This window comes from Carettochelys insculpta, chromosome 21, assembly GCF_033958435.1.
Source record: "Carettochelys insculpta isolate YL-2023 chromosome 21, ASM3395843v1, whole genome shotgun sequence".
Lineage (NCBI taxonomy): Eukaryota > Metazoa > Chordata > Testudines > Carettochelyidae > Carettochelys > Carettochelys insculpta.
In genome coordinates, this window is record NC_134157.1 from 108469 (window position 1) to 242895 (window position 134427).

Here is a 134427-nt window from a genome sequence, read left to right on the forward strand (position 1 = left end):
GGAGCAGGAGGAGCGAGTGGGGCCGAGCTTTGGGCTCCAGGCCCTGTGTGTGTCTCTGCGCCCCAGGCACTTTCTCCCACCCCCAGGGTTTGTCTCCTCTCTCTGTGCCCAGCCCCAGGTGCTCCCCACTGGCGCTTTCTCAGGAGCTCCCCACACGGCATTTAAGGCACCCATGGGCCATGTTCTGCCTGTGCTCTCGTGCCAGGGGGAAGCGCCCAGCTCCGAACCAGGCAGCAGGAGAAAAAGGAACTTTCAATGGCCATTCTCTGGGCACCACTGAGCAGGGGGCCCACAGGCTCCAGGGCGGGAGGGCCACATGGAGATCTGCGGTGGGCCCTGTGGCTGGTGCTGCAGACTGATCTATTGCTGTGAGCGGCAGAGAGAGGGGAGTGTGACATTCCTACCCCCTGGGCAAGCGTCTGCTCCCTTCCTAGCTGTGCACAGCCCGGCCCATTTGCTGGGAGAGACCAGGGCCCCTGAGCCAGCCTTGGGGACAGGCCCTGCTCACCCCAGGAAGCAGCACTGCAGGGGCAGGAGTGAGCATAGCCCTGTTGGGTCAAACCTGCCCATCCTGTGTCCCCAGCCAGGCAGCGAGTGGCAGAAAAGTTCCTGGCAGGGTTGACTGTGGGACATATGAAAAGCTTGTAACCATAGAAAATGAGGTGGTTGAGTGGTGAAGGTGAGGGATTGTTAATCCCTTGTGCTCTACATACCTGGGTTCAAATCCCCTCCTCATCAAATCTTTATATTCTGCTTAGCTTTGTTGAGTTTCACCCCATTGTGCAATGTTACTTCCTACACACCCCTCCCTGAGCCTGTTGCCTCCCAGCTCCTGTCCTGGGCAGGCTTCAAGCACAGGCCAACCCTGTGAGGCTGAGCTGAGCTCTGGCTGCCAGAGGTAGCAGTGGGATGATTTCGTTTACCCTCACAGGGCCCAGACAATCTCCCATGTCAGCCCAACAGTGCGACGCTCACCTGTCTCCCCTGCAGTGCTGCTCCCTGGTGCTGAGCAGGGCCCCAAACACAGCCAGGGGTGTCGTACAATGGCAAGGAGGGGGCAGCCCTGGCTCAGCTGCCTCTGAGGGAAGGGCCTGGAACCAAGGCTGGCTCAGGGACACAGGTCTCTCCCAGATCCTTGGCTGGGCACTGCACATCAGGGAAAGGAGCAGATCCCCTGTGATGCTGGTGGCAGAACACACACTGGTTTTGGGGTGGCCTAAGTGATGGCTTTGTTGGTGAGAGCAGCCAGGCTGGGGGGTCTTCATAGAAGTCCACATGTGGTCATGGTCCTCCCCTTCTCATTCATTGTTCTCCAGTGCTCTGTGGCATTCACACCATCCCACAGAGGTGTCAGTACCAGGAGCCCCACCTCCAGGTGCCCAAAGGAGGACAGGTGAGCTGAGCTCCAGCCTGGGACTCTTCCTCTCACCTGCTGGCCCTGGACTTTTTTAGCCTGTTCTTGATGTTCCTTCCTTTAAGTGCCATGTGTGCAGTAGGGACAGCCTGGAGCTCCAGGAACAGGCACTAATCGTGTGGGCATCAAGAGAAGCTGTGAGACACACAACCTCAGAACTCATGTGTCTCTACACAGATTGGTAACCCTGACCTATTGCAGCTGTGTTGATGAGCCAGCCCAACCAGAGACCTAGCTAGCTCCAGTGGGCCTCACTCATCCAGCAGGAGGAGAAAACACTTACTCAGGTGCACCTGTGGATAAAGAAGCCCAAGCACTGGAGAGACAGAGATTTACAGCAAACCACCACAACACCAGGAGGTCCCACTAAAATTTTAACTCCAATTACAGAATTCAGAGTCCTGAGTGCAGCCATTTACACCACGGGACCTGCAAGTTTTAGCTCTTCTGGGCACCTGTGACTCTTGGCTGGCTGGCACCCTGCACTCCATGCTACCCTCCAGCTGTTTCACCTCTCAGGACACTCCCTCCTGCCCCATCTCTACCACTCTTCTCCCTTAGACATTGAGCCCAGCCCTTCTTGCTCCTGACTCCACCTGGCTGAAAGGTGACATTTCTCTGAACCCTCCAGAGTAAAGATAAGAGCTCAATTTTCTTTTACTTTAACCAGCCTGCAGAGAATTAACAGAAAGAAGCTTGGCCGTGATTGTGAATGAATATCTAGCCAAGGGAGGACATAATGGCCCTGCCTGTGAATTCCCAGAGTAATTGACATCCTGTGTGTGCACACATTACAAAGTGTGTGGAGACCTTGCTGCTGAATGTGATCTATCTGATAGACTCTGAATGAACACGTTTTTTATAGAAATGAGACCTAAAATTACTCATATCAGTATGAACTGTCAGTTTTTCTGTGTAGCCAGATTTCCACTGAGGGAAGTGTTTACGAGGTTTATCCGCATTGGCAGATGTTGAGGGTTCATCTCCATTTTAAGGATCCCCAGAGAACAGAAATTCAGAGTGTGTTGGGAAAGGTGAGACAACCATTTTCATACAAGTGTCTGTCTTTTAAAGTGGGGGGGCATGGATTTGAAAGAAGATCACTAGGTCTGAAGTTTAATAATCTACCACTGACCTCCACCCACATTTCACTCTTGCTCGCTTCACTGATCTTTAGGCCCCTGTGTAGGACAAACCCTCCTTCCTCAAGCTCCTTTTTCTGTCCCAACCCAGAGTGGTTTTACAAATGGGTGGAGCTTTAACTTTCTCTCTGATTGCACACACAGCTTCCCTCACTGACCTGGCTTGTCCCACTCACAGAGCTACCGTCACTCAGAGAGGCAGATTTCCTCTGTGTGGGGGACATTGCCCTGCCTTCAGCTGGGAGAATCATCAGTAATTGTAAAGAAGTAGGGGAAAATCTACTGAAGGACATCAGCCCATGAATCAGGTGTGGCTGGGTTTGCATTCAGGGTAGGTAAGCCCTCTCTCTGGCACATATGAATATTGACCACCCCAGTGCCCTGTAAGTAAAGGATAACAGAGCTTCTGCGATATTAATATGTCATAGATAATGAAAAAAGAACCATGAGTGGCAGAACACATGCTCGGAAATTCATATTTCTGGGTGTTGCCCATTTTGACCAGAAAGGTGCTGGTGGTGTAGTGGTTAGCATGGCTGCTTCCCATGCAGTTGGCCTGGGTTCAATTCCCAGCTAGCACAGCTTTGCTTCTTACTTCCTCTTCCCCCAGCAAGTCCCCTGTTGGAATTAGAGAGGGGATGATTTGCTCCTTGGTGAGATGGGGGCTGGTTGGTAGTCGTAGGCATCCTTCAGTCTGCATAGACTATGGATCGCGCCCTTTAAAGTTTCAATTGAGGACTTCATTTACAGTGTCTACTGTGACTATGAAGACCCACATGAGAGTGACAGTCCTTGCCGCATCTCTTGCAGAGGTGGTGGGTGTCTGGTAAGTCATTATTGTGCTTTCTGTGCACTCGCTTCTCCTCTGCTAGCTGTCTGATCCTCATCTCGCCCTTCTGAAGGCCCTTGTGTAACCCCTGCCTCCATCTGCTGCGGTCGTCTGCTAGTTCTTCCCAGTTGTTCAGCTCGATGTCTACCTCTCTGAGGTCTCTCTTGCAGACATCTTTGTAGTGCAACTGGGGGCATCCGGGAGGTCTTTTGCCAGAGGCTAGCTCACCATACAGAATGTCTTTTGGAATCCTTCCATCCTTCATCCTGTGGACGTGGCCAAGCCAGCGGAGCCGACACTGCCTGAGGAGGGTGTGCATGGCTGGGATTCCAGCTTGCTCGAGGATGGCGGTGTTGGTCACTCTGTCCTTCCATGATATTCCAAGGATGCGCCTGAGGCAGTGCAAGTGGAAGACGTTCAGCCTCTTTTCCTGGCGGGCGTACAGGGTCCAAGTCTCGCTGCCATAAAGGAGGGTGCTGAGGATGCAGGCTCTGTAGACTTGCATTTTGGTGTGAGTGTACAGCTTGTTGTTATTCCACACTCTCTTGCTGAGTCTGGACAGTGGTGGCCGCTTTTCCGATCCTCCTATTTAGCTCAGTGTCCAACAACAGGGTGTCAGTGATGGTAGACCCGAGGTAAAAGAACTCGTGGACGACCTCAAAAGTATAGTTGTCAATGCTGATTGATGGGGATTCAGCAACATCCTGACCGAGTACGTTTGTCTTCTTTAGGCTGATGGTAAGCCCAAAGTCCTTCAAAAACTGCTGGATCAGTTCTTCCCAAGCTAAAGGGCTTATATTATCCACATACCATTGGGCATCTGACAACTCCCTTCTTTTTTGTCTAAAATTACAGAGGCGATTTTGCGGGAGGGATTGAAGCACACGGAATTGCGGGAAAAGGTGAGCAGGATAACAGATACCCTGGTAACGTGTAAAAAGCTTTTGTCCCACACACCCAATGATGCCCTATTAAAGCCGGGAATGGCTGGCTGCACCTATCTGACATATAGGCATCTATAAAAGAGGAGTAATATCCCTCAAAGGGCACAGGATAATCTTCTTTGTGGGGAGCGGCAACATTTGCATGGCATTGAAAGATTGTCCTGTTTTTCTCAGGAAGGCTGTAAGGGGAGCAAGAAATTGATTTTCCTGTTTGATCCCAGGTTGAGAAAAAAATCATATCCCCATACCCGGTTCGCCATTCTCCAATCTTATTTGAATAGTGCCATACACCATGGGTCACAATCTATTGGAGACAGCTGCTTCCCCCTAAATTCAGCCCTGTCCCATTACAAACCCAGCACCAGTGGCCCTTTCCCTCCACCACACTTAGCCATTTAGAAGCATTTGTTCTCACCATTCCCCAAGTGTCATTTCTTTTCCACGTCCTTTCAAGTGGATGAGGTCCTCCGGTTAGGTCTGAGGAATTAAGAGGAATTGCCATGACGGGGACGCTAGCTCGTGAGTGAGCTGGGATGTGGCTGCAGACCCAACAATTAGAGACCTTGAGAGTCTGAGCTATCCACACTTGTTGCTGAATAAAAGAATTGTCATTGTCACTTCAGATTCCCCAGACCTTAAGACACCTGTAGCCGAGGATTAGGCTCCACCACGGACACATTTTGGAGGCAAGACCCTTTCTGGTTGTGATAACCTCTCTCAAGGGAACCGCAGGCACGGTTTTATGTCCAACAGGCAGCTGGCGCTAGGCTCACTAATGCTTCTTCTCAGGTCCTGCTAGCTGCTTACTGTCTGCTTCTGGCAACCCTTATGGGGCATAGGTTGTAAGGTATTGCAGGCTGTTCCTCTGCATCTTCTTCTGGAGCCAAAATTGGCTCTGCGGGGTCCCGAGGTGGCGCTTGGTCCGCTGGTGACGGTGCTTTCTGACACTGTGAAGCGTGAATCCATGCTGCCATGCCGGATACCTTTACAGCTGTCTGGGTAATGAGCAGTTCCTGGCCTGGACCCTTCCAGCGGGGTTCCAAGGTGTGCTTTCAAAAGCGGTGTCGCACGTACACCCAATCACCTGGCTCAAGGGTGTGACAGGTGTCAGAGGTGGGATTTCCTTGGCCAGGCTGCTCGTACCTGTGAATGGAGGTGACTCAGCTTGCATCAGCCCCTTGCAATACTGTAGGAGCGTGCTGTGAGTCAAGGTTAGGTCTGAGACTGGGGTAATGGTAGCCATTGTTCACATAGGGCATCCCGTAAAGATTTCAAAGGGACTTAATTTGTGCCTTTGAGATGGGGATGATCGAATTTCCAGAAGGGCCAGAGGTAAGGCTATCTCAACGATGTGGCTGTATTTTCTGATTCATGGGCAGAGCACCTAGAACATCTCCAAGCTGTTTTCCAATGCATAAAGGAGGCAGGGATAACAGTTAAGGCAAAAAAAAGTCAAATTGGCTTGAACAGGGTGACCTACCTTGGGCACCAGGTGGGTCAAGGCACGATCAACCCTCTGCAGGCCAAGACAGAGGCTATAATAAACTGGCCTGTCCCAAAGTCAAAAAAACAGGTTCAGTCCTTCTTAGGGTTGGCCGGGTATTACAGGCAATTGGTACCACATCACAGTGAGGTCACCGCACCTCTAAGAGATCTAACCAAGAAAAACCCACCCAACGGGGTCAAGTGGACTGACCAGTGCCAGGAAGCTTTTAACCAGCTCAAGACGGCTCTTATGACTGAGCCTATGCTGAGGACCCCAGACTACGACAAGCCTTTCCTCGTCACCACAGATGCTTCTGAGTGGGGCGTAGGAGCAGTTCTGATGCCGGAAGGACCAAATCAACAACTTCACCCTGTTGTATTTCTCAGCAAAAAAAAATGTCTGAAAGAGAGAGCCACTGGTCTGTCTCAGAGAGAGAGTGCTATGCGATTGTATGTGCTCCGGAGAAGCTAAGACCATATGTGTGGGGGCGACGCTTCCACCTTCACACTGACCACTCTGCTCTTCGATGGCTTCATTCAGTCAAAAGAACCAACAAGAAACTGCTTCGGTGGAGTTTGGCACTCCCAGACTTTGACTTTGATGTGCAGCATATTTCAGGAGCCTCTAACAAGGCAGCTGACACCCCCTCCAAAAAGGAATTTCTGGACTCAAGTACATAGGACATTCCCTATATCTGTGTTGGTACTCGGAGCATTTTGTGATTTCTCATGTAGTTGCTAAGAATGTAATGTGTGCATGTATTTATTTTCTATGTCTTATCTCAGACCTCCAGGTAGAAATCACAGCCAGTGTGGCCAGAGGCTGTCCAGCAATGTCTGTGATTTGGGGGGCGCGTCATGATCCTGAGGCTTCGCCAGCAGCCTGGGAGTAAAAGGGTTAACCTCCTCAGCCAGGTGGGGTTGGCCCGTAGGAATGGGGGGTAAGAATTGAATTTTGGCTTCTCCCTCTTCTGTTCTCTGTCTTTTCTTGTTTCTTCTTCCCAGCCATGAGGGAGAGACACAGAATATCTCCCTCCAAGAACAGCCCCTCCCATCTTCTGTGAGTGGGGAAAGTTCAGACAGATCCGTTCAGCTTTATTGTTTGCTGGTGTGGGAAGTGGGATCTGATGTCTGGGCACTTGTTAGAAATGTTCTTTTCCTCTCCTTGTAACTCAGTTCCAGGCCCATGGTGGAGACTTCCCATGTGTTTTACTTTGTGACTCTTCCATCTAGTCATGAGGCTTGCAACACGACTATTGTTGGACGAAAATAAAAGTTCTCTCTTTTTCTTTTTGTTACCCTGGTATTGGTTATGCTGCTGCTGCCTTTAGGTAGCTTGGACCAAAGCTCCAGGCAAGTGGGCCTGCCCAGGGCTGGCAGGGAGTCAGGTGTGGGTTCTTGGTATCCTCCGCTCTGCAGAGGCAATGGGCAGCATCTCAGCGTGGGGATTTCTCCGGCGGGATAAAGGCACAACAGAAAGTTCCTCACCGGATGGGAACTCTGATCTAAAGCCCAAGTGAACTGCAGGCAGACAAAATCTGCCGGCCCTGCCCAACACAGCGCTGGAGGCTGGAGTGGCGGCAGTCGGATGGGGAACAAGGGGAATAAACCGAGGGACAGGGATTTTGTGCAAGTAGCAAACCCAGGCAGCAGTCAGGCCCTGCTGGGTGTGCCCTGTACCTTGCTGCAGCGATAGGAGATGATTTGGACCATTTAACAGCCACAGACATTCTGGATGGAGCCAGCCATGCTGGACATGTTGACGACGGCCACCTTGCTGCAGCGCAGACCCTCTCTGGGGGCTTCCCTGGGCAGCCTGCTTCAGCAAGGGCAGGAAGGCCTGGGCAGAGGGGAGAGCAGAGCAGCCGTGGGATCAGAAAAGGAACCAGAGTTCTGCTTGTGAGGCCGGCACCAGAATGTGGGGGGGTCTCTGCTCTTCCCACTGATGCCCAGCCCCCGGCCAGGCCAGAAGCAGGAGCCTCACCCAGGAAGGTGTGCGGAGCCATGGATCCTACTCATACCCTGTAGAGGCCAACAATGATCCCCAGTTCAGCTCCCTGCATTCACAGTCTTCATCCAAGGCAGATGGGGGGCGGTCTGTGGCTCCCCCACTGATGCCCACATGGGTCTTGCCATGGTCCACCTGCAGCTCTTCAGCAAGGAGGATTTGTCCAGGCAAGGGTACCCCCGACCGCGGCACTGGATGGTCAGGTACATACCCCACACGGCACACACATCCGTGACATGGGGAGGGGCACCAGACACGAGCAGGAGCCCCACGACCCCAGAGGACCCTGACCTGCAACTGCCCAGTCACAGCCCCAGGCCTTGCTCAAAGGTTTCACATACGGAAAGCTGTAAAGTCAGCCCCACCCCCAGGGCACAGTGATTTGCACTGGGCTGGTAATAAAGCAAAGGGCTTGTGTGGAGGGTCACAAGTGGGACTGAAGGGCAGAAGGAGACAGAAAGGCGAAATGTTCTTCTCGTTACGCTGCATCAAACACTCACTCTGACGAGCTCCAGCTGGGGCAGCGCAGCCCATCCCCCCTCTGTGAGAGACAGGAGATAACCGTGCCCCAGAGCTGGGCCCTTCTCGCCCCACCCCTGGGGTGTGAACAGGGAGAAAGGAGGGAGTGGGGAGCACAGAGTGAAAGTGAGGGGGAGGACTCAGGCTGAGGGAGCAGGGGACGGGCAGGACTCCAGGCTCTGCTGGTGGGATCCTGGCACTGGGGCAGGTGGGGAGAGAGGAGGCTTCCCTCAGGCACAATGTCTGTGCTGGGGAGTGGGAAGGGCTGGTTGTGGGCAGTTCATCACAGTGGTTCAGCCCCACAAAAGCTCAGCACTTGATAAATTAGGTTAATAACCTTTAAAGTGCTCCAGGACGGCTTTCTGGTTGAAGACACAGACTAACACAGACACCTCTTTGTCAGGACCCACAGCTCAAACAAGGAGGGCACCATGGCTTAGCTGGTGAAAGCACCTGTCTCGTAAACAGGAGATCCTGGGTTCAACTCCCAGTGGTGCCTTGGGGGAAGTCTTCAACAACCTTTTCCTGCCTGTGTCTGGGGAACAGAAGAGCCCTCCCTTGGCAATCCCAGCCATTGGTGGGGAAGGTAAAGGCTGATGGGAGAGGGGCATTGGGAAGAATCCAGTCGCAGAGCAGAGCTCAGGCAAAGGGAGCTGGGACTGGTGTTGGGAATGTGACTCCTCTGGCTGCAAGAAGAGAGTCTGATCCTCCCAGCGCTGTGGCTCTCTGGGGCTGTCTGTGCACACAGAAGGTGACAGTGGGGCAGGGCAGGAGAGGGAGAGTTACTCTCCTCTCACATCCCTTTGTTTGTCACTGACAAAACCCAAACGAGTGAGGAGAAAAGTCCCAGAGAGGCTCTGTGGCTCCCCTGGCCATGAACCTCCCAGGTACATGGGGATTAGGAAAGCAGCACCCAGTGGTGCCTGGCCAAATATTTCTGGCTGCCTCTCACCTGCTTTGCAGCACCACTGGGCTGTGCTGGAGAGTTCAGAGCTGCAGGAGGCGGCTGCCGTCCTTCTGGAGGAAGAAGTAACAGACACTGACAGGTGGACGGCTGAGGTGGTGCAGAGGGGGCCTGGGGAGCATGGGAGGAACCCCAAAGCCCTTTGTCTGTTACTAAGGCAGGGAGGTGACACCCTTGATTCTTGTTATTCACCAACAGGTCTGTGCAGCCCAGTGCTCAGCACTAAGTTCTGGGCCACTGAGCACGAGGGAATCCCGGTCACACTGTGTGCTGCCTCCTGGCCCTCTCCAGACAGGTCAGTGCTAACCAGCTCCTGCAGCACATTTGTGACACAGACACAGTTGCCTGAGCCGGCAGGAGCTACGTTCTGCCCTGTCTGCAGGAGCAGCTCCTGCCCCAGCCCTGCCACTGCAGAGACACCCCACGCTAGTGAACGACAGGGAGAGTCTCACTCCCAGGTGCTCACACCTAGCTCTGCCCCCGCCAGTGGTAATTCCCCTCCCCCAGCTGAACTGATGCACCCGCACTGTCTGGGAGCAACCTGGGACCACTCCTGTGGCTTCCCTTTGCTTCCCCCTCGAAATGTCCTTATCCTGCTGGGAGCAAAACCCCTGCAGTGACATGAATGGTGCAGGTGGGAGCGGGGCAGGATCCCCCCAGGCAGGGGCTGCACCCACAGGCTGTCTCTGTTCTCACCCAGCCCCTGGGCAGGGCCCAAGGTCTCAGTGTGTGACGGTGCAGGGCGGGGGGGGGGGGGAGGGCGGGTGCCAGTGGGGAGGGGTGGCAGGTGTGAGGGGGAACCCGGCTGGGCTTGTGGCTGAGGGAGGAGGGGAAAAGGGCAGTGGGGGGGTGTCGGCAGAGTCTGAGGGTACAAGGGGATCAGGGCAGTGGGGAGGGGCGGGAGAGACAGGATTTGAGGGACACACTGCAGGGGCCCAGGACAGCTGGCAAGGGGCAGACGGGGCTGAGGGGACCCCTAGCTGGGCTCAGAGCAGTGGGGGATGGGTGACAGAGGGAGAAAGGGGAGGCCAGGCTGGTGGGGGAGGGGAGAAAATCTCATTCAGTGGCCAGGGGCCTGTCGCTCATTTCCAGAAGGCCCCTTGGGAGGCCCCTCTCTGCAGGCTGGAGAGCTCAGCTGGCCAGAGCCTGGTACTCATAGCACCAAAATCATGAGTTCGAGCCCCATGCCGGCCATTGAAGGGTGTTTCCTGTTGCCCTTCTCCTGACCTCTCTGGGCAGGAGAGCAAAAGAGATGAGGGAAACAGGCTGAGTGGCTGGTAGGGAGCAGGCCAGAGTCAGCACCCCAGGCTAAGGGAGGGGCTGCAGCTGGGGTGTGGGCCAGGAGAGGATTCCCCAGTTCTTCAACACGGCAACACCCATCTCACACAGGAAGAGACACCAGGAACGCAAGGCCAAGGGCACCAGCCTTCCCCACAGTGGCACAGGCTTTCTCTGCTCTCCATCACCTCCCCAGGCCTTCCAGCCTCACATCAGACTGTCAGGCAAAGCCTGAGAAAATAAAGTGCTCCCTGCAGGCTTCCTGTCGCTGCCTGTGATCATACAGCAGTTAGTACTCTGCATTGTGGCTATTACGATCTTGGTTCCAATCCAATCCACAGCAGCAATAGCCCAATGTTTGGGTCGTGCTGCTTTTACTTCACCAGGAGGATGGTGAAATACTGCAGTGCTTTACCTAGACGGGTGGTGCAATCTTCATCCCTCGCGGTTTTCAAGTCCTGGCTTGAACACACCCTGGCTGGGATGATTTAGTTGGGGTTGGTCCTGCTTTAGGCAGGGGTCTGGACTGGATGACCTCCTGAGGTCCCTCCCAGCTCTAGGATTCGATGATTCGAATCTCATCTCCACAGGAATGGGCCTGGACAGCTCAATCTCTGACTGGAGGAAGTGCCATGGGACACATGCTAAGGAAGCCCAGGGTGGGGAGAGGGGGTCTTGGGAGAAAGAGCAGCTCCAGGGAAGCAATGAGGGCAGAGTGCATGCTGCCAGCTGAGGGTGAGAGGTGCCCAGTGTGCAATACCAGCCTGTTCAAAAGTGTAAGGGTCATCTTAAGAGGGGTGAAGACCACCATTCAGGGCTCTGCTTTCTGCAGTCAGAGGCACCTGCTAGTGCTGCCTTGGGAAGCTCTCTGTGCTGCTTCCCTCTTTCATGCCATGTGAGGGCAGGGGGTGACTCATGTGTGCCAGATCCAGGACTTTGGCTGAGCTATCCAGGTGGGTTGGGGCAGCCCATTTTGGCTGAGGAATTTGGCAGTGTGTCTACAGAGGCCCATGTAAGTTATGAGACAAAGGCGGAAGAAGGGCTTATGTGGGACTTGAACCTAGGACCTCTCTCACCAGAAAAAAGAAAGTCATACCCCTAGACCAACAAGCCACCCTAGAAAAGGCCTCTTCCAGAAACAGGTTTGAACAAACAGCCGGTGCTCAGATAAGTGCTGCTCCCAAATTCACCTTTCCAAGGTCTCTTCACAGTCCTGAAGCGAGAAACCAACTTCACACTCTGGACAGTTCACAAACAACACCGTGTGGGAGAAACACATGGGGACCTATCCAGGAATTATACAGGAAGATACCCCCAAGAGACCCTGCTCCAGGAGGTTACACAACGGAAGTTACAGCTGTTTGGGTGGATCTGCAGAATGAACGATGAACCAGCAATCACGCCCCTGGTATTTGCAGTAACAGACTGTTTCTGTACGAGAGGCAGAGCCCACAGAGATTGGGTAGATGACACAGTAGATGGGTGCAGAGGTCGTTTCGCAAACTGAGCCACTCCGCAGTGAACAGGGAAAGATGGAAGGAAATCGTGAGGGAGGCGTCGGGCAGCACTGGGCACTGAGCTCATGGTTGTTGTTGATGATGACGGGCTCTGCGAATTAGCTGGTTAAAGCAGGTGCCTTGTAAAGAGGAGACCCTACGTTCCACTCCCAGTACTGCCTGGGTGTTGGGTTTTGCTGCACTTGGCCTTGGCCACTATAAGGCCACTTGCCTTTCTGATCCTTTTCTGTGACCCCTAAGGGCTGTTCTGACGGTTTACATCAGGCAGGAGCAAACTTTCGACATCAGGACCCACTTTTTCTCCCTACAATCAGCTGAGACCCCCACCCTGGAAGAGATGAGCTGCGCTCCCTTGTTGAGCACAGGGGGGCTGGCGGGGGAGGCAGAGGATGCCAGCTGTGTGTGATTGCCTGGGTCAGTGTTTCCCAATTTTACTTAGCCACAGAACCCTTTTAAACTTGAAAGAATTTCACAGAATCCCAAATAACCCTTTAACCCCTCTCAGCCCCAAATCTGCCCCCCCATCCCCAGGCTTAGTCCCTCTCAGCCCAAATCTGCCCCCCCCAATCCCCAGGCTTAGTCCCTCTCAGACCAAATCTGCCCCCTCATCCCCAGATTTAACCCCTCTCAGCCCAAATCTGCCCCCCTCATCCCCAGGCTAAATCACTCTCAGCCCAAATCTGACACCCTCACCCCCAGGTTTAACCTCTCTAAGCCCCAAAACCTCCAAAATACCTCACCCAATCTGAGGCTTGAATGTACCTCTGCTCCTCCAACTCTAGTCCGGAGGGCCCGACGTAGGACAACACAGAACTTGCCTGATTCCCCTTCCAGCAGTGGCAGAGGAGTCAGCAGTGGCAGCACCCAGACCTGCAAATGATGCGTTAATCCCCGTGCAGCTCTGGAGCCACAGGTTGCTGACCCCGACCGGGGAACCCTGACTGTCACTTTGGGGAACACCGACTGGGGAACACTGGCTGTGTGAGAGGTGACAAATAAAGACACGTCAGTGACAAGACTGGAGCTGCACTGAGATCTTTGGGAAGTGGGTGGAAGACGTCTCTGGTGAGCCCCAAAGTAGCCGTGCTGGGACTTGAAGCCTTTCATCGGAGCAGGTGTTTACTCCCTGGTGTGTGAGGGTTGCAGCCTGGCACTTAGGGAACTGGCCTTGGGAGGGATAAAAGGTCTCAGTGTGCGGAAGTTGGTGTCATGCTGGAGAAGTGGTTCCATCTAAGGGTGGGCAGTTTGGACTCCCCGGAGACGGAGTAGAGGGAAACTGGGACAATGTAGAAAGGGAACTCCAGAGAGTGACCACATGGCCCTATGGCAAACACCAGACACCAGTCTCTGGGGATAGGGGAGCTGCTCTCATGTGTCAGGGCTTTTCCATGATAGGGGGCTGCTGCCTCATGATGAGGCCCCAGAGATGGATGTACCACAGCGAGATGAAGGGGAGCAGAGAATGGGGGATCCACAGCCCCCTAGTTGGGGGGTGTGCTGAGAATAGGGGCTGTGAAACATCCCAGGAGGGGGGCCAGGGAATGCAGCAGCCACCCCATGGCAGGGGTCCATGGAAGTGGAGCTGTCATGTTGGGTAAAGGTGCAGCTGTCCCATGGAGGAGACTCCCCATAGCAGGAGTTGCCCCCTGAGTTGTGACATGCTGGTGAATGAGGCAGCTGCCCCATGGGGGGGGTTTCCTGGCAGCAGAGTGACTGGCAGAAATGACAGCCTAAACATGTGACAACTGTGGCAGCACCAGTGAGGGAGTGGACAGAACTGAGGTTTCTGGAGAGTAGATCCCTGCTGTGTGAAGGATCTGCCCTTCCATCTTCCCCAGCCCTCCCAACAGGCCATGCGCATTACAGTGACTCTGGTGGCATTTCAACCCACAGCCTTTGAATGACTGTCCTTAACTCCACACAACCACGGCAGCTTAGCAGTCCAACTTGTTTTCCATTGCACCAGAGAGCCCTGTGTGCTACACAGCACATCCTCTCCTCTGCCACTCAGACGCCAGGGGCACCCAGCATATGGGGTCTCCTCCCTGACAGTCCTGGCTAAAGAGCCATCAACGCACCTCTCCTCAAGGGACTTAGCTCATTCTTTCATGCACCCAGCTGGGGTTGTGTCCTTCACAGCACAGTGACACACCTCTGAGACCCCAGAATTTAGGAAAACTATTCAAAAATGAGATTGATCCATGCAGGGCATAAGATTTTCAAGAGACAGACAGACAGACAGATTATTTTTTATGTTCCTTTATTGTTCCAGAGTCTTAGGGTGGATGACTTCTTCGTTTCGGTCTTCACTGACAAGTCTGATGAAGGATTGCCTAACACAGTGAATGCGAGTGGGAAAGGGGTAGGGTTAGAAGTTGAAATATAAAAAGAACAAGTTAAAAATCACTTCAAAAATGAGATGTCTGCAAGTCACCAGGGCTTGATGAAATGTACCCATAAATACTCAAGGAGCTGATAGAGGAGGTATCTGACCTTTAGCTATCATCTTTGGAAAATCATGGGAGACAGGAGTGATTCCAGAAGACTGGGAAAGGACAAATATAGTGCCCATCTATAAAAAGGGGAATAAGAATAACCCAGGAAACTACAGGCCAGTCAGCTTAAATTCTGTTCCAGGAAAGATAATGGAGCAGGAAATTAAAGAAATCATCTGCAAGCACTTGGAAGGTGGTAATGTGGTAGGAAACAGTCAGCATGGATTTGTAGAGAACAAATCACGTCAAACCAATCTGATAGCTTTCTTTGATAGGATAATGAGCTTTGTGGTGGGGGGAGAAGTGGTAGATGTGGTGTACCTAGACTTTAGTAAAGCATTTGATACGGTCTCACATGATATTCTTATAAAAAAACTGGGCAAATACAACTTCGATGAGGCTTCTATAAGGTGGGTGCATAACTGGCTGGATAATCGTACTCAGAGAGTAGTTCTTAATGGTTCTCAATCCTGCTGGAAAAGTAAAACAAGTGGGGTTCGGCAGGGGTCTGTTCTAGGACCGGTTCTGTTCAATATCTTCATCAATGATTTAGATATTGGCATTGAAAATATACTTATTATGTTTGCAGATAATACCAAGCTGGGAGGGGTTGCAGCTGCTTTGGAGGATAGGGTCATAATTCAAAATGATCTGGACAAACGGGAGAAATGGTCTGAGGTAAACAGGATGAAGTTTAATAAGGACAAATGCAAAGTGCTCCACTTGGGAAGGAACAATCAGTGTCATACACACAGAATGGGGAGAGACTGTCTGGGAACGACTACAGCAGAAAGGGATCTAGGGGCTCTAGTGGACCACAAGCTAAATATGAGTCAACAGTGTGATGCTGTTGCAAAAAAAAAAACACACACACATGATTCTGGGATGTGTGAACAGGAATGTTGTGAACAAGGCACGAGAAGTCATTCTGTTCCTCTGCTCTGCACTGGTTAGGCCTCAGCTGGAGTATTGTGTCCAGTTCTGGGCACGGCAGTTCAAGAAAGGTGTGGAGAAATAGGAAAGGGTCAAGAAAAGAGCAACAAGAATGACCAAAGGTCTCGACAACATGAGCTATGAAGAAAGGCTGAAAGAATTGGGCTCGTTTCGTTTGGAAAAAGGAAGATTAAGGGGAGACATGATAGCGGTTTTCAGGTATCTAGAAGGATGTTATAAGGAGGAGGGACAAAACTTGTACTTGTTAACCTCTGAGGATAGAACAAGAAACAATGGGCTTAAACTGCAGCAAGGGAGGTCTAGGTTGGACATTAGGAAAAAGTTCCTAACTGTCAGGGTGGTCAAACACTGGAAAAAATTGCCAAGGGAGGTTGCATAATCCCCATCTCTGGAGATATTTAAGAACAGGTTGGATAGATATATATCAGGGATGGTCTAGACAGTACTTAGTCCTGCCACGAGGGCAGGGGGCTGGACTCAATGACCTCTCAAGGTCCCTTCCTGTCCTAGCACTCTATGATTCTGTGATCAATAGATGCCAGTAAATATCCATTTCACTCCAGAAACTGAAATTCCAGTTTGGAATTACTGAAGGGCACAGACAGGGCCCAGAGGAATGAGGCGACGGGAGCCCTTGGCAGAGTTGGATTTCAGGCTGTGGAGTTCTGAGGGTTCCAGATGTGCTCTTGACAGTTTTGGTTTTAACGGTTACAAAGTTTGCAGTTTGGAGTGGGTGTCTGCTGCCATTCAGTAATTACAGTCTGAGCACCGTATTGTTTCACCTCCTCCAATTCAGAGCTTCCCACGGCTCTGCCCATTGAAATGGATAAAACCTTTGCATCTGGGAGTGTGTCAGGAGATAAATGTAAAATACTATAAATATTAATTCTGTCAGAACTATGGATTAAATTCACTGAATTCTGCCTTGGGCTGAATATCACCCCTTAGACACACCCAGTTCTGGCAGCTTATCAGGATTGGGGGATTCTGGTGTCCACGTGCAGCCCCAGTGACCTGCCACAGCAGCACAAGTGGCAGATTGCAGGCTGGGTGCCCAAGTGTGGTTGGCTTTTCCCCAAAGCCCCCAGGGCTGCAATGACACCAGCTGGCTCTGCCCACTCCAGCCAAGAGCCGAGTCAGTTCCGGGAAGGGGAACGCCCAGTATTTGCTGCAGGCCGGGCCTAGTCTGAACTGAGGAAGCTGAAACTAGCCCTGTTCCCCAGCCCAGAGGGAGCCAGGGCTGCAGTGAGCCCTGTGAAAAGTCTCCAGGAGGAAGCTTCGTGTCCCGTCTGTCTGGAGCATTTCAAGGACCCCGTGATTACAGAGTGTGGGTACAACTTCTGCCCAGCCTGCCTCAGTCAGTGCTGGGGGGGCCCGATCCAGCCCCCTCCTGCCCTCAGTGCAGAGAGACTGTGTGGCAGAGACACCTCCGGCCCAACAGGCAGCTGCAAACGTAGTGGAACTGCTCAGAGGGCTGAGTTTGCTGGCAGTGAAGGGAGCCGGAGGGGACGGGGTGTGTGGGGAGCACCAGGAGGCTCTGAAACTGTTCTGTGAAGAGGATCAAAGCCCCATCTGTGTGGTCTGTGACGGACCCTGGGCTCACCGCGCTCACACGGTGCTGCCCACAGAGGAGGCTGCCCAGGAGCACAAGGGCTGGAAATTCAGTCTTACATTTCAATCTAATCACTGGCTAATTTGATTGGCACTTTCCTGACACACTCGTCATTCAGCCCGTGAAGCCTTCCTGGCGCAGGAGAGGCTGGAAGGAAATAACGGATCTCTCAGTGCAGGAACAGAGGCAAACTCTCCAGTGTCAAAGGAGAGCTGGTGTGGGGCACTTCCTGTGAGGTACTAAACCCTTCTGCAGGGCAGCCCCCGCTGGGGAACTGGGGCCACTTGGCACCGAGGGGAAGGGGTTAAGGGACAGTGAGGCTAACTCATAAGGGCTGGGGGGTGGTTTACGCCAGAGTGCTGCCTTTGGGCTGGAGGAGAGGAAATTGAGAACTGGAGTTGCTATCAGTGACTTATATCATAGAATTTCTTGATATTACCTGCGTTTCCATCTCAGTAGTTGTGAGAGACCCTGAGGAGACCTGGACTTTGTGCAACACACTTATACATGCTTGACTCCACCTGCTGGGTAGCCGAATGTGAGGTGTATTGGTGTAGTGACTGCGACCTCTGGTAGATAGTAAGAAGGCTTCCACCCCTCCTCCCTGTGTCATGGGTTCACATCCCATCCTAGGCAGTTTCTTTCCTCCCTTGATATTGATTGTCTCAGCCAATACAGCAGCTCTCTCCGAGCTTGCGCTGACGTCTTGGCCTTTGGTAGCACACGGCTGTTCTTGTTCTCCGATTTGGTAGAAGCAAAGACAGTACAAATTGTGAGGGGCACAGTTCTCGCCAGGCACATAAAAGAATGAAAAATTCCTGGAGGAGAGCTGTCTTGGTGGCTGTTAGCCTGAGCAGCCAGGGATGGAAACCTATGGATGGAACAGCTCTGATAACAGACACACCCCAAGAGCAGCCCCCCTCTTTTGCTTTCACTTACCCCAGCTCTGCCCTCCCCACATCCGCTGCTGCTGCTCCCTGGAGCCTTTTCCAGGAGCACACACCCAGCTGCCTGCAGTTCTGTCCCTGAGGCCAAGGGAGGAGGGTTGATCTCACATCACAGGAGCTGACAGGAGCTCCACTCCATGGAACGGGGCCCTTGGCTTTGCCTGCCCACCAGCCTTTCTCCTCCCTTGAAGCTCTGTGCATAGGCAGGGGGAGTAGGGGAGCCCCTGGATACGTTACAGCTCATCTCTGACAACTCTGGTCCCTCTGTGCAGCTGGCTGGGTGGGAAAACCCAGGTAGGAGTTAGAGACTCTCACTGCCGGTACATCCATGGCAGGACATTGGTGCTGTAGTTCTGGGGGGTGTTCAGAGAGATCCCTTGAGTTCTACAGAGCAGTGAGAGGAGACGGGCAGTTGGAGTCACCCAGCTCTGCCCCTCCTGCCAGGCTGATGTGTGTGGAAATGCCGCGTTTTCTTCTGCCCATGAGGGGAGGGTGGGAAAGAGCCTCTGCGAGATCCTGAACATGGACTTATCTCACGTGACTGGAGAAGCTGAAATGAGACTATTTCTTGTGGTCAAAGGTGGGTGTGTCAGGAGAGGGGTTTGAAGCTGTCTCTCCCCACCGAGACCAGAACACCCAATTGAGAGCAAGACAGAGCCTGCAGTCAGGCACTTGTGAACACTTTGACACACACATTTGACTTATACACACTTGACTCCATCTGCTCTGTGCTGGAATAGGAGGTGCATTGGTGTAGTGACTGCTCCTTCTGGTAAACAATGCAGTTGTTTATCCCCAGTGTCATGGATTTCACATCCCAGCCTAGGCAGTTTCTTTCTTGCATTGATATTGATTTTCTCAGCCAATACAGCAGTTCTCTCCCAGCTTGCACTGATGTCTTGGCCTTTGGTAGCACACGGCTGTTCTTGTTCTCCGATTTGGTTGAAGCAAAGACAGTACAAATTGATAATTCCATCCTCTTTGGAGTGTGGCAGAGGATTTTCTTCACTTCATTTCTATCCTCACCTGCCCAAGGAGGAGAGAAGAAAACTTTTCCCCAGCTGACTGTCCCCCTTCAGTGCTCTGCAGCTTCAGGGCTTTCTGCATTCGCTCCAGCTGTGCACTGGGCATGTACATGAGCTATGATTACCCAGGGGACGGTGAGAAATGTGGAGCTCGGTGCTCATCCGACTCACTTACACAAGGACAAGAGATGGAAAGTTCAAAAGTGTGATGGGAAAAGTGTCATTGAGAAGGGGAAGGTGATGGTTTGTGTTAAATAAACCTGGGGCCTGCCGGAGGGGAGGTGGCAGCCTGGCTGGGGTGTCTGTGGCTGTCTTCAGGGCAGGCATGATGGTGACCCCCTGAACAGTATGAAACATACCTGCTATTGGGAGAAAGCTTTTGCACATGCTGGGGACAGGAGCGGAGCAGTCACTGAAGCAGGCAGCTTGTACGCCATTACCTGTGCACGGGCTTAGAGCTGGGGAGAGCAGTAAAGGTGGAACAAGCCTGCACTGCTGTGAGGAAAGGGACACTGAGGCAGTCCTACTGAGGAGTTTAAGTCAGATTGCAAGAGGCAGAGTCCCGAGCTCTGTGCTTTACACCAGAGGACTGGCTGCTTGTGTATAACTGACTCTTTTCTCCCCCAGCTTACAAGCTGCACACTGCCTTTATGGCTTCCTTGCATCTGCTCCCTCTCCTGGGCCTGACAGGGCTGTGACTGTGCTGCTGGACCTCCTGTGCACTGGGACTGGAGCCTGGGAACGCCACGTCTGCCTCTCCTAAGTGCTCTGGGTGCAACCAATGGCAAGAAGAAAATCCATTGAGGTTCTTGCATTTTGCTGTCCTGGTTTGTTGAAGGGGTCCCTGGGTGGTGGCAGGAAACATTGAGCAGATATGAACATTGTTCGTTGGAATGTTTGTCTCTGTTTCTCCTCCTTGTGAGAAAGGCGAATTGGAGAAGCTATTGCACCACTGCTATTGATGAAGTTTTTAGAAGTTCTTCGTGCCCTTTGCTTGCCCGTTCTTCAAAGGGAAACTTGCTGATGCACTGGGTCCCGAGAACACTTCAGAAAAGCACCAAAATGTCAGTGTGTATTTTCTGCAGTGTCGTGGTTAGCACATGGGTCTAACTTGTAACTAGTCGCTTGTTCTAAGCCAATTAGAAACAGTCCTGCTTCCTCTTCTGTGGGGCCAGCTCATTTCTGGAAGAATCCTTAACAGCTCTGCCTTCTTCCTCATTGGTTTTTTTTTTTCCTTTCATGAAACTTTCATATCTAAGGATGGGGGAGAATAGGAGCCAAAAAGAGCTCCCATCACTTGGGTGCTTGGTTGCCACCTATTTTGCAGAGATGATGATAGAAGAATTTCAGCCCTCAGGGTGGGAAACTGGCAGTTTCTCCTTCATCCATTTCTTTTCAGCTAATGTCAAAGCACGTCCCAGCATTAGGTCTGGGTGACTGTGTATAAAAACCTGCTGTGCTGAAGAACGGCTGTTTGGTGTTGAAAGAGTTGTGCTACAGTTGTGTACGGAAACTATCTGCCTGACTCCTAAAACTGTCTTTCCTTTCCCTGGATGTTCTGGCCTCCTGAAGGAAAGGTGGGTTCAAATCCCCTTCCTGAGGCGAGTGGCTTTCTCCACATGCTGAACTGGCCTTGATTCAATGCATCTCCGAACAACTCACCAGCGGTTGCTTTGGATTTCTGTTAGAGCAGGGGGAAGACTGAGGCAGAATTCAGATATGAACCTCTCAGGAGAGTGAAGGTGAACCTCCCACTCTGACCACACAGTCAAGGGGCCAACACCCACCATCTGCACCAGGCTTCTCTTCTCTGCTCTGAGAACTGCATGAATGCCAGCTCTGTAATGCAGCACAGAGGCTGTGTCACCAGCCCCACCTGGTAGCTGAGCCTTGGGTTAGTTGGCTGGTCTCAGCCTGTGGCCAGAAGGATGCCACGGGAAGGGGAGGAAGAGACACACCTGTCTGTGGTGCGTGCAATGCCCTGGGGGTGTGGAAGGGATGGGAGAAAAGAAAACAGGCTGAGTCCCTCTCTGCTCACACAGGGGATGGGAACTGCTGTGGAGATTTCAATAGCATCAAGGGACTCAGAAAGAGCCAAAGGCATTAACTTGATCCCATCAAACTCCCTTTTACACTTCCCTGTTTCCTTCCCTCCCCTACTGCTCTGCCTCTGGCTTTTAAAGCTGCTCACTCAGCTCAGGCCTTCCCCCTCCTTAGCCACACAGGGGCAGGCTGAGCCTCAGGCTGATCAAAGGCAACCAAGGGAACAAGGGATCAAACCCTCCCAGACACACAATCCCACCTGACACCATCACAGAAATCAGCTGCAATCAGCATCAAACAGCAAACACCCAGCGAACTCACTTCACTCCCACCAAACCACAGTGCACTCACTGGCACCTCTCCAGCAGCGCCTTCTGCTGCTCCCCGTCTTACGCTCCCCTGTCTCAGGCCCCTGGCCAAGACTCCATGTTAAGTCACCTAAATTGTTCTGTCCCAAATCAGGCCTAGTTGGTAGACAAACGACTGGGGGGTCCCAGCCACCGTTCCCTTTTTGCTGCCTTACAAAAAGAGACTTGGGGAGAAAAATCACCTACTTGAGCAAGTTCCATCTTTGTGCTGCAGCCGCCGTCGGTGTTCCCTGTAAGCTGTGGGCTCGTGCGAGTGCTCAGCAGAGTTTCCAATGCTCCCCAGCCCGTTAGCAGAGCATCCCCAGCTCGGTTTCTTGTTTCTACTCATGGTGCACATTTGCTCAGACCCGAGTGTGCATAAAATGCATTCCACACCTGGGTGGAAAAGGTCAGAGGGAACACTGACCCCCCAACTCCTGGGACCCGACACCATTTTCATCCCAGCCCTGAAAAATGGCCTCATCAGATTGGGTTGGGCCAGAAAGAGCTGGATCATCGCTTAGTAAATAATATTTACAGCCCAAGGCAAAGGGCACAGACCAGGCTTTCACCATTTGGAGCTGGAAGACCATGAGCATCAGGATGCCTGATCTGGGTCCAAAAGAGCCTAAAAGATGAGTTGCCTTGATTTTAGCCAAATACGACCACCACCGCCAGCTTCGGCTAAATTGGAAACACCACCTGGGAAGTGAGACTAAGACCTTGTCTATATTACACCATTAGGTTAATGTCAGCTGCCCTGCACTGACCTAGCTGTGGAAGTGACAACGATTCCTCAGCTCTCATCCCCTATTAGCCCTCCTCTATTTGTGATACCTTGATGACATCTTTATGATTTGGACCCATGGTATAGAGACTCTAGAAGAATTCCACAGAGACTTTAACAATCTGCACCCCACCATCAACTTATGCCTCGATTACTCCACGCAAGAGATACATTTCCTGGACACTACAGTACTAATCAAGGATGGCCTGATCAGTACCACACTGTACCAGAAACCCACTGTTTGCTATACTTACCTACACGCTTCTAGCGTCCATCCTGCATACATCACGAGAGCCATTGTTTCCAGTCAAGCACTTAGATACAATTGCATTTGCTCTGATCCAACTGACAGATTCCAAAAACTACAAGATCTCTACAAAATATTCATAAACTTGAATTACCCACCAGGAGAAATAAGAAAAACAAATTGACAGGACCAGACGAATACCCACAGACCAGCAACTCCAAGAGAGGCCCAAAACAGCCAAGAACAGAACACCACTGGTCATCACCTACAGCCCCCAACTCAAACCTCTGCAATGCATAATCAAAGACGTACAACCTATCCTTAATCGGGATGCCACACTCCAGAAGGCCCTTGGTGACAGGCCTGTTCTCTTCTCCAAACAACTTCCCAACCTTACGAGGATTCTGACCAATATCTACAGTCTATCCCTCAGGAACACCAGTTCTGGGACTTTTCCTTGCAACAAACCCCACTACCAGCTTTATCCACATATCTATTCTGGAGATACCATCACTGGACCTAACCAGATTACTCACAGAATCACAGGCACATTCTCATGTTCCTCTGCTAACATCATTTATGCCATCATGTGCCAACAATGCCCGGGTGCTTTGTATGTTGGACAGACTTCAAACTCTCTGCGACAAAGAGTTAATGGGCACAAAACAGACATCAAAACACTCCTGATCCACAAACCAGTTAGTCTACATTTTAATGGAGTGGGCCATTTTGTTAATGAGTGAAGAGTTTGTGTCTTATTGAAGAAGAATTTTCAGTCTGCTTTGGAAAGAGAAACTGCTGAACTCTCTTTCATATTCTAATTCCACACAGTAACACTTGGTTTCAACCAGGATGCGAATTTTCTGGGACATTATAGGGGCTCTTTTGCATACTTGGTTTAATCTAATTCTTGACCCTCGCCCCGCCCTGTCACTCTGCTCTCTTATTTGCTCACATTGATAGTTTTTTTCTGATTTGTCAACCTTGATTACTGTTTTTGGTTCTCTGTGTCTAAAATATTGAGTCTGTTCTGGGCTGGCTCTGGTATGAAGAAGTGGGTCTGTACCACCAAAGCTCACCTCATAAATTATTTTGTTAGTCTTTAAAGTGCTACTTGACTGCTTTTTTGTTTTCATTTCAATTGGTGCCTGTTGATTTCAGTGCCTCTCTACTTTCCTTTTACATCACCTGCACAGCTGGCAAGAAGGAACTAACCTGTCAGAGTCCTCTGTGCCTGACACCTGTCACATGAGAGCCTGTAAGAAAAGTGGCAGATTGGGGAAGTAAAAGTGAGAGTGTTTGATTGACTCCAAAGGGCGCTGTATGCTAATCAGGAGGGGTGTGTCTGCAAACAGCCACATGCAACCACCTCTGATACACTGCGTCCCAAAGCGGGTAAATTGGGCTTCAGCAAAAGGGGTGGTTGGTTTTAGACTTTAGTCCCTTAGTTTGAGAAGGGTGGAAGCACCTGTTTGAAAACGTTCCCCATGGGCAGAAGCTTGTGCGTGTTCTGCTGGGTGTGCAGCTGAGGAGTATGTGATTAAGACTGTACTTTTAGAGATCATTTCTGTAGTGTGTAGTTAGAGAAGTGTATGTGGGTGTTCTTGGTCTTGCCAACCATGATGATGAGTTAAAGTGTTTTCTTCTGAGCATGAGGTAAACAAGCAGTGTTGCTGTTTGTTCTTGATGATTGTTCTTGTTTTCTCTTGGAAGCAAGAAGAAGAGAACCTAGTCTGAGTGGTTGGTTCTTATTGTAAAGTTCAAAAAAAGTTTTTAGAATGGGGAGAATTGCATTAGCTGCTTTTACATGAAATGTTCAGGAGCAGAGAGAGTAAAAATGGTGTTTAAAAGTTTCTGTTTCTTAGTTGTTAAAAGAATTTTATTCTTTTTTGATGTACACACACATTTCCTTTGTTACACTATGCTGCAATCTTCATGTGGGGACCTGGCTCTGCTTTTTTACCCTTTTCTCCGTGGCTGGCTGAGTCTACACCACAGAGTGATGTCAAAAGACAAACTTTCCAAAGCCACCTTCTGACAGATCAGCTTTTGAAAGTGAGCGTCCACACGCCCCAAGCGAAAGGAGATTGTGAGCCGCTCTTTGAAAAGACCAGGCCCTTGGTTTGCAAGGAAGCAGCCACATGTCACAGGGTGCTCTTTTGGGAGAAAAGGGCCAGAAAATGCCGTGGCTGCGCTAGCAAGGCAGATAAGCCCTTCTGGGGGCTGCAGCCTGGTGCTCCTTTAAAGGGCTCCTCCAAAACACACTCATTCTGCACATGCCAACGGCTGGCTTGCACCCAGAGCACCGAGAACTCAACTACATGGAGAAGCCACTTGGTGGCACACAATGGCCCCCAGAGACTCCCTGATGCCTGACCCATCCAGGCCATGGTCAGCCTGTAGGCACTGCTCCGAGCTGCCACCCTCCAGCAGCGAGTGATGGGACAGGCTGGTTCTGGGGGACTGGAACAACACCCGCTGGCCCCACAACTTCAGTATGACAAAGAGGCGATTTCTGGAGCTAAGTCATTGGCCCTCCCCGGCCCCCCAGCACCATGACACACAGGTGCAGCCCACACTCCCCTTGCACAAGTGGGTAGCCATTGCTACTTGGAGGCTCACTACCCTGGACAGCCACCAGTCATTTGGCCATCAATTGGGGGTGGGCACGGCCACCATTGCGGCTGTTCTGCTGGAGGTAGGGCATGCTTGGGGCACCTCCCCACCACGGGGAGGAGGGCTACCAGGCAAGGGGGACCCTCAGAGACAGGGGAGAGGGACAGGGTGGGGTGGCTGGGACCTGGTGGGGGGAGGGAAAGGGGATGCATGGAGCACCCCACCACGCACACATGGACATGTTCTCCCCACACACCATTCAGGTCTTCTGGGCAATCAAAAACAACCTTCTTTACTGGGTTGTCCGTGTCTGGGATCTGAAAGTCACCCTAATGGGGGCTGAGAAGCTGGACTTCCCCAAGTGCTTCAGAGCTCTGGATGGGACCCACATTGCTATCCAGGCCCCAGAATGCAGCACAGGAATCTTCATCAATTGCAAGGGGTACCATTTTGGGGTGCTCCAGACCTGCGTGGACACCAAGGGGCAATTTATGGCATTCTGTGTGGGTTTGTCTGGGTGAGCCAACAATGCAGGTATCTTCCAACTCATGGCTCTGCTGCAGCATGCAGGAGAAGACATCCATCCTAACCTGGGAACTACCAAATGGTGACACCACTAGCCCCCCGATATAATGCCCAATGCCATTTACCCCTTGCATGAGTGGCTGAGTTGGCCCTACATGGGACACACTGAGCCCAGCCAGGACATTTTTATTTAGTTCCTAAAGTGGGCTTGCAATATTAGGTGGCAGAAGGGCACGTTCAGGGCCCCCTCAGGATACTGGATGTCATCCCGCGCAATGTACCAGATGTCGTGGGTACATGCTGCTCCCTCCACAACATTGTGGAGGTAAAGCAAGAGCCGTTCATGCAGGGGTGGGTTTTGGGTCTGGCCACGGCTCCAAGCAGCTGGCTGCTTTCCCATGCTGTCAGGCACAGAGGGTCAGGGTGCAGGTCAGTAAGTTCCTCTGGGAGGCCTTTGTGCGGGGGCCCATGTGACCCTCCAACATACAGCCACCACCACAACTCCCTTCCCACGCACCCACCTCTCACTATCAACCCCTTCCCACACTCCCATACCCTCCTGGCCTCCCAATAGACACCAGGGACACGGGAGTGTTGCTAAAGAAAGTATTTCATGAAACTCTGGCAATGGATTCCAAACTGCATAAAGAGACCTGTAAACGATTGACAAGAGGGATGGGGGACTATAGACAATGGGGTCCTGGGGTGGGCAGTGGGGGCAATGGAACTTAGAGGAGGTCTTGGAGAGGGGGTGGGGTAACAGAACTCAGAAAGGGCTCTGGTGAGCGGGTGGGAGGCCACAGTCCATATTCTCACAAGAGCTGGGATGGAGCTGGGAACACAAGGAGGTAGGGACAAGGGAGCGGTCCAGTGGGCTCAGGCTTGGGCTCACTGGGGGCTACAGGAAGGGAGGGAGGGGATGGGGGAAGGTTGTGGGGAGCAGGGCAGCAATGTCAGTGACTGTGGGTGGAGGGGTGGGGGGAACTGTGGGACACTGTGAGGGACATGTGGAGGGAGGAGCTGCAGGGGCTGTGGGAGGGACTGGTGATGGGGTGAGAGGCTGAGCCAGGCACGTGGTCACAGCCTGTGTGAGGGTGTCCAGGCTGCCTGCCACCCAACCCCAGGCCTCCTGCTCCATCACCAGCCTCTCCTGCGTGACAGCAGTCACATCCTGCAGGGGGGTGGTGTGAGCAGTGACAGCAGCAGCTTCCTCCTCCCCACAGTGGCACCAGCACATGCCCCAGCACTGGCCCCATGTGGGCGCTCTTAGGGTTGAAGTTCCAGCCCCCTTGCCCTCTGGTGTGGGCCTTTCTGGCTTGTGTACAGGCCTTGTCTGGCCCCTGGATGGTGCAGCTCTGGAGACAGAAGGGGACCCAGGGAAAGGCCATCAGTACCATGACCTGGCCCTGGGGGCTGTGTGCCCCACTCTGCCTTGTCCCCCCATCTGGCCCAGGGTCCCTGAGGGATCTGTGTGGCTGGGGGGTCCCTGCGTGGGTGGGACATATGCGGTGTAGGTCAGCCTCCGTCCCTGGGCATGCAGCCTGTGGTGCTGTCCACAGGGGCAGGTGCTGAGTGTTGCATGAGGCCCACATTGAGGCTCAGGGAGTACAGCCATGTGGGGTGCATCCAGACTGGAGCTGGTGGCTGTGTGAGTGGGCCACTGCTGGCCTCCCCTCCCCTTGTGCCAGGCGTCCAACATGCACGAAACTGACCTTGGTGTCCCTAGAGGAACTCAGGGGAGGCCCAGGTGGAGGGGGCCCAGATGGAGACCTCTGAGGACACAGAGATGATGAGGGCCCCATTGCTGGAACCCCTGTCATGGCTCTGGGCTTCTGTTCCTGTGCCTGTTGGGTGGGAGCTGCTGCCTGATACTGGTCCTGACACCTCCTGACACCCCCTGGCAAGCGCCATCTGACCTGGTGGTGTGTAGGACATGGGTGGTCAGTGCTGCCCCCTTGGGTCCCAGGCAGCCATTGAGCTCCTGGAAGTGGGGCAGGTAGCGGCCACTGCCCCTCGAGTGGCTGGCCTCATCCTGGGCCTGGCAGTTGGCCTGCCACAGTTCCTTCACTTTTCTCCCCAGGAGTTCAGCTGTTCAGGTGGGGTGACCCTCGCAGCTCAGGCCAGAGAACAGGTGGCTGAAGGCTGCAGCATCCTGGCACCAGCCAGTCATGTGGAGCAGCAGCTCCTCATTCCCCAGAGTGTCAGAAGTCCTTACACTCAGTCTCATTCCAGGAGGGGCCCTCGTGTGCGTCCCCTGGCTGGGCTCCTGACACACCTCAGACGGCTTGAAGGTGGCCGGGGCTGAAGAAAGGGGAGGGCAGTAAACCCCACCAGCTGTCTGGCAGTGTTCCTTACCAGCCTTGGCCCACCGAGCATTCACCAGGGTCTCTGGCCTGAGGGGGAAGAACTGATTTCACAGCTGTGATGGTCAAGTGGTTAAGGTGTTGGACTAGAAATCCAATAGGGTTTCCCTGTGCAGGTTCAAATCTTGCTCACAGCAAGGGCTCTGTTTTAGCCACATCCTGGAACCAGGACACTACAGCAGCCCACACCCTGAGACACTGCCCAGGGGCTGTCTGTGACCAGTGTGTGGAAGAGGCCAGGGCAGTCTGTGCCTGGGGGGAAATGCTGACCCTGGGGTGTGGTCACTGCTCTGGCTGCTGCTGGGCCCAGCCTGTCTCCTATGTCAGCCCGACAGTGCTACACTCACCTGTGTAATGCCCTGGCAAGGAGTGGGCAGCCCTGGTTCAGCTGCAGCCAGTGATAGGGCAGCTGCCTCGAAGGGAAGGGCCTGTTCCCAAGGCTGGCTCAGGGGCTCTGGTCTCTCCCAGCTCCTGAGCTGTGCAGTATACAGCTGGGAAAGGGGCAGACACTTGCCCAAGGGGGAATGAAAGTCACAATCTCCTCTCTGCCCCAACAGCAATAGACTGATCTACACAAACAGACACAGGCCAGCATCCCTTCCTATGGTTCTCCCACAGGTTGTGGGGACCAGCTTAGTGCAGGGCCAAAAAGGGGGCACAGCATATAAACTGTCATCACCCCTGTTCTAGGGGCAGCCGCCACAGCTGGGAGACCCCAGCTCCTCTGCTCTCTGGGGCAGAGTCAGTGATGCTCCTTTGCATACCCACAATGCATTGCGTGGTGTGTCCAGAGTCCCTCATCCACGCGCTGCCTTTGCTCCTGGAGCCTCTGGTTCTGGGGCTGAAATTCGGCTGGAAGCACCTCTGGGCAATGGGCTGCACAAAGGGGAGGCTTTGTGGGTTGTCTGTGTCATCACTGTGATGTGAGACGAACTTGCTTTCCCCCCGCTCCAGCTCCTTCAGCCGGTTTGCTGTGTAATATGTTCTTTTTTTGTATAATTTTTATTTGTTTGTGTAAAAAGCTGTCTATGCAGGAAAATGTGAGAGTTTTTATCCAGTTTGTGATTGATGTGTGTTAATAGCTTGAGTTTTATGTGTCTTTTCTTGAATGTTTTTTGTTGCTTAACACCTTTTTTTTTCAAATGTACTTGCTGTGCTTTGTGGATGATTCTGTGATTTTGTAAAACTTTTTGTGTGTTGTATAATTTTTGCCTTTTTAAGCTGTGGGTCACTGTATTCTGGAGGAGCAGGGAGGATAGGAAGTAGGCTGAGGGCTCTATTTGCGTCAAAGGAGACACATTGTAAAAAGCCAGAGGGTTCTCTATTTCCAGGAGAATGAGGCACTTTCTAGCACAGAGAACGCGTGTTATGTAGAAGTGCAGCAAAAGACAGAACCATCTGCTCCCCACCTGAGGCAACTCCCCCAGCCTTTTCCAATGTGGGCGTCTTTAACATTGTACATTCCTCTAATGCTGCCCTGAAGGCGCTTGTATCGAGGGCCAAAAGGAAAAGACCCTTTTACCAGCAGAAGTTGGATGAGCATCAGGCTCTTTATCTGGCAGTGTCGGGCTCAAGTCCTTCTCTGGGCAGCTGGCTGTTAATTTGCTTTGTGCCCTGGAGCCCAAAGAGTCCTGCCTGCAGCTGGAGCAGTGGCCCAGGTCCCAGACTGTGGGGTGATGCCCTAGAAAGGAAAGCTCACTAGAAAGCTTCCCTAGATGGCCATGATCGTACAGTGGTTAGTACTCTGCACTGTGGCTGCAGAAACCTTGGTTCAAATCCAAGTCATGGCAGTAATAGCCCAGCACAGGGCTGGTACTGCTTTTATTTTCCCCAAAAGGGTGGTGAAGCACTGCAATGCGTTACCTGAAGAGATGGTGAAATCTCCATCCCTGGAGGTTTTTAAGCCCTGGCTTGACAAAGCCCTGGCTGGGATGATTTAGTTGGGGTTGCTCCTGCTTTGGGGAGGAGGCTAGACTCAATGATCTCCTGAGGTCCCTTCCAGCCCCAGCATTCTGTGGTTCTAAGCCCATAGCCACAGGAATGGGCCTGGAAAACACAGGGTCTGTCTGGTGGAAGCTTTGTGGGGCCAGATGCTGAGAAAGCCCCGGGCAGACATAGGGAGTCCTGGGAGACACAGGATCTCCAGAGAAGCAATAAGGACACAGTCCATGCTGCCAGCTGAGGGTGAGAAGTGTCCAGAGGGCAATGCCAGCCAGCCCCAAAGGGTGAGGGGCAGGTGGGGAGGGCTGGAGCCATTGTTCAGAGCTCTGCTTCCTGCAGTGTGAGTTCAATGTCAGAGGCACCTCCTGGGGCTGCCTTACTGAGGCACAGCCCTAAAGCTCTCTGAGCTGCTTCCCTCTCCTGTCCTGCACGAGAGTGAGTGGGGTGACTGGCGCCTGGTGAAGCCAGGTCTTTGGCCCAGCCAGATGGATGGCTCAGGTGATCGTTTGGTGCGCTGGAACTTGGCAGTGTGTCCAGAGATCCCTGGAGTCCTGATGCTGGTGTGATCTTCTGAGCCTGGGGCAGCCCTCCCTGGAAATGCCGTGTCTCTCCTGCTGAAGGCTCTGGTGCAGAGAGAAGTGATGTAAACTCCCCACTCGCATGTACACAGTGCTCTTCTGACCCCATTAGGCCCCCTGCCGCCCACCCCTGCAGTGTGGGAAACAAAAGTTTATGAGCAAGAGAAAACAAATGAACAGGACGGGAGGTGTTGCATGGCGTGTCACAGGCATACAAAGCCTTCAGAAGCCTTCTTCCACGCCGTGCTGGGGAGTTTGCAGGCCTGATATTCCCTCTACAACACACCCCCAGCTGGGGCAGGTCATTCAGTGCTTTTCTCAGAGCTCTGCTTGTAGAAAGGTGACCCCAGAGGGGAGGAGCAGGAACCTGGGAAAGGTGCAGCCTCCCTCTGACCTTCCTGGTGCCATGTGGCTTGTGTTTCCTCTGTCCCAGCCACAAGCTGCCCAGCATGTAGCCTGGAAGCCTCAGGGTTATGTGCATGGGCATGGCCAAACTGACCTGCTGAGCCTTCAGCTGGGCCAGCAGCAGCGACCACACCACAGTCTCCCCAGCCCTCTTACACACACTGGTCACAGACAGCCCCTGGGCAGTGTCTCAGGGTGTGTGCTGCTGTCTTGTCCTGGTTCCAGGATGTGACTAAAACACAGCCCTTGCTGTGAACAGGATTAGAACCTGCACAGGAAAACCCTATTGGATTTCAAGTCCATCCCCTTAACCACTCAGCCATCACAGCTGCAAGGCTGTTTTTTCCTGAAGGCCAGAGACCCTGGTGAATGCTCGGTGGGGGAGAAGGAGGTACACTGGCCCTGGGGCAACTTGTCACTTGATAGCTGTGTTTTGAGCACACTGCTGTACGCCGGTGAAACATGGACTTTGCACTCAAAACAAGAGCAGCGGCTCAACACATTCCACATGCGCTGCCTTAGGCGCATACTCGGTATCTCATGGCAGGACAAGGTCCCCAGTAGCGCAGTGCTTGAGAGGGCAGGCACCGCCTCCGTGGACACCCTTCTCAAATAGAGGTGTATGGGCTGGCTGGGCCATGTCTCACACATGACGGATGGCCGAATACCGAAGGACCTTCTCTTCGGCCAACTGGCGTCTGGAAAGAGGCCGAAAGGGCGACCTAAATTGCGCTACAAGGACACGTGCAAGTGTGACCTCAGTGCTCTCTCTATCAGTGTGAACACCTGGCATTCGCTCGCCTCAGACACACATGTCTGGAAACAGGGAGTGAAGGAAGCTCTTGTTATGTATGAAACTACCTTGGTGAAGGAAGCGGAAGTCAGGAGACCCCTCAGAGAGGTCCATGCCCGTGATACCAGAGCGACGTTTGCCTCCTGCTGCTCACAGTGCGGAAAGGACTGCCACTCCCGCATTGGATTGCACAGCCACAGAAGACACTGCTCGAATCAGTCCAGCTGGGGTGCAAACCCATGATCCCTCGGGATCAAAGGATGCCTACAACTAATGAAAAAAGAGCCGGGGTGGGGTGGAAACCACATGCTCAGTAATTCATATTTCTGCATGTTGCCCTTTTAGCCCCCCTCTCCCCCCAGCCCCCCAAAGAGGGCCTGGTGGTGTAGTGGTTAGCATGGCTGCTTCCCATGCAGTTGGCCTGGGTTCAATTCCTAACTAGCACAGCTTTGCTCCTTACTTCCTCTTCCCCCAGCAAGTGCTCTGTTGGAATTGGAGAGCAGGGATGATTTGCTCCTTGGTGAGATGGGGGGTGTTGGAGTTTTAACCTGTGGTGGTTGGTGTGAGCTAAGATCTGTTGGCCAAAGCTTTCAGACAGCTTAAGTGCAACCCCTTACTGTGGTCAAAGGCGCCCAGAACAAGGGGAGAGCAAAGCAGCTGGTCACCAGGAGCTTCAGGTTTCTCCAAACAGACCTACCCACAGGGAAATGAGAAGTGGGAGGAGAAGAGTGAAGTCAAGCTGCCTCCTGGGTGCTGAGGTAACTCAAGGCCTCCTGGGGCTGCTCTGCTCCAGTGGAGTAGTGGTAGAAATGCCGTCACCACCAGGCTGTGGGTGTTTGCCGGCTTCTCAAGAAAACTGGCAGCAGAAAAATCCTGAATATTTAATACCCAGCCAGGAGTTCCCCTCTTTCTGTTCTTTCCAAATACCTACAGAGAGCCTCTGGTGCCCTTTCATGTGAGAACAATCTCGTGACTGATGCTCACCTGCCCCGACTGCCCTGGCTAGACAAGTGTCAGGTGTGAAGAATCAGAACTCTCCAAGCAGAAATCTCCATCCAGCCCTTCAACACACACCATCCCCTCCCCCTTCTCACTAACACTTTTCCCATCACATTTTTGACCCTCCATCTATTGTCCTTGTGTACGTGAGGAACAGGAACTCTGAGCTCCCCATTTCCTTACCGTCCCCTGGATATACGTAATTCATGTCTAGGTCCAGTGCACAGATGGAGCTGATGTGGAAAGACATGAGACATAAGAACGGCCATACTGGGTCAGACCAAAGGTCCCTCTAACCCAGTGTCCTGTCTGCTGACAGTAGCCAATGCCAGGTGCCCCAGAGGTGCTGAGGGGGACAGTCAGCTGGGGAAGGGTTATTTTTTCTCCTCTCTGGGCAGGTGTGGATAGAACTGAAGAGAAGAAAATCCTCTTCCACTCTCTGAGGATGATGGAAACACCAATTTCTCCTCTCTTCACTTCTACGAGAGCTGAGGACAAGAAAAGACTTTTCCTGCCTTAGGCCAGGATGTCAAAGGAAACAGAGCGAGAGAGAGAGCAGAGCCCTGGCTGAGTGTGTCTTGGGGTCATGACTACAGCTATTTTGAATATTTCAAAAAGCTCTTTTGACATAGGGACTGTGTAGAGAGGGAATAGCACCTCGTTCAAAATAAGCCATAGTCCTTCCAATGACTGTATTCAGAATAGGCTTCGGTGTCTGCAGCTGCTGTATGTCAAAATAGCTGAGCCATATTTTGAAATCCATATTATGTGTAGTAACAGAGAGTAAGCCAAGCTAGTCTATACACTATCAAAACAAAAAGCAGTCAAGTAGCACTTTAAACTATTTTGCTAGTTTTTAAAGTGCTACTTGAATGCTTTTTGTTTTGACATTGTGTGTAGCTGTGCTATGTTGGACTCGGCTATTCTGGAATACCTCTTCTGGAATACCTCTCTCAGGAATAATGCTGCTGTGCAGACATAGCCTTTGGCTGTGTCGACACATGCCGCTTCTTCTGGAAGCCTCAGGCTAATGAGTTATCTGGAAAATGCTAATGAGGCACGGATGCAAATTTTCCACACCTCATTAGCATATCAGCACATGGTTCAGAGTCCAGAAGAAGCTCTTCCTGACTCCGAAGTACATGTGCAGACGTGTGGCCTGCGGGGATCTTCTGGAAGGAAACCCACCTGTGCCCCAAACTCCCTCACCAGTGCCCCCAGAGCCCTGAAGTCGCTCTTGACCTGCTCAGCATCACACTTTGCCGTATCATTAGTGCCCACATGGATAAGAAGCAAAGCATAGTAGTTAGAGGGACGGATAATCCTCGCCAACACCTCTGTAATGTCTTGGATACGGGCCCCCGGCAGGCAGCACACCTCCCGAGATGAACTGTCAGGGCGACAGATGGGCACCTCCTTCCCCCTTAGAAGAGAGTCCCTGAGCACCACTAATCTGCACTTCCTCCTCTCAGGGGTGGCAGCAGACTTCCCAGCCGTCGGGGCACGAGGCTTCTCCTCTGCTGTGTGGGGCGATTCTTTGTCTCCTGTATCAAGTACAGCGCGTAACGGTTTCCTAGTACCACGGTGGGAGGGTTCGGAGCAGGGGTGGAACACTGCCTGCTGCCAGCAGTAACCAGCTGCCAGTGTCCCCCCGATCTGTGTTCTCCTCCACCAGTGGTTTATCAGCCGTCCTGTGTCCTGGGACAGTGACCTCAGCTGTCTCCACACGAATACTATCCAGGAACTGCTCGTGGAGTCGGGTACTCCTCAACCTGGCCACCTCCTCCTGTAGCTATCCCACCTGCCCCCTGAGAGATTCCACCAGCAGGCACCTTTCACACTGGATGGTGCCCCCAGCCTGGGTATCAGTGAGTGGGAATTGCAAGCCACAGTCCCTGCAAAGCCGCACCAGCATCTGGGCAGAGGCATCCATGGCCAGGCAGTCTGTCTGGCTACAGGCGCAGGTGGAGGAGACAGGAGTCGTGTTCGCACAGGTGTTGGGGGTCTTCCTAACCATCGTAGGCCTCCCTCTGTCACATTCCCTCTTCAAGTCCCCGTCTGCAGCTCCCTGTCCGTGTCTCTCCCCTGGTCGCCCTTGCCTCTGACTTTCAAAGCCGACTGGCCTGCGTCAGGCCCTCCCCCCTGGGAGTCACACAGGGAAAGGCTGATGAAGGCAATCAAGGGAACAAAGGTGAGGCAGGCATCCCACCTGCCTCAGAAACTGAAACTGAAACTCACACACCTGAAATCAAAATGGCAGTTCAGATTCAAACAGTTAAGCACACGCACTCACTCACTCACTCACTCACCCGCCCCAAAAGCCAGCGCTCTCACCTGGTAGCTTCTGCAGCGGCAGGATCACTTGCTCTGCCTCTGAAACTCCCGTCTGCAGTGCCCTGTCCACTTCGCCATGAAGTCTAGCCCCAAGCTAAGACTCCTTTCTGCAGCCCTATTGGCAGCGTCCCAGAGCTGTTGATTGACTGGCTGACCCTGCTTTAGGCAGCGGCAGAAACAAAAAGTTGTGTCAACAACCAGAGCGAACTTGCAAATGTTACAGCTTCTTACCAAGGGCGCTGATGAGCTCTGTCCCTGAACAACTTGCAGCAGAAAGAAGAACCAGGCAGAAGTTCTCTGTCTGAGCTGGAGTTCACAGATGCAGTGGATGCCTGTTTCCCTCCCATGCGACTCAGCACGTACAGTTACAGTCCCCTCGAACTGGCACACCAATGTGAATCTGATAAACTCTTGCTCGAGCTGGAGCTGCTGAGCTGTCAGCCGGCACTTTAATGGAGTGGGCCATTTTGTTAATGACCATTTGCATGGCCATTTCAAAGTGTTTGGCTTGTGCAGACGTAGCCTTAGAAAGACGTAGTTTTCACAGCTCAGAAGAGAAAAATTGTTCTCTATTGTTGAAATATATCGTAAACCTTCCCACAGAGCTGTCACTAAAAGCAGTGGGAGTACATCTGGGTAAACGTGTGAGTGTAGGAGGCTCTGAGTGTGTGTGGTCGTAGAATCAGAGAATCGTAGAACAAAAGAGCTGGAAGAGACCTAAAAAAATCATCGAGTCCAGCCCCCTGCCCGAGGCAGGACCAAACCCATCAGATCAGCCCTGCCAGGGCTTTGTCAAGGCGAGACTTAAACACCTGCAGGGATGGAGACTCCACGACTTCCCTGGGGAGACCATTCCAATGCTTTACCACCCTCTGAGTGGAAAAGTTTTTCCTAATGTTCTACCTGGACCTTTCCAACCGCAACTTGAGTCCATTGTTCTGTGTTCTGCCATCCGTGACCACTGTGAACAGCCTCTCTCCAGCCTCTTTGCAACCTCCCATCAGTAACTTGAAGGCTCTTTTCAAGTCCCCCCTCGGTCTTCTCTTCTGCAAACTAAACAGTCCCAATTCCCTCAACCTTTCTTCAAAAGTCATTTGCTCCAGCCCCCGAATTATTTTGGTCACCCTCCGCTGGACCCTCTCCAGTGTATTCACATCCTTCCTGTAAAAGGGGGCCCAGAACTGGACACAGTCCTCCAGATGCGGCCTCACCAAAGCCGAATAAAGAGGAACAATCGCTTCTCTGGATCTACTGGCAACGCTCCTCTTGATGCAACCTAACATGCTATTAGCTTTCTTGGCTACAAGGACACACTGTTGACTCTTGTCCAGCATCTCGTCCACTCCAACTCCCAGATCCTTTTCGGCTGTTATTCCCCACTATCCCTCAAGTGTTAAAGTTTCATGAAAGGGAAAAAAAAAAACCAATGAGGAAGAAAGCAGAGCAGGTGAGGGTTGGACATCCCTGGACCCAGCCTCCCAGAGCTATCAGCCCTCACTGCACAGCACTCCTTACTCAGGTAGGAGCGGCAGGATCACTCTCCCAAGGGCACCAGCACTCCACAGCAGCTCCATTGGCTTTCTCTGCTTCTCATTTCCTTGCCAGGTCTCCTGGCCTCAAGAACTCCCTCTCTAGGAAGCGAGAAAGTTATAGAAACAGGAATCCACCACCAAAGCCAAACAAACACAGCCACACTTTAGCAGAGACTTGTGGGGCATCCAAGAAATCCCATTCAGCCTGGTTCAAATGCCGCTGGCTATGTCTGTACGACAAAATTAGGTTGAACAAGTTTGTCGTGGCTGATTTTAGGAAGAGGGAGGCCAACGTTGCTGAAGAGAGAGACATTTGCAGGCTGACAATTCTGGGCTCCTGGGAAAGGAAAACCAGCAGTGGGAGAATATGGACATGGAACCGACTCTCGACTCACCTGAAAGGGGAGGAGGTACCGCTTGAGCTAACCCCCCACATATGCAAGCTGTTTGAGGCACCAGCCAGGGAAAGTGAAGGCTCCAGAGTCTGAAGTGGAACAGTGTCAGATGTGTGTGGTGGGAGGGGAATATGTACATTTGGGGAAAGGGTCCTGAGTCCTGGATCCCAGCCACATGCCTGGGCACAAAGAGCAACAGCTCCTGCATGAGGTGTGTCATGGGGATAAGAGTTACCCCCATTAAAAAGCACCACACCTCAGAAGAGAAAACCACTGTGATGTAACCCAACAAACCCAGCTGCACACCCAGTTCGGAAGCCCCAGCTGGCCTTCCCAAAATTCCCACTGAGGTCCATCACACTATGACCAGCCCTCCCTTCGCCTTGCTGGACACCCACAGACAATGTCCCGTCCAGCCTTTTCCATCAAGACCTGGATTCTCCCCTGGAGCTTCAGTGGAGGCGACAGGAGAGCAACAGGGGCTCAGCTGCAGCTTTGGCGCAGGGTCTTGAGCCAAAAGCCACGCCATCTTTCTTAGTGGCGCTTGCTTCTTTCCTCTAGTTCCTCTTTGGCAAGTATAGGAAAACAGGCCGGGGGAAAAGCTGGCCTCCAAGGGCAGAGGAGGCCAAGGTTGAAAGCTGTTAGGAAGAGCTGATTGGCCTTTTGCCTCTAGTTTGCCCCCGATGGCACCAAGGGGCGTTCTCTTGGGCCAGGAGGTGATGGTAGAGCACAGGCCGGCGGGAGAAACAGAAGCGCCTGCCAGAAGAGGAAAGGGATGAGCAAGGATGAGATGCCGCGTTTCTGTCTGCTTTCAAGTGGGAGCCATTTTGCAGGCCTGGCTAACACGAGAGCCCAGTGGGCTACAGAATCTCCACTTTCTTCTTTTGCCTCTTCCCTGAAATGCCATCCGCTCGGGAGGCACTCGCCCCGACGCATGCAGCCGGGCCTAGCTGGGCAGAGCGGCGGCTCCCCTCTCCCCGCCTCTCCATAGCTTAGGAAGGTCAGAGGGAGCTGCATCTTTCCCAGGCTCCTGCTCCTGCCCTCTGGGGAAACCTTTGTACAATCAGAGCTCTGAGAAAATCACTGAATGACCCGCCCCAGCTGGGAGTGTGTTGCAGAGGGACTTTCCAGGCTGCAAACTCCCCAGCACGGCTTGGAACCACAGAATCCTGGGGCTGGAAGGGACCTCAGGAGATCATTGAGTCCAGCCTCCTCCCCAAAGCAGGAGCAACCCCAACTAAATCATCCCAGCCAGGGCTTTGTCAAGCCAGGGCTTAAAAACCTCCAGGGATGGAGATTTCACCACCTCTTCAGGTAACGCATTGCAGCGCTTCACCACCCTTTTGGGGAAAATAAAAGCAGTACCAGCCCTGTGCTGGGCTATCACTGCCATGACTTGGATTTGAACCAAGGTTTCTGCAGCCACAGTGCAGAGTACTAACCACTGTACAATCACGGCCAGTTGTGAAGGCTTTCTAGCGAGCTTTCCTTTCTAGGGCATCACCCCACAGTCTGGGACCTGGGCCACTGCTCCAGCTGCAGGCAGGACTCTTTGGGCTCCTGGGGCACAAGGCAAATTAACAGCCAGCTGCCCAGAGAAGGGCTTGAGCCTGGTACTGCCAGATAAAGAGCCTGATGCTCATCCAACTCGTGCTGGTAAAAGGGGCTTTTCCTTTTGGCCCTTGACACAAGTGCCGTCAGGGCAGCATTAGAGGAATGTACAATGTTAAAGACGCCCACATTGGAAAAGGCTGGGGGAGTTGCCTCAGGTGGGAAGCAGATGGTTCTGTCTTTTGCTGCACTTCTACATAACACGCGTTCTCTGTGCTAGAAATTGCCTCATTATCGTGGAAAGAGAGAACCCTCTGGCTTCTTTTACAATGTGTCTTCTTCGACACAGATAGAGCCCTCAGCCTACTACCGACCCACCCTCCTCCTCCAGAACACAGTGACCCACAGCTTAAAAGGCAAAAATTGTACAGCGCACAAAAAATTTAATAACATCACAGAATCTTCCACACAGCACAGCAAGTACACTTGAAAAAAAATGGTATTAAAAAGCAGGAAACATTCAAGAAAATACACATAAAACTCAAGCTATTAACACACACCAAGCACAAACTGGATAAAAATTCTCACGTTACTCTGCACAGACAGCTTTACAAACAAACAAACAAACAAACAAACAAACAAAAATTAGGCAACCAAGGAAGGAATTACACACCAAACCCGCTGAAGGAGCTGGAGCGGGTGGAAAGCAAGTTCTTCTCACATCACAGTGATGACACAGACAACCCACAAAGCCTCCCCTTTGTGCAGCCCATTCCCCAGAGTTGCTTCAGCCGAATTTCAGCACCAGAACCAGAGGCTCCAGTAGCAAAGGCAGCGCGTGGATGAGGGACTCTGGACACACCACGCAATGCCTTGTGGGTATGCAAAGGACATCACTGACTCTGCCCCAAAGAGCAGAGGAGCTGGGGTCTCCCAGCTGTGGCAGCTGCCCCGAGAACAGGGCTGATAATAGTTTTTATGCTGTGCCCCCTTTTTGGCCCTGCACTAAGCTGGTCCCCACAACCTGTGGGAGAACCGTAGGAAGGGATGCTGGCCTGTGTCTGGTTCTGCAGATCAGTCTATTGCTGTTGGGGCAGACAGGAGATTGTGACATTCATTCCCCCTTGGGCAAGTGTCTGCCCCTTTCCCAGCTGTGTACTGCACAGCTCAGGAGCTGGGAGAGACCAGAGCCCCTGAGCCAGCCTTGGGAACAGGCCCTTCCTTTCAAGGCAGCTGCCCTATCACTGGCTGCAGCTGAACCAGGGCTGCCCACTCCTTGCCAGGGCATTACACAGGTGAGTGTCGCACTGTCAGGCTGACATATGAGACAGGCTGGGCCCAGCAGCAGCCAGAGCAGTGACCACACCCCAGGGTCAGCATTTCCCCCAGGCACAGACTCCCCTGGCCTCTTCCACACACTGGTCACAGACAGCCCCTGGGCAGTGTTCCAGGGTGTGTGCTGCTGTAGTGTCCTGGTTCCAGGATGTGGCTAAAGCACAGCCCTTGCTGTGAGCAGGATTGGAACCTGCACAGGGAAACCCTATTGGATTTCTAGTCCAACACCATAAGCACTTGACCATCACAGCTGTGAGATCACCTTTGCCCCCCCAGGCCAGAGATCCTGGTGAATGCTCGATGGGCCGAGGCTGGTAAGGAACACTGCCAGACAGCTGGTGGGGTTTACTGCCCTCCCCTTTCTTCAGCCCCGGCCACCTTCAACCCATCTGAGGTGTGTCAGGAGCCCACCCAGGGGATGCAGACGAGGGCCCCTCCTGGAGTGAGACTGAGTTTAAGGACTTCTGACACTCTGGAGAATGAGGAGCTGCTGCTCCACATGACTGGCTGGTGCCAGGATGCTGCAGCCTTCAGCCACCTGTTCTCTGGCCTGAGCTCCGAGGGTCACCCACCTGAACAGCTGAACTAGTGCGGAGAAAAGTGAACGAACTGTGGCAGGCCAACTGCCAGGCCCAGGATGAGGCCAGCCACTCAAGGGGCAGTGGCCGCTACCTGCCCCACTTCCAGGAGTTCAATGGCCTCCTGGGACCCAAGGAGGCAGCACTGACCACCCACATCCTACACACCACCAGGTCAGATGGCGCTTGCCAGGGGGCTGCAGGAGGTGTCAGGACCAGTATCAGGCAGCAGCTCCCACCCAACAGGCACAGGAACAGAAGCCCAGAGCCATGACAGGGGTTCCAGCAATGGGGCCCTCATCATCTCTGTGTCCTGAGAGGTCTCCATCTGGGTCCCCTCCACCTGGGCCTCCCCTGAGTTCCTCTAGGGACACCAAGGTCGGTTTCGTGCATGTTGGACGCCTGGCACAATGGGAGGGGAGGCCAGCAGTGGCCCACTCACACAGCCACCAGCTCCAGTCTGGATGCACTCCACATAGCTGTGCTCCCTGAGCCTCAATGGGGGCCTCATGCAACACTCAGCACCTGCCCCTGAGGACAGCACCACAGGCTGCATGCCCAGGGAGGGAGGCTGACCTACACCGCATATGTCCCACCCACGCAGGGACCCCCCAGCCACACAGATCCCTCAGGGACCCCAGGCCAGATGGGGGGACAAGGTGAAGGGGGGCACACAGCCCCCAGGGCCAGGTCATGGTACTGATGGCCTTTCCCTGGGTCCCCTTCTGTCTCCAGAGCTGCATCATCCAGGGGCCAGACAAGGCCTGTACACAAGCCAGAAAGGCCCACACCAGAGGGCGAGAGGGCTGGAAGTGCACCCCGAAGAGCGCCCACATGGGGCCAGTGCTGGGGCATGTGCTGGTGCCACTGTGGGGAGGAGGAAGCTGCTGCTGTCACTGCTCACACCACCCCCCTGCAGGACGTTACTGCTGTCATGCAGGAGAGGCTGGTGATGGAGCAGGAGGCCTGGGGTTGGGTGGCAGGCAGCCTGGACACCCTCACACAGGCTGTGACCACGTGCCTGGCTCAGCCTCCCACCCCATCACCAGTCCCTCCCACAGCCCCTGCAGCTCCTCCCTCCACATGTCCCTCACAGTGTCCCACAGTTTCCCCCACCCCTCCACCCACAGTCACTGACATTGCTGCCCTGCTCCCCACAACCTTCCCCCATCCCCTCCCTCCCTTCCTGTAGCCCCCAGTGAGCCCAAGCCTGAGCCCACTGGACCCCTTCCTTCTCCCTAGCTCCTGCTGGTCCCAGCTCCATCCCAGCCCTTGTGAGAATATGGAACGTGGCCTCCCACCCGCTCCCCAGAGCCCTTTCTGAGTTCTGTTACCCCACCCCCTCTCCAAGACCTCCTCTAAGTTCCATTGCCCCCACTGCCCACCCCAGGACCCCATTGTCTATAGTCCCCCATCCCTCTTGTTAATCGTTTACACTTCTGTTTATGCAGTTTGGAATCCATTGCCAGAGTTTCATGAAATACTTTCTTTAGCAACACTCCCGTGTCCCTGGTGTCTACTGGGAGGCCGGGAGTGTATGGGAGTGTCGGGGGGGGCGGTTGATAGTGAGAGGTGGGTGCGTGGGAAGGGAGTTGTGGTGGTGGTGGTATGTTGGGGGGTCACATGGGCCCCCGGACAAAGGCCTCCCAGAGGAACTTACTGACCTGCACCCTGACCCTCTGTGCCTGACAGCACGGGAAAGCAGCCAGCTGCTTGGAGCCGTGGCCAGACCCAAAACCCACCCCTGCATGAACGGCTCTTGCTTTACCTCCACAGTGTTGTGAAGGGAGCAGCATGTACCCACCACATCTGGTACATTGCGCGGGATGGCCTCCAGTATCCTGAGGGGGCCCTGAAAGTGCCCTTCAGCCACCTAATATTGCAAGCCCAGTTTAGGAACTAAATAAAAATGTCCTGGCTGGGCTCAGTGTGTCCCATGTAGGGCCAACTCAGCCACTCATGCAAGGGGTAAATGGCATTGGGCATTATATCGGGGGGCTAGTGGTTTCCCCATTTGATAGCTCCCAGGTTGGGATGGATGTCTTCTCCTGCATGCTGCAGCAGAGCCATGAGTTGGAAGATACCTGCATTGTGGGCTCACCCAGACAAACCCACACAGAATGCCATAAATTGCCCCTTGGTGTCCACGCAGGTCTGGAGCACCCCAAAATGGTACCCCTTGCAATTGATGAAGATGCCTGTGCTGCATTCTGGGGCCTGGATAGCAATGTGGGTCCCATCCAGAGCTCTGAAGCACTTGGGGAAGTCCAGCTTCTTAGCCCCCATGAGGGTGACTTGCAGATCCCAGACACGGACAACCCAGTGAAGTAGGTTGTTTTTGATTGCCCAGAAGACCTGAATGGTGTGTGGGGAGAACATGTCCATGTGTGCGTGGTGGGGTGCTCCATGCATCCCCTTTCCCTCCCCCCACCAGGTCCCAGCCACCCCACCCTGTCCCTCTCTCCTGTCTCTGAGGGTCCCCCTTGCCTGGTAGCCCTCCTCCCCGTGGTGGTGAGGTGCCCCAACATGCTCTACCTCCAGCAGAACAGCCGCAACGGTGGCCGTGCCCACCCCCAATTGATGGCCACATGACTTGTGGCTGTCCAGGGTAGTGAGCCTCCAAGTAGCAATGGCTACCCACTTGTGCAAGGGGAGTGTGGGCTGCACCTGTGTGTCATGGTGCTGGGGGGCCAGGGAGGGCCAACGACTTAGCTCCAGAAATCACCTCTTTGTCATACTGAAGATGTGGGGCCAGCGGGTGTCATTCCAGTCCCCCAGAACCAGCCTGTCCCATCACTTGCTGCTGGAGGGTGGCAGCTCGGAGCAGTGCCTACAGGCTGACCATGGCCTGGATGGGTCGGGCACCAGGGAGTCTCTGGGGGCCATTGTGTGCCACCAAGTGGCTTCTCCATGTAGTTGAGTTCTCGGTGCTCTGGGTACAAGCCAGCCCTTGGCATGTGCAGAATGAGTGTGTTTTGGAGGAGCCCTTTAAAGGAGCAACAGGCTGCAGCCCCCAGAAGGGCTTATCTGCCTTGCTAGCACAGCCATGGCATTTTCTGGCCCTTTTCTCCCAAAAGAGCACCCTGTCACATGTGGCTGCTTCCTTGCAAACCAAGGGCCTGGTATTTTCAAAGAGCGGCTCACAATCTCCTTTCGCTTCGGGCATGTGGACGCTCGCTTTCAAAAGCTGATCTGTCAGAAGGTGGCTTTGGAAAGTTTGCCTTTTGACATCACACTGTGGTGTAGACTCAGCCAGCCACGGAGAAAAGGGTAGAAAAGCAGAACCAGGTCCCCACGTGAAGATTGCAGCATAGTGTAACAAAGGAAATGTGTGTGTACATCAAAAAAGGATAAAATTCTTTTAACAACTAAGAAACAAAAACTTTTAAACACCATTTTCACTCTGTCTGCTTCTGAACATTTCATGTAAAAGCAGCTAACGCAATTCTCCTCACTCTAAAAACTTCTTTTAAACTTTACAATAAGAACCAACCACTCAGACTAGGTTCTCTTCTCCTTGTTTCTAAGAGAAAACAAGAACAGTCATCAAGAGCAAACAACAGCACTGCCTGCTTATCTCATGCTCAGAAGAGAACACTTCAATTCATCATCATGGTTGGTAAGACCAAAAACACCCACATACACTTCTCTAGCTAAACACTACAGAAATGACCCCTAAAAGTACACTCTTAACCACATGCTCCTCAGCTGCACACCCAGCAGAACAGGCACAAGCTTCCTGCCCATGGGGAACATTTTCAAACAGCTGCTTCCACCCTCCTCGAACTAAGGGACAAAAGTCTAAAACCAACCACCCCTTTCGCTGAAGCCCAATTCACCCGCTTTGGGACGCAGTGTATCAGAGGTGGTCGCATGTGGCTGTTTGCAGACACACCCCTCCTGATTAGCATACAGCGCCCTTTGGAGTCAATCAAACCCTCTCACTTTTACTTCCCCAATCTGCCACTTTTCTTACAGGCTCTCATGTGACAGGTATCAGGCACAGAGGACTCTGACAGGTTAGTTCCTTCTGGCCATCTGTGCAGGTGATGTAAAAGGAATTTAGAGAGGCACTGAAATCAACAGGCACCAATTGAAATGAAAACAAAAAAGCAGTCAAGTAGCCCTTTAAAGACTAACAAAATAATTTATGAGGTGAGCTTTGGTGGGACAGACCCACTTCTTCAGACCAGAGCCAGCCCAGAACAGACTCAATATTTTAGACACAGAGAACCAAAAACAGTAATTAAGCTTGACAAATCAGAAAAAAACTATCAATGTGAGCAAATAAGAGAGCAGAGTGACAGGGCGGGGCGAGGGTCAAGAATTAGATTAAACCAAGTATGCAAAAGAGCCCTTATAATGTCCCAGAAAATTCGCATGCTGGTTGAAACCAAGTGTTACTGTGTGGAATTAGAATATGAAACAGAGTTCAGCAGTTGTTCTTTCCAAAGCAGACTGAAAATTCTTCTTCAATAAGACGCAAACTCTTCAGTCATTAACAGAATGGCTCACTCCATTAAAATGTAGACTAACTGTTTTGTGGATCAGGAGTGTTTTGATGTCTGTTTTGTGCCCAAAAACTCTTTGTCACAGAGAGTTTGAAGTCTGTCCAATATACAAAGCACCCGGGCATTGTTGGCACAGGATGGCATAAATGATGTTAGCAGAGAAACATGAGAATGTGCCTGTGATTCTGTGAATAATCTGGTTCGGTCCAGTGATGGTATCTCCAGAATAGATATGTAGATAAAGCTGGTAGTGGGCTTTGTTGCAAGGAAAAGTCCCAGAACTGGTGTTCCTGCGGGATAGACTGTAGATATTGGTCAGAATCCTCGTAAGGTTGGGAAGTTGTCTGGAGAAGAGAACAGGCCTGTCACCAAGGGCCTTCTGGAGTGTGGCATCCTGATTAAGGATAGGTTGTAAGTCTTTGATAATGCATTGCAGTGGTTTGAGTTGGGGCTGTAGGTGATGACCAGTGGTGTTCTGTTCTTGGCTGTTTTGGGCCTCTCTTGGAGTTGCTGGTCTCTGGGTATTCGTCTGGTCCTGTCAATTTGTTTTTTTTATTTCTCCTGGTGGGTAATTCAAGTTTATGAATATTTTGTAGAGATCTTGTAGTTTCTGGTCTCTGTCAGTTGGATCAGAGCAAATGCGATTGTATCTGAGGGCTTGACTGAAAACAATGGATCTCGTTATGTGTTCAGGATGGAAGCTAGAAGGGTGTAGGTAAGTATAGCGATCAGTGGGTTTCCGGTACAGTGTGGTACTGATCAGACCATCCTTGATTAGTACTGCAGTGTCCAGGAAATGTATCTTTTGCATGGAGTAATCGAGGCATAAGTTGATGGTGGGGTGGAGATTGTAAAAGTCTCTGTGGAATTCTTCTAGAGTCTCTATACCATGAGTCCAAATCATAAAGATGTCATAAAGGTATCTTAAGTAGAGGAGGGCTAATAGGGGATGAGAGCTGAGGAATCGTTGTCACTTCCACAGCTAGGTCAGTGCAGGGCAGCCGACGTTAACCTAATGGTGTAATATAGACAAGGTTTTAGTCTCACTTCCCAGGTGGTGTTTCCAATTCAGCCGAAGCTGGTGGTGGTGGTCGTATTTGGCTAAAATCAAGGCAACTCATCTTTTAGACTCTTGTGGACCCACCTCAGGCATCCTGATGCTCATGGGCCTCCGGCCCCAAATGGTGAAAGCCTGGTCTGTGCCCTTTGCCTTGGGCTGGAAATATTATTTACTAAGCGATGATCCGGCTCTTTCTGGCCCAACCCAATCTGATGAGGCCATTTTTCAGGGTTGGGATGAAAATGGTGTTGGGTCCCAGGAGTTGGGGGTCGATGTTCCCTCTGACCTTTTCCATCCAGGTGTGGAATGCATTTTATGCACACTCAGGTGTGAGCAAATGTGCACCATCAGTAGAAACAAGAAACCGAGCTGGGGATGCTCTGCTAACGGGCTGGGGAGCATTGGAAACTCTGCTGAGCACTCGCACGAGCCCACAGCTCACAGGGAACACCGACGGCGGCTGCAGCACAAAGATGGAACTTGCTCAAGTAGGTGATTTTTCTCCCCAAGTCTCTTTTTGTAAGGCAGCAAAAAGGGAAAGGTGGCTGGGACCCCCCAGTCGTTTGTCTGCCAACTAGGCCTGATTTGGGACAGAACAATTTAGGTGACTTAACATGAAGTCTTGGCCAGGGGCCTGAGACAGGGGAGCGTAAGATGGGGAGCAGCAGAAGGCGCTGCTGGAGAGGTGCCAGTGAGTGCACTGTGGTTTGGTGGCAGTGAAGTGAGTTTTCTGGGTGTTTGCTGTTTGATGCTGATCGCAGCTGATTTCTGTGATGGTGTCAGGTGGGATTGTGTGTCTGGGAGGGTTTGATCCCTTGTTCCCTTGGTTGCCTTTGATCAGCCTGAGGCTCAGCCTGCCCCTGTGTGACTAAGGAGGGGGAAGGCCTGAGCTGGGTGAGCAGCTTTAAAAGCCAGAGGCAGAGCAATAGGGGAGGGAAGGAAACAGGGAAGTGTAAAAGGGAGTTTGATGGGATCAAGTTAATGCCTTTGGCTGTTTCTGAGCCCCTTGATGCTATTGAAATCTCCACAGCAGTTCCCATCCCTTGTGTCAGCAGAGAGGGACTCAGCCTGTTTTCTTTTCTCCCTTCCCTTCCACACCCCCAGAGCGTTGCAGGCACCACAGACAGGTGTGTGTCTCTCTCCCCTTCCCGTGGCATCCTTCTCGCTACAGGCTGAGACCAGCCAACTAACCCAAGGCTCAGCTACCAGGTGGGGCTGGTGACACCGCTCCTGTGCTGCATTACAGAGCTGGTATTCATGCAGTTCTCAGAGCAGAGAAGAGAATCCTGGTGCAGATGGTGGGTGTTGGCCCCTTGACTGTGTGGTCACACTGCCAGAGTGGGAGGTTCACCTTCACTCTCCTGAGAGGTTCATATCTGAATTCTGCCTCACTCTTGCCCCTGCTCTAACAGAAATCCAAAGCAACCACTGGTGCGCTGTTCGGAGAGGCATTGAATCAAGGCCAGTTCAGCATGTGGAGAAAGCCACTTGCCTCAGGAAGGAGATTTGAACCCACCTTTCCTTCTGGAGGCCAGAACATCCAGGGAAAGGAAAGATAGTATCTTACATCTGGCACCTTAGACCATGCAGCCATCCCTACACTGCTGAAAAGAATGCTCTTGAGCCACTGATTTTCTTTAATATTTTATGAGTCAGGCAGACAGTTTCCATACACAACTGTAGCACAACTCTTTCAACACCAAACAGCCATTCTTCAGCACAACAAGTTTTTATACACAGTCACCCTGACCTAATGCTGGGACGTGCTTTGACGTTAGCTGAAAAGAAATGGATGAAGGAGAAACTGCCAGGTTGCCACCCTGAGGGTCGGAATTCCTCTATTATCATATTTGCTAAATAGGTGGCAACCAAGCACCCAAGTGATGGGAGCTCTTATTGGCTCCTATTCTCCCCTATCCTTAGATATTAAAGTTTCATGAAAGGAAAAAAAAACAATGAGGAAGAAGGCAGAGCTCTTAAGGATTCTTCCAGAAATGAGTTGGCCCCACAGAAGAGGAAGCAGGACTGTTTCTACCTGGCTTAGAACAAGCGACTAGTTACAAGTTAGACCCATGTGCTAACCACGACACTGCAGAAAATACACACTGACATTTTGATGCTTTTCTGAAGTGTTCACAGGAGCCAGTGCATCAGCAAGTTTCCCTTCGAAGAACGGGCAAGCAAAGGGCACGAAGAACTTCTAAAAACTTCATCAATAGCAGTGGTGCAATAGCTTCTCCAATTCGCCTTTCTCACAAGGAGGAGAAACAGAGACAAACCGTCCAACCAACAATGTTCATATCTGCTCAATGTTTCCTGCCACCGCCCAGGGACCCCTTCAACAAACCAGGAAAGCAAAATGCAAGACCCTCAATGGATTCTCTTCTTGCCATTGGTTGCACCCACAGCACTTAGGAGAGGCAGACATGGTGTTCCCAGGCTCCAGCCCCAGTGCAGAGGAGGCCCAGCAGCCCAGTCACAGCCCTGCCAGGCCCAGGAGAGGGAGCAGATGCAAACAAGCCCTAAAGGCAGAGTGCAGCTTGTAAGCTGGGGGAGAAAAGAGTCAGTTATACACAAGCAGACGGTCCTCTGGTGTAAAGCACAGAGCTCAGGACTCTGCCTCTTGCAATCTGAGTTAAACTCCTCAGTAGGAGCGTCTCTGTCCCTTTCCTCACAGCAGTGCAGGCTTGTTCCACCTTTACTGCTCTACCCAGCTCTGAGCCCGTGCACAGGTAATGGCGCACAAGCTGCCTGCTTCAGTGACTGCTCCGCTCCTGTCCCCAGCATGTGCAAAAGCTTTCTCCCAATAGCAGGTATGTTTCATACTGTTCAGGGGGTCACCATCATGCCTGCCCTGAAGACAGCCACAGACACCCCAGCCAGGCTGCCACCTCCCCTCTGGCAGGCCCCAGGTTTATTTAACACAAACCATCACCTTCCCCTTCTCAATGACACTTTTCCCATCACACTTTTGAACTTTCCATCTCTTGTCCTTGTGTAAGTGAGTCGGATGAGCACCGAGCTCCACATTTCTCACCGTCCCCTGGGTAATCATAGCTCATGTACATGCCCAGTGCACAGCTGGAGCGAATGCAGAAAGCCCTGAAGCTGCAGAGCACTGAAGGGGGACAGTCAGCTGGGGAAAAGTTTTCTTCTCTCCTCCTTGGGCAGGTGAGGATAGAAATGAAGAGAAGAAAATCCTCTGCCACACTCCAAAGAGGATGGAATTATCAATTTGTACTGTCTTTGCTTCAACCAAATCGGAGAACAAGAGCAGCCGTGTGCTACCAAAGGCCAAGACATCAGTGCAAGCTGGGAGAGACCTGCTGTGTTGGCTGAGAAAATCACTATCCAGGCAAGAAAGAAACTGCCTAGGATGGGATGTGGAACCCATGACCCTGGGGATAAAATCCTTTGCATTTTCTACCAGGGGGAGCAGTCACTACACCAAAGCACCTCCTCTTCCAGCACGCAGCAGATGGAGTCAAGTGTGCATAAGTCAAATGTGTGTGTGAAATTGTTCACAAGTGCCTGACTGCAGGCTCTGTCTTGCTCTCAATTGGGTGTTCTGGTCTCGGTGGGGAGACACAGCTTCAAACCCCTCTCCTGACACACCCACCTTTGACCACAAGAAATAGTCTCATTTCAGCTTCTCCAGTCACATTAGATAAGTCCGTGTTCAGGATCTCGCAGAGGCTCTTTCCCACCCTCCCCTCATGGGCAGAAGAAAACGCGGCATTTCCACACACACCAGCCTGTCAGGAGGGCAGAGCTGGGTGACTCCAACTGCCCGTCTCCTCTCACTGCTCTGTAGAACTCAAGGGATCTCTCTGAACACCCCCCAGAACTACAGCACCAATGTCCTGCCATGGATGTACCGGAAGTGAGCGTCTCTAACTCCTACCTGGGTTTTCCCACCCAGCCAGCTGCACAGAGGGACCAGAGTTGTCAGAGATGAGCTGTAACGTATCCAGGGGCTCCCCTACTCCCCCTGCCTATGCACAGAGCTTCAAGGGAGGAGAAAGGCTGGTGGGCAGGCAAAGCCAAGGGCCCCGTTCCATGGATTGGAGCTCCTGGTGATGTGAGATCAACCCTCCTCCCTTGGCCTCAGGGACAGAGCTGCAGCCAGCTGGGTGTGTGCTCCTGGAAAAGGCTCCAGGGAGCAGCAGCAGCGGATGTGGGGAGGGCAGAGCTGGGGTAAGTGAAAGCAAAAGAGGAGGGCTCCTCTTGGGGTGTGTCTGTTATCAGAGCTCTTCCATCCATAGGACAAATGTGGGTGGCTGCATTAGGCCCTGTGTTTTGGGGGCCCAGCAGCAGCTGCCCCACCCAGCCTTTGCCTGGGAGTTATGAGGGGTAACCTGGGGTTTAGAGCCAAGAACAGTGGTGGAAGAATTTTACCACAAGGCTTCTGGAAAGGAGCCCCCCTCACTCCCAAGAGGGCTATAGCAGGGCTCTGTACAGACAAGGTAACTTGACTTTCCTTGTCTCCTCCCCCATTTGCACTTCCTCAGGGGCAGAAGGCGCAAGCAGACCTCTGTGTTGTGCAGAGACTTGTCGCTCCTGAGCTGTGTCTACACGTGCACGCTACTTCGAAGTAGCGGCACTAACTTCGAAATAGCGCCCCTCGCGGCTACACGCGTCGGGCGCTATTTCGAAGTTAACTTCGACATTAGGCAGCGAGACGTCGAAGTCGCTAACCTCATGAGGGGATCGGAATAGCGCCCTACTTCGATGTTCAACGTCGAAGTAGGGACCGTGTAGACGATCCGCGTCCCGCAACGTCGAAATTGTGGGGTCCTCCATGGCAGCCATCAGCTGGGGGGTTGAGAGACGCTGCCTCTGCAGCCTGTGCGGGGCTCTATGGTCACCATGTGCAGCAGCCCTTAGCCCAGGGCTTCTGGCTGCTGCTGCTGCAGCTGGGGATCCATGCTGCATGCACAGGGTCTGCAACTCGTTGTCGGCTCTGTGTATCTTGTGCTGTTTAGTGCAAGTGTGTCTGGGAGGGGCCCTTTAAGGGAGCGGCTGGCTGTTGAGTCCGCCCTGTGACCCTGTCTGCAGCTGTGCCTGGCACCCTTATTTCAACGTGTGCTACTGTGGCATGTAGACGTTCCCTCGCTGCGCCTATTTCGATGTGGTGCTGCGCAACGTCGATGTTGAACATCGACGTTGCCAGCCCTGGAGGACGTGTAGATGTTATTCATCGAAATAGACTATTTCGATGTCGCCACATCGAAATAGGCTACTTCGATGTAGGCTTCACGTGTAGACGTAGCCCTGGTGACCAGCTGTGTCTGTCCTGGGCCTTTTTGGCCACATTTAGGGGTTTGCCTTTTCTGCAGTAGGTGCTCTGGTCATTGGCTGAAGCTGAAAAGGCTGGGGTGGAACTTGAAGGCCTTAGGAATTTGACTGGCCTTAGGCCCCAATAACCAACACAGTTTAGAAATCCAACACATTTTCCATTGGGCCACTGCAGCCCCTGAGGGTTCTCTGTTGTTGTGTCGTCTGGCACTCAGAGGCGAGAGACACCCAGAGTTGGGGGTGGGTTTCCATCCCTGGCTGCTCAGGCTAACAGCCACCAAGACAGCTCTCCTCCAGGAACTTTTCATTCTTTTATGTGCCTGGCGAGAATTGTGCCCCTCACAACGCTATGAACACACCTCTGAGACCAGAGAATTCAAGGAAAGAATTCAAAAACCATGAGCTCGATTTCTCCAGGGCAGAAAATTTTCAAGAGAAAGAAATGCAGACAGACAGACAGACAGACTCACTAGGTCAGTATAGGGAGGCTGCAACTGCCTCTCTTTCCTCCACTGAGGGCCTCCCTCTCCTTTAAATCAGGCACCACAAAACTGACCTGTACATTGTCGACCAGATTTTGCAGTACAGACATAGCGACCGGCACTTGAACGGGGCTGAACGGGATTTCCAGGGTGCCACGAGAGCCTCTGCTCAAGTGTGGGTGTGAGCATTTGCCTGGGGGTATTAGAGTCCTGCTTCTGTGACGTTCCTGGTTGCTAGAGGGGGCCTGTGAGGCCAGAACACCCCGAGAGGAAACAGGAGGCAGAGAAAGCCAGAGGAGCTGCTATAAGAGAGAGCTCCTGCTGCTCCTCCCTGTGTGAGGTGCATGGCTCAGCGTGGGCTTGGGGAGAGGGCTGGCTCTGTGTTTTGGGAGGCTGAGTAAAAGGAAGACACAGGGTCACTTTCCCAGCCCACTAGGAAGCCTCTACCTCAAGTTGAAGTTGTGATTCTTAAGCCCTCCTCTGCCGCATGGGCTGGAGAACCTGCCTCTGATGGGGTGTGTTTGGGCAGCAAGCACTTGGGCCATCAGGTAACTGCAATGGGGAGAAGATGAGAACACTGCCATCCGCATCATCTCCTGCCATGGGGCAGGGCTGGCCAGGCTCTCTCCAAGGTCCAAGTCCTTCTCAGTCCCAAGGTGAAAGAAGTAGCCAAGCGAGGTGAGGGAACGAGGTGGCCAAAGCCCCTTCCAAACAGGGTGGCCATCCCCACCACCTGTGAATGCTGGAGTCATCTCCCATCAGGGCTCTAGATTGCTCCCTGCCAGTCACTCAGCCTGTTTCCTTTTCCTCTTTGGGCCTCTGCCCATAGCAGCCAGTGAGGAGAGGACAGGCTACCTGGCCAAGGCTGTTGGTTGAAGTTTTTTGTTTCCCTATTACAAAAGTGTTCCCTGGTCTCATTGAAAGGCTGTCTGCTTGCTGGCACTCACAGGGGCAGGGACTGCAAGGCCCCAGGCCAGCCATAAAAGCAGGAACACAGGCCAGGATACAAATGAGACGCCGTGTTTATTGCTGATTTCAGCTTGGAAACTTTTGGGATAACCAGGGCGCCAGAGACTCTGCTGGGTTCCTCTGCCCCTCTCCTGAAATGCCGTCCACCTGTGTGGGCCACCCTGGAGAAAGTGGTGGTGAGAGGGACGAATTGCTGCTTTTCTATAGCTCCGCTGCTGGAGCAGTGAACTTTAGGGAGTGCTCTGCAAGCTCTTTGCAGAGACTGGTTCATATGTGGCACAAGGGGGTCTTCTTTTTCCTCCCCTTGCTGAGGAAGAGCAAGAGAAAAAAGGAACAGCCGGCTGGTGCCACAGAATCATAGAACAATAGAGCTGGAAGAGACCTAAAAAAGCCATCGAGTCCAGCCCCCTGCCCTAAACAGGACCAAATCCATCAGATCAGCCCAGCCAGGGCTTTGTCGAGGTGAGACTTAAAACACCTCCAGGGATGGAGACTCCACGACTTCCCTGGAGAGACCATTCCAATGCTTCACCACCCTCCGAGTGGAAAAGTTTTTCCTCATGTTCAACCTGGACCTTCCCAACTACAACTTGAGACCATTGTTCCATGTTCTGCCATCTGTGACCACTGTGAACAGCCTCTCTCCAGCCTCTTTGCAGCCTCCCTTCAGTAAGTTGAAGGCTGTTATCAAGTCCTGCTTCAGTCTTCTCTTCTGCAGACTAAACAGTCCCAATTCCCTCAACCTTTCTTCATACGCCATATGCTCCAGCCTCCTAACTATTTTGGTTGCCCTCCGCTGGACCCTCTCCAGTGTATCCACATCCTTCCTATAAATGGGGCCCAGAACTGGACACAGTACTCCAGATGCGGCCTCACCAAAGCCGAATAAGAGGAATAATCACTTCTCTGGATCTACTGGAAACGCTCCTCTTGATGCAACCTAATATGCCATTAGCTTTCTTGGCTACAACGGCACAGTGTTGACTTTTGTCCAGCTTCTCGTCCACTACAACTCCCAGGTCCTTTTCTGCAAAACCACAACAGAGCCAGTCGGACCCCAGCCTGTAACAACGCTTGGGATTCTTCCGGCCCAGGTGCAGGACTCTGCACTTGTCCTTATTGAACCTCATCAGATTTCTTGCAGCCCAGTCTTCCAATTTGTCTAAGTCACTCTGGACTCTGACCCTACCCTCCAGCGTACCTACCTCTCCCCCTAACTCAGTAGCATCCGCAAACTTGCTGACGGTGCAATCCAACCCGACATCGAGCTGTTGATCACTACCCATTGGGCCCGACCTTGTAGCCAGCTTTCTATCCATCTTACCACTTATCCAATCCACATTCCTTTAACTTGCTAACAAGAATATTGTGGGAGACCGTATCAAAAGCTTTGCTAAATCACATCCATTGATTGTCCCCTATGCACAGAGCCATTTATCTCATCGTAGAAGCTAATCAGATTGTTCAGGCATGACTTACCCTTCATGAATCCATGCTGACTATTCCTGATAACTTTCCCCTCCTGAAAATGCCTCAAAGTGACTTCCTTGAGAAGCCCCTCCATGATTTTTCCAGGGACTGATGTAAGACTGACCGTCCTATAGTTCCCTGGATCATCCTTCTTCCTTTTTTAAAGATGGGCGCTACATTTGGCTTTTTCCAATCATCCGGGATCTCTCCTGATCTCCACGACTTTTCAAAGATAGTGGCCAAGGGCTCGTCAATGACATATGACAACTCCTTCAGAGCCCTCAGATGAATTCATTCCAGGCCCATGGATTTATGTATGTTTAGCTTTTTAAATAGCTCCTTATCTCTTCTTTCTCCACCGAAGGAGCTTCAGGGCTCATAGATCTGAGCCAGGATGTTGGTAGATCGGAGTCCTCCAAAGTCATAGAGACTGAGGCTCAAGAGGCTGGTTTCAGGGACACAGTTGGAGCCGGGATCCCCACCCACCCAGAACCAGGGCCGTATTCTCTCCCCAGGGATGGAGCCTAGCACAAAATTGAAGATCTTGGCCTCAGCATCAACAAATGTCACCTGCCCCTGCTCACAGTCGACTCACCTGGATCATATGGGGGGGCAGCTCAGGAGCGGGGGGTGTCAGGGGAGGTGAGAGCCTGGAACCGATCCCCCCGTCGCTGCACAGCCCAGATCATCCCCCCACCCCACCGCAGGGCTATGGCTGATCTGTCCCTTCTTACCCACAGACTCTCTGTCCACACCCACCGCCCAGAGCTGTCCATCCCCCACCTCCACCTCCCAGCAGTGTCTCCCCGAGGAGAACCCCTCACAGCCCAGCACACAGGGCCACGTGTCGCATCTCTCGGGGCTGTCGGGCAGTCGCTGCCGTGCATCTGCCCATCTCACACTTTTCCCACCCTCCGGCCAGACGAGGTGGGGATGAGCCGTGTGCGGATCCAGAGTCACAGTCGCTGCAGGGGAGAGAACCAGAGCGTGAGGGGCAGAGCTCAGCCCTGGGGGAGGGTTTGACGGGTCAGTGACAGAATCGGGCCCAGCTGGAGAGGGACTCAGGGAATCTCCTTCCCCCAGGCTGTGCCCGACAGCTCTGGGATCTCAGCCCAGGACTGGGGAGAGTCACTCACAGGCAGGGACAGGTCAGGGACAGGGTGAAAGGATCGGCTGGGCCAGACCCGGGGCTCAGGATTGTGCCCCCCTGCCCCCACCTCTCCCAAAGAGAGGGACGAGGGACTCTGGGAGCCCCGGCAGATGGTCCAACTCAGCGACCATTGGCAGAGCTCCCCTCCCCCCAACACACCTTCAATCTCCCTGTGTCCCAGCTCTCCCCAGGCTGCACTTTGCTCTGGTGCCTCCCCGCTGCACCTGGCTGCTTGGAAATGTCCCAGCTCAGGCAGCACCAGGCCACACACGAGCAGGAGTGAACCCGTCCCCCCAAATAGCCCTGCTCAGCAGCAGGGGCAGCAGAAGAGTCCCTCAGCCCGGGGCAGGCAGGCAGGGAGAGAGGGAGGGGTTAACACAAGGGAGGGGTTAATGGGGGAATCAGACAGAAGCTCTGAGTGTGGAGGGAGAAGGGAGATTAGGGTTTGTGGGTCTCCAGATAGACGGGACACGTCACTTCCTCCCGGAGACTTTTCAGAGGGCTCACTGCAGCCCTGGCTCCCTCTGGGCTGGGGAACAGGGCTAATTTCAGCTTCCTCAGTTCAGACTAGGCCCGGCCTGCAGCAAATACTGGGCATTCCCCTTCCCGGAACTGACTCGGCTCTTGGCTGGAGTGGGCAGAGCCAGCTGGTGTCATTGCAGCCCTGGGGGCTTTGGGGAAAAGCCAACCACACTTGGGCACCCAGCCTGCAAGCTGCCACTTGTACTGCTGTGGCAGGTCACTGGGGCTGCACGTGGACACCTGAATCCCCCACTCCTGATAAGCTGCCAGAACTGGGTGTGTCTAAGGGGTGATATTCAGCCTTAGGCAGAATTCAGTGAATTTAATACATAGTTAAGACAGAATTAATATTTATAGTATTTTACATTTATCTCCTGACACGCTCCCAGCTGCAAAGGTTTTATCCATTTCAATGGGCAGAGCCGTGGGAAGCTCTGCATGGTCAGAGGTGAAACAATATGGTGCTCAGACAGTAATTACTGAACGGCAGCAGACACCCATTCCAAACTGCAAACTTTGTAACCGTTAAAACCAAAACTGTCAAGAGCACATCTGGAACCCTCAGAACTCCACAGCCTGACATCCAACTCTGCCAAGGGCTCCCGTCGTCTTATTCCTTTGGGCCCTGTCTGTACCCTTCAGTAATGACAAATCGGAAAAGAAATATCAGTTTCTGGAGTGAAATGGATATTTACTGGCATCTACTGATCATGGAATCATAGAGTGCTAGGACAGGAAGGGACCTTGAGAGGTCATTGAGTCCAGCCCCCTGCCCTCGTGGCAGGACAAAGCACTGTCTAGAGTCTAGACCATCCCTGACAGACACTCCTCTAACCTGTTCTTAAATATCTCCAGTGATGGGGATTACGCAACCTCCCTAGGCAATTTTTTCCAGTGTTTGACCACCCTGACACTTAGGAACTTTTTCCTAATGTCCAACCAAAACCTCCCTTGCTGCAGTTTAAGCCCACTGCCTCTTGTTCTATCCTCAGAGGTTAACAAGTACAAGTTTTCTCCCTCCTGCTTATAACATCCTTTTCGATATCTGAAAACCGCTATCATGTCCCCCCTTAGTCTTCTTTTTTCCAAACTAAACAAGCCCAATTCTTTCAGCCTTTCTTCATAGCTCATGTTCTCTAGACCTTTGCTCATTCTTGTTGCTCTTTTCTGGTCCTTCTCCAATTTCTCCACATATTTCTTGAACTGCGGTGCCCAGAACTGGACACAATACTCCAGCTGAGGCCTAACCAGCGCAGAGCAGAGGAAAAGTGGAAGAATGACTTCTCGTGTCTTGTTCACAACACACCTGTTAACGCATCCCAGAATCATGTCTGGTTTTTTTTGCAACAGCATCACACTGTTGACTCATATTTATCTTGTGGTCCACTAGAACCCCTAGATCCCTTTCTGCTGTGGTCGTTCCCAGACAGTCTCTCCCGATTCTGTGTGTGTGAAACTGATTGTTCTTTCCCAAGTGGAGCACTTTGCATTTGTCCTTATTAAACTTCATCCTGTTTACCTCAGACCATTTCTCCAGTTTATCCAGATCATTTTGAATTATGACCCTATCCTCCAAAGCAGCTGCAACCCCTCCCAGCTCGGTATCATCTGCAAACATAATAAGTGTATTTTCAATGCCAATATCTAAATCATTGATGAAGATATTGAACAGAACCGGTCTTAGAACAGACCCCTGCGGAACCCCACTTGTTATATTTTTCCAGCAGGATTGAGAACCAGTAAGAACTACTCTCTGAGTACGATTATCCAGCCAGTTATGCACCCACCTTATCGAAGCTTCATCGAAGTCGTATTTGCCCAGTTTTTTTATAAGAATATCATGTGAGACCGTATCAATGCTTTACTAAAGTCTAGGTAAACCACATCTACCACTTCTCCCCTACCCACAAAGCTCATTATCCTATCAAAGAAAGCTATCAGATTGGTTTGACATGATTTGTTGTTTACAAATCCATGCCGACTGTTTCCTATCACATTACCACCTTCCAAGTGCTTGCAGATGATTTATTTAATTACCCGCTCTATTATCTTTCCTGGTACAGAAGTTAAGCTGACTGGCCTGTAGTTTCCTGGGTTATTCTTATTCTCTTTTTTCAGATGGGCACTATATTTGTCCTTTCCCAGTCTTCTGGAATCTCTCCTGTCTCCCGTGATTTTCCAAAGATGATAGCTAAAGGCTCAGATACCTCCTCTATCAGCTCCTTGAGTATTCTAGGATGCATTTCATCAGGCCCTGGTGACTTGCAGACATCTCATTTTTGAAGTGATTTTTAACTTGTTCTTTTTATATTTCAACTTCTAACCCTACCCCTTTCCCTCTAGCATTCACTATGTTTGGCAATCCTTCATCAGACTTGCCAGTGAAGACCGAAACAAAGAAGTCATACACCCTTAGACTCTGGAAGAATAAAGGAACATAAAAAATAATCTGTCTGTCTGTCTGTCTGTTGAAAATTTTAGGCCCTGCATGGATCAATCTAATTTTTGAATTGTTTTCTGAAATTCTGGGGTCTCAGAGGTGTGTCACTGTGCTGTGAAGGGCACAACCCCAGCTGGGTGCATAAAAGAATGAGCTAAGTCCCTGGAGGAGAGGTGCGTTGATGGCTCTTTAGCCAGGACTGTCAGGGAGGAGACCCCATATGCTGGGTGCCCCTGGCGTCTGAGTGCCAGAGGAGAGGATGTGCTGTATAGCACACAGGGCTCTGTGGTGCTATGGAAAACAAGTTGGACTGCTAAGCTGCCATGGTTGTGTGGAGTTAAGGCCAGTCATTCAAAGGCTGTGGGTTGCAATGCCACCAGAGTCACTGTAATACACATTGCCTGTTGGGAGTGCTGGGGAAGACGGAAGGGCAGGTCCTCCACACAGCAGGGATCTACTCCCCAGAGACCTCAGCTCTGTCCACTCCCTCACTGGTGCTGCCACAGTTGTCACATGTTTAGGCTGTCATTTCCGCCAGTCACTCTGCTGCCAGGAAACACCCCCCATGGGGCAGCTGCCTCATTCACCAGCATGTCACAACTCAGGGGGCAGCTCCTCCTATAGGGAATCTCCTCCATGGGACAGCTGCACCTTTACCCAACGTGACAGCCCCACTGCGAGGGATCCCTGCCATGGGGTGGCTGCTGCATTCCCTGGCCCCCCTTGAGGGAGGTTTCAGGGACACGATTCTCAGCACCCCCCCCCACACGAGGAGGCTGTGGATCCCCCATTCTCTGCTCCCCTTCATCTTGCTGTGACACCTCCATCTCTGGGGCATCTTCATGTGGCAGCAGCCCCCCATCACGGAAAAGCCCTGACAGATGAGAGCAGCTCCCCTATCCCCAGAGACTGGTGTCTGGTGTTTGCCATAGAGCCCTGTGGTCACTCTCTGGAGTTCCCTTTCTACATTGTCCCAGTTTCCCTCTACTCCATCTCTGGGGAGTCCAAACTGCCCACCCGTAGATGGAACCACTTCTCCAGCGTGACACCAGCTTCCGCACACTAAGACCTTTTATCCCTCCCAAGGCCAGTTCCCTAAGTGCCAGGTTGCAACCCTCACACACCAGGGAGTAAACACCTGCTCCGATGAAAGGCTTCAAGTCCCAGCACGGCTACCTTGGGGTTCGCCAGAGACGTCTTCCACACACCTCCCAAAGGTCTCAGTGCAGCTCCAGTCTTGTCATTGACGCATCTTTATTTGTCACCTCTCACACGGCCAGTGTTCCCTAGTCGGTGTTCCCCAAAGTGACAGTCAGGGTTCCCCGGTTGGGGTCAGCAACCTGTGGCTCCAGAGCTGCATGGGGCTTAAGGAGTCATTTGCAGGTCTGGATGCTGCCACTGCTGACTCCTCTGCCACTGCTGGAAGGGGAGTCAGATGGGTTCTGCATTGTCCTACATCGGGCCCTCCGGACTAGAGTTGGAGGAGCAGAGGTACATTCAAGCCTCAGATTGGGTGAGGTATTTGGAGGGGTTTGGACCTGAGAGAGGTTAAGCCTGGGGATGAGGGGTTAGATATTGGCTGAGAGGGATGAAGCCTGGGGATGAGGGTGGCAGATTTGGGGCTGAGAGGGATGAAGCCTGGGGATGAGGGTGGCAGATTTGGTCTGAGAGGGGTTAAGCCTGGGGATGAGGGTGGCAGATTTGGTCTGAGAGGGGTTAAGCCTGGGGATGGGGGGGCAGATTTGGGGTGAGAGGGGCTAAGCCTGCAGATGTGGGGGCAGATTTGGTCTGAGAGGGGTTAAGCCTGAGGATGGGGGGGCAGATTAGGTCTGAGAGGGGTTAAGGGGTTATTAGGGATTCTGTGAAATTCTTTCAAGTTTAAAAGGGTTCTGTGGCCAAGTAAAATTGGGAAACACTGACCCAGGTAATCACATACAGCAGGTGTCCTCTGCCTCCCCCGCCAGCCCCCCTGTGCTCAACAAGGGAGCGCAGCTCTTCCCTTCCAGGGTGGGGGTCCCAGCTGATTGTAGGGAGAAAAAGTGGGTCCTGATGTCAAAAGTTTGCTCCTGCCTGATGTAAACCATCAGAACAGCCCTTAGGGGTCACAGAAAAGGATCAGAAAGGCAAGTGGCCTTATAGTGGCCAAAGCCAAGTGCAGCAAAGCCCAACATCCAGGCAGCACTGGGAGTGGAACGTAGGGTCTCCTCTTTACAAGGCACCTGCTTTAACCAGCTAATTCACAGATCCCGTCATCATCAACAACAGCCATGAGCTCAGCGCCCATTGCAGCCCGACGCCTCCCTCACGATTTCCTTCCCTCTTTCCCTGTTCACTGCGGAGTGGCTCAGTTTGTGTAACTGCCTCTGCACCCATCTACTGTGTCATCTCCCCAATCTCTGTGGGCTCTGTTTTTCCTACAGAAACAGTCTGATACTGCAAATACCAGGGGCGTGATTGCTGGTTCATCGTTCATTCTGCAGATCCACCCAAACAGCTGTAACTTCCGTTGTGTAACCTCCTGGAGCACGGTCTCTTGGGGGTATCTTCCTGTATAACTCCTGGATAGGTCCCCATGTGTTTCTCCCACACGGTGTTGTTTGTGAACCGTCCAGTGTGTGAAGTTGGTTTCTTGCTTCAGGACTGTGAAGAGACCTTGGAAAGGTGAATTTGGAAGCAGCACTTAGCTGAGCACTGGCTGTTTGTTCAAACCTGTTTCTTGAGAAGACCTTTGCAGGCTGGCTTGTTGGTCTAGGGGTATGATTCTCCCTTTGGGTGGGAGAGGTCCTGGGTTCAAGTCCCCAACAAGCCCTTCTTCTGCCTTTCTCTGACAACTTACCCAGCCAGTTGGAGCCCCAAATCCTCCCACCCCTCTTTCTTCTTCCTTTGCTCAGTGCAATGGATCAGATGCTTGCCACTGGATGGCTCAGCTCTGTCAAGATGAGGCTCTGCCAGTGACTATACCCTTCATGCCAGAGGTCACCTTCACAGCCCTGAGCAGAGGCACAAACAGGGCACATCTCCACTACTCCCTCCCTTGGGAAGGGGCAGGAAAATGAGGGATTTTGGCAGATGCTAATGAGGCGCTGACATGAATATGCAGAGCCTCATTAGCATAATGGAGGACATGCAGTTTGTGAAAGTGCCGCTTTGGATGTGCACGCTGCACACGCAGACTGGGGCCCCCAGGCTCCCAAAGCCCTTCTTCACAAACAGCTGCTGCCAGCACTGGAAGCTCCCGAGAAGCGGAACCTTCATTTGAGCACTTGGAGCTCTGTAGAAGTGTCGGGGGGGGTCACTGCTTTGCTCACTGGGCCCCGTTCCCTCCACGCTCCTCGCTCAGCATCCTCCCGCTGAGGCCCCACCTGTGCTCTCCCCTCACTCCCGGTTCACCTCCTCCCATCCCTGCTCTGCCTCTTCCACTGCAGTCTGCCTGCTGCTCTCACCTCTGCTCCCACCGGCCCACCCATCTGCTGCTGTCTCCCCTATTCCCCCCAGGCCTCCCCACCGGCTGCTCATGGCTGTCCCTGCCCTACTCCAGCGGCTGCCCAATGCCCAGGGAAGCCCCAACATTACATGGCGAAGGACCCCTGTTTAGCCTCTCCCTTAGCCTGAGCTGGACACAGCTATGTCTCCCTTTGTAGTGTGGGCTGGAGAGCCTGGCCTGTTAGGGAGCATTTGGGTGGACGGTGGAGGCAGCGAGAATGACAAGCATCAGCTCAACCCCTTGGGGAAAAGGGTCAAGCAGAGAACCCTGCCCTGAGCCTCTTCTCCAGGCACTGGGGAAGGTGACTTGCCAGGCTGGGTCCAAGTCCTTTTCAGACCCGGGTGTGAGACGTAGATGGGGGGAAGAGGTTCACAGGGCCCGGACATGCTGGGTCCTCCTCTCACCTGCTCCCTACAAGCTACTCAGCCTTTTTTTCCCCCTCCAGACTCTCATTTGTCACCTCAGGGACGACAAGCCACAGATGACGGTTGGCCAGCATGGGATGGGAAATACCCACCTTAGCATTAGTAACACCCCACCCTTCCCAAGTGAATTGGAGTGAAACTCCCAAGGGGCCCTTTGGAAAGGAGCCCTGGGCAGCTGCAGGGACATTGTGGCCTCTGGAATGAGATGTGGGTCAGGACAACTATATACAGGCGGGGGAACTGGCTCAAACAGCAGAGCAGGAAAGGTTCACGTGTAAGTGAGGCGATGCTGGTGGTGTGACAGTTTTGTGTCTTGTTTGTGTCGTGACAAACCCCAGGTGGTCATTCCTTAGCCCTGCCTCTCTGGCAATGAAGCCCTGAGACATCCAAAGCTGGGCTCATTTGCATGTACATGGGGCAGCAGCCCCCTCCCCTGCCTGAGCAGGCCTGTGTCTGGTGGGGTCAGGAGGGGCTTGCTGCTCCCAGCCTTTGTAACGTGGCCACCGGTGAGGATGAGAAGAGATCATGATCGAATCTGTAGCAATGATCTCCTGAGCTTCCTTCCCCACCCACCGATCCCTGAACCTGCTCGTCACACCCACTGACACATGGCTGGACACCCACACCCACACGGCCACACAGACCCCTGCCCTGCTCTGGCTCACGCCAGCCTGTCTGGCTGCCTCCAGCCTGGGCTGAGCTCAGGGGACGGCTGGGTGAGCTGCCCTCCAGCTGTGACAGCATCGGGCCCCTCCCACCAGTCTGCTCCCTCGCTCAGTGCATCCCAGGGAGCCGAGTCCTTGTGCCCGGCCGTGGCACTCTCTGCCAGCCAGCCAGCCTGTGTGGAGGAGCCTGGGGGGGTGGGGTCCAATGGCTGGTGCTTTCGAGTTGGGTCAGGAGGAAAGTAACGAACCTTCCCGCACCAGAGCACTGACTGGAGAGCGCAGGGCACAAGCCCACCGCGCCTCACACGCAGCAGGCGCTGTCGCCAGGGGAGCTCTGCCACAGCGCTCTTGTCTCCAGCACTTCTGCCTCTGCCAGGGACAGGGGGCTGGGGCCCAGCAGCTGTCAGCCTTCAATTCTTGCTGCCTGTGCACGGGGCTGGGTCAGTATCACTGCACTGCTCAGGAGTGGGGATAATATTTACACCCCGAGTCATGGAGTGACACCACCACATTTTCTAGCCCAGACCTGGCCGAAGAGTCACCCCCGCTTGGGAGTAAAATGTCTCCAGCTCCTCTGCCAGACAGGGTCCGAACACCAGCAGAGCTGGGCAGGCCCAGGCGGGGCTGGTAGGAGTCAGGTGGGGGCAGACAGCAAAAGCCTCAGGGAGGCAGGCACCAGGGCTTAGCTGGGTAAAGCACCTGCCTAGCGCACAGGAGATCCTGGGCTCAGCTCCCAGTGGCGCCTGGGGACTGGCCGTCTGGGGCAGCTGGTGTTGCCCACTGCCCAAAGACAGGCCTGGAAATTTGGTCTGACCCCAATGGAGGTTATGTGCAGTGATAACACCTGCTGAGGGGTCAGGACTCCAGCACCCCACAGACAATCCTGTCCCTGTGGGAAAGGGGTAGGTCTGAGCTCTCGCAGCAAACGGCACATGGAGGCTGCCTGACTGTGGGCGGCTCCTCCAGTGAGGCCAAGGCCCTGCTTTGTGTGTGTCAGAAAATGACCCCCCCCGCAGAATGGGCCAGTGTCTCGGCTCCACAGCAGCCAGCCCCAGGGAGAAATGCCGGGGGGTCCAGGGTAACACTTCACTCTGCCTGGGCCATTGTCACCAGCTAAACTCCCCCTGCACCATGTTGGATTCTAGTGCCCTGTACTCAGGCTGGCCTGAGTGACACATGGCCATGTCCCAGCCCCACAGCCCCAGCCCTGGCACCTGATTCAGCTGGCACAGCCCGGTCAGGGTGTCTGGGTGCAGTGTGGCCATGTGGTGACATTAGGGCTGCACTGCCATTAGCACACCCAGGCACCGGGCTCAGAGCTGGGGCAGCTGATTCCGGCCTGGGCTGCAGGGCTGTAAAATGCCAGGGGAGACATTTGGCTTGAGCCCAGCCTCTGACACCCCCCGCGGGGGGAGGGTCTGTGAGCCCAGGCTCCAGCCACAGCTCCAATGTCCCACTGCAGAGTTTAGCTCCATGGCATTTGCCCCCATGAGCCCAGGCAGATGCCCCAGGGCAGCTCTTCTGCTGAGTGTGAGCCCTGCTGTGTCTGCTCCACACGGGGAGCTGGGGCTGGGATATGGTCCCAGGGGATTTGCCTCTTGCCCTGGGATCAGATCTGTGGCTCCCAGGAGGAGTTGGCAGCTGGCAGAGGGGGAATCCAGGCCGCCTGAATTGGAAAGCCTCTGGGCTGCTGTAATAAGAATGGAAGTGAGTTGATGCCACCGGCTCATGTAGACAAGCTCTGCAATGCAGCAAGGGACTTTCTGGGGTGCAGCTCACAGCACTGAGGCACATGCCCCAAGTCCCAGCTTCTTGCTCCAGGGACAGGCTGTTGCAATGGGCAGCCCTGGCTCACACAGGGCCAGGTGGATCTTTGAGCTTGGGCCATGTGCACCCAGAATGTGTGGCAATTTGAGCAGGGTGCTGTTGGCCATGCCGCCATCCTGCGACCGTGCTGTGGCTGGGCAGTTGCGGCTCGGGGTCCCCTGGGGATGTGTGGGCTCCAGGTCATGTCTGCTGCCAACGCCCTGTGGCACGGAGGTGTGTCCCCTGTAGGGTATGTACCTGACCCTGCTGAGCATCCCACCCCATCAGACGAATGAGGTCGCACCACCCTTAACATCTCTGAACTAATTTGTGTAGCACAGCCAGACACTTAGACACTTGAATGTCTCTGAAGAGGATTTCCAGAGTTCCACAACAACCTCTGCAGAAGTGCTGGGGACCATGATTGGCTGGGGCAGTGGTGTCCTGTGTTTATGACTTCCCTGATTCCTAGAGCTTTGAGGCCAGCAGAACTGGGGAGGAAACGGAGGGCAAAGAAAACCACTGGAGCTGCTGTGGAGGGCAGGTGCCACTTGGCAGTGTGCTCCTGCTGCCCCTTCCTGGGGTAGCGTGCGGTGCAGTGAGAGCTTATGGGGGGCTGCCTTTGTGTTTTGGGAAGCTGGGTCCAGGCAAGCCCCAGCCTCCCCTGGTCCAGACCCACTTGGAAGCCTGTCCCTTTTGTAGAGATGGTGACTATTAAGCCTTCCTCTGCCTCATGGGCTGGAGACCCTGCCCCGGTGGGGTGTATTTGGACAGCAAGAATTTTGTCCGTCAGGTCAACACAATGAGGACTGGACAAGAACCTTGTGATCAACATCATCTCCTGGGATGGGGAAAGGCTGGTCAGGCTGTGCCCAGGGCCCAAGTGCTTCTCAGTCAGGTGAATCAGTGATAGAATCATAGGACACTAGGACTGGAAGGGACTTTGAGAGGCCATCGAGTCCAGCCCCCTGCCCCAATGGCAGGACCAAGTACCATCTAAACCACCCCTGACAGACAGCTCTGTAACCTGTTCTTAAATATCTCCAGAGATGGAGAATCCACAACCTGCCCAGGAAATTTATTCCAGTGTTTGACCACCCTGACAGTTAGGAACTTTTTCCTAATGTCCAGCCTAAACCTCCCCTGCTGCAGCTTAAGACCATTGCCTCTTGTTCTATCCTCAGAGGCCAAGAGGAGCAAGTTTTCTCTCTCCTCCTTATGACACCCTATGAAGTAAGTAGCCAAGCGAGGGGAGGGATGGAGATGGCCAAAGCCCCTTTCCAACAGGCTGGCCAGCCTCACCACATGTGCGTGCTGGTGTCTCCTCCTATCAGAGCTCCAGATTGCTCTCTGCCAGCTAAATATCCGGTGGCAGGGCCATCCTTACCCATATGCTGACTGCACTGCTGCATAGGACACCTCAGCATTTCCCGTTTCATTCCATTCATTGCAACGGCAGCTGGGCACCTGAGTCCCCAGTCTCAGCCCTGTGTTCCTTCTGTGCTGTGTGGGCCATGCTGGCAGGGAACAGAGAGGCCCTGGGGATGCCAGACCTGATGTACAGGGTCAGGGAGTCTGCTTAGACAGCCCTTTGCCTCCAGCAAACCCTCCAGGGGCTGCAGTGCATTGGGTAGCTGCAGTATCCCTTGTGCAGCAGTGTAGATTGGGGCATATCAAACTCTGGTGCAGCCATGGGGTGGCACAGTGGGGCTAAAGCAGGTTCACCTCCCACTAGCAGCAGCTCCTGGGGGTGAGGGGAAAGTGGCTCCATGCACTCCCTGTCATTCGTAGGCACCACACACCACTTCCTATTGGCTGCGGTTCCCCCTTCCTGGCCAATGGGAAACGCAGGGGCAATTCCTGCAGTCAAGGGCAGATATGAGTTCCCCCTTCAGTGCCTCCCCCGGGGCTGCAGAGGATGTGCCGGCCACTAAAGAGAATACTTGACACTCCAAGGCTAAGGAACAGGGCATAGAAATTCAAAAGTCTTAAGAAGTGAAGCAGGGCCAGGGCCAGTGGGAGTCACAGACTCATAGGGCTCTAGAATTGAAGAGACCTGAAGTGGTCATCAAGTCTAGACCCCTTCCCTCATGGCAGGGCCAAGCACCATCTATCGTGGGGTGAGCAAACCTCAGGGGGCATGAAATTTCATAAGGGGGGCACAGCCCAGTTACCTGCTGGGTCTCAGGCTCATCCGTCTAATGAGAAATGATGAAATCTGTTACTGTTTCTATGTCTGTGTCATCACATTTATACACTGATGAATAAAGTTCTTCTATTTTACAGACTTCTTTTCTTTCACACACCCAAATGGGCGTTTAAACCTGTGAACATCACTGAAATTTCTGTAGGTTCTGATCACATTCGAGAGGTTGTGGGGTAGCTCCTAATTTCAGAGATGAAAAGTGGGGACCAAAGTAAAAAGTTTCCTTATCCCTGATCTAGATATTCCCCGTTGGATATTTATCCAACTTCTAAAATATCTCCAAAGATGGAGATTTTGCCTTTACCCAAGGCATTTTATTCCAGTGCTTAACTGCCCTGATAGGAAATATTTCCTAATGTATCAACCGAAATCTCCCTTGGTGCAATTAAAGGGGAATTCAATTTAATTAAAGTTAAAGGGAAGGAATTTTATGACATGTAGTTGCATTCCCAATTAGATAGATAGATTGATGGATTTTTGGTGTCTATCTCTCTATCTATCTATTGGTAATTACTCTGGACCGATTAGGAATTGTAGAACTCACTGCTCAAAGAATTCAATTTCAGCTTGAGAGAGAAATAAAACTGTGAAATGTACAGACCTGAACACAGAGTTGTTCTGCATGTGAATTATGATGCAGACCCACAAGAGTGGACTTTGGGTCCTTTCCCTTCCGGTCACTGCATTAAAGTCCTCCAGATGCCCCAGGGGCATGAGGCTTTCTGTAGCCCTGGGCACCTTCCAGTGCAGACCAAGTGCCTGTCTGGTGTGCACTCTGGTGCCCTGCTCCCGACTGCGCCATACAGGAGGCCTGTGATGTGCAAGGAGGTCAGACGAGGTGATCTCTGCAAACAGCCTGTGGCACAGAGCAGCCTCTGGTGTTCCCACGCGCAGCCGAGTTGAGCCCCAGAATGTCCCTGAGTGATTGGGGGTGACACAGGGGTGGGAGCTCAGCCATGCAAAGGGGCTGCCAGGGGCAGGACATGAACCCTGCAGGGTACAGGTAGGTGTGGTAGTGACATCACAAGGGCCTCTTACAGCACCTCAGCTGATTGGTTAAAAGAAGTTGGAAGGTGATGACCTCACAGAGAGGCCATGACAACAGCCACGCGGGACAGGCTGCAGGGCAGGTGACATCTCAGACACCCCCGGGGCTTTGCCGCAGGGACTCTCCTTCCTCAGCTCTGCCCACGGGGCTGGAGAGGAATCAGGGTGAGGAAAACGAGCATGAGGAGGAGCCACTTTGTCCCCTTCTCCTGCCCCATAACTTACTGCGCTGGGCGACCGACGTTCATCTGGGGCAGGTCAGAGCCTGATCCAGCTGGTGCTGGGCACATTGAAGGCAGGAAACACTCGGTTAGGGTTCTGCCCTCCCCAGTGGAACTGAAGGGTGAGTGAATCAGGTCCCCCTTTCTACTCCCTTCGCCCAGCGTTGTAAAGCACAAACGCCTGTGAGCCACTAATGCCCCTTCCTCTGGAGAGTCACTAACAGGCAATTTCCCACGGAAAACTCTCTTCAACTGCGTGTTCTCTCTGTATGAAAAAGAAACGTGTTCGACTGCCTGCACCGGCTCTGCGCTGGGGTAAACGGTGTCAGCGTTAATTTGTTGTGCAGAAATGGCCATAGGTGTGTGAGGTGTTCGGGAGAGCTCGCAGCAGCAGTGAGAGGCTTGGCCAAGATTCACTCCAACCATCTGTTTTCTTCGCATCTCACCTCCGGCAGCCCAAAGAACAGAGACTGGAGTCTGGCCCTTGTGAGCACTTTGCCACGCACATTTGACTGAGTCAGGTGACATGCACATTTGACTCCTTCTCCTCTGTGATAGGAGATGGTAAGCTTCCATCTTTCTGGCCTGGCTAACTCAGTTGGTAGAGCATGAGACTCTTAATCTCAGGGTCATGGGTTCAAGCCCCATACTGGGCGCTTTCCTTCTTGCACTCATGCTCTCAGCTGATTGAGCAGTTCTCTAACAGCTGTCCCTGACGTCCTGGTCTAAGGCAGGAAATGTGTGTTCTTGTTCTGGTCTCTTCTGCAAACTGGTATTTCATCATCTTCAGAGAGTGGAAGAGGATTTTCTTCTCTTCGTCTCTATTCCCACCTGCACAAGGCGGAGAGAAGAAATCCTCTCCCCAGCTGCCTGTCCCTCTTCAGTGCTCGGTAGCTTCCCATCTTTCTGCATTGGCTCCAGGTGGGCACTGGGTGTACAAATCAGCTCCAACTGTCCAGGGGATGGTGAGGAAATGAGGAGCTCTTGTTATTCACTTACATAAGGACAAGAGATTGCGGGTTCAAAAGTGTGATGGGAAAAGTGTTATTGGACAGGGGCAGTGATGGTTTGTGTTCAATGGAGGGATGGAGATTTCTGCTTGGAATGTTCTGATTCTTCACTCCTGCCGCCCGTCTCGCCAGGGCAGTGGAAAGGTGAGTGTCAGTCACTAGATGGCTCTCACATGGAAAGGGCACATGGGGCAATTTGTAGTTATTGGGAAAGAACACAAAAGGTGCATCTACACGAGAAAGCGAGATGGAAGTAGCAAGCACAACTTCGAAATAGCATGTGCCACATCTCCACATGAGACACGCTACTTCAAAGCTGCAATCGATGTTAGCCAGTGTGATGTCAAAGCTGCAGCTCCTATCAGAAGATGGGAACAGAGCCCTACGTCGACATCTGACATCGAAGTAGGACGTGTGTAGACATTCCACGTCCCTCTACTTCGAAATAGTGGGGTCCGCAATGGCAGCACTCGGCTGTTAGGAGCACTTCCTGGACTGACTCTGAGCTCCGTGACCTCTGGGGCTCTGAGTGAGGAGAAGGTGCTCCACGTAATGGGGAGCAAGCAGCAGAACGCAGACGTGTTCCCCAGCTGGCCAAGAGCCTGACCACCCGCGGTCACCCTGTCCGCACCCCTCACCGTATCAGGAGTAAGGTCAAGGAGTTGCAGCAGGGTTACGCCTGGGCGCAGGACTCGGCCAGCTGGTGTGGGGCTGTTCCCACCACTTGCCCCTATTACTGCGAGCTCATCGCCATCCTGGGCCCCAGCAACACCTCCTCTCCCCGGCCTTCCTTGATGCCATGGCTGAGGAGACACAGCAGGACGTGGAGCCTGAGTCTGGACCGGAGCCCAGCCCCACACCCCCAGGGCCAGAGCAGGAACCAGTCACTCCACCGTCCAAGTGGTCCAACAATGAGGCTGAGCTTGTGCTGGACATCTCCTCCTACAGCTCCAGCCAGGCATCTGCCCAACGGGCGTTCCCTGACCATGGGGGTGGACTGTCAGGCACGTACCCCACAGGGCACACACACCCCCCCAGGGCATGACCCTGGCATGCCTGGGCCTAGCAGACGACAGCTCACGGATTAGGCCACGGCCACCAGTGCCCATCAGCACCCACACCCTTGGGCAGTCCCATGCGCCCCTGTCCCCCCATGTAAATAGTTAGTATATATCGTTTCCCCCCATGTCCATACTGAGTTATGATGGTGTTTGTTATGTTCCATACTCAGCGGTGAGGTTTTTGGTTGTTTAACAAGGAATCAATTTTATTTTCACACACACCCGTGTTACATGTGGGGGCAGTGAGCGGGTGGTGGGGGCAATGTGCATGTGGTGGGGCTGGTGTGTGGGTGATGGGGACAGTGAGCGGGTGGTGGGGGTGGTCAGTGGGTGGTGGGGGCGGTGTGCAGGAGGTGGGGCTGGTGTGTGGGTGGTGGGGACAGTGAGCGGGTGATGGGGTTGGTCAGTGGGTGGTGGGGGCAGTGTGCATGTGGTGGGGCTGGTGTGTGGGTGATGGGGACAGTGAGTGGGTGGTGGGGATGGTCAGTGGGTGGTGGGGGCAGTGTGCATGTGGTGGGGTGGCGTGTGGGTGATGGGGACAGTGAGTGGGTGGTGGGGATGGTCAGTGGGTGGTGGGGGCGGTGTGCAGGCGGTGGTGTGAGTGTGCAGGGGATACACCAGGGATGGCCTGGGTGGTGCTCACTGGGACCACCCCAGTCAAAGTACTCCCATAGGGCCTCCCAGACATGGACCCACTCTTGGTGGGCCTGATGGCTCCGGGCAGCAGCCCAGCTCACCTGTCCTCCTTCGGGCACCCGGAGGTGCATCTGTTGGTACTGACACATCCATGGGATGGCTCCAATGCCACAGAGCACCTCAGGACAGCTGAAGAAGAAGGGAGGACCATGACTACATGTGGCCAGAGGACTTCCATAAAGAGCCCCCCGACCTAGCTTCTCCCCTCCACCAAACGCACCCCAAAAGCAGCATGCATGCTGAGGCCAGCATCACAAGGTGGAACAAAATCAGCCAATCTCCAAGTGGGGCTTCTTTACTGCAGGGCTCCTTTTAGCAGTGGGATAGGAGATGTGTCCCAAAGAGGCATCCCCAGCTGCTGAGAAGCACAGAAGAACTCAGGGCTTGCCCAGGGTGGCACAGTTGAATGGAGACCTGCCTCAGGGCCTGTAGCTGCTGCTGTGGAAGGACCTATTGAAGTTGGGGCAGAGAAACATTCTTTCCCCTGGGCAAGTATCTGCTCTTTTCCCAGATGTGCACTGCCCAGTCCAGGAGCTGGGAGAGACCAGAGCCCCTGATTCAGCCTTGGGAACAGGCCCTTCCTCAGAGGCAGCTGCCCATGTCACTGGCTGCAGCTAAACCAGGGCTGCCCTCACCTGGCCCCCATGTCTGGCTGGGTACTGCACCCCTGCACCCTGGCAGTGTTTGTGTCTCTGCTCTCCCTGGGCAGCAGCACTGCAGGGGAGTGAGGTGAACACAGCACTGCTGGGCTGACACTGGAGAAAGGCTGGGGTCTGTGAGGCAAATGAAATCATCCCACCCCTTGCAGCCATAGCTCAGCTCAGCCTCACACAGATGGCCTGTACTTGGATTCTGCCCAGCACAGGAGCTGGGAGGCAGCAGGCTCAGCTGTAGTGGAAGTAGCATCACACAATAGGACTGGAACTCAACAAAGCTCAGCCAGCTGGTGACTGGAAAGGTTCGATAAGAACTGGATTTGCACACGTGCATTCAGAGAACAATGGATTAGCAGTCCGCTGCCTTCACCTCTCAGCCACCTCACCCAACATGCCTGGAACCTTTTTGTATGGCCCAACTTCACCCTGCCAGGAACCTTTCTGCCACTCGCTGGCCGGCCGGGGACACAGGAGGGGCAGGTTTTGCCCAACAGGGCTACGCTCACTCCTGTACCCTGCAGTGCTGCTTCCTGGGGTGAGCAGGGCCCTGTTGTGCCCTGCCCTGGGAGCAGCACAGCCCGGCCATGGTCAGTCTCTGCTCTGGGGCTGGGCCCTGCACCACCTCTCTCCATGTGTCCCTGCTGGGTGGATACAGACCAGGGCCATGGCCGGCCATCGGCAGGGTTTGCAGCCTTTGTGTCTGCTCCTGACATGCTCTGCTCCTTTCCAGCTGCTCCGTTAGCACAGCAACTCCAGCTGGCTTGGCCCCTTCTCTGCCAGGCCAGTCTGTGAGGGAGGGGGCGGATGGGGAGCAGGCTGGGGTGGGAGGCAGGTTCAGGAGCAGGCTGTGGCTGGGAGGGAAGGTGTGGGAGAGGGCAGGGGCACTTGCCTGGCACAGCTTTTGTTGGCTGAGAGGCAAAGACAGCTCTGTGGTTCTTCGCCAGGGACATCAGTGAGGGAAAAGTCTTCAGGTACGTGCAGGGACACGGTTTCTGTGCACGAGCTGCAATGCACCTGCTGGGCTCTCCTGCTGTAGAGCAGGGTCTGGTTCAACTCCTGTCACAGGGGCGTTGGGCTTATCAGAGGGAAAGGTTAAGGCAGAAAGAGACGAGCCCTTGTGGGCATAAGGGTGAGCTCGAAAAACAGAGGCATTGAGGCTTCTGCCTGGTTTTGAAGGAAGGACCTTTTGTGCGTCAGGTAAATGGAATAACGACTACGCTACAGAAGCTTGACCTGCTGCTGTATGGTACCTTGCCCTCCCCTCATTCGCATCCTGAAGCCACTGCTTGCCCTGACACATGCAGATGGGGGCCCTTATAAAAACTGGGGGGAGTCCTTCACCGGCTCAGCTGCTAGAGGAGAGGGAAGCAGCTGCACTCACAACTGGGACTTTCAATTTCAGCTCTTCCAGAACTGAGGTCCTGAGTGGTTATGCAACTAAGACACGCAATATTTAAATCTGCACCTCATTTGCATTTCCTATTGGCCACATTTCCATGCCACTTCCAAAAGGGCTGGGCAGTGTAGTCACAGGCTTCGTGTGTCAATGCTCCACAGGACTTTTTGAAAGAGCTGCAGCTTTTTTGAAAAAAACCTCTCCAGTGCAGACATAGCTGTAGGGAAAAAAGTAGAAAAGCAGAACCAGGCTCCAGCCTAAACATTTGCAACAGGTTATAACAAAGAAATGTGTGTGTGCATAACAGAACACTAGAATTCTTTCAACAACTTCAGAACATAGAAATGTTTAAACACCGGATTTATTCTCTCTCCTCACACGTGCTTTAAAAAAAGTAATTCTCAGCACTATGAAATCGATATCAAAACTTTCTCAGAAGAGCTAATCACTTAGGCCGTGGCTACACTTTCAAAAGGGGCATACTAATGAGCCATTTCAACAGATGTTAATGAAGCTCTGCCATGCATATGCAGCACCTCATTAGAATAATAGTGGTCACATGCGGGGAGTTGAGTTATGGTAGTTCGGGGTGCACGGGGCAGCTGGGGGGGTTACGTTTCAGTGGTTCAGGTGTGTGGGAGGTTTAGGCTTGGGGCTGCAGGGCTGGCGGGGGGGTTAAGTTTTGGCAGTTCGGGGTGCACAGGGTGGGGGGGTTATGTTTCGGTGGTTCAGGTGTATGGGATGTTTAGGTTTGGGGCTGCAGGGCTTGTGGGGGCGTTACGTTTTGGCAGTTCAGGGTGCACGGGGCAGAGGGGTGGTTACGTTTCGGTGGTTCAGGTGTGTCAGAGGTTTAGGTTTGGGGCTGCAGGGCTGGCGGGGGGGTTGAGTTTTGGCAGTTGGGAGTGCACAGGGTAGCAGGGGGGTTACGTTTCAGTGGTTCAGGTGTGTGGGAGGTTTAGGTTTCACTGGTTAATGCACCTTAAGCAAACTCAAAATCCCGCCCCCTTGGCCCTGGCTCACCACACCTGGCCTTGTGCAGTCTCAGTTCAAGCCCTTGCATGGCTCTGGATCACCACCCACCGTGCAGCTCTGACTCACCCCCACTATGTTCAGCTCCAGCTCAATCCTCTGCAGGGCTGCATGGCCCTGGCTCAACTTCACCATCTGCAGCTTTAACCCCCCCAAGCCTTCATCCCGCTACTCCCCTGCCACAGCCCCAAACAACAGCCAGGCTTAATCCACCTCAGCTGCCCCCCAACCCCAGGACTTACCTTTCAAAAGGAGCTCCAGGAGCTCAGATGCTCCTGCTGCTTCCCAGGCTGCAGAAGGGGCCTTCTGCCAGGAAAACAGCCGGTTCCCAGCTGACGCAAACTTCACGTTCTGTGGGGGTGCTGGGAATACAATCCTCGCACAGCTGCAGCGACTGCTGGACTTGCTTAGCCATGTGATTTAGTGAGAAACCAGCTCCCTGCTGTGGGGTCTGTGGTTGTGACCCCGCCCCCTTCCAAAGCGCCCATCCATTAAGGACCTTGCTGTCTTGATTCTGTCCGCAAGGCCAGGCTGCCCTGCAGACAGCACTTGGACTATTGACTGTGGCCGCAAGTTTACACTGCCCTGTGAAACATAAAGGGGGTTCTGAATACACCACCCCTGACAAGACCATAAATATGAAAATACCATTTACTCCTTATAACACGAGAACGAGCATCACTGAATGAAATTAATAGGCACCAGTTCAACGAGGAAGCATTTTTCACACAGCTCACAGCCATCCAATGGAACTCCTCACCAGAGGAGGTTGTGAAGGTCGAGATTAGTCCAGCATTCAGTCCAGCATTCAGAAGTCAGAGGAAAGCAGAAGGGAGGAGTCATCCCAGGCTGCAGCCCACCACAACTCCCCTCCTCTGGGAACCTGCAGCAGGGGGCTGCTAATGCTGACAGCTCCATGGGGGGGCTTGAAAAACACAGAGTATCAAAGGTGGGGAAAGCCCTGGCCTGCAGGCCCCCAGAGAGAGCCTCCCCACCCCCCAGGACCCTGCCCCTACCAATAGAGGAGCCAGGAGCACTGAGCTGTCAGCAGCTCTGCTATGAGTCCCTGTCAGCATCATGGAAATCATCAGAATGTACATTGGGGGTCATATCTAACATGCACCAGTCCTGTTTACTAACAGTAGCTGTAGTAAGTACAGGCCTAGTATGAGGCCTGAACCAAAGTAATGGTCAAAACTTTGCTAACAGAAAGCAAAGTGCAGCTGTAAGCAGAAGGAATGCATTGCTCACAGAAGTTGGCAAGAAGAGGGTTGATGTTGCAGAAACCTATCTACTTAGCATGTTGAAATAGGAACATGGTACCAGAACACCCGACCCTGGACCATTCCAAAGATAAGAAAGAACAGGCCTACCCATCCCAATGAAAGGGGCAGAAGGGTAATATGATGGATAGAGTTTTGTTCAAACCACCATGTACAAGGTGAGAGGCGGCACCTGATTACGTAGAAGGGTTGTACCTCAATACGTCAGGAGTGATGAGTACGTTGTTTGTATCTGTGTATAAGAATGTAATCTTGGGATGTGGTCTGGGTCTGGCCAAGGGGGCAGTGGAAAGTCCCGCCACTGACTGAGCCGAGTCCATTGACCGTGGGTGCATATTTGTAGTATGCCCTGACTTAGACTAAGAAATCTACAGGGAACTACTACTGTATCTAATACGGCAATAAACCTGGCCTACGTGCCTTACTAGACTCTGTGGTCATTGGGGTTCTCTTCAAGTCTGCTATCTGCAGAGCCAGGGCAGCACACAGAGGGAACACACACACGCAGGCAAGTGACACATTGGAGAGAGCAAAGCACCACACTGGTAGCAACTCTGACAACAGTAGCCAACCCCAAAGAGGGATGGTAACAAGCACCACTGGGAGTTGAACCCAGGATCCCCTGCTTACAAGGCAGGTGCTTTGGCCAACTAAGCCATGGTGCCCGTCTCCAATGAAACTCTCCTGTCTGCCCCCACCTCACTCCTTGCCGCCCCATCTGGGCTTGCTCAGCTCTGCTTCAGTGGAGATCCTGTCAGGCAGAGGAGCCGGTGGAGTTTAACTCCCAAGGGGGGTGACTCTTTGGACAGGTCTGGGCTAGAAAATTCGGTGGTGTCACTCCATGACTCAGGGGTGTAAAAACTGTCCCCCCACCAGTACAATGTAGACCTCCCCCAGTGCACATGTCATCCTGGCAATCAGAGAGCTTTTGTGGTCCACATTGCTTGGGGAAGGGCAGATTTAGAACTCCTAAGGACGAGGTGATTTCCAGCACAGAAACAAGAGCAGCTTCTGTGACAAACGATATGTTTTTCACAGGTCCCTCCCATGGCATCCCTGGTCAGAGTCCTGCCAGCTGGTCATATTGGGGTTAACAATAAGATAAAGTCTTCCCCTTTTTTCCCACACTCTCAGGTATTGCTTTTCTCACAGCTTCACCTCACGCCTGCAAGTTTGGCCCTTGCACTTCAACTCAGCTTTGTCCCTTGTCCCTGTGATGCTAAAGGAAAGAGGCCCAGGGCCAGGCTGACAAGTCAGGGGAAAGCAGGAGGGAGCAGGAGTTGTAGGCTGCAGCCCACTACAACTCCCCTCCTCTGGGAAGCTGGAGCAGGAGGCAACTAATGCTCACAACTCCATGGGGAGGCTTAAAAACACAGAGAACCAAAGGTGGGAAGAGCCCTGGCCAGGACACAGCCACAAAGAGCCTCCCCACCCCCCAGGCGCCAGTAGCATGTGGGGTGGCTGCCGAAACTCAGGGACCAGCATGAAGGAACACAAACAATAATTACTGACCAATAGACTTGAATCTATGATCCCTGGACCTCAGCAGAGGAGCACTGAAGTGTCAGCAGCTCTCTTACGAGTCCCTGTCAGCATCTTGGAAACCAGCAGAATGGGCATTGTGGGTTATATCTCACATCCGTGTGGTGCAATGTCCTGGCAGGTTTCCTGGAAGGGCAGTAGTTGGGCACCCCTGGGACAGGAAACCAGGGGTTCCTGTTTAGAAGGGAGGTGTTTTAGCCAGCTAAGCCATGAGGCCTGCCTCAGCCTGAGCTCTGCTGTCTGCCCACACCTGACTCCTGCCAGCCACACCTGGGCCTGCTTCGCTCTGCTGGAGTTTAGATCCTGTCCGGCAGAGGAGCTGGGGAGGTTTAACTCCCAAGGGGGGTGACTCTTTGCAAAGATCCGCGCTAGACAATTGGGTGGTGTCTCTCAGGGGTGGAAAAACTGTCCCCCACCTCCGGAAGAAGACAGACCTACTCCAGTGCACAGATTGTCATGGCAACCACAGGGCTTTCATGGTCCACATTGCTTGGGGAAGGGCCTTGGCCATTGGAGACCCAGAGGACAGGTGTCCTGGGACTGCTGTACTGGGGAAACTGTGGTCAGCGCTGGAAGCTCCCTAGAAATGGGGAACTGGCGACATCTGAAAGATTAGGTCATCACAGCACATGACCCAGGTTAACCTTTGTTTTAAGGAGAAATCTTTAAGGCCAAGGATGCCGGGGTGCAGCAGCTTTCGAACCCAAATGGGCTGCTTCTTTGCAGGGAGCAAAATGGAGGGAAATGGAAGAGGGCACTGGAGAAGCTTCGCTCCCGGCCTGACGCTGCCTTGGAAAAGAAGGAAAAAAGACACCACTTCTGTTGGAGAACGTGGGCATTTATCCCAAAGCCTCTCGCACGCTAAATGAGCCCTCTACCAACTGAGCTAATTCCCCTGTGTCTGAACATAATTTCTGACTCACCCATCTTATTCCAGAGGCCACAGCATCCCTGTGGCTGCCCATGGCTACGGCTAAGGGACACAAAGGCTGTGTGTGCACAGCAGTGTTCTTCCTCAATAAGCGATTCCAGGAGAGGGATTCCAGAGCTGTTGATTCTGATATCGCAGAGCTACACTCAACATGGGTTTGGAAATACTGCTCTGCTATTTGGACATTCAGCATCTACAAACAATGGAACCTGTTTTGAAGCCCCTTTTTCAAAAGAACTATTTGAACGAGCGAGAATCATGATCCCAGGAGATGCCCAGCCAGGGCTCTGCTCTCTCTCTCTCCCTCTCTGTCTCCTTTGAGCTCCTGGCCTTAGGCAGGAAAAGTCTCTTCTTGTCCTCAGGTCTGGAGAGGAGCAGTTGATGTTTCTATCACCCTCAGAGAGCAGAAGAGGATTTTCTTCTCTTCAGTTCCATCCCCATATACCCCAAGAGGGCAGAAAAAAACCCTTTGCCAGCTCACTATCCTCCTTAGCACTCTGTCGTGTCATGTCTTTCCACATCAGCTCCGTTTGTGCCCTGGACCTATAAATGATCTAGACATAGCAGGAAAGGAGGAGCTCTGAATTTGTGTTATTCGCTTATACCAGGACAAGGGTTTGAGCGCTCTGCCACTTGAGCTAACTCTTCTGCCTGGGAACAACTCTCTTAACCCACTCACCTTGTTCCTGAGCCCATACTGGGACTCTCTCTGCCCCTGAATCTTCTCTTTGTTAGGTCATCCCATCTCCTCCTTGCAACATGTATGCCCAGAAGAGAATCCCATGGTTGAAGAAACCAGAGCTCTCTCTCCGACCTGATCTGCACAACCACACATTCATCTCCATGGTTCAATGATCCTGGACCTTTTCCTTCAACAGGGAGGATGGCCAAGAGCACTTGAGGACCTCTGGATGCTTCATCCCGATGGGTCACTTCTTCAAAGACTCTTCCTGGGGTTGCTTTGCTTTGTAACTCTTGGCCTTTACACACGAGTGGCCCTGCCTACTTCTTGCCCCTCTCCAAAAGCTTGGGCACCATCCGGTCACACAATGATCCTGAGGCCAAGTGGCTAGGATGTGGTAAGATACTCTCGTGGCGAAAGGGTCAGATCCCATCTTCTTCCTTGCCATCAGTATCCTGCAGTCCCCTGCGGCCACTGGGTGAACCAGGAAGTAAGGCAGAAATGGGGCAAAAGAGGAACTCAAGCTGAAGGAAGCTGCCAATATTCCTCCTGCCTCTCAAGGACACTCGCTATGGCAACAATAGCGGAGAAAAACATTTCCAGTAGTGAGGTGGGGACTTTTGTGCAGCTGCTGAAGTAGCTCAGTTGGGAGAGTGTTAGACTGAAGATCTAAAGGTCCCTGGTTCAATCCCAGGCTTCAGCAGAGCTTTTCCTAACAAAGGCCCTGAAGCACTTAGTGACTACTTGGGTCCTTGCTGCTGGCAAATGCTCCTGGAAAGGACATTGTCAGACGTTTCCGGACGCCTTGGTGTTTGAAGGCTGTTCCTTTCTTCTCTTGCTCTTCCTCAGCAAAGGGAGGTTGAAAAGACCCCATTGTGCCCACTCTCATCCAGTCAACTACACAGAACTTGCTGAGAGTTCCCTAAAGTCCACTGCTCCACCCGCTGAGCTAGTGAAAGGCAGCTCTTAGGGCCTCTCACCACCACTTTCTCCAGGTTGGCCTATCCATGTGTCTCGGCACGTGCCACTCAGGTGGATGGCATTGCAGGGTAGGCTCAGAGGAAGCCAGCCGAGATTCTGTGGTGCACTGGTTATCCCAAAAGTTTCCAAGCTGAAATCAGCAACAAACACAGTATGTCATTTGTGTCCTGGCATGTGTTCCTGCTTGTATGGCTGGCCTGGAGCCTGGCATTCCCTGCCCCTATGAGTGCCAGCAATCAGACAGCCTGCGGTACCTTTCAATAAGACAAGGGAACACAACAGCCTTGGTCAGGGAGCCTGTCCTTCCTCTCTGGCTGCTATGAACAGAGGCCCAAAAAAAAGGACACAGGCTGAGTGGCTGGCAGGGAGCAAACAAGAGACCTGATGGGAGGTGACTTCAGCATTCACAGGTGGTGTGGATGGCAAGTTAAAGGAATGTGGATTGGATAAACGGACGGTAAGATGGATAGAAAGCTGGCTAGAAGGTTGGGCCCAGCAGGAAGTGATCAACGGCTCAATGTCAGGATGGCGGTCATTTTCTAGTGGAGTTCCACTTCGGTTCAGTTCTGGATCCTGGTCTGTTCAACATATTTATCAATGACCTGAATGAGGGGTTGGATTCCACCCTCAGCAAATTTGTGGATGACAATGAGCTAGGGGGAGAGGTAGATATGCTGGAGGGTCGGGCTACGGTCCAGAGTGACTTCAACAAATTGGAAGACTGGGCTGCAAAAAATCTGATGAGGTTGAATAAGGACAAGTGCAGAGTCCTGCACCTGGGCCGGAAGAATCCCAAGCATTGTTAAAGGCTGGGGTCTGACTGGTTCAGTAGTAGTTCTGCAGGAAAAGACCTGGGAGTTGAAGTGGATGAGAAACTGGACATGAGTCAACAGTGTGCCACTGTAGCCAAGAAAGCTAACGGAATATTAGGTCGCATCAAGAGGAGGGTTGCCAGTAGATCCAGAGACGTGATTATTCCTTTTTATTCGGCTTTGGTGAGGCCACATCTGGAGTACTGTGTCCAGTTCTGGGCCCCCAGTTATAGGAAGGATAGGGATACACTGGAGAGGGTCCAGAGGTGGGTGACCAAAATAATTAGGGGGCTGGAGCATATGAACTATGAAGAAAGGTTGAGGGAAATGGGACTGTTTAGTCTGCAGAAGAGAAGACTGAAGCAGGACTTGATAACAGCCTTCAACTTACTGAAGGGAGGCTGCAAAGAGGCTGGAGAGAGGCTGTTCACAGTGGTCACGGATGGCAGAACACAGAACAATGGACTCAAGTTGCAGTTGGGAAGGTCCAGGTTGAACATTAGGAAAAACTTTTTCACTCGGAGGGTGGTGAAGCATTGGAATGGTCTCCCCAGGGAAGTAGTGGAGCCTCCATCTCTGGAGATGTTTAAGTCTCGTTTTGACAAAACCCTGGAGGGGCTGATCTGATGGGTCTGGTCCTGCCTCGGGCAGGGGGCTGGGCTTGATGGCTTTTTTAGGTCTCTTCCATCCCTGTTCTATGATTCTAGTGCAGCCACCCCCCCTTTGTCCTATGGATTGAACAGCTCTGATAATAGACAAACCCCCAAAGGAACATCACGCCTTCGCTTTCACTTACCCCAGCTCTGGCCTCTCCACCTCAGCTGCTGCTCTTCCCATGGAGTCTTTTCCAGGAGCACACACCCAGCTGGCTGCAGTTCTCTCCCAGAGGCCAAGGGAGGAGGGTTGATCTCACATCACAGGAGCTGAAGAGGGAGAGGGTGGGAAAGGGCCTCAGAGAGAAATCCTGAGCACGGACTTTTCTAATGTGACTGGAGAGGTTGAACTGAGGCTGTTTCTTGTGGCCAAAAAGTGGGTGTGTCAGGAGAGGAGTTTGAAGCTGTGTCTCCCCACAGAGACCTGAACACCCAATTGAGGGCAAGGGAGACACTTTGGTCAGGCACTTGTGAACACTTTGCCACATGCATTTGACTTTTACACACTTAACTCCTTCAACTGTGTGACAGAAGGTAAGAAAGCTTTTTCTTGGGGCCTGGCTAGCTCTATTGGTCAACAATAAGCTGTTTCCATGCAGTGTCATGGGTTCAAAGCCCATCGTGGGCAGTTTTCTTCTTGTATTGATTGTCTCATCCCACACAGCAATCTTCTCACACCTTTCACTGACATGTTGGCCTTTGGTAGCAAATGACTGTTCTTGTCCTCAGCTCTAGCAGAAGCGAATACATTACCAATTGCTATTTCCATCATCTTTGGAAAGTAGCAGAGAATTTTCTTCTCTTCAATTCTATTTCCACCTGCCCAAGGAGAGAAGAAAACCTCTCACCAGCTGACTCTCCCCCTCGGGTGCTCTGTAGCTTCATGCCCTTCTGCATTCGCTCCAGCTATGCACAGGGGGTATAAATAAGATACACCTATCCAGGTGAGGGTTAGGAAATGTGGAGCTCACAGCTCATGTTACTCACTTCCAGAAGGGCAAGAGAGTCAGGGTTCAAAAGTGTTATGGGAAAAGTCTTATTGAGAAGGGGAAGATGATAGTTGTGTTAAATAAATGTTGGTCCTGCTTGAGGGCCTGTGGGTGTCTGTGGGGCAGGCATGATGGTAAACCTCTTCACAGTGTGTAACGTTGATGATTTTGGGGAAAACTTTTGCACATGCTGTGAACAGGAGCAGAGAAGTCACAGGACCTGCAGCTCATAAGCCATTACCTGTGCACAGGCGTAGTGCAGTAAAGGCATAACAAGCCTGCACTGCTGTGTGGAAGGGGAAACTGAGGCAGTCCTACTGAGGAGTTTACCTCAGAATGCAAGAGTCAGAGTCCTGAGTGCTGTCCATTACACAAGAGGACCAGCTGCTTGTGCTTAATTGACACTTTTCTCCCCCAGCTTACAAGCTGTGCTCTGCATTTATGGCTTGTTTGCGTCTGCTCCCTCTCCTGGGCCTGGCAGGGCTGTGACTGTGCTGCTGGACCTCCTGTGCACTGGGGATGGAGCTTGGGAACACCGTGTCTGCCTCTCCTAAGTGCTGTGGGTGCAAGCGCTGGCTAGAAGAGAATCCATTGATGGTCTTGCATTTTGGTTTCCTGTTTTGTTGAAGGAGTCTCTGGGTGGTGGCAGGAAACATTGAGTGGGTATGAAAATTGATGGTTGGAAGGTCTGGCTGTGTTTCGTCTCCTTGTGAAAAAGGGAATTGGAGAAGCTATCGCACCATTGCTATTAACGAAGTTTTTAAAAGTTCTTGGTGCCCTTTGCTTGCCCATTTTTCAAAGAGAATCTGGCTGATGCACTGGCTCCTGAGAACACTTCTGCAAAGCACCAAACTGTCAGCGTGTGCCGCAGTGTCGTGGTTAGCACTTTGGCCTAACCTGCACGTAGTCCCTTGTTCAGGAGCATTGCTCCTTTCTCTTGTTATTTCTTCTGTGCAGCCAGCTCATTTCTGGAAGAATCCTTAAGAGAGCTGCCTTCCTCCTCAGTGTTTTTTTTTTCCTTTCATGAAACTTTAATATCTAAAGATAGGGCAGAATAAGAGCCAATAAGAGCTCCTGTCTCTTGGGTGCTTGGTTGCCACCTAAGTTCCACCCCTCAGTGTGGCAACCTGGAAGTTCCTTCTTCATTTGTTTCTTTTCAGCTTATGCCAAAGCACATCCCAGTATTAGGTCAGGGTGATTGTGTGTAAAAACCAGCTGTGCTGGAGAAGGGCTGCTGGGTGTTGAAAGAGACGTGCTGCAGTTGGGTTCAGAAAGTTGTCAACCTGACTCATAAAATATTAAAGAAAACTAGGATAGAGTAACTGCTTTTGTCAGGATGGCTGAGTGGGTGAAAGCACCTGATTTAAAATATTGTCTTTACCTCCCATGGGTGCTCTGCTCTCTAAAGGGAGGTGCAGGTTCAGATCCTGCTTATGACATCCACTTGATTTTTTTGACATCCCCAACTGGCTTCTTTCCAATGTCTCTCCTGACATTGCCCCAGCCCTGCTCCAGGTTTCTGTGAGAGCAGTGGCAACACTGAGGCATAATTCAGACATGAACTTCGTGGGAAAGTGATGGTGAACCTCCTACTCTGGCAGTGCGGCCACACAGTCAAGTGGCCAACACCCACCATCTGTACCAAGCTCCTGCTCTCTGCTCTGAGAACTGCACGAATGCCAGGCTTGTAATGCACCAAAGGGGTTGTATCCCCTTGTGTCACCAGCCCCACCTTGCAAATGAACCTTGGGTTAGTTGTTTGGGCTCAGTCTGTGGCCAGAACAAGGCTATGGAAAGGGGATGGAGCCACACACCTGTCTGTGGTGCCTGCGGCCCCCTGAGGGGAGAAAGGAAAACAGGCTCAGTCGCCCTCTGCTCACACAGGGGATGGAACTGCTGTGCGGATTTTCATAACATCAAGGAGCTCAGAAAGAGCCAAAGGATTAACTTGATTCTGTCACTCCCTCAATCAAACTGCCTCTTAAACTTCCCTGTTTCCTTCCCTCCCCTATTGCTCTGCCGCTGGCTTTTAAAGCTGCTCACCCAGCTCAGGCCTTCCCCCTCGTTAGCCACACAGGGGCAGGCTGAGCCTCAGGACGATCAAAGGCAATCAAGGGATCAAACCCTCCAAGACACAATCCCACCTGACACCATCACTGACATGACCCCCAAATCAGAATCAAACTTCACACAGTCCAGAAAACTCACTTCACTCCCACCAGACCATAGTACACTCAAGGGCACCTCTTCAGCAGCACCATCTCCTGCTCTCCCTCTTACGCTCCCCTGGCTGCAGCCCCCTGTCCAAGACCTCATATAGAGTCTAACCCTTCTGATGGAAGGAACTGGGAGCAACCAGGGCTGGGTTCATCATCGAGGGCTTCCTCTTCATCCATCTCACACTTGAGCCCCCACCCAGTAGGCTGGGAAATTCTCACACCCCCTGGGCACCTCGCACAGGCAATGCTTCCCCACGTGCAAGCACAGAGTCTGAGTGTAGAAAAGGACTTTTAATAAAAGAGGCAGAAAAGTCAATTAGCAACAGCTTGGCAAAATTATCACACCCAGAGTTCATAACCAACCCTCAAGTAACTGGCCCAGGTCAACTGCATTGAGCAATGTCCTTGGCCTCTCAGTCTCACCAGTCCAATACAGTCAATCCACACACGCAACTTTCTCTGCACCTCCGAATTCAAATGCCCCCTTATGACTTGGTTCAGTCCATGCAGGCACTGACACCTCACACTGATGCATTCCCTCATGTCACCTTTGCTCCAGTCCAGTGCTCAGCTTGCTCCTACCAGCCATCTCCCAGTTCTCCACCTTCTAACTAATAAAAGGAAATTTTTCTTCACGCAGCGCACAGTCAACCTGTGGAACTCCTTGCCCGAGGAGGCTGTGAAGGCCAGGACTCTATTAGGGTTTAAAAAAGAGCTTGATAAATTTTTGCAGGTTAGGTCCATAAATGGCTATTAGCCAGGGATAAAGTATGGTGCCCCAGCCTTCATAACAAGGGCAGGAGATGGATGGCAGGAGATAAATCACTTGATCATTGTCTTCTGTTCTCCTTCTCTGGGGCACCTGGCATTGGCCACCGTCGGCAGATGGGATGCTGGGCTCGATGGACCTTTGGTCTGACCCAGTATGGCCATTCTTATGTTCTTATGTTATGTTCTTATGTTCTTATGTTCTTATTCTTATGTTCTTATGTTCTTATGTTCTTCTACTCCTCCTACCAGCTGCCCACTGGTCACGCCACCTGTTTGCCACTGTGGGTCTAGACCGAGGCAAAACCCTTTGATTTAAGCTCTTGATATCTATGAAAGCACAGCCTCATAAAAAGTCACTAACACCCAGCTCTACCTCATAACAGGCAAGGGCCGCGTCTACACGTGCACACTACTTCGAAGTAGCGGCGCCAACTTCGAAATAGCGCCTGTCACGGCTACACGTGACGGGAGTTCAAAGTAGGCGGCGTCCTTTCGAAAAGGAGCCCCGTCTGGATGCGCCGTGTGGCGGCAAGGTGTGTCAATTTTGAAGCGTCGCGGCAGCCCGCATGCTAATGAAGCGCTGAATATGCATTTCAGTGCTTCATTAGTAAACTTCGAAATGGCCATTTGTGTGGCCATTTTGAAGTTTGGGGCACGTGTATACATGGCCATGGTGTGCATTTGCTCAGACATAAGATCCGGGGGGGGGCAACAAAACTGTGAGAGGTTTCTGGGGAAGGGACGGGGGGGCCATACTACACATTCCCACCAGGGATGGGATGGGGCTGGGATCATGAGGAGGTGAGGGCAAGGAAGGGGTCCAATACGCTTGGGTTAACTGGGGGCTGCGAGAAAGGAGGGAGGGGTTGGGGGCAGATTGGGTGGGAGCAGGGCAGCAATGTTAGGGACTGTGGGCGGATGTGTGGGGAGAGCTGTGGGACGCTGTGGAGGACATGTTGGCAGGGGCTGTAGAAGTGGCTGGTGAGAGAGTGGGCGGCTGGGCCAGCTGGGTGGTCACAGCCTGTGTGAGGGTGTCCAGACTGCCTGTTTTCCAGTTGGGCTCCATCTGACCTGGTGGTATCCCAGGTGGCTGTTGAGCTCCTGGAAGTGGGGCAGATGATGGCTGCATCACGGGCTTGTCAGTAGACCTGCCACAGTTCCTTCATTTTGCTCCATCGTTGGTCTGCTTTGCAGGTGGGGTGTCCCTTGGAGCTCAGGCCAGTCAAGAGGTGGCTGAAAACTGCAGCATCCTGGCACCAGCTTGTCATGTGGAGCAGTAGCTCCTCATCCCCTCAGAGCACCAGAATTCCTTGACCTTGGCCTCACTCCTGGCTGGGTTTCTGAAACCCCTCAGATGGGTTGAAGGGGAGGGTCTGGGGGATACAAGGCTCCAGGTCATTGGCCATGGATTGCCACAGGATTGCTTTGGGGAGCCATAGAGTGCACTGGATGGTTTCCTGGCGGGAGCTTGTGCTGTCCGTGCTGCTAGCACGCTCTCAGCTTCAACCCATAGGGTCTCTGGGTCCCTGCATCTTTAAATGCAGCTGGACACACTGACCATAGATCCCTGCTTGTGCTGGCAGAGGCATCTCCGCGTGACAGCCAGCCAGCACCATGGAGGACCCCCTCTTTCAGAAGAGCGATGCGCAGCTCATCTCCATTCATTCTCTTTCAAAAGAGCCTTTCAGGGAAGGGGCTCTTCCTGAAAGGGGAAGGGAGGAGAGATTTTGAAAGGAGCACCATGTTCTTTCCAAATTCCTCTTGAATTTGCTCTATTGAAGCCCTACTGAAAGACTGTGTTCTGTGTGTAGATGCTCCACAGCATCCCTCAGAAGAGCCCCTCCTTTCAAAAATTATTTCAAAAGCACATGCTAGTTTATGTCTATGCACCAGCAGGTTTTTTGAGGCAAAGTTGGGGCTCTTTTGAAAAATCCCACAAGGAAGCTCCACACAAAATACTTTCCTCCCATGTTAAATGAGAAGTACACAGCACTTTCCCTGGCAGCCGTCTCCCTCTCCCAGATGAGGAAAAGCGCCTCTGCCAAAAGATTCTTTCAGAAATAAGGCTGTGGCCACACCTGGCCAAAACTTCAAAATAGCCATGCTAATGGCCAGATCCAAGAATATTTATGAGTACCCCCCCATATAGCTGTGCAGAGCCACACATGTTTGAAAGCCACACTTTACACGTGCTATGGCCAGAAGCGTGAGAATGCTAACGAGGCGCTGACTATTCAATTCAATGTCTCATTAGTATTCTTTGATTTGGCCATTTGCATGACAATTTTGAAGTTTTGGCCAAGTGTGGCCACAGCCAGAATGTGGGTAGATGCCTCAGGGGCCCTTTTTCCGAAAACGTTGTCCTCATGGTGCTGGATTTTTCAGTCCCTGGCCCTTTCCTTCCTCAGAGTGGGGATTGTGTGGCCACTCTCCAGAGGAAGACCGGATCAGTTATTTTGAGCCCCTTTTTTGTGGCTCTGATTAGCATGGACATGGCCCTCTGCAGTTGCTCAGAGATGAACCAATGCAGTGCTGGCCTCCATTAACCCCTTCCGACATAACAGCTCTCCTAGTGGGGCGAGGTACAAGGGTTTTAGTTGGAGGGAGGTACAATGGCCCCAGTGGTGGGGAGGTACAATGGCCCCAGTGGAAGGGAGGTACAATGGCCCCAGTGGGGGAGAAGGAGGTACAATGCCCCTGGGGGGTGGGTAGAAGTGCAACGGCTCCAGCATGGGAAGGAGGTAAGTTGTCCCCAGAGTGGTGAGCTACAATGGTCCCAGTGGGGGGAGGCACAAAGGCCCCAGCAGGGACGGAGGTACAATGGCCCCAGAGGCAGGGGGAAGGGAGAGGTACTTTGGTCCCAGTGGGGGAGGGTGGTACAATGGCCCCAGCAGGGAAGGGGTGGAACAGTGTCCCCAGCATGGTGAGCTACAATGGTCCCAGTGTGGGGGAGGTACACTGGCCCCTGTGGGTGAAGGGGAAGGTTCAATAGCTCCAGGGGGGGAAAGGGGAGGTCCAATGGACCCAGCTGGGGAGGGGGAGGTACAATGGTCCCAGGGGAGGACAATACCCACCCCCCATGCCCCTAGTGTGTTGTTCTCAGACACCCCCGTGGGGCTGCTCTGTCCCTGAATGGGGGGCTGCCCAGGGCCCTGCTCCGATGGCCAGACAGGATTGGGCTCTCCCCCAGCCAGGTCAGAGCAGGTCTGAGAGAGGAGAGAGAAAGTGAGCAAGTAAAATGATTGACTTGTTCCCATCATATCAGAACTAGTGGCCACCAAATGACATGAATGAGCAGGAGGCGTAAAACAACTAACAGGAAGCTCTTCACCCAGCACACAGCCGCCCCGTGGCACTCCCTGCTGGGGGAGACTGTGACGGCCAGGGCTATAGCAGGGATAAAAAAGCTCGATCAGTTCATGGAGGTTAGGTCCAGGCTGGGAAGGAATGTTGTCCCTCGGCTCTGTCTGTCAGGGGCTGCGCATGGATGGCAGAAGAGAGATCGTGACCTGTCCACTTCACTCCCTCTGGGGCACCTGGTATTGACCACTGTTGGCAGACAGGATACTGGGCTGGCTGGACCTTTGGTCTGACCCAGTACGGACGTTCTTAGGTTCTTATCCATGTAGGGCTCCCCTCCCCCGACACACTGCCAGCCAGAGGCTGCAGGTACTGCTGGGGAGCCAGTCGGAGTCAGACCCATGCCAGGAACCAACCACCACCTGCCTCTGTCCACGGCACTGCCCAGGGTGTGGTCACTGACAGCCACAGCTGTGTCTGGTCAGGGAGCGAAATGAAATGAAATGAAAATGTTCTTGTATTTGCACCTTGTTTCAACAATATTTTCTGAATTAGAAAGCTGTGATTATTCCGATTTTACATTGAACTTTCACTGGACAGAATGATCCCCCTCCCCCACCATCTGCTGCCCCAGGGCCACAGTTCCCTCGAATGTTCCCTGGGGACGTCGAATACATTTTGCTCTGTGCACCAAGGCCTGGGCAGATGTGCACCTGCAAGAGAAACACAGGCTGTTGCCTGTGGGGCTCTGCTAATTAGCCAGGCAGCACCTGCATCTCTCCTGAGTAGCCGCCCAAGCACACAGCTTCCAGGGACACTGCCGGGGCCGGGGCTGAGGAAAGGGGAGGGCAGCAAACCCCACCAGCTTTCTGGCAGTGTTCCTTACCAGCCTCGGCCCCCTGAGCGTTCACCAGGGTCTCTGGCCTGAGGGCAGAAGTGGTCTCACAGCTGTGATGGCCGAGTGGTTAAAACATTCAACTAGAAATCCATTAGGGTTTCCCTGTGCAGGTTCAAATCCTGCTCGCAGCGAGGGCTGTGCTTTAGTCACATCCTGGAACCAGGACAATACAACAGCACACACCCTGAGACACTGCCCAGGGGCTGTCTGTGACCAGTGTGTGTAAGAGGTCAGGGGAGTCTGTGCCTGGGGGAAATGCTGAACCTGAGGGGTGGTCACTGCTCTGGCTGCTGCTGGGTCCAGCCTGTCTCCTATGTCAGCCCAACAGTGCGACACTCACCTGTGCAATGCCCTGGCAAGGAGTGGGCAGCCCTGGTTCAGCTGCAGCCAGTGATAGGGCAGCTACCTCTAAGGAAAGGGCCTGTTCCCAAGGCTGGCTCAGGGGCTCTGGTGTCTCCCAGCTCCTGAGCTGTGCAGTGCACAGCTGGGAAAGGGACAGACACTTGCCCAAGGGGGAATGAATGTCACAATCTCCTCTCTGCCCCAACAGCAATAGACTGATCTGCAGAACCAGCCCCAGAGCCTGGGGCAGGTCTCCTGGGGCAGGTCTCCATGTGACTGTGCCAAACCCTGTGCAAGCTCTGGCTTGTTTTGTGCTTGTCTCCAGCTGGGGAACAGCCTCTTCAGGACACATCTCCTGCCCCACAGTTATGAGACCTCACTGAGGGTCAGGCTGATTTTCTCCCACCTTGTGACGCTGCCTGTAGACCACATGCTGCTTGGGGGTGTCCTTAGTGAGGGGTTGGTGGTGGGAAGCAGCCTGGCTCAGAGATGTTATGAAGATTCTCAGGCCACATGAGGTCATGGCCCTCCCCTCCTCTTGCACTGCTCTCAGGTGCTCTGTGGCTTTTGAGCCTTCCCATAGAGGTGTCAGTACCAGCTGCCCCACTGCCAGATGCCCAGAGGAGGACAGGTGAGCTGGGCTTCAGCCTGGGACTCCTCCTCTCTCCTGCTGTCCCGTGACTTTTTAGCCTGGTCTTGGTGCTCCTTTCTTTAAGTGCCATGTGTGCAACAGGAATAGCCTGGCACCTGCAGGACCAGTTGTGAGGGCATCAGGGGAAGCCATGAGAAACACAATCTCAGTCTGCATCTTCACACACTGGTGAGTTCTAGGGCCGCAACGTATTGCAGACAGATTGGTGAGTCAGCCCAACCAGACGCCTGGCTCCAATGGGCCTCATTCATCCAGCAGGAGGAAAAAACACTCACTCGGGTACTCCTGGGGATAAAATAGCCAAGCCTTTGGAGAAGAGGTGTACAGGAGAGAACCCCCAGGTCCCACTGAGACTTGAACTCAAATTGCAGAATTCAAAGTCCTGAGTACTGCCCTTTCTACCATGCAACCCATAAGCAAGTGTGTTTTGTGAGCACCCCTGACTTTTTCGTGGCTGGTGTTGGGGAACCCTGTTCCCCTGGGGTACAGTGTCCCCCAAAGGTCCGAGGCTGGAGGTCAAAGCAGTGAGGCAAGAGTGAGATCTAAAAGGAAACTTTATGATGCATACATGCAGGCTGCCAGCTTGCAAAGAAGTGGGAGCCCTGAGAACCAGTTCCAAGGACTCTTTCCAGTTTGTTTGGACAGTTTAGTTGTTAATTGTCTTTTTTAACATATGAAAGTCTCAGCAGAATTGCCCTGAGACGTGTCTGCAAACACCAGCTGTGCTTGAGGCCAGTTTACACGACAAAGGTACCTGATAACCCAGACAGAGGAGCCTACAGGATAAATCGTCTCTAGGCAACAAGATAGGGACTTCGAGGTGACAGGGTGGGGACTTCAAAGAAGTGCAGATGACCCCCTGGTACCCCCTTACAGAGTGAGTCTGGTTAGTGTGAAAAAAACTCTTTTAACCCTGAGAGCAGTTTTTTCCCCCACACCCCTTTTTGCTCTCTTGTCACACCGCTGTCAGTGTGGAGGGGGCCTGCCAGGTGAATTGCAGGAATGGTCCCCTGAGCTGCTCATGAACTGTAGGCAAGGAGGCATCAGCTCATCTCCTGCTTCTCAGAAATTTTTTTCTTCTTGTGACGAACGTGCCAGCAGGAACTCAGTGCTGCTGCTGGAGGGTTGGGGAATGTGCCCTTCAGAGGTCTTTGCCACGAAAATGTAAAGAGGTGCCCATGTGGTACCTTGTAAACAAAGCCTCATGGGAGCAAGTGAAGCAATGATTTTTCGTCTATTGTAAATAACTTGTTGTTGTAACGTGACAATTTGTGCTGTCACCCAGGGTAAGAATTGTGGAGTCTCACCAATGCTTGAAGGTGTTGTGGGGTACAGGGCAGTCACCACTGTTGTGTAAGATATGGGTTACACAGGGCTCCCTCCATCAAAGCATTATGAGGTGGAAAAGGGTAGGAACAGTGGTTGATTGAGCTTGCTGGAAGCCTTTGGGCTATACAGCAGGAAAACTGGTTTGACTATTTCTTCCCCCTGCTGTTGGAAGGTAGAGCTAGAGACGGGTCTATAGCTATTCTGTAAGAATCCATCCTGGTGAGACTGAGATGCTGTACGTAGGTCCAGAGCTGAATACCACTCTGGACTGAAATCCCCTGTGAGCGGGTAGCTGAAGCCCTGGAGTGCTACAGCCCCAGGGTTCTGTCTACTGCAAAACCCACAAGAGAGTAGAGGGGCATCTGGTGTGAGAAGCAGCCAGCAGGTGTGCTGGCGGGTGGGCAGCTGGCAAGGGAAGCAGAACGATGGTCCAGCACAGAGGTTGCATTACCTCCTGTTCAGTGAGGGAACGCGTCAAGGGCCCGATTGACACCAGCCTCTTCCTTTTGGAAGGGGCATGCTAATGAGTGAGGTCAGAAGATGCAAAGGAGATGCCGCCATGAATATTCAGTGCCTCATTAGCATAATGGAGAACACAGCGATTGAAAATTGCCACTTTCTAATCTTGTGCTGTCTGTGTAGGGGGGGGCCTGTCGAAGGGACCCCCTATTCTTCAAATGTCCCTTCTTCCTATTTAGTTTTATGAAGGGGCTAGTGTAGACAAGCCTAAAGTGATGTGTCAGGGCCTGCACGGACTGGGCAGACTTGTAAGTGGGCCATTTGAAGCAGGTAGGGAGAAAGTTTGGGTGTGTGGATTGACTCTTTACAGTAGAGGACTGCTGAGCCTGAGAGGCAAAGGGCGCTGCTCCATCTAATTGAGCTGGGACACTTAGTTGAGGGTTGGTTGCGAACTCTGGGTTTGGTATTTCCCCAAGCTTGTGCCATATGACTTTTCTGCCTCTTTCATTCAAAGCTTATTTTCTCCACTCAGACTCTCTGCCTGTGAGTGGGGAAGCATTGCCTCTGTGAGGTGCCCAGGAGTGTGAGAATTTCCCGGGCTACTGGGTGGGGGCTCCAGCCGGTTCTATGTGAGGTGGATGAAAAGGGACCCCTGGATGTTGAAACAGGCCCTGGTTGCTGCCGACTCATTCTGACAAAAGGCTTACATTACACAGCTGTAGACCATCTTATTAGAGTGAGCTCCCTCTTGAGTCCCTCAGTAAATCAAAGGGGTGACCGTGCTCCAGTCTCTTTCATAGAGTACTAGAACTGGAAGGGACCTCACGAGGTCAACAAGCCCAGGTCCCTGCACTTTACCTTGCACAGACTCCCCAAATGTCAATCAAAACCGCAGCAGCTAAGATGAAACATTAAAAAGCATTTATTCCCCACAAGCAGATCAGTTGCATGTGTTTCGAGGTGCTATTGGTGCTGGAGTCCAGAACTGCTCCAAGAGAAAGAAAAGAGAAATTCTGGTCTAATTCCTAAATGTTCTCAGGCTGAGCCAGATTGGAAGGTTTCTCTTCCCCATAACTTCTAGCAGTTTGTGCTTGCTGGGATGGTTTTCCGGTTTGCACAAGTCAAAGGTTTCTTTGTCTTTCCAACATTGTTGCTGCCTTCAGTGTAGGTACAGAAGGAAAGGAGAAATGATCATGTCAATGTCCCTTATTTTACATGCTCCTCTGGGTGCCAGAAAGATCCTCAGTGAGTCTCAGAGCCAGGCAGCTCATGGCGTACAGCCCATTGAGCAGCTGCCTTTCATGGGAACTGTGACTCTGTTACCTACATGTCCCTTCCTGGTGAATGGCCAGGGATGGTAACTTGACATCTAGCTGGGTGTGGGTCACTCCTTTGTTGCTACTGCAGAGTTAGTCCATGGGTGTTTCTCAAATTCACAACAAAGAAAGAACAAATACAAAGAAAGAGCAAATGTTTTGTCTTCCAAGGTAAGAAATGTACATTTATGAGAGAGAATTTTATCCCTCATTGCTTCCCTTTGTGTGAGTACCCCAGTGGCCTAATGGATAAGGCATTGGCCTTCTAAGCCAAGGATTGTGGGTTCAAGTCCCATCTGGGGTAAAGCACCTCTCTCCCTCCTGTTAGTTGCAAGGCAAAGGTGGGGCTTTCATAAATCAGATAGGGTTCTTGCAGCAGTGGTCCTTTTGAAGTGCAGGAGGCTGCTTTTATGCTATTGAGTTGTTGCATATTGACATCACTGCCTGATTAGCATCTGTTCAGGCTTCCCAAGCTCTGCACCCCATCCGTGGGCTGGACTGACTCTCCCTCAGCAGGAGAACAGCAGGTTTATTAGCTGACAGGACACAGCATCTTACAGAAGAGTCAGTACAGCCGGCAGAGACAGCCAGTCCAATCCGTGTTGGGAAGAGGAGGCCCTGAGGGGCCCCCAGAGCTTTGGCTACCTAGTTATAAATGTGGCTTGACTAACTTTCCCCATCTGTTAAAAAACAGAGATGAATAAAAGAGCAATGGAGAAGCCCCACAAAAAATATTAGAAGCTAAAATTACAAAGTAGCAGCTCAGGCCATACAAAGCTAAAATCACAGAGATCTGCCTCAGGGCAATTCCCAGCAGGGTAATAGATAAGGGAGTGACAATGGTGACTTGCAGGTGGCTGGAAAAAGGAGTGGTGGATGATGGTGGCCGACTGATAAGAGGCCAGTGGCCCGCAAGAGGCAGCAAGGGGAGGCTGCAGACAAGTGGGCAGCTTGTACTGCCCTGGTGATGTAGGTGTGGGCTCTGGGTTCGGGACTGCACTGCGGGAGGCAGGCCCCGTAACTGTGTGTGTGGTAAAGGGCCAAGAGCCCCAGCAAGATGCTTGGTTCTACAGCATATGGGGATGGGATCTGGGTGAAGGGGGTTTGTCTCTTCTTTGCTTAGATACACTGCAACTGTCACTGTAACCTGGGGGTGGGTTATGGTCATTAAACAAGCTGTTTCTATCTCAGACTCTGTGCTTGCGAGGGGGCAGAACCGCCTTACAGGCACTCAGCATGGGGGTGAAATTGTCCCAGGCTACTGGGTGGGGGCTGAAGCTGGTTGGTTGTACCCTTGACAGGAAACCCCCCAGGAGCTGAGCCCAGCCCTTCTGGCAGCACCAGGCATAAATAGAAGGGTTACGTAAGTAAAAGGAAAGGAAGAAGAAAGAGCGTGTTGGTTTGCGGGGGCTGCTGTGCTGGTTTCAGGTTTAAACTGCTGGCTGAGGAGGAGAGTGGGCCAGGCTGGGGGGTGGCTGAGGCAGGGGACAGACCACACCAGCGGCAAATGGTGGCCTGACAACTACTAGCATTTACTGCAGCTAACTCAGTGCAGTGCCAGGTTTGTGGTGGCTGCTGGTGGGGGGGAGGTAGTGGAGATTAGGAGGGGCCCCTCCCTTAGTAAAACAGTGGCTGGCTGAGTGGGAGGAGACAGCAGGAGGGTTTCAGCCACAGCCTCCCTCAGAGCAGCTGAGGTGAACACAGCAACCAATTCCCCTTTGGCTTGGTGCATGGGGAGGGCTTGGAACCAGTGGGGGACATGGGCCAATTTCCGGGAGGTTCCTCTGAAGGTGCGATACTCTTGGTGGAGCTCCAGTGAGCCTCATTCACACAGCATGAGGAAAAGCCCCACACTCAGGTGTGCCTGTGGATAAAAAAGGCCCAGCCCTTGAACAGACAGAGATTTACAGCCAGCCCTCACTGTACCAGGAGGTCCCACTGAGCTTTCAACTCAGACTGCACAGATAACAATTCTGAGTGAGTGTTGCCCATTACACCAGGCAACCTGCAACTTAAGCCTTTTCTGGACAGGCTTGGGAGGCCGGCACCATGTACTCCTTGGCTGGCCAGACTGTCATGTTCACACTCCTTCTGAGAGAGGTCAAGTTACTTCTCCATTGTAACAAAACTCTCACCATTTTCCACTGGTGAATAACAAGGTGGTGGAGCATTTGACTGCAGCTGAAGAGGTCCCAAATGCTCCTTTTCACAGGGTTTCCTTAAAGGAAATATATTTTCATCTCCCTCTCCAGTAAGTGGGGGGTTGCACTAGATGTTTGAAATGGATTTAAATACCGCACGTTTCCCTCTGCAAATGTACCAGCACTGAGCACACGCAACCCTCAGCTGCAGTCAGTTCCCAGCCTGCGAGGCTCAGATTTCTGTTCCATTGATCGCACAGAGGCACAATATGACATGCACAGGCAGGGCCTGCTCACCACAGGCTGTGCTGGGCAGGGGAACCAGAGCCAGCACTGGGGGAGTCAGGAGTCTGACACACAAAGGCCTCATGGTGCAGAACAAGCTCACAGCTCTTTGGCTCCATCACAGTCAGACAGCAGCAGCGGGACCTGTCCCAGACACAGGGACAAGACCGTGGCTCTCAGCAGGCAATATTCACCAGGCTGGGGCAGAGCTGCCAGGAGCCCCAGAAAGGCCCCAAGCCCAGGAGCAGCACAGCCCTACCAGAGAGGAAACTGCAGAAGTGACCAATGCAGCAGCAGAAAAGGCCCCAGTTGCTGAGCTGCAGGCATTGGCCAGAGCCCCTGAAAGCAAGACCTGAGTGAGCCAGGCTAACAGCAGCCCCACTGCCATGGGTCAGAAGGTGGCGCCGAGACTGCAGGGCTGAGACGAGCATGCAGTGACGCCTGCCCCAAAGGCTCATGTATTAGTTAACCTTGGGGCTACCAGAGAGGCTACAGTCCTGGTCTGCAAGATGAGAGGTTTCTTACCTGGGACAGCTGCCTGCCATGTCCCCTGCTGCTCTGCTTGGCCTCAAAAAAGAACCAAAAACAAGAACCAAACAGAACAAGAAAACACGTGCAGAGACTGGAACAACTTAGAGTCCTGAGAGTGAACTAAACCAAACAGTAACTGTGGCAGGACATCCACCCAGCACAGGCTTGTGAAGGAATCACTGCCCAGGCTGCACCTGGGGGAAATGACGAAGAGCACAGAGTGATTGCCAGCAGGAGCTGATTGGGCTGTAAAGGCAGGATGGATGCTAGTAACACAGAGGCTGCTGGGAAATGGCCATCACTTGAAAGGCTGAGGGTTCATAGCCAGTAGAGCCAAATAAAGGGGGAGTTGTAGGAAGCAATGCAGGGGAGGAGCAGTGGGAGCTGGGAGTGAGAAGCCAAGAAGTGCTTGGAGTAGGGTCCCTGCTGGGCTGGAACCAGAGGGAGAGTGGGCCTGGGTTCCCCCAACAGCCCCTGTTGGCGTAGCATAGATTGGGCCTGTGGCAGGGAACAAGTGGACTGCCTGGGTCACTGTAGGAGTGACAGAGAATTGAAGGGCCTTTAGCTCAGAAGATGGGAAATGTGAAGTTATCCAAAAGGCAGCTGAGTTGCAAGCTGGGCATTGGTGGCTTCTGCCAGCAAGAGGTGCTGCCACAGTGAAGAGAAGGGGTGTAGTCACTGGCAGGGGCCTCATCTTGGCAGAGTTAATGCCTGGGCTCAGCCAACCAGTTCCATTCAACTACTTCTTCACACTGAGCAAATGAGCTGAGGAAGAATACCTGCAAGGCCACCAGATGCCCAGGGAGAGCATGAGGAAAAGGGCTTGTCTGGGATTTGAACCCAGGACCTCTCCCACCCAAAGGGAGAATCATACCCCTAGACCAACAAGCCCCCTTCTGAGGAGATGCCTGGGATATGCTCCAGGACCAGGTTTGAACAAACAGCCAGTGCTCTGAGAAGTTCTGCATCAAACTTCTGATTTCCAAGGTCATTTCCAAGGTGTCTTCACAGGTCCAAATCAAGAAACTAACTTCACATTCTGAACAGGTCACAAACCACTCTGAATGGGAGAAAAATGTTGGGAACAACACAAAGTCAAGGAGAGCAGCAAACACACTCTTTGGGGGCAGCATCAGGGAGTTCAACTCAAGACTTTTTGTACTCTGAGCATCACTCGGCCTTGCAAAGCAAACCCGGCTGTGGAGGAAGAACAAACATCACTTCTCACACCCACTGCACCTGACCTCACCTCCCAAACCTTCCCCACACTCCCTCCTGCCTGGAGTGAGACTCACACGCTCTGAGCTGGATGGACTGGTGATGCTGGACTCAGTCCTTCATAGCCCCTTTAACTGCCTGGTCTGTGTGACTCTACCCAGCACAAGCTGAGCTCACCCTGGTGCCTTACAGGATCCGAACACCAGCAAAGTTGGGCAGGCCCACGTGTTGGGGCTGGCAGGGAGTCAGGTGTGGGTTCTTGGTATCCTCTGTGCTGCTGGGCCTGGGCTCTCACAGATTTGCTGAGCTAGATGTGATGGTGCTGTACATGCAACAGGGATGGTTTTATGAACTGCAAAAGTCTGCAGCTTGCTCGTGTTTTGGCAGATGATCATTCAGAGTCTTTCAAATGTGTCATATTCAGCCGCGTGGTGTCTGCACACTTTGTAAATGTGTGTGCAGAGAGGATGTCAGTTACCCTGTGAATTCACAACTAGAGCTATTATCTCCTCTGTTGGCCGGATATTGCTCTACAATCACCACCGACCTTTCCAATCTCTGCATCTCCGTTATTTGTCTCCAGCTGGTTTTTGTAAAGGAAGAATGGACTTTTCTCATCATTCTCGGGGTGTCAGAGAAATGTGTCCCAGCAGCCAGTTGGAATCAGCAGTGAGAAGGGCTGGGGTTGATGTCTGGAGGAGGAGAGAGACAGAGATGGGGCAGGAGATGAAGCAGCTGGAGGGAGGCAAGGAGCGCATGGCAGCAGCCTGCCAAGAATCACAGGTTCCCAAGAAAAGTACAACTGCAGGGCCCATCGGGTAATGGGCAGCACTCAGGGTTCTCATTCCTGCAATCTGCGTTGAAATCTCAGTGGGACCTCGAAGTGCTGGGATGGTTGGCTGCAACTCTCTGGCTCTATCATGGTTGTGCTTCTCCATCCACATGCTTGTTAAGAGAGGGGTTTGGGCCTGATGGCGGATGAATGAGGTGGACTGGAGTTCAGTCTCTGATTGGCTGGTTCACTGACATAGCTGCAATGTGTGGAAGTGCAGAGGAGACCATGACTGCCTTCAGGCCTCCATAAAGACCCAGTGTGGGGCTCCTCCCCCTCACTAAGGCCATGCCTAAATGAGGATGTGGCTGTCAGGGCATCATCACAAGGGGGTAAAGAAAATGGCCAATCCCTCTGTGGGTCTTGCGTTGGAGTCGGAGATAGACCTGGAAGAGACTTTTTCCCAGCTGCTGCTGAGAAGCACGGAAGAACCCAGGGATGGCTGTCCTGGTGGAAGGGGAAATACATTCAGGTACAATGACTGGTTGCAGAGTTCAGACAACAACCTGGCTTCCAGCAGGCAGGGGGGATTTGGGGCTCTCTATGTGTTGCCATGTGCAATGGCACAAGAGAGCACCTTGAATGTCTCCCCTCCCCCTGCAAGGAACGGGAACAGCTCTGACCAGGAGGCTGGATTTGGAAGAGGAAGTCAGGGCCATGAATGAAGTGCAGGGCTGGGATGCAAAACTCAGGATCCCTTCCCCAAATGTACCATCTATCCCGCATCTGACACTGTGTTCTGCTAAAGCTGTCCGGCTGCCTCCAGTGTGAGCTGAGCTCAGGGGCAGTTGGCTCCCTCACTCAGTGTATCCCAAGGCCAAATCAGGGCAGGGCTGGGTGCGGTGCTGTGTCTGAGGCCCTGTGCCCCATTAGCTGTGGGCTTGTTCAACTGCTCAGGAGAGATTCCAATGTCACTCAGCTGATTGGCAGAGCTCTCACCACTGAGGCTTTTGTTTCCATTGGTGGTGCTCACTGGTGCATAGTTCAGAGCATATAAAATGTATTCCACACATGGATGGAAAAGGCTGGAGGGAACATTGTCTGTGGGTGTCCAGCCAGGCCAAGGGAGGGCTGTTCACTGTGTGTTGGACCTCACTGGGAGTTTGGGGAAGGCCAGCTGGGGCGGCTGAGCTAGGTGTGTGGCTGGGTTTGTTGGGTTACATCACAGTGGTTTTCTCTTCTGAGGTGTGGTGCTTTTTGTGAGGGTAACTCTTATCCCCATGACACACCTCATGCAGGAGCCGTTGCTCTTTGTGCCAAGGCATGTGGCTGGGATCCAGGACTCAGGACCCTTTCCCCAAATGTACGTTTTCCCCTCCCACCACACACATCTGACACTGTTCCACTTCAGACTCTGGAGACTTCACTTTCCCTGGCTGGTGCCTCAAACAGCTTGCACATGTGGGGGCTTAGCTCAAGCGGTACCTCCTCCCCTTTCAGGTGAGGCGAGAGTCGGTTCCATGTCCATATTCTCCCACTGCTGGTTTTCCTTTCCCAGGAGCCCAGTGTTGTCAGCCTGCAATTGTCTCTCTCTTCTGCAACGTTGGCCGCCCTCTTACTAAAATCAGCCACGACAAACTTGTTCAACCTAATTTTGTAGTACAGACAGAGTCAGAGGCATTTGAACCAGGCTGAATGGGATTTCTAGGGTGCCACATGAGTCTCTGCTGAAGTGTGGCTGTGTGTGTTTGGCTTAGGTACTGCATTCCTGTTTCTATGACTTCCTCGCTTCCTGGAGAGGGAGTCCTTGAGGCCAGAAGACCTGGCAAGGAAATGAGAAGTAGAGAAAGCCAATGGAGCTGCTGTGTAGGGCTGGTGCCCTTGGGAGAGTGATCCTGCTGCTCCTTCCTGTGTAAGGAGAGCTGTGCAGTGTGGGCTTAGGGCAGGTCGCTGTGAGCTTTGGGAGGCTGGGTCCAGGGATGTCCAACCCTCACCTGCTCTGCTTTCTTCCTCATTGTTTTTTTTTCCTTTCATGAAACTTTAACACTTGAGGGATAGTGGGGAATAATAGCCAAAAAGAGCTGCCGTCACTTGGGCGCTTGATTGCCACTTATTTAACAAATCTGAGCAGAGAAGAATTCCAACCCTCAGACTGCGTCTGCATTAGCAAGTTCTTTCGAAAGATGTTTTGAAAGAAGGGGGCTCTTTTGAAAGAGCCCATGGATCGTCTGCACTCTGAAACCATTCTTTTGGAAGTCAATGGAAAGAATGCAGTGCTCCTTTTGAAATCAGTCTTCCTTCCTGTTTCAGGAAGAGCACCTCCGGGGACGCGCTTCTACATGGCGTTTGGAGTCCGGAAGAACGATCTTCCGCACTCCAAATCACGTGGCCGTATGCAAATGAGGCATGGGGAATTTACATCCATGCCTCATTAACATATTTCAGGCTGTGTATTACCATGCCACTTTCAAAGAAAGTGGTCTGTGTAGAAACGGCCTTTGAAGGGCCTTTCTTTGGGAAGAACAGTTTTCATTTAGGATCCCTGGTGCATTCTTTCGAAAGAGCGGGAGCTGGGTGGCTGCTCTCTTTTGAAAGAGCAGATCACACTTTTGATTCTCTTCTTTGTGTGTGGACACACTCTTTGAAAGAAGCTCTATCGGAAGAGATCTTCTGGAAGAGCTTCTTTCACAAGACCCCTGTAGGGTAGACAGAGCCTCAGTGTGGCAAACTGGCAGCTCCTCCTTCATCCATTTCTTTTCAGCAAAGGATAAAGTACCTCCCAGCATTAGCTCATATCAGGGTGATTATGGGTGAAAGCCAGCTGTGCTGGAGAATGGCTGTTTGGTGTTGAATGGGTTGTGCTACAGATGAGGACAGAGAGAGTCAAATCTGCCTGACTCATGAACTGTTTAGCAAAACTCGCATTGAAAGAGCTTTACTTTCAGCCAACTGGTCAAAAGCCCCAACCTCAAGATGTTTTTCTGCCCCACCTCCTCACTTGGGTGTTCTGGTCTCCCCAAGGAGGCAGGGGTTCAAATCACATTTGTGGCATCAGTTTCATTTTCTACAGGCCAAATTGGCCTCCAGAGGCTCCTGGAAAGAACCAATCTATCAGCCCACTTCCACTTGCTGGCATCTTCTAACCTTGCACCAAACCTTGCTCTGGATTTCTGTTAGAGCAGTACCAAGACAGGCATAACTCAGTCATGAACTTCATGGGGAAGCGATGGTGAACCTGCAGTGTCAGTATGACACTTGGAAGTTGCTGAAGGGGAGAATTGGCCTAGTGAAGTGGTGCGTGTACACAGCAGCCCTTCCTTAGTAATCTCCCCTGGCCCTGATTACCGTGTCCCCTTTTTAGTTAGGGGCAAGTGTCGAGAAGCCACTTGAGGCACCAGCCAGGCAAAGTGATGGCTCTAGAGTCTTGTCACATGGGTGTGTTGAGAGGAATGTGTCGATTTGGGAAAGGGGCCTGAGTCCTGATCCCAGCCACATGGCTTGGCACAAAGAGCAATGGCCCCTGCATGAGGTGTGCCAGAGAGATCAGTGTTACTGCCTCAAAAAGCACCACATTGTTGAAGCAAAAGACTTCTCTGTGTTGAGGCGGCTAACATTCAGCTTTATTGAATTCAACAAGGCAACAGATGAGCCAAACTGGACACCTGTAAAGCCAGGTCCAGCAAGGCTGCTTGATGCAGCTGACTCCAGTATTTTATACCCTCACACAGACAAGTCCAGAGCCAGAAGGAATTAGTGAGAGAAACTAAATATTTTCAGAGAGAAAACTGTTATCAGCCAGGAGGAACAGGTCCTCGGGAGTAAGAGCCCCAAATCCAGAGTTCATTAACGTATTCCACTCAGCTCACCCTCCCTGCCGTTCCCAAATAGGCCAGGAAAAGCTCAAGCTCTTGTGTACGTGCAGAACTAAGAAACAAGAAAAGGCGTCTATCTGAGACGGCTTCCACAACACCGCAGAAAAGAAAACCACTGTGACGTAACCCAGCAAACCCAGCCGCACACCCAGCTCAGCAGCCCCAGCTGACCTTCCCCAAACTCCCAGTGAGGCCCAGCACACAACGAACAGCCCTGCCTTGGACTGGCTGGACACCCACAGACGATGTTCCCTCCAGCCTCTTCCACCCATGTGTGGAATAAATTTTATATGCTCTGAACTATGCACCAATGTGCACCACCTATGGAAACAAAAGCCTCAGTGGTGAGCGCTCTGCTAATCAGCTGGGCAACACTCGAGTCTCTCCGAGCAGTCACACAAGGGCACAGCTGATAGGGAACCCAGCCACAGACACAGCACCGCACCCAGCCCTCCCCTGCCCTGATTTGCCTCGCTGCAGGGCACAAGGGCTCAGCTCCCTGGGATGCGCTGAGTGAGGGAGCTGACTGGTGGAAGGGGTCCGATGCCCTCTCAGCTGTAGGGCAGGTCACCCACATGCCCCTGAGCTCAGCCCATGCTGGAGGCAGCCGGACAGCTGAAGCAGAACACAGTGTCCGATGGGGAGTAGATACGTGTATTTGGGGAAGGGGTCCTGAGTGCTGCATCCCAGCCATGTGCTTCAGCCATGACCCTGACTTCCTCTTCCAGACCCAGCCTCCAGGGCAGAGCTGTTCCCGTTCCCTCCAGGGGGAGGGGAGATGTTCAAGGTGCTCTCCTGTGCCATTGCACATGGCTGAGCACAGAGCGCCCCAGATCCCCCGTGTGCTGGGAGCCAGGCTGCTGGGTGAATTCTGTGGTGCTGAGGACGTCAGACCCTGGGTTAAGATGTTGGACTTGACCCCCAATAGGGTTCCCCTGGGCAGGTTCCAATCCTGCTCACAGTGAGGCCTGTGTTAGCCACACTCCTACCCTGGCAATACAGGCAGGCACTCTGAGCACAGCCTGAGCTTGCCACACAAAGGTGCCTGTGCCTGGGGCAAATGCTGAGGCTGTGATGCAGTTGCTGCTCCAGACACACACTGGCTGCTGCTGTTTGGGGGAGCTCGGAGCAAAGCTCCAGGCAAGTCGGTGCCCCCCTCATGTCGCACTGCGCTCTGCCCCTGAAATGGTGTCCTGCTCTGCTCTGTCTCTGCCCACCCTCCTCTACCTCATCGCCAGGCCCTGCCGCTCTCTGCCTCTTCCTGTCCCTGCCCCACCTCCTACCCTCCGGCCACCTCCTGCTCCCCGCAGGCAGGAAATAGTGACAGGTGCCTTTCTCCATGGCCCTGGTATCTCCACAGACAGGACAGGGCTGGGGGAACCAGAAATGGGGCAGTGGAGCCTTAGGGGATGAGCCAGAGAGTTACTCAGAGTCCTGTCTCGATTCACACAGCGCCCTTATAGAGCATCCGATCTGTGCGTCCCTGGCACTGTGTGTGTCACTGCCGTGTGCAGGAGTCCAGCCTGGGGCTCCTTGTGCTCGGGTCTGTACAGACACAGACAGAAAAGCCGTCCCTGCAGCCGACAGCTTCCAGGCCCAGCTGAGTGACTGCAGCTGCAAACAGACAGGCAGACGGGGAGCAAGGGAAGAAGGAGACAGCCCTGCCCAGCAGTGCAGGCGGGGATCTCCCAGCACCCGCAGCCTCTCTGCTGTACCGCTTGCTGGAAGACCGTGGTGCAGACGGGTTTGAAGGAGGCGGCTGGGAGCTTTGTGGATCTCTGTGGAAAGCTGGTCCTAGGTAGAAGGGCCTGCGAGGGAGAGAGCAGGAAACGTGTGTGTGGCTGGTCCAAGAGGTGATGGAGGCTGGGGTGAGGCTGACAGGAGGTGGGACCTGAATGGGGTAGCAGTTGTGCAGGGCGGTCGCTCATGAAGGGCCAGGTGAGTGCGGAGCTGCAGCCTGTGTTTGAGGAGGTGAGAAGTGGGAGTCAGCGGAGGCTGCAAGGACAGGGGAGCTGTGTGAGCAGCAGGCCAGGAGAATGCCCATTTTCCAAATGCTGTGCTAACGGAGCAGCTGCAAAGGAGCAGAGAGTGTCGGAGGAGACACAAGAGCTGCAAACCCTGCCCAGGGCCGGCCATAGCCCCTGTCTGTACCCGTCCAGCAGGGACACGTGGACAGAGCTGGTGCACGACCCAGCCCCAGAGCGGAGCCTGCCCATGTCCGGACTGTGCAGGTCCCAGGGCAGGGCACTGCAGCTGGGGTTTTGTTCGAAGCAGAAGCAGGGGAAGAGGGAGCTTCGGTCCGGGCTTTGCCCAAGGTCCATGCATCAGGGTTTTCCTTCCACTGCACAGAGGCTGTGGGTGAAGTGGGTTCAGTGGTGACTGGGGAAGTGTTGAAACAGCTCCCCCTCTGCCCCACGCCCTGCCCTCGCCTCCGGCTCTGCCCCTCTCCTGCCCCCACCCCACCTCGTCCTCCAGCAGCGTTGATGGTGACTGCGGTGGGAGTGGAAGCTGGAGGGTGCGAGTGACCCCTAGTGCACCCCCACGTCACTCTGCACTGCACGTTGGTGAGGCCCTGGGACTGGCCATGGGCAGGAAGTCAGAGCAGGGCACAGCAAGGGCTGCCTGGCCTATCAGTGTGTGGGTCTGACAGGCTGAGGGGAGTCCAGGGGACAATCACTAACCCCTGGGCTGCAGGCAGTGAGGGAGCTGGGAGGGACGCCCCACACTTCAGACGAGTTGTTCCCCCCTGGGGAGGAAGGGCTCGGGTGTGCACAGACCCACTGCCAGGTGAAGGGGGGTTGCTGGGTGTTCAGGCCATTACACCCCCAAAAGCTGCAGCTGCCGCTCTGGCCGAGTCCCTGGGAGCAGGAGGAGCGAGTGGGGCCGAGCTTTGGGCTCCAGGCCCTGTGTGTGTCTCTGCGCCACAGGCACTTTCTCCCACCCCCGGGGTTTGTCTCCTCTCTCTGTGCCCAGCCCCAGGTGCTCCCCACTGGCGCTGTTTCAGGAGCTCCCCACACGGCATTTAGTGCAGGCAGGGGCTGTGTTCTGCCTGTGCTGTTGTGCCGGTGGGGAAGTGCCCAGCTCCCAGGGCAGCAGGAGAAAATGGCACTTTCAACAGCCTTTCTCTGGGCACTGCTGAGCAGGGACCCCAGGGGCTCCAGGGCGGGATGGCCACATGGACGCCTGCCTCAGGCCCTGTGGCTGGTGCTCCAGACTGATCTATTGCTCTCAGTGTCAGAGAGGGAGTGTGACATTCATCCTCACAGGCAAGTGTCTGCCCCTTTCCCAGCTGTGCACTGCCCAGCCCGGCCCAGCAGCTGGGACAGACCAGAGCCCCTGAGCCAGCCTCAGAGACAGGCCCTTCCCTCAGAGACAGCTGCCCGTGTCAGTGGCTGCAGCTGAGCCAGGGCTGCCCCCACCTTCCCCCTATGTCTGGCTGGGGCACTGCACCCCGGCTGTGTTTGGGGCCCTGCTCCCCCGAGGAAGCCACAGTGCAGGAGACAGGAGTGAGTGTAGCACTGTTGGGCCAAACCTGCCACCCTGTGTCCCCAGCTGAGCAGCCAGTGGCAGAAAGGTTCCTGGCAGGACTGATGCTGGTGGATATCAAAAGCCCATAGAGGTATCGGGGAGGTGGCTGAGTGGGGAAAGTGATGTACTAATAATCCCTTGTGCTCTGCATGCCTGGGTTCAGATCCCCTCCTCCTTGCACCTTCATAGTCACAGGTTTGCTGAGTCCCAGCCTCAGGGTGTGATGTTGCTTCTGACACACCCCCTCCCTGAGCCTCCTGCTTCCCAGCTCCTCTACTGGGCTCATGCAAAGCACAGACCAACTCTGTGAGGCTGAGCTGAGCTCTGGCTGCCAAGGGTGGGGGTGGGATGATTTATTTGCCTGACAGTGCCCAGCCTGTCTCCAATGTCAGCCCCACAGTGCTCTGCTCACCTCAGTCCCCTGCAGTGCTGCTGCCAGGGCCTCAGCAGGGCCCCAAATGCACCCAGTGCTGCAATGCTCTGGCAAGGAGGGGGCAGCCCTGGCTCAGGTGCAGCCAATGACAGGGGAAGGACACCTCTCCAAGGCTTCCTCTAATATGAATATGGCATTAGGAATATATTACCGACCACCTAACCAGGACAGTGATAGTGATGCTGAAATGTTAAGGGAGATTAGAGAGGCTATCAAAATAAAAAACACAGTAATAATAGGAGATTTCAATTATCCCCATATTGATTGGGTGTATGTCACCTCAGGACGGGATTCAGAGATTAAATTTCTTGATGCCTTAAATGACTGCTTCTTGGAGCAGCTAGTACAGGAACCCACAAGGGGAGAGTCAATTCTCGATCTAGTCTTGACTGGAACGCAGGATCTGGTCCAAGAGGTAACTGTTACTGGACCACTTGGAAATAGTGACCACAATATAATAACTTTTAATATTCCTGTGTTGGGAAGAACACCGCAGCGGTCAAACACTCTGGCATTTAATTTCAAAAAGGGGAATTACACTAAAATGAGGAAGCTAGTTAAACAGAAACTAAAAGGTAGAGTAATTAAACTAAAATCCCTGGAAGCTGCATGGAAACTGTTTAAAGACACCATACTAGAGGCCCAACTTAAATGTATACCCCAAATAAAAAAACACAGTAAGAGACCTAACAAAGAACCACCATGGCTAAACAGCCATGTTAAAAAGGCAGTGAGAGAGAAAAGGGCAGCTTTTAAAAAGTGGAAGTCAAATCCTAGTGAGGAAAATAGAAAGGAACATAAACACTCCCAAATTAAGTGTCATAATGTAATAAGAAAAGCCAAAAAAGATTTTGAGGAACAGCTAGCCAAACATTCAAAAAATGATAGTAAAATGTTTTTTAAATACATTAGAAGCAGGAAGCCTGCTAAAAAAGCAGTGGGGCCCTTGGACGATAAAGATATAAAAGGAGCGATCAAGGAAGACAGTGCCATTGCGGAGCGATTAAATGATTTCTTTGCTTCAGTCTTCACGGCTGAGGATGTTACAGAGGTTCCTAAATCTGAGCCAGCCTTTTTAGGTGACAAGTCTGAGGAACTCACTCAGATTGAAGTGACATTAGAGGAGGTTTTGGAGTTAATTGATAAGCTGAATAGTAACAAGTCTCCAGGACCAGACGGTATTCACCCAAGGGTTCTGAAAGAACTCAAATGTGAAATTGCGGAGTTATTAACAGTGGTTTGTAACCTATCCTTTAAATCCACTTTGGTACCAAATGACTGGAAGATGGCCAATATAACGCCAATATTTAAAAGAGGCTCCAGAGGAGACCCTGGCAATTATAGACCGATAAGTTTAACATCAGTACCAGGCAAATTAGTAGAAACACTAGTAAAGAATAAAATTGCAAGGCACGTAGAAGAGCACGAATTGTTGGGCAAAAGTCAGCATGGTTTCTGCAGAGGGAAGTCGTGTCTAACTAATCTATTAGAATTCTTTGAAGGGGTTAATAAACATGCGGACAAGGGGCACCCAGTGGACATAATATACCTAGATTTCCAGAAAGCCTTTGACACGGTCCCACACCAAAGGCTTTTATGTAAATTAGGTGGTCATGGGATAGGAGGAAAGATCCTTTCATGGATCGGGAATTGGTTAAAAGACAGAAGACAAAGGGTGGGAATAAATGGTAAATTTTCACAATGGAGGAGGGTAACTAGTGGTGTTCCCCAGGGGTCAGTCCTGGGACCGATCCTGTTCAACTTGTTCATCAATGATCTAGAAAATGAGGTAAGCAGTGAGGTGGCAAAGTTTGCAGATGACACCAAGTTGTTCAGGACAGTCAAAACCAAAACAGATTGTGAAGAACTACAAAAAGATCTCAGCAAACTGAGTGCTTGGGCAGCAAAATGGCAAATGAAATTTAATGTGGGTAAGTGTAAGGTAATGCATGTTGGAAAAAATAACCCAAATTACACATACTACATGATGGGGTCAAATTTAGCTACGACAGATCAGGAAAGGGATCTTGGAGTTATAGTGGATAGTTCTCTGAAGACATCCATGCAGTGTGCAGCGGCAGTTAGTAAGGCAAATAGGATGTTAGGAATTATTAAAAAAGGGATCGATAATAAGACAAAAGATATCATACTTCCCCTATATAAAACTATGGTACGCCCACATCTTGAGTACTGCGTGCAGATGTGGTCTCCTCACCTCAAAAAAGATATATTGGCATTAGAAAAGGTTCAGAAAAGGGCGACTAAGATGATTAGGGGCTTGGAACGGGTCCCATATGGGGAGAGGCTAGAGAGACTGGGACTTTTCAGTTTGGAAAAGAGGCGATTGAGGGGCGATATGATAGAGGTATATAAAATCATGAATGGTGTGGAGAAAGTGAATATAGAAAAATTATTTACCTTTTCCCATAATACAAGAACTAGGGGACACCAAATGAAATTGATGGGTAGTAGGTTCAAAACTAATAAAAGGAAATTTTTCTTCACACAGCGCACAGGCAACCTGTGGAACTCCTTGCCCGAGGAGGCTGTGAAGGCCAGGACTCTATTAGGGTTTAAAAAAGAGCTTGATAAATTTTTGCAGGTTAGGTCCATAAATGGCTATTAGCCAGGGGTAAAGTATGGTGCTCTAACCTTCAGAACAAGAGCAGGAGATGGATGGCAGGAGATAAATCACTTGATCATTGTCTTCTGTTCTCCTTCTCTGGGGCACCTGGCATTGGCCACCGTCGGCAGATGGGATGCTGGGCTGGATGGACCTTTGGTCTGACCCAGTATGGCCATTCTTATGTTCTTATGTTCTCTGGTCTCTCCAAGCTCCTGGGCTGGGCAGTGCACAGCTGGGAGAGGAGCAGGTACTTGCCCAGGGGGAATGAATGGTGCCCTGCCCCTGACAGCAATAGATCCAGCCACAGGGTGAGGGGCAGGTCTCCACTCAACTGTGCCACCCTGTGCAGCCCTGAGTTCTTCTGTGCTTCTCAGCAGCTGGGGAAAAGCCTCTTTGGGACTCATCTCCTGCCCCACAGTTAAGAGGCCCCTCTGGGGGAGTGGCTGATTTTCTATCCCATTTTGAGGCTGGCTGCAGAGCACATGCTGCTTTGCAGGGTGGAGCAGCAAGGCCCTGTGATCTTTAGGGAAGTCCTCTGGCCACATGGAGTCCGGGCCCTCCCCTCCTCTTGTGCTGGCCTTGGGTGCTCGGTAGCATAAGGGCATCCCATGAAGGTGTCAGAACTAGCAGCCCCTGCTCCAAGGGCCCAGAGGGGGACAGATGAGTTGTGCTCTAGCCTGGAACTCTTCCTCTCACCTGCTGTCCCCTGACTTTCTTAGCCTGCTCTGGATGGTCCTTCCTTTAAATGCCGTGTGTGCAATAGGAACAGCCTGGCAGCTCCAGGTACAGGCACCACTTGTGTGGCAACCAGGAGAAGCTGTGAAAAACACAACCTCAGTGCTCATGTATCCCTACACAGACTGGTAAGTTCCAGGGTCCCAACCTATTGCAGCCATGTTGGTAAATCAGCCCAGCCAGAGACCTGTCTAGCTCCAGTGGGCCTCACTCATCCAGGAGGAGGAAAAAACACTTCCTCAGGTGCACCTGTGGATAAAGAAGCCCAAGCTTTGGGGAGACAGAGATTTACAGCAACAACACAACCAACAAGGAGGCCACTGAGATTTGAACTCAGATTACAGAGATCAGACTCCTGCTGTTTACACCCCAGGACCTACCAAATGGAACTTCTTGGGGCACCTGTGACTCTTGACAGGCTGGCCCCCTGCACGCCATGCCACCCTCCAACTGTTTCACCTCTCAGGAAACTCCTTCCTGCCCCATTTCTACCACTCTTCTTCCCAAGACATTGAGCCCAGCCTGTCTTGCTGCCGGCTCCACCTGGCTGTAAGGTAACATTTCTCTGAAGCCCCCAGAAGGATGAAAAGGGTCAATTTTGCTTTTACAATAACCAGCCTGCAGAGAATTAACAGAAATGCAGAGACTGGGGAGCTTGGTTGTGCTTGTGTATGAATATCTAGCTGAGGGAGGACATAATGTCCTTGGCTGTGAATTCCCAGAGTAATTAACGTCCTCTCTCCACACATATTTATAAAGAGTGCAGAGACCTTTCCTGCTGGAAGTGAAATATTTGATAGACTCTGAATGAGAACCTCTTTACAGAAATGAGACCCAAAATTCCTGATATCAGTATCAACTGTCAGTTTCCCTGTGAAGCCAGGTTTCAACAGAGGGAGGGGTTTGCTAGGTAATCTGCATTGGCACTGGCAAATGTTAAGGGTTCATCTCCATTTTCAGGATTCCCACACTATAGAAATCCAGAGTATGGTGGTTAAGGTGAGACAACTCTTGTCATACAAGTGGCTGCCTTTTAAAAGGGGAGCATGGATTAGAAAGAAGATCACTTCATCTGAAATCAAACACTCTACCACTGGCCCACACCCACATTTCACTCTTGCTTGAATCACTTATCTTCAGGTCCCTGTAGGACAACCTCTTCTTCCCCAGGCTCCTTTTTCTGTCCCAGCCTAGAGTAGTTTTTCAAATGGGGGTTGATTAAACTTCCTCTGCCCAGCTGCACAACACAGCTTCTCCACTGACCTTGCTTCTCACACTCACAGAGCTACCATCACTCAGGGAGGCAGATTTCCTTTGTGTGTGGGACAGTGTTCTTCTATCTGCTTGGAGTCTCTTCAGTGATTATAAAGAAGAAGGAGAAAATCTACTGAAGGACATCAGCTCATCCGTCCGGTGTGGCTGGGTTTGCATTTAGGGTAGGTAAGTCTTCTATCTGGTGCTTTTGATTATCTAGCTTGCCCTGTGAGTGATAGATAACAGACCTTCTACTATATTAATGTGTCACAGCTTATGAAAATATAAACATGGGGTTGAAGACGCATGTAGTTGAAATCCATTGTAAACTTTCCCACAGAGCTGTCAGTACCAGGAGTGGGAGTTCATCTGGGTAAACATGGGAGTGTGGAAGGCTGTGAGTGTGTGGGACAACTCTTGAAAGCTAGCTTGTTGGTCTAGGGGTGTGATTTTCTTTCCAGGTGGGTGTGATCTTGGGTTTAAATCCCCCATAAGCCCTTTTATGGGGGGAAGCTGTTCTAGATTTGATTTTCCCCAGTAGAGAGGAATTGGTCAAGAACTTGAAAGTGGAAGGCAGCTTGGGTGAAAGTGATCATGAAATCATAGAGTTCACAACTCTAAGGAAAGAAAGAGGAGAAAACAGCACAATGGAGATAATGGATTTCAGGAGGGCAGATTCAGGAAAACTCAGAGAGCTGGTTGATCAGGTCCCATGGGATTCAAAACCAAGGGGAAAAACAGCTGAGGAGAGTTGGCAGTTTTTCATAGGGATATTATTGAGGGCCCAAAAGCAAGCTATCCCGCTGCATAGGAAAGAGAGAAAATATGGCAAAAGACCAGCTTGGCTTAACCAGGAGATCTCGCATGATCTCAAATCAAAAAAGGAATCATATAAGAAATGGAAACAAGGAGAAATTACCAAGGATGAATATAGGCAAATGACACAAGAATGCAGAAGCAAGAAAGGCTAAGGCACAAAATGAGCTAAAATGAGCTACAGAAATAAAAGGAAACAAGAAGGCTTTTTATACATATTTTAGAAACAAGAGGAAGCCTAGGGACAGGGTAGGGCCATTGCTCAGCGAGGAGGAAGAAACAGTAACAGGGAACTTGGAAATGGCAGAGATGCTTAATGACTTCTTTGGTTTGGTCTTCACTGAGAAATCAGCTGAACGAAGGCCCAACATAGTGAACGCAAGTGGGAAAGAGGTCGGGTTAGAAGTTGAAATTAAAAAAAGAAAAATTTAAAAATCACCTAGAAAATTAGATGTCTGCAAGTCACAAGGGCCTGATGAAATGCATCCCAGAATACTCAAGGAGCTGATAGAGGAGGTATCTGACCTTTAGCTATCATCTCTGGAAAATCATGGGAGACAGGAGAGATTCCAGAAGACTGGGAAAGGGCAAATATAGTGCTGATCTATAAAAAGGGGAATACGAATAACCCAGCAAACTACAGGCCAGTCAGCTTACCTTCTGTGCCAGGAAAAATAATGGAGCAGATAATTAAAGAAATCATCTGCAAACACTTGGAAGGTGGTTAGGTGATAGGGAACAGCCAGCATGGATTTGTAAAGAACAAATCATGTCAAACCAATCTGATAGCTTTCTTTGATAGGATAACGAGCCTTGTGGATCGGGAGAAGTGGTAGATGTGGTATACCTAGACTTTAGTAAAGCTTTTGAAATGGTCTCGCATGATATTCTTATTAAAAAAACAGGCAAATACAATTTAGATGAGGCTACTATAAGGTGGGTGCATAACTGGCTAGATAACCGTACTCAGAGAGTAGTTCTTAATGGTTCTCAAGCCTTCTGGAAAAGTATAACAACTGGGGTTCTGCAGGGGTCTGTTTTCGGACCGGTTCTGTTCAATATCTTCATCAACAATTTAGATATTGGCATAGAAAGTACACTTATTAAGTTTGCAGATGATACCAAGCTGGGAGGGGTTGCAACTGCTTTGGTGGATAGGGTCATAATTCAAAATGATCTGGATAAATTGGTGAAATGGTCTGAGGTAAACAGGATGAAGTTTAATAAGGACAAATGCAAAGTGCTCCACTTGGAAAGGAACAATCAGTTTCACACACACAGAATGGGGAGAGACTGTCTCGGAATGACTGCAGAAGAAAGGGATTGAGGGGTTATAGTGGACCACAAGCTAAATATGAGTCAACACTATGATGCTGTTACAAAAAAAACAAACATGATTCTGGGATACATTAACAGGTGTGTTGTGAAAAAGACACTAGAAGTTATTCTTCCGCTCTACTCTGTGCTGGTTCGGCCTCAGCTGGAGTATTGTGTCCAGTTCTGGGCACCGCACTTCAAGAAAGATGTGGAGAAATTAGAGAGGGTCCAGAAAAGAGTGACAAGAATAATTAAAGGTCGAGAGAATGTGACCATTGAAGAAAGGCTGAAAGAATTGGGCTTGTTTAGTTTGGAAAAGAGAAGACTGAGGGGGAACTTGATAGTGGTTTTCAGGTATCTAAATGGGTGTCATAAGGAGGAGGGAGAAACCTTGTTCTTTTTGGCATCTGAGGCTAAAACAGGAGGCAATGGACTTAAACTGCAGCAAGGGAGGTTAAGGTTGGACATTAGGAAAAAGTTCCTAAGTGTCAGGGTGGTCAAACAGTGGAATAAATTGCCTGGGGAGGTTGTGGAATCTCCATCGCTGGAGATGTTTAAGAATAGGTTAGATAGGTTTCTATCCAGGACACTCTAGACAGCATTTGGTCCTGCCATGAGGGCAGCTGCCTGGAACTCATGGCCTTTTGATGTCCCTTCTCATCCTCGTATTTTATGATTCAGAGTCTTCCAGGTGAGTCTCTTTTTTTTGGAAAAGCAATGCTCCAGGTGAGGCTTGAACTCACAACCTCAGCACATCTATTGCAGTACTGCTCTATAAGTACTATGCGCTAACCCATTGCGCCACTGGAGCCATGGTTTTGGTGGTGGCCCCTATGAGTTAGGGGTCAGGTCATATTTCAGCAGCAAGACCTGTTTAGACAGGTCACAGCCCCTCACCTCCATCACATCCATGTTGCCGAACGCCACTGTGGCCTTGGGACCCAGCAGGGGAGTCACACAGCGGAGCCTGTCTGCGGGGCCAGTCTGGGGCAGATCACAAATCCTCTCCAAGGCTGTGACATGGCATCAGTATCCTCCCCCTCTTAACACCAGGGCAGCACTCTGAGTCCACTTTCCCCACAACACTGGCAGCTTGGGACCCATCCCCACTTACCCCTGCTCAGCCCCCTTGGCTGCCTCTCCTCCAACTCCAGCTCATGCTTCTGCTGTTTGTAGACAGACAGAATTCCCCTGCTCTCCTCTATCCTGCCCCTCTGAGGTGCTTCAGAGCACAAAGGACCAAAGGAAACAGCCCAGTCTTGGAATGCCTGAGAGCACAGATGCGCTAATCTCAAGCACAGTCTTTGATGCCTCAGAGCACAGATGTCCTGCCTCATCATGACCCTGAACGGCCTGAAACCAGACAAGAAAAGACAAATGGGCTAGCAGACAACCAGGGCCTCAGGCTGCCCTTGGCTTGTACCGGTGCCTGATACGCCTACATATAGTCCCAGGAGAGGAATCTCACGTCCATAGGAAACGAATGTCTACATTATCTCCACCTCACAGGTGTGAATTAAGCCCTTGAAACTCCTTGTGAGAACTGGCATCATGAGACGATCTAACACAATTGGCATCTTTAAGATAAGGAAGAGTGAACTTGACCCAAGTGGTATAAAGAAGGGGCCGGCAGCCCCCTCTAATTGAGCTCTAATCACCTATACCTGCCAATCAGGAAGGTCTTTGCCTCCCGAGGTCCCAGGGGACTCCATCCTCGTTCTCTTCTTCCCAAGGGATTGAGTGACAGACACTGGCCACGCCAAGACAGGTAACACAGCGGTGAGAATAAGACTTGCTATGTGTTTTGCTTTTGCGTTCATTTAATAATAGATCTATGAATTAAAGTACTTTTGTTATATGCTCGCTACTTGTAACTAAGAAGTGCAAATCTAAGCCTTGTAACTACAAGAGTTAAGATTTTTTATCAAATAAATAGTAACTGTTTAAGTTTTAACCTGACTCCTCCTGTTATTGTGCAAACGGAACACAAATAAAAGAACCCAGCTGGTTTTCGGCTGTATTAGCATGGTCACTGGTGAGGCACACTGAGAGGTGAGCACTGGGTTGTGCCGCTTCCTTGGGGCAGACTCTTGGAGCACCCGTCAGCCTACCTGGCTGCCCTCTGCGAAGGGACTGTCTGTGCTAGCAGTCAAAGTCTCGGGTGAAGTAGGCTGTCAGTACAACCTTTGGGGCACCCTTCAGCCTCCCTGGCTGCCCGCTGCCAAGGGACTTTCCATCCTAGCAGTGAAAGACTTGGGTGATAAATCCTTGGGGCGTCCGTCAGCCACTCCTGGCTGCCCGCTGCGAAGGGGCGGCCTGTCCTAGCAGTCAAAGACTCGGATGAAGTGAGGGGACACGTGGTATCTCACCAGACCATTGGCTAACACTGTTCCACACAGTTGCTGTGGGTAAGGCACTAAAAAGATGGAGGTTTAATTCCCAGCCCTGCTCCAGACTCCCTGTGGCACTTGGAGAAAATCACTGACAATTACTGTTGCTCAGCATCTCTCGGTGTAAAATGAGGTGTAGGACAAAGGGGCTCCCTGTTAAACATCCATCCTCAAGAGCACGAGGTTCAGAAAGATTGTGCTTGGATGGCTGGTGTGAGGCAAAGGGATTGTTTTCCCTGCCCAGGTGCTCCTGTGCAGCTGCTCAGCATGGACAGGGGAACCAGCCCTTTTCTTCCTTTCATCTTCCTGGGGCATTAACACTCCCCCTTTGCGCACAAAGCCAGCCTGGCACCCAGCACAGCAGGTTCTGGTCACTGGGCTTCTGAAGGTTCTAATCAGCTTGGATCCCTGGTGCCTAGAATTTCCCATCAGTATTGTGCTTCTAACAGCTGCCTACCCCCAAAGCCAGACTCCAAACCTGCTCTGCTGCAGGAGCTGTGAGGGACCCATTTCCACACCCCAGGGAAACAGGAATTCAGCCCAAGTTTTCTGGAAGGACAAAGTGACCCAGATGAACCTTTGTTTTAAACAGAAATCTGTAAGGCCCAGGAGGGCCGGGTCCCAGCAACTTTCTGCCCCAAATGGGCTTCCTTTGGTCGGGGGGGGCAAGCAAGCAGGAAGAGGGAGGGGGCACTGAAGAAACTTAGCTCCTGGCCTGACACTGCTTTGGAAAAGAAGGAATAAGGACACCAGTTCCACTGCAGAACGTGGGCATTAATCACACTGCTCTTGCATGCAGAGGAAGTGCTCTACCCATTCAGCTAATTCCCCTCTGCATGTTTGAGCACCCTGACCCACCAATCCCATTCCGGAAGCCAGTGTCCTTGAAGCTGCCCATAGCTCTGGTTCAGGCACACAAAGGCTGTGTCTGCACAGGAACATTAGTCCTGAATAAGCAATGCCAGAACTGCTGAATCTGATGCAGCGCAGCTCCACACAACATGGATTTCAAACTACTGCTCAGCTGTTTTGACATACAGTATCTCCAAACAATAGAGACTATTGTGAATTCGAGCTCTTGGATGGACTTTGGCTTATTTTGAACAAGGCACTATTCCCTGGCTGCAGAGCCCCCATTTCAAGAGAGCTATTTGGAATATTTGACACAGGTGGAATCATGATCCCAAGAGACACCCAGCCAGTTCTCTGTTCTCTCTCTCTGTTTCCTTTGGGATCCTGGTCTCAGGCAGGAAAAGTCTCTTCTTCCCTGCCCTAGAAAGGAGAAATTGATATTTCCATCACCCTCAGCGAGGAGAAGAGGATTTTCTTCTCTTCCCTTCCATCCCCACCTTCCCAGAGAGGAGAGGAAATAACCCTTCACCAGCTGAGTGGCCCCCTCAGCACTCTGTAGCTTCATGTCTTTCCACATCAGCTCCCTGGGCCTTTCAATAAGCTCCATATATCCAGGGGAGAGTAAGGAAATGAGGAGCTCGTCTTACTCACGCCTACTTCTTTACAATTACTGATGAGGCTCCAAGCGGACGGGAGCGCTGTTCCCCTGAGTCCTCGGCATCTTCCGCACCCGGAGCTCCCTTCTGGCAGCCCAAATCCCAATTTTCCAGCACCTTCCTAAAGCCTGAACTCCCAGGCAGAGCCCTCACACTGCTGCACCCCAAACCTCTGCCACAGCCCAGAGCCCCTCCCCCTCAGACCCGTGGCCGCACTCCCACCACAGGAATTGTGTTCTGTGCACCAGGGTGAAGCTGAGGTGTCACACATCAGCTGTGTATTGCACTGCCCTCTGCCTCGGGACACACAAGAAAATTCACACCACTCAGGGGAGGAGAAATTTGAAGAGACTCCAGCTGGGCCAAGGGCTTAACTAGGCTCTGCCTCTGGGCCCCTGGTGTCCTGGGTCACTCCCAGAGCAGGCTCCCCCCTCGCTCTACTTCCCCCCACCAGGCCCAACCGCTAGTGGATGAGAGTGTCCGAGGGATGCTGTATGTGCTCTCTGCGCTCTCCGAGGACAATGGAGCCTTTATGAACTGGAAGGGAAAGTTCTTCCCTGGTGAGATGCTCCCAGCCCTGCACCAAAAGCCCTGGGCCAGGCTGTTCCAGTGACCGCGCTGTCAGCTCTGCCTGTGTTCTCAGTACAACCACAGAGCTAACGCAGCAGCCGTGCCTGAGCCTGGCCAGGTCTGTCCTGTCCTGGAAGCCACCTCACCCTTCTGAGTGGGAAAAGGGGATGAGGAAGCACTCGTGCTTCATAACGGCTGAGGAGACAGGAGGCCTTCATCTCTCACTCTTGTGCTTGACTTCTGGGCAGGCAGCCACACCCCTTCACGGCCTAGGCCAATGCTTAACAATCTGTGTCCCGTCGCTCACATGCCAGTCCTTGGGGTTCCACATGTGCATCCCATCAGACCTTCTGTTTATCATCGCCCATGCGCAGGGTGGCCACATTCCACTGGTTTCACTCCACCTACTGTTTCTTCTGACCGTTCTTACCAAAGCAACATACACATAAAGCAAGGACAGGAAAAACGAGATGCGTGTTCCTTGCACATCCCACTGACACTGAGAGCCGTGTGCTCCCTCTGCATCTATTCCGGGGGCTGCTCTGCTTCAATGGGCACACCCCAGAAGGCCTCAGGAGGCAAGCGCATTGAGCCAGAGTACCTATGTCAGCAGACCATAGCCGTGTCTACACGTGCACGCTACTTCGAAGTAGTGGCACTAACTTCGAAATAGCGCCCGTCACGGCTACACGCGCCGGGCGCTATTTCGAAGTTAACTTTGACGTTAGGCGGCGAGACGTCGAAGTCGCTAACCCCATGAGGGGATAGGAATAGCGCCCTACTTCGACGTTCAACATCGAAGTAGGGACCGTGTAGTCGTTGCGCGTCCCGCAACTTCGAAATAGCGGGGTCCGCCATGGCGACCATCAGCTGAGGGGTTGAGAGACGCTCTCTCTCGAGCCCCTGCGGGGCTCTATGGTCACCATGGGCAGCAGCCCTTAGCCCAGGGCTTCTGGCTGCTGCTGCGGCAGCTGGGGATCCATGCTGCAGGCACAGGGTCTGCAACCAGTTGTCGGCTCTGTGTATTTTGTGTTGTTTAGTGCAACTGTGTCTGGGAGGGGCCCTTTAAGGGAGCGGCTTGCTGTTGAGTCCGCCCTGTGACCCTGTCTGCAGCTGCGCCTGGCACCCTTATTTCGATGTGTGCTACTTTGGCGTGTAGACGTTCCCTCGCAGCGCTTATTTCGATGTGGTGCCACACAACGTCGAAGTTGAACATCAACGTTGCCAGCCCTGGAGGACGTGTAGACGTTATTCATCGAAATAGCGTATTTCGATGTTGCTACATCGAAATAAGCTATTTCGATGTAGGCTTCACGTGTAGACGTAGCCCATGTGCGTTAAAAGCCTTTTGCAGCCCGCTAAGATGAAGGAGGGGCAATCATGCATCCAGTTCCCTTGCTTAGGTTACATGGCTTTGGGTCTTCGGCCCCATCAGTAGGGCATCTTGTATACAGTTAGCAGAGAATGGTTTTGACTCATCAACCTCTGGGTTATGGGTACCGAACACGTCTGCTCTACCACTCTGCTCAGCTGAGTTGGGGCTACCCAGCATGCCGTCTGGTGAGTATCCTGCACTGATGCTGACAGAAGGTGAGTATTCTGCTGGTGAGTGGCTTTGCAGCTCACGGGGTTTCCCTGTGGCTGTTAACTAGAAAGGTGGTGATTGAAGCCCACCCAGGGATGGTGCTGTTAAGTCTGCTTCTGAGTACCTTTGTGTGAGCTCCCACATTACAGGAAGCAGCCTTCCCTCTCAGCTTCTCACCCAAAAGAGCACACTGTGCCAATTCTTTACAATCTAAAAGTGAAAGGTGTCTTCAGAAATAAGAAAAAGACAAAAAGTTGACAGTCAAGTGATTAGAGCCATCAAACTAGAGACCCTAATTGCAAAGATTTTGAAGCAGGCTAGTAGCACAGACAGAGTAAACTGCCAGCTTGAGAAAACAAGTCTCTGACCTCCTCCTCTCTTAGTGTGGCTCAGAAGGCCTGTGGAGCTCAGTTCAGAGCAGAGAGGTTCCATGAGAGAGGAGCTGAAATAAAGACCAAAGTGGAGGCACCCACAAGGCTTTCTCCTCAGCTCTCTAGCTCATGTGGAGGGAATTGCATTGTTTTCATCTGTGAAACTAGATTCCAAGAAGAAGTCTGTCACATAAACAAGTTACCTGTCCATGCGTGACACAGTCCTTTGTCAGTAGCAGCCATTGCTTACAAGCTCCGCTCAACGTTCACAGTAAAAACCTCAGAAGTGGACTGGCACCTATTAAAGCGCATTGTCAGTCACTCGACCAGCAAGCTTTGCAAAGAGCTTGGCCAAGCCGTTGGAAGTCACCCAGAAGCAAACATTTGACATTCTTGTTCGCAGCCAAAACTCAGAACTTCAAATCCAAAAATGAGACATGCCTGTGAGGAGTGGAAAAAAACGCAGCAAATCATCAGTTTTTGATACGTACCTTCCCTGACCCACTTGTACAAGATTTGGTGCAAACAGAGGAGTTGTGGCAATGATTTGTCTCTTCATCTGACAATCTAATACTGTCACCCCCGTCTCAGGCCTTGCCAGGAGAGCGCGGCCATGCTCCCCAAGCCTGAGTCACCTCTGGTCTGAGTGAGTGCAGAGCCAGGTGTGCCAACGGCAGAGTGAAGTGGGAGCCTCATCTCTCTCCCCTCAGGGCCAAGCACAGCTGCCGAGCACCCCAAGAGCCTGCCTCGTGCACTCCCTCAGCAGCCACCCGCACAGCCTTCTGGGTGGGAAAAGGGGCCAGGAATCACTGATGCCTCTGGCTGGCAAAGGAGGCAAGAGGCTCTCACCTCTCACGCACCAGCTGTGGGAGTCTTGGCAGGAGGGGATGCGGGAGAGAGCTGGGGGTGCGTAGTCTGGGCGATTGAGGGGCTGTATGTGTGCAGCTCCCCAGGGATGCACACGGCTCTGTGTTCCCTGCCGCTCCAAGGCACTGATCCACACCCATCCCATTGCCCACTAACCCGCCCAGTCAGAGTGGAAGTGAAAAGCCTCCAGCAGCGACTCCTTACACTGCCATTCCCTGTGCAGGCGGGAGATGGAGGGGGAGCAGCAGCAGCAGGTGGAGCCCTGACCCTGCCTCTGCTCTGTGCGCCAGTCTGAACGTTCACAGGGAAGTGGCTCAGATGTAGACAGGGAACTCCCAAGACCCCCTGGCAGCCAAGTCCTTCTACCCAACTTCAACAGTCCTTGTACAACTGGCTGGACAAATATCTCCCTGGTGCTACTCAGATTCAAACCCACTGAAAGACGTGTCCAGAGCCAAAGCTCATCGCCTCCGATACAAAACACGTCCTTGCACACACAGCGCAATCACCACCAGTGACTCATCAGCACCCCACGGACACCTCATTGGCACACTTTGTCCAAGATTTCTGAGTAACACGAAGCAACGTTTGCACCACTGAGCTATGTATTAATCAGGGAACAACACATTGACAACCAGGTTACTCCCTTAAACTTGTCCCAGCCTCTTGGATTTCAGTCTCCTGAGCATCTTTGTTGCTTGCAGTAAAGGTGGTGATGAAGAAAGACAAACCTGGGCCTGTGTTTGGCTTTTCTCCCCTCACTTCCTATGTCTTTGGGGAACACTAGCCCAGGCAGGTCTGGGGGCATTGCAGAGTCTCCAGGCAAAGCTGAGCCATTCTCCTAGGGTGGCCTCATGCAAGTGAGTCAAAGGATTGTAACTCCCTTGTTGAGTGACTGTAATGTCCATTTAGCAGCAACCAACCTTGTCTCTGCCAATAGCTGGTGCCTCCGAAACCCACAACTTATTACAGCAAAAACCATCCAACACAATTCTTAACATTTCCTGTGCATTGAGGATTTCATAAATTTCTTCAAAGAACACTAGAACTGGAGGAGACCTCAAGAGGTCATTGAGTCCAATTTCCTACCTTCTCAGCAGGACCAAGCCCTCTCTGGACCATTTCGGATTGGTGTCCAGCTCTTAAATATCTCCAGTGATGGAGATGGCACAACCTCCCAAGGTAACTTATTCCAGTGTTTAACCACCCTGACAGTTAGGAAGTTTTTCTGAAGGTCTACGCTAAACCTCCCTTTCTTCAGTTTCAGCACATTGCTCCTTGTTCTATCCCCAGAGGCCAAGAAATGTGATTTTTCTCCCTCTTCTTTGTAACACTCTTTGAGGTACTTGAAAACTTCTATCATGTCCCCTCTAAGTCTTCTTTCATCTCATCTAAACAAGCCCAATTCTTTCAGTCTTGCCTCATAGCTCACTTTTTTTAGACCTTTTATCATTCTCATTGCTCTTCTCTGGACCTTCTCCAATTTTTCCACATCTTTCTTGAAACATCATGCCCAGAACTGGACACAGTACTCCAATTGAGGCTTCATGAGCACTGAGCAGAGCGGAAGAATGATTTCTCATGTCTTGCTCACAACTCTCCTGTTAATACATCCCAGAATCATGTTTGCTTTTTTTGCTACAGCATCATCCTGTTGATTCATATTTAGCTTGTGGTCCAACTATGAACCCTGAGTCTGTTTCTGCAGTTCTCCTTCCGAGAAAGTCACTTCCTCACTGGGCTGCTTTCTATTTAAGATCACACTGACTTACGCAGGAGGGAGATGGAAGTTACTGGCCCTCTTCCCAGCTGTAGTATATCACACTCCCTTTGAAGCCCAGGTCATATTTCCTGAATGCAGCTGCAGCCCTCTGCTCCAGCAGTTGAGCCCATGAAGGGCTCCCCACAATTTCTCTAAGGTTTTCCAGCTGTGTGTGCCTGATGCATTGTTGATGGAACTGGGGAGATGGAAAAGTCTTTATGCAAGAGCTCTTGTAGACAAGTGCTTATCACACTTGCCTATGACACAAAACATCACCAGCCCAAAACTGGGCTGTAACATCAAAGCTGTGGTTATTCTGCCTCCCCTTTATGCTGATCTCCTTCTGCCCCTCCCTGTTCTTCTCAGCAGCCCAGCTCCTGTGTGACAGAAGATGGAGACCTCAGCTGAGCATTCCCTTTGCTGTCAACATGGGGAAACTACAGGAGTTAAATCAGTCACTTCTAGAGGTGGCCAGTGCCTTCAGCAGGGGCAACATTGAGCATTTCCAGGGAGGATGGACCCAGACTCACCAGAATCAGGACTCCAGGCATCTCTGGACACACTGCCTAGTTCTACAGCACCAACCCATTGCCCCAACCCCTCCAGCCAGCTCAGCCAAACACCTGGATCCAGCAGGCCTGAGTCACCCTGCTCTCTCTTTTGCATGGGATGAGAGAGGGAAGCGGCACAGAGAGCTTGCCAAGGCAGTGCTAGCAGGTGCCTCTGACATTAACTCTGACTGCAGGAAGCAGAGCCCTGAATGGTGGCCTTCACACCTCCCCAGCTGCACCTTTCACATTTGAACAGGCTGGTATTGCACACTGGGCACCTCTCACCCTCAGCTGGCAGCATGCACTCTGCCCTCATTGCTTCCCTGGAGCTGCTCTTTCTCCCGGGACCCCCTCTCCCTACCCTGGACTTCCTTTGCACATGGCCCCACGGCACTTCCTCCAGTCAGAGACTGAGCTGTCCAGGCCCATTCCTGTGGAGATGAGATTAGAATCATCGAATCCTAGTGCTGGGAGGAACCTCAGGAGGTCATCCAGTCCAGACCCCTGCCTAAAACAGGATCAACCCAAATTAAATCATCCCAGCCAGGGCTTGCTCAAGCCAAGACTTGAAAACCTCTCGGGATGAAGATTGCACCACCTGTCAAGGTAAAGCACGGCAGTATTTCACCATCCTCCTGGTGAACTAGATGCAGCACTACCCAAACACTGGGCTGTTACTGCTATGGCTTGGCTTTGGATTTGACCCAAGGTTGATGCAGCCATAATGCAGAATACTAACCTCAGTAGGATCACAGCAAGCTTTTGGATGCCTGCAGGGGGCATTTTCCTTTCTCAGGCTTCACCTGACAGTCTGACATGAGGCGAGAAAGCCTGGGAAGGTGATGGAGAGCAAAGAAAGCCAGTTCAGCTGTTGCGGAAAGCTGGTGCCCTTGGCAGAGTGTTCCTACTGTCCCTTGCTGTGCGAGGTCAGTGATGAGAACCTGGGGAATCCTCTCCTCGCCCACACCCAATCTGCAGCCCCTCCCTTTGCATGGGGTGGTGACTCTGGCTTGCTCCCTGCCAGCCATTCAGCCTGTTTCCCTCACCTCTGTTGTTCTCCTGCCCAGAAGGGTCAGGGGAATGACAGGAGGAAACACCTTTCGGTAGCCAGCAAGGGGCTTCAGCTCATGATTTTGGTGCTATGAGTACCATGCTCTGGCCAGCTGGGCTAGTCAGCCTGCAGAGAAGCACCTCCCAAGGGGCCTTTTTGGAAATGAGCAAAAGGCAGCTGCAGGGCCACTGGTCACTGGAATGAGATTTCCTCTCCTCCTCCACCAGCCTGGCCTCCCCTTTCAGACTCTGTCACCCATTTCCCACTTCTCTGAGCCCAGTTAGAGGTTCCTCAGCCCCAGATGCCCCTTCCCAGCTGTCCTGGGCCCCTGCAATGTGTCCTCTCAGATCCTGTCTCTCCCACCCCTTCTCAATGCCCTGATCCCCTTGTCCCCTCAGACCCTGCCGACCTCCCCGCTGCCCTTTTCCCCTCCTCCTTCAGGCATAACCCCTGGCTGGGGTCCCCCTCACACCTGCTGGCAGCCCTCCTTGGTGGCAGCCGGCCTCCCACTCCCTCTCCACTGCACAGTCACCAGCTGAAACCTTTGGTCCTGCCCAGGGGCTGGGTGAGAACAGAGACAGCCTGTGGGGGCAGCCCCTGCCCGGGGAGATCCTGCCCCGCTCCCACCTGCACCATTCATGTCCCTGCAGGGGTTTTGCTCCCAGCAGGATAAGGACATTTTGAGGGGGAAGCAAAGGGAAGCCACAGGAGGGGTCCCAGGCTGCTCCCAGGCAGTGCGGGTGCATCAGGTCAGCACTGGGGGCAGCTGGGGGAGGGGGAATTACCACTGGGGGGGGCAGAGCTGGGTGTGTGCACCTGGGAGTGAGACTCTCCCTGTCGCTCACTCGCGTGGGGTGTCTCTGCAGTGGCAGGGCTGGGGCAGGAGCTGCTCCCGCAGACAGGGCAGAACGTAGCTCCTGCCGGCTCAGGCAGTTGTGTGTGTGTTACAAATGTGCTGCAGGAGCTGGTTAGCACTGACCTGTCTGGAGAGGGCCAGGAGGCAGCACACACTGTGACCGGGATTCCCTCGTGCTCAGTGGCCCAGGACATCGTGCTGAGTACTGGGCTGCACAGACCTGTTGGTGAATAACAAGAATCAAGGGTATCACCTCCCTGCCTTAGTAACAGACAAAGGGCTTTGGGGTTCCTCCCATGCTCCCCAGGCCCCCTCTGCAGCCACCTCAGCCGCCCACCTGTCAGTGTCTGTTACTTCTTCCTCCAGAAGGACGGCAGCCGCCTCCTGCAGCTCTGAACTCTCCAGCACAGCCCAGAGGTGCTGCAAAGCAGGTGAGAGGCAGCCAGAAATACTTGGCCAGGCACCACTGGGTGCTGCTTTCCTAATCCCCATGTACCTGGGAGGTTCATGGCCAGGGGAGCCACAGAGCCTCTCTGGGACTTTTCTCCTAACCTGTTTAGGTTTTGTCAGTGACAAACAAAGGGATGTGAGAGGAGAGTAACTCTCCCTCTCCTGCCCTGCCCCACTGCCACCTTCTGTGTGCACAGACAGCCCCAGAGAGCCACAGCGCTGGGAGGATCAGACTCCCTTCTTGCAGTCAGAGGAGTCACCTTCCCAACACCAGTTCCAGCTGCCTTTGCCTGAGCTCTGCTCTGTACCTGGACTACTTCCCAATGCCCCTCTCCCATCAGCCTTTACCTTCCCCAGCAATGGCTGGGATTGCCAAGGGAGGGCTCTTCTGTTCTCCAGACACAGGTAGGAAAACATTGCCAAAGATGCAGCGCAAGGCACCACTGGGAGTTGAACCCAGGATCTCCTGTTTACTAGACAGGTGCTTTAACCAGCTAAGCCATGGTGCCCCCCTCGTTTGAGCTATAAGTCCTGACAAAGAGGTGTCTGCATAAGTCTGTCTCTTCGACCAAAAAGCAGCCCTGGAGCACTTTAAAGATGACCAACCTAATTTATCAAGTGCTGAGCTTTTGTGGGGTGAACCACTGTGATGGATGCCCACAGCCACCCCTTCCCACTCCCCAGCACAGACATTGTGCCCGAGGGAAGCTGGAGTTGCCACCGAGAGGATAGTGAGGATGAGAGGAAGGAAAAAACCCCTTTCGCTTCTTGTCCCCTCTGCAGTGTGTGGGTCGGACTCCACCAATCTACCCTCCTCTCTCCCCACCTGCCCCAGTGCTAGGATCCCACCAGCGGAGCCTGGAGTCCTGCCCGTCCTTTGCTCCCTCAGCCTGAGTCCCCCCCTCACTTTAACTCTGTGCTCCCCACTCCCTCCTTTCTCCCTGTTCACACCCCAGGGGTGGGGCGAGGAGGGCTCAGCTGTGGGGCAGAGTTATCTCGTCTCTCACAGAGGGGGGATGGGCTGCGCTGCCCCAGCTGGAGCTCGTCAGGGGGAGTGCTTGATGCAGTGTAACGAGAAGAACATTTTGCCTTTCTGTCTCCTTCTGCCCTTCAGTCCCACTTGTGACCCTCCACACAAGCCCTTTGCTTTATTACCAGCCCAGTGCAAATCACTGTGCCCTGGGGGTGGGGCTGACTTTACAGCTTTCCCTATGTGAAATCTTTGAGCAGGGCCTGGGGCTGTGACTGGGCAGTTGCAGGTCGGGGTCCGCCGGGGTCGTGGGGCTCCTGGTCGTGTCTGGTGCCCCTCCCCATGTCACGGATGTGTGTGCCGTGTGGGGTGTGTACCTGACCATCCAGTGCCGTGGTCAGGGGTACCCTTACCTGGGCAAATCCTCCTTGCTGAAGACCCGCAGGTGGACCATGGCAAGACCCATGTGGGCATCAGTGGGGAGCCACAGACCCCCCCGCCATCTGCCTTGGATGAAGACTGTGAATGCAGGGAGCTGAACTGGGGATCATTGTTGGCCTCTACAGGGTATGAGTAGAATCCATGGCTCCGCGCACCTTCCTGGGTGAGGCTCCTGCTTCTGGCCTGGCCGGGGGCTGGGCATCAGTGGGAAGAGCAGAGACCCCCCCATTCTGGTGCCTGGCCTCATGACCAGAACTCTGGTTCCTTTTCTGACCCCACGGCTGCTCTGCTCTCCCCCCTGCCCAAGCCTTCCTGCCCTTGCTGAAGCAGGCTGCCCAGGGAAGCCCCCAGAGAGGGCTGTGCTGCAGCAAGGTGGCCGTCGTCAACATGTCCAGCATGGCTGGCTCCATCCAGAATGTCTGTGGCTGTTATATGGTCCAAATCATCTCCTATCGCTGCAGCAAGGTACAGGGCACACCCAGCAGGGCCTGACTGCTGCCTAGGTTTGCTACTTGCACAAATCCCTGTCCTTCGGTTTATTCCCCTTGTTCCCCATCCGACTGCCACCACTCCAGCCTCCAGCGCTGTGTTGGGCAGGGCCGGCAGATTTTGTCTGCCTGCAATTCGCTTGGGCTTTAGATCAGAGCTCCCATCCTGTGAGGAACTTTCTGTTGTGCCTGTATCCCGCCGGAGAAATCCCCACGCTGAGATGGGCCGGGGACAGCTCAGCCCCAGTCGAGCCAGTCTCAGCTAAGGGAAGCGCCATTGAAGAGCTGTTCATTCTACCCACTCCTTGGGGAGGACTTACCCCTTTTGGAGACCATCCCCAGCTCAACTCCAGGGGCCAGACCCTAACTGTGCCGAGTAAAGTTATGGGAGAACCAAAAGGAGCAACAATGTCACATTTTCACTTTTCCCTGTCGGCCCAGATCCTGCATAACCGGGAGCCACCTCAGCACGGCTCTCAGGTGTGCTCACCTGTCACAGCTCACTGGAAGTGGCTCAGGATCAGTGGCCCATCAAACTGCAGCTACACCCGCATCTGAGTGGGTTGCTGTGATCGCTGAGAGCATGAGAGAGTGCAGCTCCCAGGAGCGTTTTCTTCTCACGAGTGTTTCCTATAAGCTGAGTGCTTGAGTGGCCATGGAGCAGAAATTCAAATGCTGCCCAGCTGATTAGCAGAGCACCCACAGCTGGCAGCGAGTGTTTTTATTCGTGGTGCCCATCCGCACTTGCTTTGGTGCACATACGATTTATTCTGCACATGGAAAGATGAAATTAAAAGGAACGCTGCTCTCACCCCTTTGTCTGTCTGTCCCTTCCCTCCCTTCAGGAGTGTGGGTCATTTCCTACAGGGCTCGTTCCCTCCCCCACACTCTGCTGTCTCTGCTCATGGCATCTCGCCTGCAGTTCCCCCATCCCCATGTGCCCAGGCAGAGAGGTGCCAGGGATGGGGTCGGTGGCTCTCAGCAAAGCCCAGGTGGTGCGTGAGGGAACTCCTTTAAGAAGTGCAGTGAGACGGGAGCATACAAGTATCAAGAGGGTAATAACAAGACCACCTGGGGCTTTGTTGGGTAACAAAGGTGCTCAGCACCCAAGTGGTGGCCACCAGGACTCCAGCATTTCTGTAGCTGGCAGGATATGAACCTGCACAGGGCAATCCCCCCGGTGTCTTTGTCCCTCAGACTCGCCACAAACCCCTCTCTTGCAGTGTCAGCCCTTGGTCCTCGCCAGAGGTTTCCTGGGAATTTCCAGCACATTGGGAAGTCCAGGTCACACGTCTCATGCCATGTGGCAGTGGTGACTCTGGGGTTTCTGGGTGCTGCTTGGAGCACAGTGTGCCACCCCAGGGCACTCACACCGCAATGGAGACAGGCACCTCTCTGGTCAGTGCCTGCCAGCACCATGTAAAGCAGCCAAATGTCCATTGTGGGTCAGGCCAAAGGTCTATCTGGCCCCGTGTCCTGTCCTCTGGGAGGGGCAACACCACGTGTCCCTGAAGCCAGCAGGCAGGTACCACTGGGGGTTGAACAAAGGATCTCCTCTTTACTAGGCAGGTTCTTCACCAACCAAACCATGGTGCCTGCTCTAGCTAAGCTCTGCCATCTGCCTGCACCTGACTCCTGCCAGCCCACCCCAGGGCCTGCCTGGCTTCAGTGGTGTTTGGATCCTGTCAGGCAGAGGCTCCAGTAGTTTTACTCCCAAATGGGGGTGACTCATTGCACAGCCTAGAGAACCAGGTCAGTGTCACTGTGTGACTCAGGGCTGTAAAACCCACACACCCTCCTGAGTAAGAGGGACACTGACCTACCCCTGGTGCAGACAGTGCCCTGCCAACCAGACAGCTTTTCCCACAGCATTGCTGGTGGTGGTTGGGCAGTGCAGACTCAGCACACAGGTGGGCTGTGACAGCTGCAATGGGGAGGCTGGTGCCAGCGCTGAAAGCTCCCTGGGAGTGGGAGGGGCCCTGGTCTGCTTCACCTGCTCCCTCTGAGGCCACCTGTGCTCCTCCTCCTCCCATGACACCTCTTCCTCTCCCAGCTCTGCCTCTTCCCCTGAGCTCTGGCCCCAGCAGCCTGCTGCTCTCTCCTCTCTTCCCCACAGGCCTCCCTACCTGCTGCTCATAGCTCTTCACCCCTGCCCAGGGACTGCCAGCCAACTCCCCCTGTGCAGAGACCCGCTCCTCCCATCCCATGCACCTCTCTGCCCCTCTCCTGAGCTCCCATGGCCAATGCTGCTCATCATTGACCTTCTGCTGGTGCCTGCTCCTTGTACCTCAGCACTCCATCTCCAGCAGTGACTGGGGACCTCAGGCAAGAGGCAGGACATGTGTGGGAAGAGGAGCGATGCAGGCAGGGACTTGCACCAGTGGTGAGTTACCTGGGCCTGTGGTGCTGCTGCACCAGGTGTGCCAGGAGGGAGCCTCTGAGGCCAGAAGGACAAGGGGACCAGAGAAAGCCAATAGAGCTGCTTGAGCCCTTGGCAGGGTGCGGGTGCTCCCCCTTGCAGGCTGAGGTGTGTTGCAGCATTGGGAAGTTGGGGATCCTTACCTGGCCCAGGCCCCCTTTGCAGCCCCTCCCTTAGGCTGGGGGCATGACTCTGGCCTGCTCCCTACACCAGCCTCGTTTCTTCAGCTCTTTTGGTCTCCTGTCCAGAGCAGGCAGGGAAAGGGAAACACCTTCTAATAGCCAGCATGGGGCTTGAACCTGTGACCTTGGCATTATTAGCACCATGCTCTGGCCAACAGAGCTGGCTGGGACATAGAGAAAGGCGTCATAAGGGGCCTTTTTGGGAATGAGCAACAGGCAGCTGCAGGGCCCCTGGCCACTGAATAAGATTTTCTCCCCTCCCCCACCAGCCTGGCCTCCCCTTTCAGCCTGTCACCCATCCCCCACTGCTCTAAGCCCAGCTGGGGGTCCCCTCAGCCCTGGCTGCCCCTTGCCAGCTGTCCTGGGCCCTGCAGTGTGTCCCTCAGACCCTGTCTCTCCCGCCCCTCCCCACTGCCCTGATCCCCTTGTCCCCTCAGACCCTGCCAACCCCCCACTGCCCTTTCCCCCTCCTCCCTCAGCCACAAGCCCAGCCGGGTTCCCCCCACACCTGCCACCCCTCCCCACTGGCAGACGCCCTCCCCCTCCCTCTGCACTGCACCGCACCGTCACACACTGAGACCTTGGCCCTGCCCAGGGCTGTGTGAGAGCAGAGACAGCCTGTGGGTGCAGCCCCTGCCCGGGGGAATCCTGCGGCTGTGTCTTCGTGTGCCTCTTCTTCCGGAAGCGGCATGGTAGTGAGCTGTCCAGAAGATGCTAATGAGGAGCAGATGTAAATTGCCTGCACCTCATTTGCATATGGTGCATAATTCAGAGTCCAGAAAAGGCTCTTGCAGACTCCGAAATACACGTGCAGACGTGTGACCCACAGGGATCTGCCAGAAGGAAACGCTCCTCCAGAGGCCCCTTCTTCCTCACTTTTAAAAGGTTTTTGCTTTTTAAATTTTTAATTGTTATTAATTTAATTTATAATTCCTCACGAGGGCGATTCAGTATTTTAACATAACTGACGCATTTGGAGACCAAAATTCTCTGCAACAAGATTATAACATTTAATCTCTTCCCCATAATGCCGTACAACAGCGAATTATTTTCTCAGAAGCAATAGTACAGCTCTGACAGTGAATGAAACTACCAATTAGCTCTTTCCCTAACACAGGAATTTGTTCGTCTTTCGGGTGCTTCAGAACTGCTTGATTTTTGTGAAGCGACAGACTCACTCGGCCACCCCCTGCAACCTCCCCCCGTCTGACCATCTCCCTCATGGCTCGGGCCGGGGGTCTGCAACCGAAATAGTGAGAAGAGCCATTTTTCACAAATTCTGTTACAAAACGAATCCTTCAAGAGCCGCAGGGCCTGTGAACCCGGCACCGTCCTGGATAGACAGAAACAGCAAACGAAGCCCGACTGGACTTTTTGTGACCCCTGGTTTCAGAGCAGCGCTCACATAGGCATTGGTACCCGCGAGAAATTTAAGTTACACCCAGCCCCACCCCCACCCCACAAACCCACCCCAGAGCTCCAAGCTTAACCCCTTCAGCCCCAAACCCGCCCCCCGCAAGCCCCCAGATTTATCTGGCTCAGCCGAGGGGCTCTGTGCACTGCGGCTGCTCCCCCTGCCCTGCTTCCACCTTCTCCGCGTGGCTGCACAGCTCCGGCAGGGCAGGCTCGGCCGCCCCTCCCCCGGCTTTCCTGCAGGCTGACTTTGCCCCCGTTCCCTCTTCTGGGGGTCCCTGCCCTGCTGGTTCCCCCGGCACAGCTGAGCGCTCAGCAGCTGCACTTAAACACAGCAGCTGAGCAGAGCAGCCTCCAGAGCCGCACACGGACTCAGTGGCGCCAGCGCGCGGAGCCCCAAACAGCTCCTTAAAGAGCCGTAGGTGCCCCAGAGCCGCAGGGGCCGACCCAGGCCCAGGTGGTTTAGAAATGGAAGAGGCCAGTCACAAACCCTGTTCAGTAACAGGAAGTGAGTGCACTTTTCAACAGTGCAGGGAGCTGGGGTCACAGCCACAGACCCACAGCAGGGGGCTGGTGTGATGCTGAACCACATGGCTAAGCACGGAGACCCCCCCAGTCCCCCTGTGAAGTGGGAGCCGGGTTGTTGTTTAGATTTTGTGTTGCAGATGGTGGCAGGCCTGGGCCCGGTGACTATTTCGCAGTGTCTCACAAGCCCCTCACGAGAGGACACAGCTGCACACCCCTTGAGACGCTCTGTGCAAAGGCTGCATGTGGCAGCACACGCACGAGGCAGGGGAGGCTGAGCCTGCCACGGAAAGGCTGTCTGGGCCTGGAAGAAATGCTGAGGCTGTGCCCTGCTCACAGCTCTGGACACCGACTGGCTGCTGCTGCCTTTAGGTAGCTTGGACCAAAGCTCCAGGCAAGTGGGTGCCCCCGGTACCCCCTCGACTGTGCCTGTGAAATGGTGTCCTGCTCTGCTGTGTGTGTGCCCCACTCCGCCGCCTCTTCTCCCAGGCCCTGCCACTCTCTGCCTCTTCCTCTCCCTGCCCCCACCTCCCACCCCCTCAGGCAGGAAATAGTGACAGGTGACTGGCCCATGGCCCTGGCAACGCCACGGACAGGACAGGGCTGGGGAGACAGAAGGGGGTCAGTGGAGCCCTAGGAGAGGAGACAGGGAGCAGCGAGGGGCAGAAGGAAGGGAACAGTGGCCGCAGGGGGCTGTAGGGTTGGGCTGAGAACGGGTGTGAGGTCGGCAGACTAGTCTGAGATGGGAACGTCGGCTACCAGCCTTCCCTGGGCTGAGAGGTTCAGTCTCACCCTGGATACGACCTTTCCTGCCCTGGGGTGCTGGGCTTAGGAGGTTGTTACGTTCTTGGTCCCCAGCCTTTGGATCAAAGATCGAGCTCAGTTGGGCATCAGTCACCCCGCAGGGAAGAAACCATTGACTGTGGGTCATTTAAGGGCGAGGAAGCAAAGTGCTTTGACCAGCAAGGGTTTTGCCAAATGCAGCCCTACAAAGCTTCTTTTCGCTCTCTCCCCTGACATGGCAGGAGCAGTGGGGCAGGGTTTCTGCTGAAGTAGCAGCAAAAGAAATTGGAGGACATTCAAATACCTTCAGGAACTGTTCAGTTGGATCTTCTGCCTGTGTAAATTTAACCGTAACTCGGGCACTACAGCTCTGCACAGCCTGAGACACTCTCCAGACACTTGCTGTGCCAGGGAAATCCCCTTCTGCTCCATTTACACAGATCTCGTGGACTGGGCCTCGCACTGTGTCCCTGAGCTCTCAGGCAAACTCTCAGCTCCTCAGCCCTCCCCTGGCGCCCCAGGCCTCTCTCAGTGCTCACCCTTCATTTCTGGGTCTGGGACTGCTGGCCCCACACTCAAACTCAGCGGGGGAGGGTTTGGGTGACTGGGCCCAGCACCAGCATGAGTGGGTGGGAAATCAGGACCCTGAGACTGATGGGCCCCAGGGGCGATGAGGCAAGGCCAATGCTCCAGGTCCGTGTGCTGGACAAGGAGGCAGAGGAAAGAGGAAGCGGGAGGCTGGAAGGGTGGGGGTTCTGCCTTTCATGTGAGCTGCAGTTGCCAGCGTCAGGCAGAGTGGGGCCAAGTAAGGAGAGAGCAGGGACCCAAGCGGAGCTGGAGCAGAGCTGCCTCAGCCACAGACAGCTGGAGAGCAGCCCAGGGAGAAGGGCAGAGCTGGGCGCAGGAGCGCAGAACCAGCCCAGACTGCACACCTGTGTGGGGGCAGGGCTGTAGCCACCAGTGCAGCAGGAGAAGCCGTCCAGGAAGGTGCAGGCAGAGCAACACCAGTGCAGCAGCAGCGTGGAGCAGGAGCAGGTCACAGCTGGGTGTGGTGCCAAGCTGGGAGGCGGAGAGGGATGCTGGGCCGAGGGCTTGGTCTAGGGTGACCCCACCTGTCCAGAGGCCTTGGAGGCCCCACTTGGAGGGGATCAGAACCCCAGTGGGGAGGGGGCCCGTAATAGGAAGATGGGGCCTACTGCCATCAGCTCATGGGAATAAGGGGACTTTGAAGTAGATGGGGTCCTTTCGAAAAGGAGCCCTGTCAGGATGAGATGTCAATTTCAAAGTTCCGCAGGGGCCCGCATGCTAATCAAGCATGCATTTCAGCGCTTCATTAGTAAACTTCGAAATGGCCATTTTTGTGGCCATTTCGAAGTTTGGGGCTCGTGTAGACACGGCTTCAGTGTGGGAGCTGTGAGATCTCACCAATGCTTTGGGTTGTTGTGGGGGCAGGGCAGTCGCCATAGCTGTATAAGACATTGATTACACAGGGCTCCCTGGTTTAAAGTATTGCAAAGTCAAAAAGCTTGTGATTGAGTCTTGTTCCTGAGTGTTTTGGCAAGTTAGTAACAAGTGTTGTTTGATTAACTTTTTTCAGCTGTTGAAAAAAGGAGCTGGATACTTGAGTGCTTGTGAATCTTTCCACTAGAAATATTAAAAGCTGAAATCACAGAGGCTGCGTCTTTACTAACCAAAAACTTCAAAATGTTTCTTATGAATTTTACTACTTAAACTCTGAAATACATATTGGTTGTGTCTACATGTGCAGGCTACTTCAAAGTAGCAGCACTAACTTCAAAATAGCATCTGTCAAGGCTACATGTGTTGGGTGCTATTTTGATGTTAACATCAAGGTTGTGCAGCGAGACGTTGAAGCCGCTAACCCCATGAGGGGATGGGAATAGGGCCCTACTTCCACGTTTAAAGTCAAAGTAGGGACTGTGTAGTCGTTGCGCGTCCCGCAACTTGGAAATAGCGGGGTCTGCCATGGCGGCCGTCAGCTCAGGCGTTGAGAGACGCTCTCTCTCCAGCCCCTGCGGGGCTCTATGGTCACCGTGAGCAGCAGCCCTTAGCCCAGGGCTTCTGGCTGCTGCTGCTGCAGCTGGGGATCCATGCTGCAGGCACAGGGTCTGCAACCAGTTGTCGGCTCTGTGTATCTTGTGTTGTTTAGTGCAACTGTGTCTGGGAGGGGCCCTTTTAGGGAGCGGCTTGCTGTTGAGTCCACTCTGTGACCCTGTCTGCAGCTGTGCCTGGCACCCTTATTTCGATGTGTGCTACTTTGGCGTATAGAAGTTCCCTTGCAGCGCCTATTTCGATGTGGTGCTGCGCAACGTCTATGTTGAACATCGACATTGCCAGCCCTGGAGGACGTGTAGACGTTATTCATCGAAATAGCCTATTTCGATGTCGACACATCAAAATAGGCTACTTCGATGTAGGCTTCATGTGTAGA

At 52.8% G+C, this 134427-nt stretch overlaps 13 non-coding genes and 2 pseudogenes across 13 annotated transcripts; 8 read left to right on the forward strand and 7 right to left on the reverse strand.

Annotated features, from left to right (window-relative positions):
• Positions 1-3065: 3065 nt before the first annotated feature.
• TRNAG-CCC (transfer RNA glycine (anticodon CCC)) lies at positions 3066-3137 on the forward strand. The gene has a single exon. It is a non-coding gene; the product is annotated as a tRNA-Gly (tRNA).
• Positions 3138-8766: 5629 nt separating this feature from the next.
• On the forward strand, positions 8767-8840 carry TRNAT-CGU (transfer RNA threonine (anticodon CGU)). Its single transcript has one exon. It is a non-coding gene; the product is annotated as a tRNA-Thr (tRNA).
• A 15259-nt stretch (positions 8841-24099) lies between these two features.
• LOC142024137 (small nucleolar RNA U3) lies at positions 24100-24299 on the forward strand (annotated as a pseudogene).
• Positions 24300-28116: 3817 nt separating this feature from the next.
• TRNAS-AGA (transfer RNA serine (anticodon AGA)) lies at positions 28117-28198 on the forward strand. The gene has a single exon. It is a non-coding gene; the product is annotated as a tRNA-Ser (tRNA).
• A 1581-nt stretch (positions 28199-29779) lies between these two features.
• On the forward strand, positions 29780-29851 carry TRNAH-GUG (transfer RNA histidin (anticodon GUG)). The gene has a single exon. It is a non-coding gene; the product is annotated as a tRNA-His (tRNA).
• Positions 29852-38425: 8574 nt separating this feature from the next.
• TRNAH-GUG (transfer RNA histidin (anticodon GUG)) lies at positions 38426-38497 on the reverse strand. The gene has a single exon. It is a non-coding gene; the product is annotated as a tRNA-His (tRNA).
• A 1596-nt stretch (positions 38498-40093) lies between these two features.
• Positions 40094-40175, reverse strand: TRNAS-AGA (transfer RNA serine (anticodon AGA)). The gene has a single exon. It is a non-coding gene; the product is annotated as a tRNA-Ser (tRNA).
• Positions 40176-43993: 3818 nt separating this feature from the next.
• LOC142024147 (small nucleolar RNA U3) lies at positions 43994-44193 on the reverse strand (annotated as a pseudogene).
• A 24648-nt stretch (positions 44194-68841) lies between these two features.
• On the forward strand, positions 68842-68914 carry TRNAK-CUU (transfer RNA lysine (anticodon CUU)). The gene has a single exon. It is a non-coding gene; the product is annotated as a tRNA-Lys (tRNA).
• Positions 68915-75980: 7066 nt separating this feature from the next.
• TRNAT-UGU (transfer RNA threonine (anticodon UGU)) lies at positions 75981-76054 on the reverse strand. Its single transcript has one exon. It is a non-coding gene; the product is annotated as a tRNA-Thr (tRNA).
• A 3120-nt stretch (positions 76055-79174) lies between these two features.
• TRNAF-GAA (transfer RNA phenylalanine (anticodon GAA)) lies at positions 79175-79247 on the forward strand. Its single transcript has one exon. It is a non-coding gene; the product is annotated as a tRNA-Phe (tRNA).
• Positions 79248-93496: 14249 nt separating this feature from the next.
• On the forward strand, positions 93497-93569 carry TRNAR-UCU (transfer RNA arginine (anticodon UCU)). The gene has a single exon. It is a non-coding gene; the product is annotated as a tRNA-Arg (tRNA).
• Positions 93570-97041: 3472 nt separating this feature from the next.
• TRNAP-UGG (transfer RNA proline (anticodon UGG)) lies at positions 97042-97113 on the reverse strand. The gene has a single exon. It is a non-coding gene; the product is annotated as a tRNA-Pro (tRNA).
• Positions 97114-113511: 16398 nt separating this feature from the next.
• TRNAI-UAU (transfer RNA isoleucine (anticodon UAU)) lies at positions 113512-113604 on the reverse strand. Its single transcript is given in 2 exon segments — positions 113512-113547; positions 113567-113604. It is a non-coding gene; the product is annotated as a tRNA-Ile (tRNA).
• An 11585-nt stretch (positions 113605-125189) lies between these two features.
• Positions 125190-125263, reverse strand: TRNAT-AGU (transfer RNA threonine (anticodon AGU)). Its single transcript has one exon. It is a non-coding gene; the product is annotated as a tRNA-Thr (tRNA).
• Positions 125264-134427: the final 9164 nt, after the last annotated feature.